Below are 132,125 nucleotides of genomic sequence, written 5' to 3' on the forward strand. Positions count from 1 at the left end.
GGAGCCCCGAAATGGACACGGGGAGCCCTGAAATGGACACGGGGAGCCCCGAAATGGACACGGGACCCCCGAAATGGACACAGGGAGCCCTGAAATGGACACGGGACCCCCGAAATGGACACGGGGAGCCCTAAAATGGACACGGGGAGCCCTAAAATGGACACGGGACCCCCGAAATGGACACAGGGAGCCCTAAAATGGACACGGGGAGCCCTAAAATGGACACGGGACCCCCGAAATGGACACGGGGACCCCCGAATGGACACGGGGAGCCCTGAAATGGACACAGGGAGCCCCAAAATGGACACGGGGACCCCCGAAATGGACACGGGGAGCCCTGAAATGGACACGGGACCCCCGCCGCTGCCACTGCTGGGGCTGGTACGGACACGGGGCGCTCCAGGACCCCCCGGCTCCGGGACCCCCCGGGCTCCGGGACTCCCCCGGCTCCTGGGGACCCCCGGGCGGGTCAGATGCGGATCCGCCCGTCCCGGAGCCGCTCCCAGCGCTCGGGGTCCAGCGGGACGAACGCTCGGGCGGCCTCGTCCAGCACGAAGAGCGGCCCCGCCACGCGTGCGGGGTCGCAGCCGTCCCGCGCCAGCCGCACCTTCTGCTGCTTGAACGTCTCCGTCATCTCCAGCCGCTCCTGGGGGCAGCGGCACCGTTGGGGACCCACCACGGACACCCCCGGACACCCACCGGACACCCCCGGACCCTCCCCGGACACCCCCGAGCACCCCCGGACACCCATCGGACACCCCCGGACACCCCCCGGACACCCCCGAGCACCCCCCCGGACACCCCCCGGACCCTCCCCGGACACCCCCGAGCACCCCCGGACACCCACCGGACACCCCCGGACACCCACCGGACCCTCCCCGGACACCCCCGAGCACCCCCCGGACACCCCCGGACACCCCCCGGACACCCCCGAGCACCCCCCGGACACCCCCCGGACCCTCCCCGGACACCCCCGAGCACCCCCGGACACCCCCCGGACACCCCCGAGCACCCCCCGGACACCCCCGGACCCTCCCCGGACACCCCCGAGCACCCCCCCGGACACCCCCGGACCCTCCCCGGACACCCCCGAGCATCCCCGGATCCTCCCCGGACCCCACCCGGATCCCTCCCGGATCCGCACCGGACACCCCCGGACCCCCCCTGGACATCCCCGAACACCCCCCGGACCCCCCCTGGACACCCCCGAGCACCCTCCGGACACGCCCGAGCACCCCTCAGACACCCCCGAGCACCCCCGAATCCCTCCCGCACCACCCCCCCCCCCCGGACACCCCCGAGCACCACCCGGGACCCCCGGACCTCCCCCGGACGCCCCCCCCGACACCCCCGAGCACCACCCAGGACCCCTGGACCCTCCCTGGACACCCCCAAGCACCCCCGGATCCCCCCCGGCTCCCTCCCCGGACACCCCCTCGCAGCCCCCGGGACCCCCGGAGCCCCCGGTACCTGCAGGCGGAGGAAGCGGGGCCGCGCGTAGGGCGGCAGGAGCTGCTCCAGGTGCCGGTAGAGGCCGGGACCGTCCAGGGAGCGGCCGGGCCGCAGAACGAGCGCGGCCATCCCGGCACGGCCCTCGTGGCCTGCGGGCGAGGGGACACTTGGGGGGCACCGCGGGGCGTGAGGGGGGGGCCCCGGGAGGCGGTGCCGGGGGCGGCGGTACCTGGGACGGTGACACCGTAAACGGTGGCTTCCTGCAGGGACTCGTGGGCCAGCAGCGCCTCGGCCACTTCCGTGGTGGCCACGTTCTCGCCTTTCCACCTGGGAGGGGACGGGGGTGAGACCCCCCCCAAATGTTTAACGGGGACGAGTCTCCCCTGAACATTTAATGGGGCCGAGCCCCCCCGGCGATGCAGGGAGGGGGGCTGGGGGTCCCGCGCTGTTCCCTCAGGCCAGGCTGGGGCTGAGGGGTGCCCCCCATGCTGGGGGGGGGCTCTGGCACCTGAAGGTGTCCCCGGTGCGGTCCCGGAACCGCACGAACTGTTCCTCGTCCTGCTCCACCAGGTCCCCGGTGTTGAAGAACTCGTCCCCCTCGGCGAAGACCCCGCGGAGCAGCTTCTGCTCCGACAGCTCCCGACTGCCGGCGTAGCCCAGGAAGGGGCTCCGGGGGGTCACGGGGGCGATCAGCAGCCCCGTCTCACCTGCGGGGGTGGGGACGGTGACGGGGGCACCCCGGGCACCCCCCCGGGAGCCACCCCGTGCCCGCTGCTCACCCGTCCGGGCGCGGATGCAGCGTCCGGCCTCGTCCCGTTCCGGTGCTCCGGCCACGACGTCGTAACGAATGACCTCAAAGGGCGAGAAGAGCTGGGGAGAGAGGCCGGGCAGGGGTCAGCGCCCAGGGTGGGCGTTTGGGGGTGTTTGGGGCACAGACCCCCCCCCTCCCGGTCCCCAAACCTTGTAGATGAAGCTGCAGCGCCCCACGGCCCCCGGGGTCCCGGTGTAGTTGAAGAGGGTGACGTTGCCCTCGCTCATCCCGTAGGTCTCCACGATGCGCACGGGCCCGAAGCGCTGCTGGAAGCTCCGCCAGACGTCGGGGCGGAGGCCGCTGCCCACCGCCAGCCTCAGCCCGTGCTGCCGCTCCCCGGGGCGCTGCGGGGCCACCGTCAGCTCCGGGGGTGCCCCCCCGGGACCCCCTTTCCCCAGCGCCCTGCCCTGACCTGGGGCTGGTTCACCAGGTACCGGCACAGCTCCCCGATGTACTGGAAGACGGTGACGCCCTCGGCGCGGCAGTCGTCCCAGAACTGGCTGGCGGAGAACTTCTCCTTCAGCACGCACGTGGCCCCTGCGGGACAGAGAGGGGGGATCAGCCCCCGAAACATCCCCGGACCCCCTCCCCCCCCAAGGGCCCCGGCCCCGCTCACCGATGCCGATGCAGCCGATGATGCCCAGGAGGGACCCGGCCATGTGGTAGAGGGGCAGTGCCAGGTACACGACGTCCCGGCTGGAGGCTCCCACCAGCTCGTAGAAGCTCAGGCACATGATGGATTTGAGGTGGGACACGCGGGCGGCTTTGGGGAGCCCTGGAAGGGGAGAACGGAGCTGAGTCCCCCACGCTCACCCAGAAGCCCCCGGCCCTGGCCCCGGCCCCACCGGTGGTGCCCGAGGTGAAGATGTAGAGGCAGGTGTCGTTCATGTCCTCGGGCTCCCACACGTCCTCGGGCTCCAGCTCCTCGGAGGCCGCGTCCAGCAGCTCCTGCAGCGCCACGACGCCGGGCGGGTACGGCCCCGCTCCCAGCACCCACACGGCCACCCCGTCCTCCCGCAGGCTGGGCAGCAGCGGCTCCACCGACCCGAACAGGTCTGGGGGCACAGCACCGTGTGGGGACCACCCCGCTGGCCCCGGTCCTCGCCATCCACCCCCGGTGCCCCGCGTGCCACCCACCCCTTGTCCCCCTCGCTCCCACCGCGTTCCTCATTATCCCCCTGATCCCACTCCAGCTCCCGGTCCTCTCATCCCCCGGCCCCGGTCCCACCTCTGTCCCCGTTACAGCCCGGGATGTTCCCACTCCGCGCTCCCCATTAACCCCCCCGGTCGGCCCCGTTTCCCCGGTCCCCTCGCGTTCCCCTCGGTGTCCCCCCCGTTACCCCCCGAAAGCTTCCCGGTTCCCCTCGGCCCTTTCCTCCCGCATTCCCCGCTCCCCTCCCGGTGTCCCCCCGGTGTCCCCCCCCGCTCTCACCGTCCGCCACCAGCAGCGCCCGCGCCCCGCAGCCGCGCAGGCAGTGCCGGAGCCCCGCGGGGCGCAGCGCCGTGCCCAGGAACGCCGGGCGGGCCCCGAGCGCCGCCAGCCCGAACCAGCCCCACACGAAGCGGGGCTCGTTGCCCACCAGCAGCCCCACGGTGTCCCCGGGCCGCGGCGGGGCCCGCAGCGCCCGCAGCGCGTTCGCCACCCGCGCCACGCTCCGCGCCGCCCGCCCGAGCGGCTCCGCGCCCGCCCGGCCCCGCAGGAACGGCCGCGCCGGGGCCGCCCGGGCCGCGCGCAGGAACCGGGAGGCCACGCTCCCCCCGGGGCCCCGCCGCGCCCGCCGCCGGCACCGCAGCGCCCGCAGAGCGAACGCCAGGTCGGCCCAGAGGTGCGGCCGCAGCCGCCGCTGCAGCGCCAGCAGCGCCCCCAGAGCCCCCAGAGCCAGCGGCCCCCCCAGGAGCCCCCCCAGGAGCCCCCCCAGGAGCCCCAGAGCCCCCAGACCCAGCGCCCCCAGCGCCGCCGCCAGCGCCATGGCCCGCGCCCGCCTCGACGGGGCGGGGCGGACACGCCCACCTTGGCCACGCCCCCCTCCGGCCGCGCCCACTTTGGCCACGCCCCCCGTGTCCCCCCCCCCACCCTCTGCCAAGCCCCGCCACGGCCCCCCCACGCCACCCCTGTCCCCCGACGTCCCCCATGTCCCCCCACTTCCCCCCTGTCCCTCCCACGCCACTTCTGTCCCCCCATGTCCCCCCATGTCCCCCCCATGTCCCCCCGTCCCCCCCCCCAGTCACCCCTGTCCCCCCTGTCCCTCCCACGCCGCCCCCGTCCCCCCATGTCCCTCCCACGCCGCCCCTGTGTCCCCCCACGTCCCCCCTGTCCCTCCCACGCCGCCCCTGTCCCCCCACATCGCCCCTGTGTCCCCCTATGTCCCCCCCCCAGTCACCCCTGTCCCCCCCTCACGTCGCCCCTGTCCCCAGCCCCTCCTCTACCCCCGCCCCGCGGTGCCCCCCCCGCCCCTGCCCTGTCCCCTCTCCGTGTCCCCCCTCCCCGTCCCCGTCCGTGGCCTCCCCTCCCGCTCCCTCCCTGTCCCAGATTCCCGTGTCCCGGGGGGGTCTGGCAGTGCCACCGTCCCGGGGGAGCCACGTGCCCCGGCCGGGCCACACCGGGAACGGGGGAGGGAGGGAGGCGGGGGGGGGACACGGCTTCGGTCCCCCCGCCCCCGGCACAAATCGGGGCCGTTTGGTAAAAAACAGGAAGGTTTTTATTGCTGCTTTCCTTAAAAACGCTTAAAAACGCTGAGGGAGCCGCGGGGTTGGGGCCAGGACCCCCCAAATCCCCCCCACCCCCTCCAAGGACCCCCAGGGGGCTTCGGGGGCGGGGAGGGGGGGGGTCGGGGCCGCTTTCTCGGGGAGGCAGGACCCCCCCCCCCTCCCCCTCCCCTCCCCAAATCATCCTGGAGCAGCGATCGGGTTCCACCCTTTATTTACATTTCTATGGGAAAATGGGGGCTGGGGGTGTCCCCCCCTCCCCTCCCCTCCCCCGTCACCTCGGGGGGACCCCACCCACAGCGGGGGGGGGGCGGAGGGGGGGGACACCGCGACCCCTCCCCACATGGCTGAGAAGGGGAGGGGTCACCGATGCCGGGGATTTGCCGGCACCGGCTTGGGGGAGCTCCCGTGGGGGTCCCCATTTTGGGGGGTGGGGGAGAGGGTATTGGGGGGGGGGGGGGGTCCTGGCCCTCAGTCACTGTCCGAGCCCACGGCCGAGGAGCCTTTCCTTTTCCTCTTGGCCGGTTTGGGTTTGGTGTCCTCTTCCTCCTGCAGGGACAGGGGGTCAGCGGGGTTTTGGGGAGCCCGGGGGGGGTCTCGGGGGGGCTCTCAGGGCTCGGGGGGGGCTCTCAGGGGGCTCTCGGGGGGGCTCTCAGGGCTCAGGGGGCTCTCAGGGCTCTCAGGGGGGTACTCAGAGCTCTCAGGGGGCTCTCAGGGGGCTCTCAGGGCTCAGGGGGCTCTCAGGGGGCTCTCAGGGGGCTCTCAGGGCTCAGGGGGCTCTCAGGGGGTTCTCGGGGGGGCTCTCAGGGCTCGGGGGGGGCTCTCAGGGGGGGCTCTCAGGGGGTCTCTCAGGGGGCTCTCAGGGGGTTCTCAGGGGGGTCTCTCAGGGCTCGGGGGGGCTCTCAGGGTTCAGGGGGCTCTCAGGGCTCGGGGGGCTCTCAGGGGGGGCTCTCAGGGCTCAGGGGGCTCTCAGGGGGCTCTCAGGGCTCTCAGGGGGGCACTCAGAGCTCTCAGGGGGCTCTCAGGGGGCTCTCAGGGCTCAGGGGGGGCTCTCAGGGCTCAGGGGGCTCTCAGGGGGGCACTCAGAGCTCTCAGGGGCCTCTCAGGGGGCTCTCAGGGCTCGGGGGGGCTCTCAGGGGGCTCTCAGGGCTCGGGGGGGCTCTCAGGGGGCTCTCAGGGCTCAGGGGGCTCTCAGGGGGCTCTCAGGGGGCTCTCAGGGCTCGGGGGGGCTCTCAGGGGGCTCTCAGGGCTCAGGGGGGGCTCTCAGGGCTCAGGGGGCTCTCAGGGGGGCACTCAGAGCTCTCAGGGGCCTCTCAGGGGGCTCTCAGGGCTCGGGGGGGCTCTCAGGAGGCTCTCAGGGCTCAGGGGGCTCTCAGGGGGCTCTCAGGGGGTTCTCAGGGGGGCTCTCAGGGCTCTCTCAGGAGGCTCTCAGGGCTCTCAGGGCTCAGGGGGGCTCTCAGGGGGCTCTCAGGGCTCAGGGGGCTCTCAGGAGGCTCTCAGGGCTCAGGGGGCTCTCAGGGGGCTCTCAGGGGTCTCTCAGGGCTCGGGGGGGGCTCGGGGGGGGCTCTCACCGAGGCGCTGCTGGACCCCGACTCCTCCTCGTTGTTGGGGGGCTGCGCCGCGTTCTTGCGGCTGCGGGGGCTCGACAGGGCCGTGGCTTTCCGGCGGCTCTTGGGGGGTTTGCTGGAGGAATCCTCGTATTCCTCGGCCAGCGAGAAGAGGTCGGAGAACCTGGAGAGGATTGGGGGAAGGAGGTCAGTGAGGTTTTGGGGTCTCCAGAAGGGGAAGAGAGGCGGAGAGGAAGAGGGGGGGGGGGGACGACTCTCACTTCATTTTGTGGGCCTCGTCACAGCTGGCCTGGACGTGCTGCAGCGCCTGCAGGATCGGGGTCTGGCTGAAAACTGCGGGAATGAGGCGGGAATGAGGCGGGAATGGGGAAAACAGCCCCGATCCCAGATCCCGGAGCGGCCCCTCGGCACCCACAGTTCTGTTTGGTGTTGGTCAGGTTGAGGCGGAGGTTGTCCAGGTGCTCCAGGATCTGCTCCAGGGTCAGCTGGGCCAGTTTGCTGCTGGAGCTGCGCAGGCTGCGGGGCAGAGGAGGTGTCAGGGATGGCGAGGAACGGGGTCGGGATGTCAGAAAATGGGGATGAGAGTCCCAGAAATGGGGGTGAAAGTGCCAAAAATGGGGGTGAGAGATGGAAAAATGGGGATGGGGTGCCAAAAATGGGGATGAGAGATGGAAAAATGGGGATGGGATGCCAAAAATGGGGATGAGACACCTAAAAATGGGGATGAGAGACCCAAAAATGGGGATGGGATCGTAAAAATGGGGATGAGACCCCAAAAACGGGGATGAGACACCCAAAAATGGGGATGAGATCCCAAAAATGGGAATGAGACCCCCAAAAAAATGGGGATAAAACCCCCAAAAAATGGGGATGAGACCCAACTAATGGGGATAAAACCCCCAAAAATGGGGACAAGACCCCAAAAATGAGGATGAAACCCAAATAATGGGGATAAAACCCCCAAAAATGGGAATGAGACCCCAAAAATGAGGATGAGACCCAAATAATGGGGATAAAACCCCCAAAAACGGGGACGAGACCCCACACAATGGGGATAAAACCTCCAACAAATGGGGATAAACCCCCCAAAAATGGGAATGAGACCCCCAAAAAATGGGGATGAGACCCCAAAAATGAGGATGAGACCCAAATAATGGGGATAAACCCCCAAAAACGGGGACAGGACCCCAAAAATGAGGATGAGACCCAAATAATGGGGATAAGACACCCAAAAATGGGGATGAGACCCCAAAAATGAGGATGAGACCCAAATAATGGGGATAAACCCTCCAAAAATGGGATGAGACCCCAAAAATGGGAATAAAACCTCCAAAAAATGGGGATAAACCCCCCAAAAATGGGGACGAGACCTCCAAAAAATGGGGATAAGACCCAGAAAATGGGGATAAAACCTCCAAAAATGGGGACGAGACCCCAAAAATGAGGATGAGACCCAAATAATGGGGATAAACCCCCCAAAAATGGGAATGAGACCCCAAAAATGGGAATAAAACCTCCAAAAAATGGGGATAAAACCCCCAAAAAATAGGATGAGACCCAAATAATGGGGATAAACCCTCCAAAAACGGGGACGAGACCTTCAAAAAATGGGGATGAGATCCAAAAAATGGGGATAAAACCTCCAAAAATGGGGACGAGACCCAAAAATGAGGATGAGACCCAAATAATGGGGATAAGACACCCAAAAATGGGGACGAGACCTCCAAAAAATGGGGATGAGACCCAAATAATGGGGATAAAACCTCCAAAAACGGGGACGAGACCTCCGAAAAATGGGGATGAGACCCAAAAAATGAGGATAAAACCTCCAAAAATGGGGACGAGACCCAAATAATGGAGATAAACCCCCCAAAAACGGGGACGAGACCTCCAAAAAACTGGGGATGAGCCCCCCAGAAACGGGGGAGGAGCCCGGGTGGGAATTGCTGGGAAGCAGGGAGGGAATTGCCGACCTCTGGCGCTTGCGGGGCAGGCTGTTGTTCTTGATGAGCAGGGCCTTGATGTGCTCGCCCAGGAGGTCGTCGTGGCGCAGCCCCCAGTGCCGCAGGATGCTGGTGGTGAACTGGTCCTCGGGGTGGCACGGCCGGCTCAGCACCATCTTCACCATCTCCTCGCTGGGCCTGCGGGAAAGCGGGAATGGGGAAGGGGCGGGAGAATCCCACTGGGAATGGGGAATGAGAATCCCCCTGGAATGGGGAAGGGGGGGAGAATCCCCCTGGAATGGGGAATGAGAATCCCCTGGGAATGGGGAATGAGAATCCCCCTGGGAATGGGGAATGAGAATCCCCCTGGGGATGGGGAATGAGAATCCCCCTGGAATGGGGAATGAGAATCCCCCTGGAATGGGGAAGGGGGGGAGAATCCCCCTGGAATGGGGAATGAGAATCCCCCAGGAATGGGGAATGAGAATCCCCCTGGGGATGGGGAATGAGAATCCCTCTGGAATGGGGAAGGGGGGGAGAATCCCCCTGGAATGGGGAATGAGAATCCCCCTGGAATTTGGGAATGGCTGGAGAATCCCCCCCTGGAATGGGGAATGAGAATCCCCCTGGAATGGGGAATGGCGGGAGAATCCCCCTGGAATGGGGAAGGGCGGGAGAATCCCACTGGGAATGGGGAATGAGAATCCCCCTGGGGATGGGGAATGGCGGGAGAATCCCACTGGGAATGGGGAATGAGAATCCCCCTGGAATTTAGGAATAGTGGGAGAATCCCAGTGGGAATTTGGGAATGAGAATCTCCCTGGAATGGGGAATGGCGGGAGAATCCCCCCCTGGAATGGGGAATGAGAATCTCCCTGGAATTTGGGAATAGTGGGAGAACACCCCGGGAATTTGGGAATGGTGGGAGAACCCCCCTGGGAATGGGGAACGAGAATCTCCCTGGAATGGGGAATGGTGGGAGGAGAACCCCCCCGGGAATGGGGAATGAGAATCCCCCAGGAATGGTGGGAGAACCCCACCCTGGAATTTGGGAATGGCGGGAGAATCCCCTGGGAATGGGGAATGGAGGGAGAATCCCCTGGGAATGAGGAAGGGCAGAAGAACCCCCCAGGGAATGAGAATCCCCCTGGAATGGGGAATGGAGGGAGAATCCCCCGGGAATGGGGAATGAGAACCCCCCTGGAATTTGGGAACGGCGCGAGAATCCCCCTCGGTGCCCTCCGGAGTTGCCCCCATCTGGGATTCCAGGCACTGCCCCGGTATCCCAGCACACCCCAGTACATCCCAGCACATCCCAGTGCATCCCAGCGATCCCAGCGCATCCCAGTACATCCCAGCGCACCCCAGTACATCCCAGTGCACCCAGCACATCCCAGCACATCCCAGTACATCCCAGTGCACCCAGCACATCCCAGTACATCCCAGCGCACCCCAGTGCATCCCAGCACATCCCAGCGCACCCCAGCACATCCCAGTGCACCCCAGTACATCCCAGTACATCCCAGCGCATCCCAGCACATCCCAGCGCATCCCAGCGCATCCCAGCACATCCCAGCGCACCCCAGTACATCCCAGTGCATCCCAGCGCACCCCAGTACATCCCAGCACATCCCAGCACATCCCAGTACATCCCAGCGCATCCCAGCGCACCCCAGTACATCCCAGCACATCCCAGCACACCCCAGTACATCCCAGCGCATCCCAGTGCATCCCAGCGCATCCCAGCGCATCCCAGCGCATCCCAGCACATCCCAGCACATCCCAGCGCATCCCAGCACATCCCAGCGCATCCCAGCACATCCCAGCGCACCCCAGTACATCCCAGTGCATCCCAGCACACCCCAGCACATCCCAGTGCATCCCAGCACATCCCAGCACATCCCAGTACATCCCAGTACATCCCAGTACATCCCAGCGCATCCCAGCGCACCCCAGTACATCCCAGCACATCCCAGCGCATCCCAGCACATCCCAGCACATCCCAGCACATCCCAGCACATCCCAGCACACCCCAGTACATCCCAGCGCATCCCAGTGCATCCCAGCGCATCCCAGCACATCCCAGCGCACCCCAGTACATCCCAGCGCATCCCAGTACATCCCAGCGCATCCCAGCACATCCCAGCGCATCCCAGCGCACCCCAGTACATCCCAGTGCATCCCAGCGCACCCCAGTACATCCCAGCACATCCCAGCACATCCCAGTACATCCCAGCGCATCCCAGCGCACCCCAGTACATCCCAGCACATCCCAGCACACCCCAGTACATCCCAGCGCATCCCAGTGCATCCCAGCGCATCCCAGCGCATCCCAGCACATCCCAGCACATCCCAGCGCATCCCAGCGCATCCCAGCACATCCCAGCGCATCCCAGCGCATCCCAGCGCATCCCAGTACATCCCAGCGCATCCCAGCACATCCCAGCGCACCCCAGTACATCCCAGTGCATCCCAGCACACCCCAGCACATCCCAGTGCATCCCAGCACATCCCAGCACATCCCAGTACATCCCAGTACATCCCAGCGCACCCCAGTACATCCCAGTACATCCCAGCACATCCCAGCGCATCCCAGCACATCCCAGTGCACCCCAGTACATCCCAGCTCCCATGGGGACACAGGGACAGTCCTGGTGGGCCCAACAAACCTCATCAGTGCCCCCCAGACCATTCCAGAACCCCTCTAGACCCCCTCAGTGCCCCCCCCCAGCCCCCCAAATCCAGGATTCCAAGGCACCGCCAGGGGTTCCCAGAATCCCAGCACATCCCCATTCCCACGGGGACATTCCCAGGGTCCCCCCCCACTCCCAGCACTCACTTTTCCCTGCGGAGCTGCAGCAGGAGGCAGGACAGGGCCTCGGGATGCTCTGGAAGGGGGGAAGGAGAGGCTGAGCGGGGCTGGGAATATTCCCCCCCATCGGGAATGTTCCCATTGGGAATGTCCCCGTCGGGAATGCCGCTCACCCTTGTACTTGAGGTGCTGCAGGATGGGGATGATGGTCTCCAGCGGGATGTTGTGCGCCAGGAAGAGCTGCCAGGTGCAGTACTGCTCAAAGGTCTCCCAGTCCAGGCTCTGAACTGGGATGGGAGCGCGGAGTGGGGATGGGAACAGCGGGGACAACCGGGATAACGGGGGTGGATAATGGGGCAACAGGGACAGCGGGGACCAGGGGGATAACGGGGGTGGGGAACGGGGATAACGGGGATAACGGGGATAACAGGGACAGCGGGGGCAAATGGGATAATGGGGATGGAGAAGGGGGATAACGGGGATAACCGGGACAGTGGGGACAATCAGGATAACGGGGGTGGGGAACGGGGATAACCGGGATAACGGGGATAACAGGGACAGCGGGGGCAAATGGGATAATGGGGGTGGAGAACAGGGATGGATAACGGGGATGGGGAATGGGGATAACAGGGACAGCAGGGGCAAATGGGATAACGGGTGGATAACAGGGATGGGGAATGGGGACGGGGAATGGGGACAGGGAACGGGGATAACCGGGTTAACAGGGACAGTGGGGACAAACAGGATAACGGGGGTGGATAATGGGGATGGGGAACAGGGATAACAGGGATAACAGGGACAGTGGGGACAACCGGGATAAAGGGGGTGGATAATGGGGCAACAGGGATAACAGGGACAACGGGGACCAGGGGGATAACAGGGATGGAGAACGGGGATAACAGGGATAACAGGGACAGTGGGGACAACCGGGATAATGGGGGTGGAGAACGGGGATAACGGGGATAACAGGGACAGCGGGGACAAACAGGATAATGGGGGTGGATAATGGGGATGGGGAACAGGGATAACAGGGATAACAGGGACAGTGGGGACACACGGGATAACGGGTGTGGATAATGGGGCAACAGGGATAACAGGAACAACAGGGACAGCGGGGACCAGGGGGATAACGGGGATGGGGAACGGGGACAGGGAATGGGGACAGGGAATGGGCACAGGGAACGGGGATGGGGAACAGGGATAACAGGGATAACAGGGATAACAGGGACGGGGGGGCAAATGGGATAACGGGGGTGGGGAACGGGGATGGGGAAAGGGGATAACGGGGACAGTGGGGACAACAGGGACAACAGGGACAGTGGGGACAACAGGGATAACAGGGATAACAGGGATAACAGGGATAACAGGGATAACAGGGATAACAGGGATAACAGGGACAGCGGGGACAGGGGGGACAAACGGGTTAATGGGGGTGGATAACGGGGATGGGGAACAGGGATAACCAGGATAACAGGGACAGTGGGGACACACGGGATAACGGGGATGGGGAATGGGGATAACGGGGATAACAGGGACAGCGGGGGCAAATGGAATAAAGGGGGTGGATAACAGGGATGGGGAACAGGGATAACGAGGGTAACAGGGACAGTGGGGACAAACAGGATGAAGGGGGATGGATAATGGGGACAGCGGGGACCAGGAGGATAACAGGGATGGAGAACGGGGATGGGGAACGGGGATGGAGAACGGGGATGGGGAACGGGGATGGGGAACAAGGACAAGAGAGATGACAAGAGGGCCAAGGGGGACAACAAGGATAACCGGAATAACGGGAACAACAAGGGTAACAGGGATGGAGGACAGGGCCAATGGGGATAACAGGGATCTGTCTCAGCCCCTTGCCAAGCTCTGGGCACCCCCAAACCTGCCCGGGGTCCCCCCTATCCCTCGGGGCACTGGAAATGGGGACGGAGCCCTGTCCCGGGAAAGGGCTGCGGGGACAGAGTTAACGAGGCTCCCTAATTAACGGGCTTATCCCAAAGCTGGATCAGGGAGAGCGGGATTTGCTCTGGGAACACTGAGAGACCCCACGGAGAGGCCGCGGAGCTGGGGCCGATTTTGGGATTTTCCGGGCTCATTCCCTGCCTGGCACCGCGGGAGCTCCCGGGAATCCCAGGCGGTGGAAGCACGGGAGCGCAGCGGGCACGGGGATAAACCCCACAATCCGGCTTGGGGCCGTGAGCCTTTAATGCCCGCAGGAAATCCAGCCCTCGGGATACCACGGGATGGGCAGATCCAGGGATCCCCCTCTGGAAACAGCTGGGAAGGGCCAGGCCGGGGTTTGGGGCAGGGAGAAGGGGGCAGCCCAGGAATCGCGGTGCCCAATTCCCGGGAACGGCGCTCACTGAGGATGTTGAGCACGGAATCCTTGCGGAACATGACGAGGTTTCCCATCATCACGTGGCACACGAGCTCCTGGAGCTGGGGGAGAACAGGGAACGGGGTCAGGGGGGTGGGATCCGGCAGGAAAGGCACCAGGAGCATCCCTGGGATCCCTGGGATGGGAGCTGGGGGGGCTCCCCACACACAGAGCCCACTCCGGCTCTCATCCTCCTTTTCCCTGCTCCCCTGGATCCTCTGGATCCCTGCTTCTGGTTCTCCTTCCTTCCTGCTCCTCTGGATCCCTACTCCTCATCCTCTGGATCCTCTGGATCCCTGCTCCTGGTCCTCCTTCCTCCCTGCTCCTCTGGATCCCTACTCCTCATCCTCTGGATCCCTGCTCCTGGTTCTCCTTCCTCCCTGCTCCTCTGGATCCCTACTCCTCATCCTCTGGATCCTCTGGATCCCTGCTCCTTGTCCTCCTTTTCCCTGCTCCTCTGGATCCCTACTCCTCATCCTCTGGATCCTCTGGATCCCTGCTTCTGGTCCTCCTTCCTCCCTGCTCCTCTGGATCCCTACTCCTCATCCTCTGGATCCTCTGGATCCCTGCTTCTGGTTCTCCTTCCTCCCTGCTCCTCTTCATCCCCTGGATCCCAGCTCTTCATCCTCCTTCTTTCCAGCTCTTCAATCCCTGGATCCCTGCTCCTCGTGCCCTGGATCCTCTGGATCCCTGCTCCTCTGGATCTCACGGGATCCTCTGGATCCAGCCCCCCCAGAGCCCCACAGGGAAGCTCTTGGAGAAGCCCAGGAAGGCCCCAAGGAACGGCAGGAGGGAGGGGAAGGAAAACGCTCCGGGAAGCACCGACCCTTTGGATTTCGGCACATCCTGGCTCAGACCTCCCCCGCCCCCGCCTCCCACCCCAAGGAAAACCCGCTGGCGCAGCATTCCCGGCCCGGGAAGGGCAGGATTCCCGGGAATGCTGCGGGGCCAGGGGTTATCGGCACATCCCGCTGCAGACCCCGCTCCAGACGCACAACCCCGGAGCCGGCGGCATTCCAGAGGTGCCCCCGGCATTCCAGAGGTGCCCCCGCGCCCCCCCCCCCCGTGGCTATTTTTGGGTTCTCATGGCAACTCTGGAGCGGGAAAAATTCCTGCCAGGAGCGTCCGAGCCTGCGGCCAGGCCGGGCAGAACCAGCGGGGTTCCAGGGCAGGGGGCTCATTAGGGATAATTAGCATTGATTGCCCAGGAAATCGCTCTCCAGGAGATCCCTTGGAAGCAGCAGCAGCTTGGGATCAACCTTTGGACACTGCAGGAGAGCCCCGGAGCTTTCGGGGCTCGCTCCGGCCGGGATTAAGGAATTGGAGCCCACGGATGGCTCGTTTTGGGGTTAAGTCTGCCGGGAATGGTGCAGAAGGGTCGGGAAGGAACCGCTCCCAGCCGGATCCCCCCGCACCTGGAAGGAGTCGATGACGGCCACGATCATGTTCAGCAGCTCCCCGCTCCGCAGGGTCTCGTCCGGGAACTGGGGAGGAACAAAATCCAGGGGGATTCAGGGAAGGACACAGGGGAGAGGTCTCCCAAAACTCTGATCCCCACGGAAAAGCTCTGATCCCCATGGAAAAGCTCCAATCCCCACGGAAAAGCTCCTGAGGGCCCAGCACAGCAGCTCCGACAGCGGGGGGCAGCCGTCAGCCAGCCCGGGGCCCCTGGAATTCCCTGTTTTCCCTCTGGCTCTGCTCCCCATTCCAGGGCCTCGCACGGAAACACGAAATCCATCACCCGAGGGAGCCAAGGGTCGGGAACGGCGGCGGCAGCCGGGAACGGCAGCTCCGAGGGAGCGGGATGTGCCGATCCCGGGATTCGGGGTCACCGTGGGGAACAGGCTGACCCCGCCCTGGGATGGATCCCAAGGACAGGGAGGGATCCAGCTGCACTTTCCATGGATGCGAGGTTTCCTCCCTTGCCAGGCTGTGCCCCATTCCCACAGAATTCCCTCCTTAGGAACGGGGCAGAGCTGTTCCAGCTGATCCAGGCATGAAGGAGGAGCAGGGCCAGCTCCTTCCTCCTGGGAATGGGAAGCGAGCACGCACAGAGAGAGGTTTTGGGATTCATGGCTTCTCCGCTGTGGTGCACCCAGGATGGAGCTCGGGATACACCGGGAATGGGGCTCGGGACACACCCGGGAATGGGGCTCGGGAAACACCCGGGAATGGGGCTCGGGAAACACCCGGGATGGAGCTCGGGACACACCGGGAATGGGGCTCGGGAAACACCCGGGATGGAGCTCGGGACACACCGGGATGGAGCTCGGGACACACCGGGAATGGAGCTCGGGACACACCGGGAATGGAGCTCGGGACACACCGGGAATGGGGCTCGGGACACACCCGGGATGGAGCTCGGGAAACACCCGGGATGGAGCTCGGGGCACACCGGGAATGGGGCTCGGGACACACCGGGAATGGAGCTCGGGACACACCCGGAATGGAGCTCGGGATACACCGGGAATGGAGCTCGGGACAAACCGGGAATGGAGCTCGGGACAAACCGGGAATGGAGCTCGGGACACACCCGGGATGGAGATTAGGACACACCCGGGATGGGATTTGGGGCACACCCAGGATGGGATTTGGGGCACATCCATGCCAGGGACTCAGGGATCCCCGGTGCAGGACCCCGGGCACACCTGGGCACACCTGGGGCTCTCACCTCGGTGCGGACAGCCCCCGGGCACATCTGGGCACATCTGGGCACACGTGGGGCTCTCACCTCGGTGTAGATGGAGGGCGTGAGGAAGCAGAGCAGCCGCACGTCGTCCTCCTGGCACGCCTTCATGTCCATCATCAGGCACGTGTGCAGCTCCCCGAGCTGCGTGGCCTGGGCGAACGACTCGTACAGCCCCATCCTGCCCAGCGCCGCCTTGCTGGGGACACAGCGCAGCTGGCACCGGGCACAGCTGGCACAGCTGGCACAGCTGGCACCCAGCGCACGCCTGGCACAGCTGGCACACAGCTGGCACACAGCTGGTGCATGGCACATCTGAGCCAGGGCACCCACAGGGTCAGGCAGGGGAGGGGAGTGGAGGGGAGGGACACGTGCAGGTGAGAGGAGGTGGGAGGAGAAGTGCCCAGGTGAGAGGGAGGTGCCCAGGTGAGAAGGAGATGCCCAGGTCAGGGCAAGACCCAGGCGAGAGGGAAGAGTTGCAGGAGGGAGGGGCCCAGGTGAGGGTGGGATCCAGGTGAGAAGGAAGTGCCCAGGTGAGATGGAGATGCCCAGGTGAGAGGGAGGAGTCACAGGAGGGAGGTGCCCAGGTGAGGATGGGATCCAGGTGAGATGGAGGTGCCAGGTCAGGGCATGGCCCAGGTGAGAGGGAGGAGTCACAGGAGGGTGTGGCTCAGGTGAGGATGGGATCCAGGTGAGAAGGAAATGCCCAGGTGAGATGGAGATGCCCAGGTGAGAGGGAGAAGTTGCAGGAGGGAGGGACCCAGGTGAGGATGGGATCCAGGTGAGGGCATGGCCCAGGTGAGATGGAGATGCCCAGGTGAGAGGGAGAAGTTGCAGGAGGGAGGGACCCAGGTGAGGATGGGATCCAGGTGAGATGGAGGTGCCCAGGTGAGAAGGAAGTGCCCAGGTGAGAGGGAGGAGTCACAGGAGGGAGGTGCCCAGGTGAGGGCAAGACCCAGGCGAGAGGGAGGAGTTGGAGGAGGGAGGGGCCCAGGTGAGGGTGGGATCCAGGTGAGATGGAGGTGCCCAGGTGAGGGCATGGCCCAGGTGAGGAGTCACAGGAGGGGGTGGCTCAGGTGAGGATGGGATCCAGGTGAGATGGAGGTGCCCAGGTGAGAGGGAGGAGTCACAGGAGGGAGGGGCTCAGGTGAGGATGGGATCCAGGTGAGATGGAGGTGCCCAGGTGAGAAGGAAGTGCCCAGGTGAGAGGGAGGAGTCACAGGAGGGAGGTGCCCAGGTGAGGGCAAGACCCAGGCGAGAGGGAGGAGTTGCAGGAGGGGGTGGCTCAGGTGAGGGTGGGATCCAGGTGAGATGGAGGTGCCCAGGTGAGAGGGAGGAGTCACAGGAGGGAGGGGCTCAGGTGAGGATGGGATCCAGGTGAGATGGAGGTGCCCAGGTGAGAAGGAGGAGTCGCAGGAGGGCGTGGCCCAGCTGAGGGCGGTACCCGGGGGCGAGGGCGTGGCCCCGGGGCTCACCTGGCCCGCAGGTAGTAGAGCAGGTGGTAGCCGATCTTGGGCTGCTTCTGGTAGAGCTCGGAGAGCAGGTCCAGCAGCAGGGAGAAGCCGCTGTTGTCCTCCTGCATCTGGCACAGGTTCCTTGGGAAGAGCGGGAATGCCGCCGGGATAACGGCGGGAATGTCAGCGGGATGACGGGGACGGACACCTCCCGCTCCCCAAAATTCCACAGAAACCCCTCGTTTCCCACGAAAAGTAGGGCAGAGGGAAGCGAGAAACTGCTTGGGATTTTGGGATCAGCGCTGGGATGTGCGGGATTGAGCAAAAGAGGCCGGAATTCCCAAGGATTTGGGAAGGGACGTACCGGAATATCAGGTAAAGGGGCTTCCCCACGGACTCCTCCAGGGACCTGCGGGACAGACGGACACTCTGAGCTCCTGGGGCGCCCACGCTCCGGGTTTTCCCAGGAAAGGCTCGGGATAAGCCCTGGATCCCACCCTGGATCCCGCTGGCTGCTGGGGGGGCAGGAATATCCTGCAGCAGCTCCGGCTCCAAGGAAACCCTGGAGAAAGGCTGAGCCCAGCAGAGGAGCTTCCCAGGGAAGCCACATCCAAAACCGGGAATATTTCCCTGGGAAAAGCCCAGATCCCGGCGGGAGAGGAGGAGATTCCGAGCCCTTACTCCTCCGTGATCTCCTCCGGCAGAACCTCCCCGCGGAAGTGAGCCTTGAACAGCTCCTGCAGGCAGGACGCGAGCACCGAGAGCTGCTCCGAGTCGAAATCCTCCTGGAAAAGGGACGGGAGAAGGGATGGGAGGGGCACGGAGGAGCTCGGAGCCTGCCCGGCACAGGGAAGGGACACGGGAACGGATCCCAGGCTGCTCCGGGGCCTTTTCCAGCACTGGGGATCCCAAATCACTGCCGGGGATCCCAAACCACTGCCGGGGATCCCAGGATCTTGAGAACAATCCCAGATCTCTGCCAGGGAGCCCAAATCATTCCCAGATCTCTGCCACCAATCCCAATCAGTCCCAGCAATCCCAGATCATTCCCAGCAATCCCAGACTGCTCCCAGCAATCCCAGATCATTCCCAGATCGCTCCCAGCAATCCCAGATCATTCCCAGTGATCTCAGATCACTCCCGGTGATCCCAGATCATTCCCAGATCATTCCCACCAATCCCAGATCGCTCCCACCAATCCCAGATCGCTCCCACTGATCCCAGATCATTCCCACCAATCCCAGATCGCTCCCACCAATCCCAGATCGCTCCCACTGATCCCAGATCATTCCCACCAATCCCAGATCACTCCCAGCAATCCCAGATCATTCCCAGTGATCCCAGATGGCTCCCAGCAATCCCAGATTGCTCCCAGCAATCCCAGATCACTCCCAACAATCCCAGATCGCTCCCAGTGATCCCAGATGGCTCCCAGCAATCCCAGATCGCTCCCAGTGATCCCAGATTGCTCCCAGAGATCCCAGATCACTCCCACCGATCCCAGATCACTCCCACCGATCCCAGATCGCTCCCAGTGATCCCAGATCATTCCCAGCAATCCCAGGTCGCTCCCAGTGATCCCAGATCGCTCCCAGCGATCCCAGATCATTCCCACCGATCCCAGATCTCTGCTGGGGACATTCATGCACCGGGAGCAGGGACGGATCCATGGATGGAGCAGCCCAGGCTCCCAACGGATCCCAAAGGGATCCGAGCGTCCCCAGGCTCCCGTGTCCCCACTCCCGGTGGGACAGAGGTGATCCCAGATCCCCAGCCCGGGCTGGATCCCGGCTGCTCCCGGCTCCGTTACCTCCAGGACCTGATCCACGATCTCCTGCATGACCTCGCACTGCGCCTCCGTGTCGCTGCGGCACAACGGGGACGGGAAATCCCGGTTATCCGGGAGAGCAGGGATCGGGAATTCGGGGGGCTCGGGACACGTTCCATGGTTAAATCGGGATATTGAGGGCGCTTAAGAGCCAGAAATTCCATGGAATCACTGAGGGGCAGGAGCTCCCTCGGACGGAGGGAATTCCAAGGGAGCTGGGAATCGAGGGTGGAGGCGAGGCTGGAGAACACTCGGAGATATCCCTGCTCCCTTCTCAATCCCACAGAATTCCCGTTCCTTCCTCAATCCCAAAGAATTCCTGCTCCCTCCTCAATCCCAGATATCCCTGTTCCTTCCTCCATCCCATAGAATTCCTGCTCCCTCCTCAATCCCAGATATCCCTGTTCCTTCCTCCATCCCACAGAATTCCCATTCCCTCCTCAATCCCACAGAATTCCTGTTCCTTCCTCCATCCCACAGAATTCCCATTCCCTCCTCAATCCCACAGAATTCCTGTTCCTTCCTCCATCCCATTGAATTCCCATTCCCTCCTCAATCCCACAGAATTCCTGTTCCTTCCTCAATCCCATAGAATTCCTGCTCCCTCCTCAATCCCACAGAATTCCTGCTCCTTCCTCAATTCCACAGAATTCCTGCTCCCTCCTCAATCCCAGATATCCCTGTTCCTTCCTCCATCCCATAGAATTCCCATTCCCTCCTCAATCCCATTGAATTCCTGCTCCCTCCTCAATCCCACAGAATTCCTGCTCCTTCCTCAATCCCATAGAATTCCTGCTCCCTCCTCAATCCCAGATATCCCCGTTCCTTCCTCCATCCCATAGAATTCCCATTCCCTCCTCAATCCCAAAGAATTCCTGCTCCCTTCTCAATCCCATAGAATTCCTGCTCCCTCCTCAATCCCACAGAATTCCTGCTCCTTCCTCAATTCCACAGAATTCCTGCTCCTTCCTCAATCCCGAAGAATTCCCATTCCCTCCTCCATTGCAGATATCCCTGTTCTTTCCTCAATCCCAGATATCCCTGCTCCTTCCTCAATCCCACAGAATTCCTGCTCCCTCCTCCATCCCAGATATCCCTGTTCCTTCCTCCATCCCATAGAATTCCTGCTCCCTCCTCAATCCCACAGAATTCCCGTTCCTTCCTCCATCCCATTGAATTCCCATTCCCTCCTCAATCCCACAGAATTCCTGTTCCTTCCTCCATCCCATTGAATTCCCATTCCCTCCTCAATCCCACAGAATTCCCGTTCCTTCCTCAATCCCAAAGAATTCCTGCTCCCTCCTCAATCCCAGATATCCCTGTTCCTTCCTCCATCCCATAGAATTCCTGCTCCCTCCTCAATCCCACAGAATTCCTGTTCCTTCCTCCATCCCACAGAATTCCCATTCCCTCCTCAATCCCACAGAATTCCTGTTCCTTCCTCCATCCCATTGAATTCCCATTCCCTCCTCAATCCCACAGAATTCCTGTTCCTTCCTCAATCCCATAGAATTCCTGCTCCCTCCTCAATCCCACAGAATTCCTGCTCCTTCCTCAATTCCACAGAATTCCTGCTCCCTCCTCAATCCCAGATATCCCTGTTCCTTCCTCCATCCCATAGAATTCCCATTCCCTCCTCAATCCCATTGAATTCCTGCTCCCTCCTCAATCCCACAGAATTCCTGCTCCTTCCTCAATCCCAAAGAATTCCTGCTCCCTCCTCAATCCCAGATATCCCTGTTCCTTCCTCCATCCCATAGAATTCCCATTCCCTCCTCAATCCCAAAGAATTCCTGCTCCCTTCTCAATCCCATAGAATTCCTGCTCCCTCCTCAATCCCACAGAATTCCTGCTCCTTCCTCAATTCCACAGAATTCCTGTTCCTTCCTCAATCCCGAAGAATTCCCATTCCCTCCTCCATTGCAGATATCCCTGTTCTTTCCTCAATCCCAGATATCCCTGCTCCTTCCTCAATCCCACAGAATTCCTGCTCCCTCCTCAATCCCAGATATCCCTGCTCCTTCCTCCATCCTATAGAATTCCTACTCCCTCCTCAATCCCACAGAATTCCCGTTCCTTCCTCCACCCCAGATATCCCTGCTCCTTCCTCAATCCCACAGAATTCCCATTCCCTCCTCAATCCCACACCGGAGCAGGGAACTCGGAGCCTTTTCCCCTCTCTGTCCCCACTCCTGCAGCTCCCAGGAATTCCACCAGCTCCTTCTTCCCAAGCCCTTTTCCTGCAGGAATTCCCTCTCAGTGGGGGACAACCCACGGGGCTGTGGGAGCTCTGGGAAGGATCCACGGCAATGGGAATAACGGGAATGACGGGAATGACGGGCCCCACCTGCCCTTCTGCAGCTGCAGCACTTTGTCCCTCAGGGACTCGTCCAGCTGCTCCAGGAACGGGGTGATGTCCACAGGCTCCTCCACGATGGATTCCTTGATGGGATGGAACCTGAACTCCCTCTTCTTCCCTGAAACCAGGAAAACCCCGCCGGGATGAGGGATTTTCCTCCTCCTCCTCCTCCCTTGGAGCCGTGTCCAGGGCAACGTCTCCCAAACGTTGGGAATGTCCAGGATCGAGGGCCCCGCTCAGTCCCCTTCCCAAACCTGACCCTTCAACATTCCCAAGGTGTCTCTAATTTGGGATTGGGATTCTGGGGCTGCTGTGAAATCCTTTGCCCCATCCCGAGCCTGAGGTCACTTCCCAGTGCTGGGAAAACGCCCTGGCACGGCGGGAATCCCACAGGGATCCGAGCAGCGAGGCCGGGAACAGCTCCAGAGCGGGAATTTGGGTGAGCCCAGTTGGGATGTGAGGCTGGAAAAAGCCCTCTGAGTTCCCGGGAACGGCCAGGAAAGGGAAGGAACCCTTTGGGCACGGATCCCGACCCGGATCCAGCCACGCTGGATGTGGGAATCAGCTCCTCCACACCCTCCCTGCAGGAGGAAAATCGGGATCTCCCAGCGGGATCAACTCTGGGCTTTGGAGGGAATCGTGTTTACAGCCGGGAATTCTGCTGTCCGTGGGGAATTCCGGGAATTCCGGGAGCTCCCTCACCTTTGCTGTTCAGCTCCTCCTCGTCGTCGCTGAAGGCGGCCTCGGCGTTGTCATAGCAACCGTCATCCTTCTCCAGGTGGTTCTCCATCTCCATGGGAACCGGCTCCTCGATTTTCACTGGGAGCACACGGAGCAGCCGCCTGAGGCCTCTCCCAAAAAACAGCCCCGGGAAAGGATCCCGGGAAAGCTCCGGAGCTTGGCAGAGCAGCCATAATTCCCTAAATCCCACCGTTCCCAACCCTGGAGCCTTGTCCGACCCATCCAGCCACCGCTGCCGGAGGGAATTCCAGGGAAAACTCCCACCAGAGGATCGGCCACGAGCCCCCATTCCCTACCTTCGATGGGGGGCGAGGGGGAGCTGCAGAATTCCGGGAATTTCTCCCTCAGCATGGCCCGGAGCTCCTTGTCCAGCTTGGGGTTGTCGAAGAGCGGGGCCAGGTGCCTGCGGGATGGGACAGGGATCAGCCGGAGCCGGGATGAGCCTGATCCCGATGGGAATAGCGGGGCTCCCTCGGGATCCCCTCACTTGTGCCACCACCGGCATGTGGGAATGGGAGAAAGGGGCTGGAATTCCCGGGAGAGGAGCAGGAGCATCCCAGGGAAATCCCGATTCCCTCACCCCCACCCCCCCTCCATCCCTTTTTCCTTCAGGGAAGGGCTCCAGGACAGCCACCAGGACACGACCCCGGTTGCTCCCGAGGTTTCATGGATTCTCCCAAGGTTTTATGGATAACACCACCGCCGCCCCTGGAGAGACCCGGGGGAGCGCAGGTGGCCGTGGCCGTGTTGGAAAATTCGGGAAAACGTGGGAAAATCCGGGGCCCTTACGCCAGGACTCGCTTCTCCACGATGTGCGTGAGGGAGTTGAACACTCCCTGCCGGACGTGGGCTTCCAGAGGGGGGTAGAAATTGGGAATGATCTGGAAGAGATCAGGGATGCAGAGTGGGGTTAAGGGTCTGGAAATGGGGGAAAATCCCCCCCCCCCCCCCCGTCAGGGGCAGGGAATTCCCAGTTCCGGGAATGCGGGAGAAGGGCCCTGAATGCTCGGATCTGTCCGGGCCTTCGCTCCTGCCGGGATTCCTGCCTGGATCCTGAGACATCCCGGGAATGTTCTCCCAGTTCTGCAGCCAGGAGCAGCCGGTTTGGACTGGGAGGGATGGGAGGGATGCAGCTCCTGGCCGGATCCCGATTCCTAGAAACTCCCCCAGCCCTCCCCGGGACCCAATTCCTGGAACCAGCAACTCCTGGCACCACTTCCCTGCCCTGGGATGGGCCACAGAGCCTCTGGATCATTCCCTGACACTCTGATCCCCCCTGGAGGACGAGGGCTGGGCCAGGAATTCCATGTGGGAACAATCCAGAAGCCTTTTCCTACATCAGCCCAGCAGGGTTTGCTGGCGGCGCTGCCTTCCCACAATTAACGAGGGCCACACGGATCCGAGGATCCGGGAACGCTCTGGATTCATCCCCGAGGTCCCACTGAGGGCTGGGGATGGTTCGGCAGCGAGGGGAAAATCCCTGCGGGATTTGGGATGGGGATGGGAGGTGCAGCCGACTCTGGGATCCGGAGGGATGCGCTGGGGGGAAATGCCAGCGGAGCTGGGTGGGATTGTGGGGCCTTTGGGGTGGGATCTGTGGATCCCTTTGGATTGGGATTTGTGGAGCCTTTGGGGTGGGATTTGTGGAACTTTTGGATTGGGATTTGTGGATCCCTTTGTATTGGGATTTGTGGAACTTTTGGATTGGGATTTGTGGATCCCTCGGGTCAGGATTTGTGGAACTTTTGGATTGGGATTTGTGGAGCCTTTAGGGTGGGATTTGTGGAACTTTTGGATTGGGATTTTGGAGCCTTTGGGGTGGGATTTGTGGAACTTTTGGATTGGGATTTGTGGATCCCTTTGTATTGGGATTTGTGGAACTTTTGGATTGGGATTTGTGGATCCCTCGGGTCAGGATTTGTGGAACTTTTGGATTGGGATTTTGGAGCCTTTGGGGTGGGATTTGTGGACCCCTTGGGTTGGGATTGGTGGATCCCTTGGGGTCAGGATTTGTGGAGCCTTTGGGGTGGGATTTGTGGATCCCTTTGGATTGGGATTTGTGGAGTCTTTGGGGTGGGATTTATGGATCCCTTGGGTCGGGATTTGTGGAGTCTTTGGGGTGGGATCTGTGGATCCCTTTGGGGTGGGATTTTGGGGCCTTTGGGGTGGGATTTGTGGATCCCTTGGGGTCGGGATTTGTGGAGTCTTTGGGGTGGGATCTGTGGAACTTTTGGATTGGGATTTTGGAGCCTTTGGGGTGGGATTTGTGGATCCCTTTGGATTGGGATTTGTGGAGCCTTTGGGGTGGGATTTTGGACCCCTTGGGTCGGGATTTGTGGAACTTTTGGATTGGGATTTGTGGAGCCTTTGGGGTGGGATTTGTGGATCCCTTGGGTCAGGATTTGTGGATCCCTTTGGGATGGGATCTGTGGAACTTTTGTATTGGGATTTGTGAATCCCTTGGGGTCAGGATTTGTGGATCCCTTGGGTCGGGATTTGTGGAACTTTTGGATTGGGATTTGTGGATCCCTTGGGTCGGGATTTGTGGAACTTTTGGATTGGGATTTGTGGAGCCTTTAGGGTGGGATTTGTGGAACTTTTGGATTGGGATTTTGGAGCCTTTGGGGTGGGATTTGTGGACCCCTTGGGTTGGGATTGGTGGATCCCTTGGGGTCAGGATTTGTGGAGCCTTTGGGGTGGGATTTGTGGATCCCTCGGGTCGGGATTTGTGGATCCCTTTGGATTGGGATTTGTGGATCCCTTGGGGTCGGGATTTGTGGAACTTTTGGATTGGGATTTGTGGATTCCTCGGGTCGGGATTTGTGGAACTTTTGGATTGGGATTTTGGAGCCTTTGGGGTGGGATTTGTGGACCCCTTGGGTTGGGATTGGTGGATTCCTTGGGGTCAGGATTTGTGGAGCCTTTGGGGTGGGATTTGTGGATCCCTTGGGGTCAGGATTTGTGGATTCCTCGGGTCGGGATTTGTGGAACTTTTGGATTGGGATTTGTGGATCCCTCGGGTCGGGATTTGTGGATCCCTTTGGATTGGGATTTGTGGATCCCTTGGGGTCGGGACTTTGGAGCCTTTGGGGTGGGATTTGTGGATCCCTTGGGTTGGGATTTGTGGAGCCTTTGGGGTGGGATTTGTGGATCCCTTGGGTCGGGATTTGTGGAGCCTTTGGGGTGGGATCTGTGGAACTTTTGGATTGGGATTTCGGAGCCTTTGGGGTGGGATTTGTGGATCCCTCGGGTCGGGATTTGTGGAACTTTTGGATTGGGATTTCGGAGCCTTTGGGGTGGGATTTGTGGATCCCTCGGGTCGGGATTTGTGGAGCCCAGCGGTCGCTCTCCCAGCTTTCCCCATTCCCGGAATTCCCTGGAGCGGGAGGGCCACTCACCCGGCACATGAAGTCCAGCAGCGTGGCCGTGATGGCCGGGTGGGGCTTCATGGAGTGGTGCATGACCAGGATGGCCGGTTCTGGGACAGGGAGCGGGATGAGACCCCAGAGACCCCAAATCCCCGTTCCCGGGGGGCTGCCGAGGGATTGGGACACCCACGGATCCCATCCAGAGGGAGATCCCAATCCCCAGGAGATCCCCACAGATCCCATCCATAGGAGACCCCGATGGATCCCACCCCCAAGAGACCCTGATGGATCCCATCCATAGGAAGATCCCTGATGGGTCCCATCCCCAGGAGCCCCCGATGGATCCCATCCAGAGGGAGATCCCAATGGATCCCATCCACAGGAAGATCCCTGATGGATCCCACCCCCAGGAGACGCCAATGGATCCCATCCATAGAATGTCCCCACAGATCCCACCCCCAGGAAACCCCAATGGATCCCATCCATAAGAAGATCCCTGATGGATCCTGCCCCCAGGAGACCCCAGTGGATCCCATCCCCAGGAAGATCCCTGATGGGTCCCACCCCCAGGAGACCCCCACAGATCCCATCCATAGGAATATCCCCACAGATCCCATCCCCAGGAGATCCCCATGGATCCCATCCTCAGGAAGATCCCCCTGATGGATCCTGCCCCCAGGAGCCCCCAATGGATCCCATCATCAGGAAGATCCCCCAATGGATCCTGCCCCCAGGAGACCCTGACAGATCCCATCCCCAGGAAGATCCCGCTGGATCCCATCCCCAGGAAGATCCCCCTGATGGATCCTGCCCCCAGGAAGATCCCCCAATGGATCCTGCAACCAGGAAGATCCCTGCTGGATCCCATCCCCAAGAAGATCCCCCTGATGGATCCCATCCCCAGGAAGATCCCACTGAATCCCGCCCCCAGGAAGATCCTGCTGGATCCCACCCCCAGGAAGATCCCCCTGATGGATCCCATCCCCAAGAAGATCCCCCTGATGGATCCCGCCCCCAGGAAGATCCCCCAATGGATCCCACCCCCAGGAAGATCCCTGATGGATCCCATCCCCAGGAAGATCCCTGATGGATCCCGCCCCCAGGAGCCCCGGATGGATCCTGCGACCAGGAAGATCCCCTCGATGGATCCCATCCCCAGGAAGATCCCCCCAATGGATCCCACCCCCAGGAGCCTCTGATGGATCCCATCCCCAGGAAGATCCCTGATGGATCCCACCCCCAGGAGCCCCGGATGGATCCCATCCCCAGGCAGATCCCGCTGGATCCCGCCCCCAGGAAGATCCCCTTGATGAATCCCACCCCCAGGCAGATCCCGCTGGATCCCATCCCCAGGAAGATCCCCTTGATGAATCCCACCCCCAGGAAGATCCCGCTGGATCCCATCCCCAGGAAGATCCCCTTGATGAATCCCACCCCCAGGAAGATCCCGCTGGATCCCATCCCCAGGAAGATCCCCTTGATGGATCCCACCCCCAGGCAGATCCCGCTGGATCCCGCCCGCAGGCAGCTCCCCGCGCACCGATGTTCATGATGCTGTCCTTCTCGGGGTTGAAGAAGAGCCAGTCGTAGAACAGCGCCAGTTTGGCGTTGGAAGCGGCGACGTTGGACTGCAAGAGACAGAAAATTCCCAAATTATCCCGTGAAGACGATGCCGAGATCCCGCCAAGAACCACCCGAGATCCCACCGGGATTTCTCCAAAATCCCTCCGAGACCCTTCCAAGATCCCTTTTGGATCCCTCCAAGATCCCGCTGAGATCTGAGATTCCTTCCAGACCCCTCCAAGATGCGCTGCTCTTCCCACTGCCGGGACTGTCCCGCTCCCAGCCCATCCCATTCCCAGGATATCCCTGCTCCAACATCCCATTCCCAGGATATCCCTGCTCCCAGCCCATCCCATTCCCAGGATATCCCCGCTCCCAGCCCATCCCATTCCCAGGATATCCCTGCTCCAACATCCCATTCCGGGATATCCCCGCTCCCAGCCCATCCCATTCTGGGATATCCCCACTCCCAGCCCATCCCATTCCCAGGATATCCCTGCTCCCAGCCCACCCCGTGCCTCATTCCCAGGATATCCCTGCTCCCAGCCCATCTCATTCCCAGGATATCCCTGCTCCAACATCCCATTCCCGGGATATCCCTGCTCCCAGATGATCCCATATCCTGTTTTTGGGATATCCTTGCTCCCAGCCCACCCCGTGCCCCATTCCCGGGATATTCCCTGCTCCCAGCCCACCTCACACCCCATTTTTAGGATATCCCCACTCCCAGCTCACCCTATGCCCCATTCCCGGGCTATCCCCGCTCCCACCCCACCCCATTCCCAGGCTATCCCCGCTCCCACCCCACCCCATTCCCAGGCTATCCCACCCCCACCCCACCCCATTCCCGGGCTATCCCGCTCCCACCCCACCCCATTCCCGGGCTATCCCACTCCCAGCCCACCCCATTCCCGGGCTATCCCCACTCCCACCCCACCCCATTCCCAGGCTATCCCACTCCCACCCTACCCCATTCCCGGGCTATCCCCACTCCCACCCCACCCCATTCCCGGGCTATCCCGCTCCCAGCCCACCCCATTCCCGGGCTATCCCCACTCCCACCCCACCCCATTCCCGGGCTATCCCACTCCCACCCCACCCCATTCCCGGGCTATCCCACTCCCACCCCACCCCATTCCCGGGCTATCCCACTCCCACCCCACCCCATTCCCGGGCTATCCCCGCTCCCACCCCACCCCATTCCCGGGCTATCCCACTCCCAGCCCACCCCATTCCCGGGCTATCCCCACTCCCAGCCCACCCCATTCCCGGGCTATCCCACTCCCACCCCACCCCATTCCCGGGCTATCCCACTCCCAGCCCACCCCATTCCCGGGCTATCCCCACTCCCACCCCACCCCATTCCCAGGCTATCCCACTCCCACCCCACCCCATTCCCAGGCTATCCCACTCCCAGCCCACCCCATTCCCGGGCTATCCCCACTCCCACCCCACCCCATTCCCAGGCTATCCCACTCCCACCCCGTGCCCCATTCCCAGGCTATCCCCACTCCCAGCCCACCCCATTCCCGGGCTATCCCGCTCCCGCTGACCGTGCAGGTGGTGAGCAGCCAGCCGATGATGGCCCAGCGCGGGAGGATGTCGGAGCTGAGCACCTCGTTGGAGGGATGCACCACGCCGCAGATGTAGCGGATCAAGTCACAGCGCAGGGATTGGCTGTCGGGCGTGGCCAGGTACTGCCGCTGGAACCAGTCCTGGTAGCGCTTCTGCTGCCCGAAGCGCACCTGGAACGGCGGGAACGCCGTGGGGAAGGGACGGGAGATGGAGTGGGAACGGGGCCACCCACACGGGGCCCGGAGCTGGCGGAGGGAGGAGGGGATTCGGGAGGGGATTCGGGAATTTGGGAGGAAGGGTCGGGCATGAGCCCCATGCAGGACGCTGAGGCAGCGGGAATTTGGGAGGGGATTTGGGAGGGAATTCCGAAGGGAGGGTTGGGCACACGCTCCATGCAGGACCCTGAGTCAGCGGGAATTCGGGGGGGGATTTGGGAGGGAATTTGGGAGGGAATTTGGGAGGGAATTCAGGAGGGAATTTGGGAGGAAGGGTCGGGCATGAGCCCCACACGAGATCCTGGATCAGCTGAGCTGGAGGGGATTCGGGAGGGAATTTGGGAGGGAATTTGGGAGGGAATTTGGGAGGGAATTTGGGAGGAAGGGTTGGGCACGAGCCCCATGCAGGACCCTGAGTCAGCAGGAATTCGGGGGGGGAATTTGGGAGGAAGGGTCGGGCATGAGCCCCACACGAGATCCTGGATCAGCTGAGCTGGAGGGAATTTGGGAGGGAATTTGGGAGGGAATTCGGGAGGGAATTTGGGAGGAAGGGTTGGGCACGAGCCCCATGCAGGACCCTGAGTCAGCAGGAATTCGGGGGGGGGGAATTTGGGAGGGAATTTGGGAGGAAGGGTCGGGCATGAGCCCCACACGAGATCCTGGATCAGCTGAGCTGGAGGGGATTCGGGAGGGAATTTGGGATGGAATTTGGGAGGGAATTTGGGAGGGAATTTGGGAGGGAATTTGGGAGGGAATTTGGGAGGAAGGGTCGGGCATGAGCCCCACACGAGATCCTGGATCAGCTGAGCTGGAGGGGATTCGGGAGGGAATTTGGGAGGGAATTTGGGAGGGAATTCGGGAGGAAGGGTTGGGCACGAGCCCCATGCAGGACCCTGAGTCAGCAGGAATTCGGGGGGGATTTTGGGAGGGAATTTGGGAGGGAATTTGGGAGAAAGGGTTGGGTACAAGCCCCATGCAGGACCCTGAGGCAGCGGGAATTTGGGAGGGGATTTGGGAGGGAATTCAGGAGGGAATTCGGGAGGGAATTTGGGAGGAAGGGTCGGGCATGAGCCCCACACGAGATCCTGGATCAGCTGAGCTGGAGGGGATTCGGGATGGAATTTGGGAGGGAATTTGGGAGGGAATTCGGGAGGGAATTCGGGAGGGAATTTGGGAGGAAGGGTTGGGCACGAGCCCCATGCAGGACCCTGAGTCAGCAGGAATTCGGGGGGGGAATTTGGGAGGGAATTTGGGAGGAAGGGTCGGGCATGAGCCCCACATGAGATCCTGGATCAGCTGAGCTGGAGGGGATTCAGGAGGGAATTTGGGAGGGAATTTGGGAGAAAGGGTTGGGTACAAGCCCCATGCAGGACCCTGAGTCAGCAGGAATTCAGGGGGGGAATTTGGGAGGGAATTTGGGAGGGAATTCGGGAGGGAATTCGGGAGGAAGGGTTGGGTACAAGCCTCATGCAGGACCCCGAGCCAGCGGGAATTTGGGAGGGAATTCAGGAGGAAAGGTTGGACAGGAGATCCTGGATCAGCTGAGCTGGAGGGGATTCGGGATGGAAATTGGGATGGAATTCGGGAGGAAGGGTTGGGCATGAGCCCCATGCAAGACCCTGAGCCAGTGGGAATTTTGGAGGGAATTTTGGAGGGAATTCAGCAGGAAGGATTGGGCGAGATCCTGGATCAGCTGAGCTGGAGCGAATTTGGGAGGGAATTCGGGAGGGAATTCAGCAGGAAGGGCTGGACATGAGAGCCTGGATCAGCTGAGCTGGAGGGAATTCAGAAGAGGATTTGGGAGGGAATTTGGGAGGGAATTTGGGAGGGAATTCGGGAGGGAATTCGGGAGGAAGGGCTGGACATGCGCCCCACATGAGATCCTGGATCAGCTGAGCTGGAGGGGATTTGGGTGGGAATTTGGGAGGGAATTCAGGAGGGGATTTCAGGAGGAAATTCGGGAGGGGATTCGGGAGGGGATTCGGGAGGGAATCAATTGGGAATGTGGGGGGAAACCCCTCGGGAATTACCCGCGAGGTCATGAAGAGCAGCTTGGTCTCCATGTCGGGGGTGAGCCGGCACGCCAGGAATTTGCGGGAAGTCCGGGACTGCAGGAGCTGCAGGACACCTGGGCAGGGACCGGGATTTTGGTTGGAAAAGGGCTCAAACACATCCGGATGAGGTTTTTAGGGATCACTAACGAGGAATTTCCCTAAGCACCACCCGAGGTGTTTAAGGGGGGGGATTTAACAGGGCCCCAAAAGGGGTGGGAACACCTCCAAGCCTCATTTCCCTGGAATTGCTGCATCCAGAAGGCGCTGTGAAGCCACTGGAGGAGGGGATAATTTATGGGAATATTATTAATGTGAATAAAACTGGAAAATCCATCGCTCTTCCCACGGCATGAGGTTATTGGGAGGAATTAAATCCCATGGAAGTGCCACTTGCTGCAGCTCCTGCAGTTCCTGCTTTTTACGGAGCTTCTCCGTCACCTCCTAAATCAGCTAATTAAAGGAAGCAACTCTCATTATCCTGGAATTCCGGACTAGTTTGGCTTGGAATCACCCAGTCCGTGCACAGGGACAATTCCCACGGGATCAGGTTTTTCCAACCCGGCTTGGGAACAATTCCAGGGAGGAGAAACTATTCAAGTGTGGAGCCCAGAACGAGCAGCACCATTTCAGCATCCCACGAGCTTTTCTGGGATGGTTTCAATCCCGGATGGCTCCGAAGCCTCTGCAGCACTGAAAAATCCTTGGAAAACGGTGCTGGGTGAACGCAGGGAATGTCCAAGCCCGGTACCTGTGAACTGGGAGCTGAGCACCTGCGGGTTGTGCAGGATGTCCTTCCAGAGCTGCTCGAACTCCGGGATCCGCGCCACGTTCTGGAGCAGCCGCACCAGGTCCCGGCCGATCATGAAACAATCCATGAACTGGGAAAAGAAAAGGGGGGAGGGGAATTCCCAGTCAGCTGCTGGGCCAGGGGATGGGAGGTACAGGGAGTTCTCCACCACGCCGGCGGCTCCGGGCACGGCTCGCTCCGGGCCCTGGCATCCCGCCCCGCTGGAAGGAGCAGGTTGGGATCAGGGGACGGGCAGGGAAGGCCGGGAGCTGTTCTGGAATGTTCTCCCTCTCAAAGCAAACAATCCCATAAATCTGCCACTTCCCACCCAGGATTGCAGCCGGGCCTGGAGCTGGCTCCTGGCAGGGCAGGGGGTGGGGGAGGATTGGGAATGTGAGGGTTTGGGACAAATCCCGGCTCTGGGGGGGTTCTCCTGCTCCATCCGAATGTGGCCTGGAGCTGCTGCCGGGCCCTCATCCCAAACTGCCCTGCCCAGGGAGGGATCCCCAGGGAAACAGGATCCCATCCCGGGCACTCTCCCATTCCCAGAGCAGGGAGATGCAGGATCCCATTCCCAATCCACTCCCCCATTCCCGAAGCAGGGAGATGCAGGATCCCATTCCCAATCCCATTTCCAATCCACTCCCCCGTTCCTACAGGAGAGAGATGCAGAATTTCAATCCCATTCCCAATCCACTCTCCCATTCCCAGAGCAGGGAGAGGCAGGATCCCATTCCCAATCCACTCTCCCATTCCCAGAGCAGGGAGATGCAGGATCCCATTCCTGATCCCATTCCTGGGCACTCCCCATTCCCAGAGCAGGGACACGCAGAACTCCATTCCCAATCCCATTCCCATTCCCAATCCCCAATCCCATTCCCATTCCCATCCCCATTCCCAATCCACTCCCCCATTCCCGAAGCAGGGAGATGCAGGATCCCATTCCCAATCCACTCCCCCATTCCCAGAGCAGGGAGATGCAGGATCCCATTCCCGATCCCATTCCCAATCCACTCCCCCATTCCCGGAGCAGGGAGATGCAGGATCCCATTCCCAATCCACTCCCCCATTCCCGGTGCAGGGAGATGCAGGATCCCATTCCTGATCCCATTCCTGGGCACTCCCCATTCCCAGAGCAGGGACACGCAGAACTCCGTTCCCAATCCCATTCCCATTCCCAATCCCCAATCCCATTCCCATTCCCATCCCCATTCCCAATCCACTCCCCCATTCCCAGAGCAGGGAGATGCAGGATCCCATTCCCGAACCCATTCCCAATCCACTCCCCCATTCCCGGAGCAGGGAGATGCAGGATCCCATTCCCAATCCACTCCCCCATTCCCGAAGCAGGGAGATGCAGGATCCCATTCCCGATCCCATTCCCAATCCACTCCCCCGTTCCTACAGGAGAGAGATGCAGAATTTCAATCCCATTCCCCATCCACTCTCCCGTTCCCAGAGCAGGGAGAGGCAGGATCCCATTCCCAATCCACTCCCCCATTCCCAGAGCAGGGAGATGCAGGATCCCATTCCCATTCCCAATCCACTCCCCCATTCCCAGAGCAGGGAGATGCAGGATCCCATTCCCAATCCACTCCCCCGTTCCCGGTGCAGGGAGAGGCAGGATCCCATTCCTGATCCCATTCCTGGGCACTCCCCATTCCCAGAGCAGGGACACGCAGAACTCCATTCCCAATCCCATTCCCATTCCCAATCCACTCCCCCGTTCCCGAAGCAGGGAGATGCAGGATCCCATTCCCGATCCCATTCCCAATCCACTCCCCCATTCCCAGAGCAGGGAGATGCAGGATCCCATTCCCGATCCCATTCCCAATCCACTCCCCCATTCCCAGAGCAGGGAGATGCAGGATCCCATTCCTGATCCCATTCCTGGGCACTCCCCATTCCCAGAGCAGGGACACACAGAACTCCATTCCCAATCCCATTCCCATTCCCAATCCACTCCCCCGTTCCCAGAGCAGGGAGATGCAGGATCCCATTCCCATTCCCAATCCACTCCCCCATTCCCAGAGCAGGGAGATGCAGGATCCCATTCCCAATCCACTCCCCCGTTCCCGGTGCAGGGAGATGCAGGATCCCATTCCTGATCCCATTCCTGGGCACTCCCCATTCCCAGAGCAGGGACACGCAGAACTCCATTCCCATTCCCAATCCCATTCCCGATGCACTCACCCTCTCCCGGAGCAGGGACACACAGAACTCCACCTCCTTCTGGCGCAGCGCCTGCAGCGCGGCCGAGCCGTGGTGATCCACGATGAGGCGCAGGAAGGTGTAAACGGCCATGGCCACCAGCAGGCTGCTCTTGAGCACCCACTCCCTGCAACCCGAATCCACCTCAAATCCACCCCAAATCTGCCCCGAATCAACCCCAAATCTGCCCCGAATCTGCCCTGAATCAGCCTCGAATCCATCCCAAATCTGCCCCGAGTCAGCCCCGAATCCACCTCAAATCCACCCCAAATCTGCCCCGAATCTGCCCTGAATCAGCCTCGAATCTGCCCTGAATCTGCCCCGAGTCAGCCCCGAATCCACCTCAAATCAACCCCAAATCTGCCCCAAATCAACCCCAAATGCGCCCCGAGTCAGCCCCGAATCCACCTCAAATCAACCCCAAATCTGCCCCGAATCCACCTCAAATCAACCTCAAATCTGCCCCAAATCCACCCCAAATCTGCCTCAAATCTGCCCTGAATCAGCCTCGAATCCATCCCAAATGCGCCCCAAGTCAGCCCCGAATCCACCTCAAATCAACCCCAAATCTGCCCCGAGTCAGCCCCAAATCTGCCTCAAATCAACCCCAAGTCTGCCCCGAATCCACCCCAAATCTGCCCCGAATCTGCCCTGAATCAGCCTCGAATCCATCCCAAATCTGCCCCGAGTCAGCCCCGAATCCACCTCAAATCAACCCCAAATCTGCCCCGAATCAACCCCAAATCTGCCCCGAATCTGCCCTGAATCAGCCTCGAATCCATCCCAAATCTGCCCCGAGTCAGCCCCGAATCCACCTCAAATCAACCCCGAGTCAGCCCCAAATCAACCCCGAGTCAGCCCCAAATCCACCTCAAATCAACCCCAAATCTGCCCCAAATCAACCCCAAATGCGCCCCGAGTCAGCCCCGAATCCATCCCAAATCAACCCCAAATCTGCCCCAAATCCACCTCAAATCAACCCCAAATCTGCCCCGAGTCAGCCCCGAATCCACCTCAAATCAACCCCAAATCTGCCCCGAATCCACCTCAAATCAACCCCAAATCTGCCCCAAATCCATCCCAAATCAGCCCCAAATCCACCCCAAATCCACCCCAAATCAGCCCCGAGTCAGCCCCGAATCCACCTCAAATCTGCCCCAAATCTGCCCCAAATCAGCCCCGAATCCATCCCAAATCAGCCCCAAATCCATCCCGAATCAGCCCCAAAGCTATCCTGAATCTGCCCCAAATCCGCCCTGAATCCACCCCGAATCAGCCCCAAATCCGCCCCAAACCCACCCCAAACCCGCCCCAAACCCACCCCAAACCCGCCCCAAACCCGCCCCAAACCCGCCCCAAACCCACCCCAAACCCGCCCCAAATCGCCCCAAACCCGCCCCAAATCCGCCCCAAATCGCCCCAAATCCACCCCAAACCCACCCCAAACCCGCCCCAAATCGCCCCAAATCCACCCCAAATCGCCCCAAACCCACCCCAAATCCACCCCAAATCGCCCCAAATCCACCCCAAATCGCCCCAAATCCACCCCGGGAGCCCCCGGGACGAGGGAAGGGAGGCGCGAGGGATTTCGGGATCGGGGGATGGGAAGGGAAGGCCGGGAACGGGGGGGGGGGCGGGAACCGGGCAGCCACGGAGGGAGGGGGTAATTAACAGAAGCGCTAATTGGAAACTCAATTGCTGTGATAATGAACGGGGATGGCTCGAAATTGATAAAGGTAACGAATCCTAAAGGTATCAAGTGATACCGATGTTAATTGATAAGCTGATATCGTGATAACGGTAATTCATTAATTAGTATCGCGATAGTAATTAATTAATTCGTACTGCGATAATGATAATTAATTAATATAGTGATAACAATAACTTGTTAATTACTATCGCGATAGTAATTAATTCGTATCACGACAATGATAATTAATATAGTGATAACAATAACTAATTAATTACTATCATGATAGTAATTAATTCATATCGCGATAATGATAATTAATTAATATAGTGATCACGATAACTAATTACTATCACGATACAAATTAATTAATATCACGATAATAATTAATTAATATAGTGATAACGACAACTAATTACTATCGCGATATAAAATAATTAATATTGCGATAATGATAATTAAATAATATAGTGATAACAATAACTAATTAATTACTATCGCGATGATAATTAATTAGTATCACGATAATAATAATATAGTGATAACCAAAATTAATTAATGCTGTGATAATGATAACTAAAGTATCGTGATAACGATAATTAATTAATATAGTGATAACGATAACTAACTAGCATTGTGATAATGATAACTAATTAATATAATAATAACGATAATTAATAAAGCGATAATGATAATTAATATCGTGATAACGATATTAGCGGTAAATATAGAACCGATAGGCATTGACAAATGTATTATTAATGAAGATATTAATTAAATTATCATTAATAAGGACATCGCTGAGGAAGATATTGATAAAAAATCGATAAAAATAGAATTGATTTAAATATTTATAGAGATATTAAGGTATCATTAATAAATATATCATTGATAAAGATGTCATTGATTAAAATACTGATAAAGATATCATTGATAAAGAGATCATGGGTTTAAATATTTATAAAGATATTATTGATAAAGATATTATTGATAAAGATGTAATTGATTACAATATTGATAAAGATATCATTAATTTAAATTTTATAGAGATATTATTGGTAAATGTACATTAATAAAGATATTATTAATAAAGATAGAATCGATTAAAAGATTGATAAAAATATCCCTGATAAAGATATCATTGATTGAAACATTTATAAAAATATTATTGATAAAGATATCACTGATAAAGATGTAATTGATTAAAATATTGACAAAGATATGATTGATAAAGGTATCATCGATTTAAAGATTTATAAAGATAATGATAAATATTATTGATAAGGATATCACTAATAAAGGTATCACTAATAAAGGTATCACTAATAAACATGTAATTGATTGAAATATTGATAAAAATATAATCAATAAAGATGTCACTGATTTTAATTTTATAGAGATATTATTGATAAAGAGATCACAAATAAAGATATCATTGATTAAAATATTGATAAAGATATGATTGATAAAGGTATCATTGATTTAAAGATTTATAAAGATATTATTGATAAAGATATCATTAAAATATTAATAATAAGTATATAATTGATTTAAATATTGACAACAATATCACTGATGAAGATATCATTGATTTAAATACTTATAGAGATATTATTGATAAAGGTGTAATTGATTAAAATATTGATAAGCATACTAAAAGATATCATTAATCAAGAAATAATAAATTAAAATACTGATTTAAAACAATAAAGATAACATTAATTTAAATATTTATAAAAATATTGCTAAAGATACCCTTAATCAATATGTAATTGATTAAAATATTGATTAAAAAGAATTGATAGAGATATCAATGATTTCAATTTCCTAGAGCTATTATTGATAAACTTAATGAGATAATTGATTAGAATATTGATTAAAAAGAATTGATAGAGATAGAATTGATTTAAATTTCCTGGAGGTATTATTGATAAATTTAAAAAAGATAAAATTGATTAAAAATATTGATTAAAAATATTGATAGAGATAGAATTGATTTAAATTTCCTAGAGCTATTATTGATTAATAACGATAAAATTGATTCAAGTATTGATTAAAAATTACTGATAGATATCAATGATTTAAATTTCCTGGATGTATTATTGATAAATTTAATACAGATAAAATTGATTAAAAATATTGATAGAGATCTCAACGATTTAAATTTCCTGGATGTATTATTGATACATTTAAGATAAAATTGATTAAAAATATTGATAGAGATCTCAACGATTTAAATTTCCTGGATGTATTATTGATACATTTAAGATAAAATTGATTAAAAATATTGATAGAGATCTCAACGATTTAAATTTCCTGGATGTATTATTGATACATTTAATAAAGATAAAATTGATTAAAAATATTGATAGAGATCTCAATGATTTAAATTTCCTGGATGTATTATTGATACATTTAAGATAAAATTGATTAAAAATATTGATAGAGATCTCAACGATTTAAATTTCCTGGATGTATTATCGATAAACTTAATACAGATAAAATTGATTAAAATATTGATAAGGACATCACCGATAAAGATATCGATATCCCAACCTCCACCTTCCTAAACCACAAATCCCAGGAAGTAACCCCAAATATCCTGGAATTCCAGGCTGCTTTTCCTTGGAAGCACCCAACCATCACCCGGGCAGGGCTGGATTTTCGGGAATTCTCTGCTACTCCAGAGCCATTCCCAAGCCCTTCCGCGGGAATCCTGCGGCTCCGCCGAGCCCGGGCTGAGCTTCCCAGGCGGCCGAGCCCGGCAGGATTCCAGCGGGAGCAGGAAACGCCTGGAGCCATCGGCTGCGTGCGCTGCTCCCAAAGGAAAACCTCCCCCCACGGCTCGGAAATTCGGGAAGGAAACATTCCCGGGATGCTGATCCCGGAGCTCCGTGAGCTCCCTGGAGGCCCGCACAGGGATTTGGGATTCTTCCTTTGGGATTCTTTCTCTGGGATTCTTTCTTTGGGATTCGGGATTCTTTCTTTGGGATTCTCTGGGATTCTTTCTTTGGGATTCGGGATTCTTTCTTTGGGATTCTTTCTTTGGGATTCGGGATTCTTTCTTTGGTTTTCGGGATTCTTTCTCTGGGATTCTTTCTTTGGGATTCGGGATTCTTTCTTTGGGATTCTTTCTTTGGGATTCGGGATTCTTTCTCTAGGATTCTCTGGGATTCTTTGGGGAGGATTCGGGATTCTTTCTCTGGGATTCTTTGGGATTCAGGATTCTTTCTTTGGGATTCGGGATTCTTTCTTTGGGATTCTTGGGGAGGATTCTTTCTTTGGGATTCGGGATTCTTTCTCTGGGATTCTTTGGGATTCAGGATTCTTTCTTTGGGATTCGGGGTTCTTCCTTTGGGATTCTTTCTCTGGGATTCTTTGGGGAGGATTCGGGATTCTTTCTTTGGGATTTGGGATTCTTTGTGGAGGATTCGGGATTCTTTCTTTGGGATTCTTGGGGAGGATTCGGGAAGGTTCTTCCCACCAAGAGCTGGGAATTGCCGCTTTGGGAATGTCCACACTCAGCTGGATCCCGGTGATTCCCGGCCGTACCTTTGCTCTGTCAGGATCTCCAGGACGTTCTCCGCCAGCCAGATGTTCTTGGCAGTCACATCCCCACCTGGAAAAGGCACGGGGAAGGAAAAGCAGCTGGATGGAGCAGCGGGAAATCTGCTGGGATCCGCTCCCATCCCTGCTCCTGCCGGGATCCAGCACATTCCCTGGGAACACGGCAGAGACCCCGCTCCTGCGGCTCCGGAGCTTCCCGAGGGATTCCCTGGGAATGTGCTGGAAGAGCACCGGGAGAAGCCCGGCGGAGCTGCGCAGGCAGCAGCGATCCCTCCGGGAAGGGCTGGGAATCAGCAGCGGGAATGGGAAACATCGGCGGCGGCTGCGGCTCCGGAGGGGAAACAACACCTGGGAGAATTCCGGGCTCGGGAATGAGGGCTGGGTGGGTCCCTGGGAGTGGGGCTGGAGCGTGGAGAACACGGAGAACCATGGAAAACCATGGAAAACCATGGAAAACCATGGAAAACTGGCAGGGCCAAACAATGGGATGGCAGTAAAGGGCACGCAGCGGGAGCCAGAGGAGCCCCGCAGGGGAGGAGCGGCCCAGGGGACACAGGACACCTTTTCCAGGGATGTCTTTTCCAAGGATTCCTTTTCCAGGGACGCCTTTCCCAGAGCTTTTCCAACTGCTCCGTGCTGGCAGCGCACCCGGAGCGCTCCGGCTCTCCCCTCCCCTCCCTTCCCTGCTGGCACTTCCCACTCCGCATCCCGACCCTGCCGGGGGACAGAATTCCCACCGGGGGACAGAATTCCTGCTCCGCGGGCGTCAGTCCCGGCTCCGGGAACACGGAAGAGGCCCCGTTCCTGCGGCTCCGGAAAGGCGTGAGCGTGGCTCGCTCCGAGGGGCTTCCCGTGGGATGAGCGGCTTCCCGTGGGATGAGCGGCTCCCCGCGTGCCCTGGGAGCTGCCAGGCCGGCTCCGCCATTCCCGGTGATCCCGGGAAAAGCCGGCAGCAGCGGGAAGCAAAGCGCTTCCTGCCTGTCCCAGGATCCTCTCCCGGATCTGGCTGAGCCAGAGGGAACAATGGGATCGTCCCCCCGGGAGAGATTCCCTGCCTGGATGGATCCTGAGGGATCCTGCCTGGATCCAGCTCCATGGGATCCAAGTTAAGGGCTGTGGAATTCCTGTCTGGATCTGGCTCGGAGGGTTCCAAACTGGGGACAGATCCTGGGGGATCCCAGGGGATCCTGTCTGGATGCAGATCCATGGGCTCTGAGCTGGGACAGATCCTGAGGGATCCTGGGGATGGACCCTGGTGGGTCCTGCCTGGCTCAGGCTGGGATCTGGGCATGCTCCGGAGGGATCCTGGCTTGGATCCGGAGGATTCCCAGCTCAGATCCAGAGGATTCCCAGCTCAGATCCAGAGGATTCCCAGCTCAGATCTGGGGGACTCCCGGCTCCGATCTGGGGGATTCCTGACTTGGATCTGGAGGGATCCAGGCTCAGATCTGGAGGATTCCCAGCTTGGATCCGGGGGATTCCCAGCTCAGATCAGGGGGATTCCCGGCTCGGATCTGGAGGATTCCCAGCTCCAGTCTGGGGGATTCCCGGCTCGGATCCCAAGGATTCCCAGCTCGGATCCAGAGGGATCCAGGCTCAAATCTGGAGGATTCCCAGCTCAGATCAGGGGGATTCCCGGCTCAGATCTGGAGGGATCCAGGCTCGGATCCAGAGGATTCCCAGCTCGGATCCGGGGGATTCAGGCTCAGATCCAGGGGATTCCTGGCTCAGATCCAGGGGATTCCCAACTCAGATCTGGAGGATTCCTGGCTCGGATCCGGAGGATTCCCAGCTCGGATCAGGGGGATTCCCGGCTCGGATCCGGAGGATTCCTGGCTCCAGTCCGGAGGATTCCCGGCTCGGATCCGGGGGATTCCCGGCCCCCAGCCCGGCTCACCCGCGATCTGCTTCATGAAGGTCATGCAGACTCCGTCGGCTCCCAGCACCCCGCTCTTCACCAGCTCCCGGAGCAGCCACACCAGCTGGACACGGAGATTCCGGGATCAGGGCCCTCCAGGACCCCTCTGCTCCCCACACGTTCCCATTCCCATTCCCATTCCCGAGGTGACTCCAGCCCTCGGTGGCCCCAAACCCACCCCGCTTCCCTCTGCTCATCCCCCACTGGGTGGGAAAGGAGAATCCAGGTGGGGAGAGGAGAATCCAGGTGGGGAGAGGAGAATCCAGGTGGGGAGAGGAGATTCCGGGTGGGAAGAGGAGAATTCGGATGGGGAGAGGAGAATCTGGGTGGGACAGGAGATTCCAGGGGGGAAAGGAGATTCCGGGTGGGAGAGGAGAATCTGGGTGGGGAGAGGAGAATCCAGGTGGGGACAGGAGAATCCAGGTGGGGACAGGAGATTCCAGGTGGGGCCAGGAGATTCTGGATGGGGACAGGAGATTCCCGGTGGGAACAGGAGATTCCAGGGAATTCCCTGACCTGGGTCCGGCAGGTGTCCTGCAGCTTCAGGTACTTCTCCATGAGGATGTGGTTGATCTTGTTGAGGACGATGTTCATCCCGTCCCGGCTCACCAGCGCCAGGTCCCGGTAGCACTGCAGGGAAAACGGGAAAAGCCATGGAAAAGCGTGCCCAGGGGAAGGGCAAATCCATGGATGTCGGGGAAAGAAACATCCTGGAAGGCAGAGAGGCCCCGTGTGTGGGGTCATTCCTGACTGATCCTGGGGTTTGAGGCTGGATCAGGGACGCTCCGTGGGATCCGCCCCCGGCTGAGCACTGAAATCCCACCGGAAGGATTCCAGAATCCCATTCCCTTTGGGATCGGGCAGCTTTTCCCCTTGCACATCCTCAAATCCATAGGGAAACGCCGGAAATTTGGGAATAAACCCCAGCTGTCCCTGGCCAGAGAGGAGAACTCATCCCACGCCATGAAAACCGGGATAGCACCAGGAAAATTCCCTGGGAGGGGAGGAAGGGGGGCAGGGAGAACCTGAATTCCTCGGATTTTGCCAGGCTGACACAATCCAGGGGCTCCCCCCGGGCTGTTTAATTAACCCTGGAGTGATTAATGGAGCCCTTAAATGAGAGGCCAGGGAGAGAGAACAGGGATGGACTCCGAGGGAAACTTGGGATCATCCGTGGGCTCCATCCCGAGTAATTAAAGCCGGAGGAGGAAGAGGAGGAAGAGGAGGAGGAGCCGAGGGCAGCAGGAGCCGGCTGTGCCCAGCTGGGGACACCTGGGGGATCCCTGGGCCACGTTTTGGGGCTCCTGGAGCAGATTTGGGGGTCCTGGAGTTGTCCCTGGGCAGGTTTGGGATCTCTGGGAAGGTTTTGGGAATCCCTGGGAAGGTCTGGGAGGGTCCCTGTGCCACGTTTTGGGGGTCCCTGTGCAGATTTTGGGCGTCTCTGTGTAGATTTTGGGGTCCCTGTGCCACGTTTGGGGGTCCCTGCACAGATTTTGGGGGTCTCTGTGTAGATTTTGGGGTCCCTGCGCCGATTTTGGGGTCCCTGTGCCATGTCTGGGGGTCCCTGTGCCACATTTGGGGGTCCCCATGCCACATTTTGGGGGTCCCCATGCCACATTTTGGGGGTCTCTGTGTAGTTTTGGGGTCCCTGTGCCACATTTGGGGGTCCCTGTGCAGATTTGGGGGGTCCCTGTGCTATGTTTGGGGGTCCCTGCGCAGATTTTGGGGTCCCTGTGCCACATTTGGGGGTCCCTGCGCAGATTTTGGGGTCCCTGTGCCACATTTTGGGGTCCCTGTGCCACATTTTGGGGGTCCCTGTGCCGATTTTGGGGGTCCCTGTGCCGATTTTGGGGTCCCCGTGCCACATTTGGGGGTCCCTGTGCCACATTTTGGGGGTCCCTGTGCAGATTTTGGGAGTCTCTGTGCAGATTTGGGGTCCCTGTGCTATGTTTGGGGGTCCCTGCGCAGATTTTGGGGGTCCCTGTGCCACATTTTGGGGTCCCTGTGCCACATTTTGGGGTCCCTGTGCCACATTTTGGGGGTCCCTGTGCCGATTTTGGGGTCCCTGTGCCGATTTTGAGGGTCCCTGTGCCGATTTTGAGGGTCCCCGTGCCACATTTGGGGGTCCCTGTGCCACATTTGGGGGTCCCCGTGCCACATTTTGGGGGTCCCCGGGCCACATTTTGGGGGTCCTGTACCCATTTTGGGTCCCTGCCCCCCCAGAGCCCCCCATCCGTGTTTTTCCATGCCAAGCAGATCCCAGGAATCCGGCAGTTTTCCTCTCCCGGGGGGATTTGGGATCTCCTCAGGCAGGGAAGGGTTAACCCTGGGTAGGGAGAGCCCATCCCAAACCCTGGCAGGAATCCCTGCCCGGCTGCCCGGCTCCAGCAAATCCAATTATTCCTTGGAAAAGCGCCGCATTCCGGGAGCAGCCACCACCAGGTCCCCTGTGCTGTCGCTGCTCCCTTTTCCAGAGGAAAATTCCAGAGGAAAATTCCAGAGGAAAATTCCAGAGGAACCCCATGGCAGCTCTCCAAAGCAGGATGGGATTCTCCCAACCTTTGCTTCCAGGTGTGGAAGCCCCCGGGAGCTTCCCGGACATTCCCAGAGGGATCAGAGGGAGTTCATTCCATGGGGAGTGGGGATGACCCTTTGGAAAAGCAGCTCTGGAAAAGCAGGAAGGGCCTTCCTTGCCTTGGGAATAGGGATTGGGATTCAGCCTCTGTGGGAAGGATTTGGGAATGCTCAGGTGAGCCAAGCAAAGCCCTCGATCCACGGAAAAATCCCATTCCCAGCAGCACTGGGAGCAGCCAGGCCGGAAGATTCCCAGGAAAAGCGGGTTTTGATTCCATGAGGTGATTCCTGGCGCCTGGATTTGGGATTCCCACTCCCAGATCTGCCCCGGGATGTGGAATTAACGGAGCTGGACTGCTGGGAATCCGTTTTCCCTGGGAATTCAGCACGTCCCTTCTCCGGACGGTGAATTCCGGAGGCATCCAGGCGCAGTGAGGAAATTCCATGAGGAAAATCCATTCCACGCCTCCCCAAGGCAAAGGAAAAAAGCGGGAAAATCCTGACAGATCCTTGAAAAACCAGGATTCACCTCCCACAGCCCAACCCAATGAATTCCTGGGATGAGAGGAAGGCCGAGCTCCCTTCTCCCCGCTCCACACGGACACGGCCGGAGCCGGGAACGTTCCGGGCCAACGAGGGAATTCCAGCCAGGAGAATTCCTTCCCTTTTCCCAGGTTTTCCTCACCTTCTGCGCCTGGGCCGGCTCCGTCAGGACGAGAGTGAAGAGCCCCAGGCAGATCTCCTCGTGCTGGGGGGTCCCTTTGCAGATCTGGGAAGGGAGGAATGGAAAATCCAAGCTCCAAAATCCTGAATTCCAGCTGGGATTGGAGCTGAGGGAAGGGAAGGAAACACCCCCCCCCCCCCCCCCCGAATCATCCTGGAATCTGAGACATCCAGGGGTTCCCGATTATTCCAGGTGGAAAAAACAGTCCCAGGAGCCTTCCAGGGATTTTGCTGCTCCTTTTCCAGGGGCTCATCCCTGAAAGGGAACTCCCAAAAAAAAAACCGGGAGCAGATCCCTGTGCTGGGTCCCCTTCCCGCCATTCCAAGGGGAAAACATTCCCTGAGGTCCAGGGAATCCCGGGAATTCAGCCTTTCCCACTCAGGGAAGAGCTCAGCCTCCCACAGGGAAAAACCCACCCGGAGCCCCTGGATGTGTCCCACGGGATTCCCTTATCCGGGAATGGGGTGGGAATGAACGCTCCAGGCCTTGTTCCCTTTGAACTGGGAATGGACCAGCTGGGAATGGACCAACTGGAATTTTGTAGGAAACCATGAACTGGAATTTGGCTCTGGGAATCCTCGGGATGAGGGTGAGAGCCCTGGCTCCGCTCCCCATTCCCAATTCCCCACTCCCAGCTTCCCATTCCCAATTTCCAACTCCCCATTCCCAATTCCCCTCTCCCAGCTTCCCGTTCCCAACTCCCCGTTCCCAATTTCCCAATTCCCCGTTCCCAATTTCCAGTTCTCAGTTTCCTGTTCCCAGTTCCCAATTCCTTGTTCCAAATTTTCCAATTCCCTGTTCCCAATTCCCAGTTCCCAACTTCCAGTTCTCAGTTTCCCATTCCAAATTCCCCATTCCCAAATTCCCAATTCCTCGTTCCAAACTCCCAATTCTCAGTTCCCAGTTCCCCATTCCCAATGCCCAGTTCCCATTCCCAATTCCCCATTCCAAATTCCCCATTCCCAGTTCCCCATTTCCAGTTCCCATTCCCAGTTCCCCATTCCCAGTTCCCCATTCCCCATTCCCAGTTCCCATTCCCAGTTCCCCATTCCAAATTCCCAGTTCCCCATTCCCAGTTCCCCATTCCCAGTTCCCCATCCCCAGTTCCCAATTCCCAATTCCCAGTTCCCAATTCCCCGTTCCCAATTCCCAATTCCCAGTTCCCCATTCCCAATTCCCCATTCTCCATTCCCAATTTCCCATTCCCCATTCCCAATTTCCCATTCCCAGTTCCCAATTCCCCATTCCCAGTTCCCATTCCCCGCTCCCATTCCCCATTCTCCATTCCCAATTCCCAGTCCCCATTCCCAGTTCCCAATTCCCCATTCCCAGTTCCCAATTCCCCATTCCCAACTCCCCATTCTCCATTCCCAAATTCCCCATTCTCCATTCCCAATTCCCAGTCCCCATTCCCAGTTCCCCATTCCCCATTCCCAGTTCCCAATTCCCCATCCCCAGTTCCCAATTCCCCATTCCCAACTCCCCATTCTCCATTCCCAAATTCCCCATTCCCATTCTCCATTCCCAATTTCCCATTCCCCATTCCCAGTTCCCATTCCCCGCTCCCATTCCCCATTCTCCATTCCCAATTCCCAGTCCCCATTCCCAGTTCCCAATTCCCCATCCCCAGTTCCCAATTCCCCATTCTCCATTCCCAAATTCCCCATTCCCATTCCCCATTCCCAGCTCCCATTCCCCATTCCCAATTCCCCATTCCCAATTCCCAGCTCCCATTCCCAATTCCCAATTCCCAGTTCCCCGCCCCCCAGAGCCCCTCCAGCACCCGCATCCCGGGATTCCGGCGATCCGGGCGGGAATTCCCGGCACTCACGTGGGCATTGAGGGCGTCGTTGGCCTCGCGCTCCGAGAGGCCGTTGGTCAGCGAGGTCACGATCCCGACACAGCGCTCCAGCCTCTGGAACGTGGGGAAAAAATGGGAAAACTGGGAAAAACTGGGAAAAACGGGTGACCCCGGATCTCCCCGGCAAGGCAGCGGCTGCTCCGACCCGCCCAGAGCCCTGGAATATTCCGGGAATAACACCTGGAACCTTCCGAGGTGGGAAACCCCGAAACGCCCGGAATCTTATGGAAAAGGGAGCTGGGATCTTATGGGAAAGGGAGCTGGAATCTTATGGGAAAGGGAGCTGGGATCTTATGGGAAAGGGAGCTGGAATTTTATGGAAAAAGCACCTGGAATCTTATGGGAAAGGGAGCTGGAATTTTATGGAAAAAGCACCTGGAATCTTATGGGAAAGGGAGCTGGAATTTTATGGAAAAAGCACCTGGAATCTTATGGGAAAGGGAGCTGGAATTTTATGGGAAAGGGAGCTGGAATTTTATGGAAAAAGCACCTGGAATCTTATGGGAAAGGGAGCTGGAATTTTATGGAAAAAGCACCTGGAATCTTATGGGAAAGGGAGCTGGAGTCTTATGGGAAAGGGAGCTGGAATTTTATGGAAAAGGGAGCTGGGATCTTATGGGAAAGGGAGCTGGAATCTTATGGAAAAGGGAGCTGGAATTTTATGGAAAAGGCACTCAGGATGTTCCAGGGAAGCCCCTTGGAATCGCCCAAATCCATCCACCGGGAAATTGGGAATGGGGGATTGGGAATGGGGGATATGGAACTGGGAATGGGAAACTGGAAATTGGGAATGGGAAATTGGGAATGGGGGACTGGGAACTGGGAATTGGGAATGGGAAATCGGGAATTGGGAACTGGGAATGGGGAACTGGGGATTGGGAATGGGGAACTGGGAATGGGGGATTGGGAACAGGGGATTGGGAACTGGGAATGGGGGACTGGGAATGGGGGACTGGGAATGGGGGACTGGGAAACTGGGAATGGGGATTGGGAACTGGGAATGGGGGACTGGGAGCAGGGGATTGGGAACTGGGAATGGGAAACTGGAAATTGGGAATTTGAAACCGGGCATTGGGAATGGGGGATTGGGAACTGGGAATTGGGAACGGGGCATTGGGAATGAAAAATTGGGAATTGGGAATTGGGAAGGGGAAACTGGAAATTGGGAATGGGAAATTGAGAATGGGAAATTGGGAATTGGGATTTCATCCCAAAATCCAAGTGTCCAACCACCGGCAGCTCCCAAAGTGGCCAAAAAGGGAATTTTTTCCCCCAAAAAAGGTCCCTGTCAGCCGGGACACTCCCAGGGAAATCCCAGATCCGTGCAGCCAGAAAAGCCCTGTGGGAATTCCGGGAATTCCCGGCCTGCAGAACACACACCGGGACAATCCCCAGATGCCAGGAAATCCATCCCACACCTGGAACAGATCCCAGGTATCCCGGAGATCCCAAACCCCCGCACAGCTGCAAAACCTCACCGGGAATCCGCAGAAATCCCAACAATCCCGAGCATCCCCTCAAATCCCGGCCATCCCCATCCCAATCCCACCCTCATCCCAGGAATCCGGGGGGCACGCGGAGCCCTTCCCGGCCCCCCTCACCTCCTCCAGCTCATCCTTGGAATCCAGCAGGGAGGACACCAGGAGCTTCCCGGCCGCTCCCGCTTTTCCCTTGGGAATCTCCATGGCTCGGGAGGGGCCCCGGGGGCTCTGGCCGGTGCCCCCCCCCTGGCCGGGGGCCGGGCGCCCCCTCCCAGCTCGGCCTGGCGGGATCGGGGGGGTTTTTTTTTGGGAATTCCGCCCTTGCCGAGCTTCCCCCGCCCCCCCCCCTCCCCCACCCCACAACCTCCGGTGGCCGCCTGGGGGAGGGGGGGGCTCGGTTATGAGGGGGGATTTGAGGGGTTCAATACAGAGGCACCCCCCGGGAGGAAGGCACGGGGGTGGCGGAGCGGGGACGGGCCCGGGGAGCCTTCGCTGAAGGGTCCCGGGTGGGGGGAGCTGAGGCAAAGCGGCCCCGGGGGGACCGGGGGGGGTTCCGGGTCGCTGAGGAAGGGTCGGTCCGGGAAGGGTGTGCCGGCTCGGGAAGGGTGTCCCGGTGCCTCTGGGGGGGCTCGGTGCCGCTGTGAGGGGTCGCGGGCCAGGCAGGGCCCGGCGGGGTCGGGCCGGGGGGAAGCGGCGGCGGCCGGAAGTTACCGGAGAGCGACAGCGGCGCTCGGCCGGAAGCGGAAGCGCAGCGCGGGAGGAAAGTCCCGCCCCTCACACCCCCGCCGACCAATGGGAGCGGCGGGACGGCCTTGAGTGACAGCTCGTGGGGAGGGGCTGGAGGGGAGGGGCCGAGGGAAGAGGCTCCGCCAATGGGGAAGAGGGGGCGGGGCTTGGGCGGGCGGAGGCTCCGCCCAGCGGCGCGCGGGGACGGCGCGTGCGGGGGAACCCCCCCGGGAACCCCGAACCCCCCTGGAACCCCCCGAACCCCCGGGAACCCCCGGGAACCCCGAACCCCCCAAACCCCCCGGGAACCCCCCGGGAACCCTGAACCCCCCAAACCCCCCGGGAACCCCCCGGGAACCCCCGGGAACCCCGAACCCCCCTGGAACCCCCCGAACCCCCCCGGGAATCCCCGGGAACCCCGAACCCCCCGGGAACCCCGAACCCCCCGGGAATCCCGGGAACCCCCCGAACCCCCCCCCCGGGAACCCCGAACCCACCGGGACCCCCAGCACCCCCCTGAACCTTCTCGGACCCACCGGGAGCACCCCCGAACCCACCAGGAACCTCCTGGACCCACCAAGAACCCCCGAACTGAGACCACCCAGCCCCCCACAAACCCCGGGGACCACCGGGACGCCCCCAGCCCTCCCCTCGGGGACCCCCCCGTGCCCCTTCCCCCCCATGAGAGCCCCGCGTGCGGCCGCAGCAGCTTTATTACAAAAATCCGAGTTCTTGGGACCCCCCCCCGGGGTCGAGGGGAGCCCCCATGGCCCCCCCGGACCCCTCCCGTGTCCCCCCCATCCCCCCGGTGATCCCCTCCGGAGCCGGTTCGGGGGGCGCAGCGATTTTGGGGGGGTGTCCCCAGCCCCTGGGAGGGGGGGAGGGGTCCGTGGTTGTGGTGCCTGGGCTGATTTTGGGGTGCAGGGTGGGGGGGGGGTCACCCCCGGGTGCCGCTCCCGCGCTCCCCCAGGAGCCAATAGGTCCTGAGCTTGCCCTTGCCCTGCGGGGGAGGGGGCGCTGGGGGTACCCCGAGATTTGGGGTGCAAGGGGAGGGGCGCTGGGGGTACCCCGAGATTTGGGGTGCAAGGGGAGGGGCGCTGGGGGTACCCCGAGATTTGGGGTGCAAGGGGAGGGGGCGCTGGGGGTACCCCGAGATTTGGGGTGCAAGGGGAGGGGCGCTGGGGGTACCCCGAGATTTGGGGTGCGGGGGTGGGGGGGGGAGGCGCTTTTCCCCAGGAATTGGGGTGAGGGTCCCCATTGGGGTGAGACTGTGGGGGGGTTTGGGGTTGTTTGGGGTTGTTTTGGGGGGGGGGGGTCAGGGCGGTTTGGGGGGGTCGGAACTGAGTTGGGGGGGTTTGGGAGCTCTTTTGGGGGGGTTGAAGTTGCTTGGGGGAAGGTTGGGGCTGTTGGAGGGGTTGGGGCAGTTTTAGGGGTTTGGGGCAGTTTGGGGGTATCGGGGCAGTTTGGGGGGTATTGGGGCAGTTTTAGGGGTTTGGGGCAGTTTTAGGGGTTTGGGGCAGTTTGCGGGGGTATCGGGGCAGTTTGGGGGGGTATCGGGGCAGTTTGGGGGGGTATTGGGGCAGTTTTAGGGGTTTGGGGCAGTTTGCGGGGGTATCGGGGCAGTTTGGGGGGGTATTGGGGCAGTTTTAGGGGTTTGGGGCAGTTTTAGGGGTTTGGGGCAGTTTGGGGGTATCGGGGCAGTTTGGGGGGTATTGGGGCAGTTTTAGGGGTTTGGGGCAGTTTTAGGGGTTTGGGGCAGTTTGGGGGTATCGGGGCAGTTTGGGGGGTATTGGGGCAGTTTGGGGGTATTGGGGCAGTTTGGGGGGGTATTGGGGCAGTTGGGGGGGTATCGGGGCAATTTGGGGGGGTATTGGGGCAGTTTGGGGGTATCGAGGCAGTTGTAGGGGTTTGGGGCAGTTTGGGGGGGTATCGGGGCAGTTTTAGGGGGTTGGGGCAGTTTTAGGGGTTTGGGGCAGTTTGGGGGGGTATTGGGGCAGTTTTGGGGGGTACCGGGGCAGTTTGGGGGGGTTTGGGGCAGTTTTGGGGGGTACCGGGGCAGTTTGGGGGGGGTTGGGGCTCACCTTCATCTCCACATCCCCCCGCAGCTCCAGCTCGAAGCACCCAAACTCCTCCAGCACGGCCTTGGTGACCCCCGAGATGTGGATCTTCAAGGCTGGGGGGTGGGCGTGGGACCCTCAGCACCCCGGGGTGTCCCCAGGGTGTCCCCTGAGCCCCCCCGATCGTCACCTTCGCCGTTGGACTCCATGCGCGAGGCCGTGTTGACGGTGTCCCCGAACAGGCAGTACCGCGGCATCTTCAGCCCCACCACCCCCGCGCAGACCGGACCTGCGGGGACACCGAGAGCCGCCGGTGCCACCCCGGCCCTGCCTGTGCCACCGGTGCCACCCTGACCCCTCCTGTGTCACCCCGGACCCGCCTGTGCCACCGGTGCCACCCTGGACCCTCCTGTGCCACCCCGGACCCTCCCTGTGCCACTGGTGTCACCAGTGTGACCCCTCCTGTGTCACCCCGGACCCGCCTGTGCCACGCCAGCCACCCCTGTGCCACCAGTGTGACCCTGACCCCTCCTGTGCCACCCCGGACCCTGCCTGTGCCACCGGTGCCACCCTGGACCCTCCTGTGCCACCCCGGACCCTCCTGTGCCACCGGTGCCACCCTGGACCCTCCTGTGCCACCCCGGCCCTGCCTGTGCCACCGGTGCCACCCTGGACCCTCCTGTGTCAGTGGTGTCACCCTGACCCCTCCTGTGCCACCCCGGACCCTGCCTGTGCCACCGGTGCCACCCTGGACCCTCCTGTGTCACCCCGGCCCTGCCTGTGCCACCGGTGCCACCCTGACCCCTCCTGTGCCACCCCGGACCCGCCTGTGCCACCCCAGCCACCCCTGTGCCACCAGTGTGACCCTGACCCCTCCTGTGCCACCCCGGACCCTGCCTGTGCCACCGGTGCCGCCCTGACCCCTCCTGTGCCACCCCGGCCCTGCCTGTGCCACCGGTGCCACCCTGGACCCTCCTGTGCCACCCCGGCCCTGCCTGTGCCACCGGTGCCACCCTGACCCCTCCTGTGCCACCCCGGACCCTCCCTGTGCCACTGGTGTCACCCCGGGAAGCCGGGGGGTGCCCAGTCCCCATCCCCTCTGACTGGCCCTGGCCCTGTCTCCATCTCTGTCCCCGTCTCTGACCCCATTCCCACCGACCCGTGTGGATGCCCATTCCCGTTCCCATTCCCACGGAATGCTGACCCGTTCCCATTCCCATTCCCGTTCCCATTCCCATTCCCACGGAATGCTGACCCGTGTGGATGCCTGTTCCTGTTCCCGTTCCCATTCCCATTCCCGTTCCCATTCCCGTTCCCGTTCCCACGGAATGCTGACCTGTGTGGATGCCCGTTCCCATTCCCATTCCCGTTCCCATTCCCACGGAATGCTGACCCGTGTGGATGCCCATTCCCATTCCCATTCCTGTTCCCGTTCCCACGGAATGCTGACCCGTGTGGATGCCCGTTCCTGTTCCTGTTCCCATTCCTGTTCCCGTTCCCGTTCCCACGGAATGCTGACCCGTGTGGATGCCTGTTCCCGTTCCCGTTCCCGTTCCCATTCCCGTTCCCGTTCCCACGGAATGCTGACCCGTGTGGATGCCCATTCCCATTCCCATTCCCGTTCCCGTTCCCACGGAATGCTGACCCGTGTGGATGCCCATTCCCATTCCCATTCCCATTCCTGTTCCCGTTCCCACGGAATGCTGACCCGTGTGGATGCCCGTTCCTGTTCCCGTTCCCATTGCTGTTCCCATTCCCATTCCCGTTCCCGTTCCCACGGAATGCTGACCCGTGTGGATGCCCATTCCCATTCCCGTTCCCATTCCCGTTCCCACGGAATGCTGACCCGTGTGGATGCCCATTCCCATTACCATTCCCGTTCCCGTTCCCATTCCCATTCTCGTTCCCGTTCCCATTCCCACGGAATGCTGACCCGTGTGGATGCCCATTCCCATTCCCATTCCCATTCCCATTCCCGTTCCCACGGAATGCTGACCCGTGTGGATGCCCGTTCCCGTTCCCATTCCCGTTCCCGTTCCCATTCCCATTCTCGTTCCCGTTCCCATTCCCACGGAATGCTGACCCGTGTGGATGCCCATTCCCATTCCCATTCCCGTTCCCATTCCCATTCCCGTTCCCATTCCCGTTCCCGTTCCCACGGAATGCTGACCCGTGTGGATGCCCGTTCCCGTTCCCATTCCCATTCCCATTCCCGTTCCCACGGAATGCTGACCCGTGTGGATGCCTGTTCCTGTTCCCATTCCCATTCCCGTTCCCACGGAATGCTGACCCGTGTGGATGCCCGTTCCCGTTCCCATTCCCGTTCCCGTTCCCATTCCCATTCCCGTTCCCATTCCCACGGAATGCTGACCCGTGTGGATGCCCGTTCCCGTTCCCATTCCCATTCCCGTTCCCGTTCCCACGGAATGCTGACCCGTGTGGATGCCCGTTCCCATTCCCATTCCCGTTCCCGTTCCCACGGAATGCTGACCCGTGTGGATGCCGATGCGCAGCTCCAGCTGCTGCTGGGGCCGGTGGCGGATGCGGAAGGAGCGCACGGCGTCGAGCAGGGCCAGCGCCATCCGCGCCACCTCCCGCGCGTGCAGCTTCCCGTTGCGCACCGGCAGCCCCGACACCACCATGTAGGCGTCGCCGATGGTCTCCACCTGCGGGAAACCGGGAATTCCCTCATGGAAAAAGGTGGCCAGGCAGAGGTTTGGGGTTCTCATCCCTGGAGGTGTCCGAAGAAGGACTGGGAGGGTTTTCCCGACCTCACTGATCCTGGGATTCTGGGAGGTTGGGATTCTGTAATTATGGGATTCTGTGTGATTCTGTTGTGCTTGGATTCTGGGATTCTGAGGTTTTGGGATGTTGGGATTCTGGGACTCTGGGGTTTTGGGATGTTGGGATTCTGGGATGTTGGGATTCTGTAATTATGGGATTCTGTGTGATTCTGTTGTGCTCAGATTCTGGGATTCTGGGGTTTTGGGATGTTGGGATTCTGGGACTCTGGGGTTTTGGGATGTTGGGATTCTGGGATGTTGGGATTCTGTAATTATGGGATTCTGTGTGATTCTGTTGTGCTCAGATTCTGGGATTCCGGGGTTTTGGGATGTTGGGATTCTGGGACTCCGGGGTTTTGGGATGTTGGGGTTCTGGGATGTTGGGATTCTGTAATTATGGGATTCTGTGATTCTGTTGTGCTCGGATTTTGGGATTCCGGGGTTTTGGGATGTTGGGATTCTGGGACTCCGGGGTTTTGGGATGTTGGGGTTCTGGGATGTTGGGATTCTGTAATTATGGGATTCTGTGATTCTGTTGTGCTCGGATTTTGGGACTCCGGGGTTTTGGGATGTTGGGATTCTGGGACTCCGGGGTTTTGGGATGTTGGGGTTCTGGGATGTTGGGATTCTGTAATTATGGGATTCTGTGATTCTGTTGTGCTAGGATTTTGGGATTCCGGGGTTTTGGGATGTTGGGATTCTGGGACTCCAGGGTTTTGGGATGTTGGGATTCTGGCATTCCGGGGTGTTTAGATTCTGGATTATCAGCATTCTGGGGTTCCGGGACTCTGCGATTCTGGGACTCGGGGATTCCAGGATTCTTTGATCCTGTGATTCCCCGTTCCCGCCTTTCTGGGATTTTCTGATTCTGGAACTCTGTGACAGCGGCGGGGACATGTCCAGCGTGTCCCTGTGTGTCCACACGTGTCCCTAAACATCCACACACATCCCTACACGTCCCTACACATCCATGTGTGTCCGTGAGTGTCCCTACACGTCCCTATGTGTCCCCGGGCGTGCCACCCTCACCTTGTAGACGTCGAAGTTGTCGATGATGGCATCGAAGCAGGTGTAGAGGTCGTTGAGCAGCGTCACCACCTGCATGGGGGTGCTCTGCGCCGACAGCGCCGTGAACCCCACGATGTCGCTGAAGTAGATGGTGACGCTGTCGAACGCCTCCGCCTGCACCGTCTCCCCCCGCTTGAGCTGCTCCGCCACTGAGCTGGGGACAACGGCGGGGTCAGGGCGGGCACGGCCCCCAGGATGCCCCCCAGGACCCTCCTCCCCCCCGGAGCTCACTGGGGCAGGATCTGGTAGAGCAGAGCCTCGGCCTTGCGCTTCTCCTCCAGGTAGGCCTGGGTGCGCTCCTCCACCAGCTCCTCCAGGTTGTTGGCGTATTGCTCCATGCGCGACAGGAGGTTGTCCAGGATGTTGGTGCTGCTCTCCCTGTGGGAACGGGGTCACCTCCCGCCCGGGGACACTTTTTGGGGGTCACCTCCCACCTGGGGACCCTCTCTGGGGTCACCTCCCACCTGGGGACCCTTTTTGGGGGTCACCTCCCACCCGGGGATCCTTTCTGGGAGTCACCTCCCAACCCAAAGATCCTCTCTGGATCTCACCCCCTCATCCAGGGACCTTTCCTTGGAGTCACCTCTCACTCAAAGACCCTTTTTGGGGGCCACCCCTCACCCAGGGACCCTCTCTGGGGGTCACCCCTGGCCTGCAGGTCAGGGGCCGTGGTGGCACCTGTTGAACTTGCGGAGCTGGACCTTGATCTGGTTGAAGTCGGGGCGCTCCAGGACGTCCTCGGCCCAGCAGTGCTGCATCAGCTGCCCCAGCTCCTCCAGGTGACAGCCGACGTTGGCCGAGGGCCGGAAGCTGGGCCGCTCCCCGCTCTTGACGCGCTCGATGATCTCTGTAGGGACGGGAGCCCATCAGGCAGGGCAGCACCCACGAGGACTCATCAGCAGGTCCAGGAACCCCCCAGTGCGTCCAAAAACCCATTGGCCAGTCCAGCAACTCATCGGCAGGTCCGAGAACTCATCAACACGTCCAACCACCCTTTGATGAGTCCAACAACCCAGCAGAGGTTCCAGGAACTCATCAGAAGCTCCAAGAACCCATCACCAGCTCTGACCACCCGCCAACGCGTCCAACCACCCATCCACGGTTCCAGTCACCCATCCATGGTTCCAACCACCCACCAACATGTCCAAGAACCCATCCATGGTTCCAGCCACCCATCCATGGTTCCAGCCACCCATCCATGGTTCCAACCACCCATCCATGGTTCCAACCACCCACCAACGTGTCCAAGAACCCATCCATGGTTCCAACCACCCATCCATTCTTCCAGCCACCCATCCGTGGTTCCAACCACCCGTCCATGGTTCCAGCCACCCACCAACACGTCCAAGAACCCATCCATGGTTTCAACCACCCATCCATGGTTCCAGTCACCCATCCATGGTTCCAACCACCCACCAACATGTCCAAGAACCCATCCATGGTTCCAGCCACCCATCCATGGTTCCAGCCACCCATCCATGGTTCCAACCACCCATCCATGGTTCCAACCACCCACCAACGTGTCCAAGAACCCATCCATGGTTCTAGCCACCCATCCATTCTTCCAGCCACCCATCCGTGGTTCCAACCACCCATCCATGGTTCCAGCCACCCACCAACACGTCCAAGAACCCATCCATGGTTTCAACCACCCATCCATGGTTCCAGCCACCCATCCATGGTTCCAACCACCCATCCACGCATCCAGACCCCTCTGGCCGGTCCGGCCGCCCCCCAGCAGGTCCTCCCGTGTCCCCGCTGACCTTTGGGGCTGAGGTCCATCCCCTCCACGTAGAAGACGCCGCTGCGCAGGGCGATCTCCTGCAGGATGATGCCGAAGCTGTAGACGTCGCCCTTCTGCGTCCCCCGCGCCGGCGGCTCCTCCATGCGCAGCAGCTCCGGCGCCGTCCACAGCTTCTCTGCGGCAGCGGGGACGGGGTCAGGCCGGGTGGGGGACACGGGAGGGGACACGGGGGGGGGACAAGGGGGGGTCTCACTGGCGAAGAGCGCGTGGGTGTCATCAGCGTCGGGGGCCACACGGAAGCTCTCCAGCCCGTAGTCCGTGATCTTCAGCACGAAGCGCGAGTCCACCACGCAGTTGGAGGACTTGAGGTTCCCGTGGGACACGATGACCCCGTTGTGCAGGAATTGCATCCCCTGGAGAGGCGGAGAGAGCTCGGACACGGCCGGACCCCACTGACCCGTGGGGTGGGGGATCCCTGTGGGATGTGGGACCCCCACAGGATGGGGAACCCCCCTGAGAATGCCGGGGGTACCTTGACGATGTCGTGGGTGAGGGAATAGCGGAACATCCAGTCCAGGGTGATGCTCTCGTTCTCCAGGATGTCCTGGGGACGTGGGGGGTCAGGGATGACCCCGGCATGGGGCTCCTGGTGCCCTCCCGGCCCCACAGCCCCGGGATGGGGTCCCGGTGCCCTCCCAGCCCCACAGCCCCGGCATGGGGCTCCCGGTGCCCTCCCGACCCCACAGCCCCGGGATGGGGCTCCCGGTGCCCTCCCGACCCCACAGCCCCGGGATGGGGCTCTCGGTGCCCTCCCAGCCCCACAGCCCCGGGATGGGGTCCCGGTGCCCTCCCGGCCCCGCAGCCCCGGGATGGGGCTCCCGGTGCCCTCGCAGTCCCGCAGCCCCGGGATGGGGCTCCCGGTGCCCTCCCGACCCCACAGCCCCGGGATGGGGCTCTCGGTGCCCTCCCGGCCCCGCAGCCCCGGCCCGGCCGTACCTGGAGGCTCCCTCGCGGGCAGTACTCGGTCAGGATGCAGATGTTGGGCGGGTCGGTGCAGGCGCCGACGAACCGCGTCAGGTGCTCGTTCTGCACGTCCCGCATCTGCCGGGGGCAGCGGGGGTGGGCCGGGGTCCCGCCGTGCCTCCCCCCCCCGGCCCGAGGACACCCCTGGGGTCAGCCACGTACGTGTTTGAGCTCGAACAGGACCTTGCGCGTCAGCTCGATGCGTTTGCGGTTCACGTGCTTCACGGCCACCAGGTTACCCTGGGGGGGACACCGGGGGTGGGGACACCGGGAGTGGGGACGGGGTCGTGGGTGTCCCCCCTGCTCCCCCGCCCCCGTACCTTGTAATAGGCGGTCTTGGCGTACACCTGGAACTGCCCCTCCGTGGTCATCAGCGAGCCGTAGTTGGAGCCCCGCTGTGCCAGGGGTGTGGGGTGAGCCCGGGCACCCCAATGCCCCCGGCCCCGAGCGGGGCTGTGGGGTGAGCCCGGTCCCCGCGATCCCTGAGCAGGGATACGGCGCAGCCCCGGCTCCCCCAGTCCGCGAGTGGGGCCGGGGCGTGACTCGGGTCGCGGGTCCCCAAGAAGGGCTGTGGGGTGACCCCGGTCCCCCCCAGTCCGCGGTCCCCCCGGTGCCCCCGGTGCCCACCAGGGACAGGGTGAGTTTGCTGCCGGCGCTCCGCAGGTGTTTCTCCAGGCTGCTCATCTGCACGTCCTCCCAGCGCACCCGCCACAGCTCGGCCGCCAGCTCGTTCTCCAGCTGCAGCTTCCTGCGCCCGGCGGGGGCTCGTGAGACCCCCGCCCGCGCCCCCCGCCCCGGGGTCCCCGCCCCACCCCGCGGCCCCCGCACCTGTAGATGAAGAAGGAGGTGGCGGTGATGGCCAAGAGGATCAGGCTGACCACGAGGGACAGGACTTCCAGCGTGGACAGCGAGGCTGCCGGCGAGAGGAGGGAGCGGTCAGGGCCCGGGGGGGGGCGGGCGGGGGTCTCGCGGCTCCCCCCCCCTCACCTTTGAGGCACTGGGGATCGGTGCCCTCGAAGCCACAGGGGGGGACATCGGACGGGACCGCGTTCCCCGGCCAGTGGATCTCTCGCCCCGGCACCATCTGGATCTTCTTGGTGGTGCCGTTGTAGTTGGCCACGATCTTTGGGATGGGGGGGGCAAGGAATGGGTGGGGGGAAGCCCCCGGACCCCCCCCCCCCACCCCCCCCGGCCCCGCTGCCCGCGTGCTGGGGCTCACCTGGAAGTTTCCCTGCTCGGGGTCCATGTCCCACAGGGAATAGTCGCTCTCCCGGTCCCCCTGCTCGTCGATCTTCAGGAAGCCGGTGACACCTGGGGACAGAGGGTGAGGGGCTGGGGGGGACCTGGGGGGGCTCTGATCCCAAAATATCATCCTGGGAGTGGGGCGGGGGGGGGACTGGCAGGTGGCACCGGGATGGGATGGGGATAGGGACAAGGATAGGATGGGGATGGGATGGGATGGGATGGGATGGGATGGGATGGGATGGGATGGGATGGGATGGGATGGGATGGGATGGGATGGGATGGGACGGGATGGGGACAGGGTAGGGAGGGGCCAGGCCGGGGCAGGTCTCACCGTAGAAGGTGCGGTTCCACATCTGGCGGGTGACGGCCGAGGCGTCGCTGACGGAGCCGCCGCGCTCCAGGGTCTCGTTGAGGGCCTGGGCGTAGAGCAGGACCCCGTCGTGGAAGGCGGCGGCGATGAAATTCATCTGGGGACACGGGGACAGCTCGGGGACAGGACACAGCCGGGGGTCTCTGTCCCCTGTCCCCAGCTCCATCCCGTGCCCCCCTTGTCCCCAGCCCCCGCTGTCCCCCCAGCCCCGTGCCCCCCGTCATTCCCATCGTTCCGTGTCCCACCAATCCGTCCTTCATGGAGAAGTTGAAGTGGTCCCGCGCCTCCTCCTTGAGCCGCTCCAGGAAGGGCCGGTACTCGGGGTTCTCGGGCTCCTTGTAGGTGATGATGGTGACGGCCTGGGGTGGGGACAGGGGCTGGAGGGGCTGGACAGACCCACCCGGCGGGTGTCCACGCCCACCTGCGACCATCCGTGCCCACCTGGCTGTGCTCCTGCGCCCACCCCGCTCACCTGGAAGGCGCGGCGGGCGCGGGCGTCGTGCGCGTCCCCGCGGTGCCAGGGCCGCCGGGGCTCGGGGAAGCGCTGGCCCTGCAGGCTGGCCCCGAACGTGTCGATGTAGAAGAAGGCGAAGTCGCCCCCCGTGAGCCCCTCACGCTCCGCCTGCAGCATCAGCTCCCGCAGCGTGTCCGGGGCGCAGCACACGTACACGACTGGGGGGGGACACGGCCCTTGGGATGCGGCCCCGACAGCGCAGAGACCCCAGCCCCGCATCCCGGGGGTCGCCGGTTATTGTGTGACACGGGCCCGAGACCTCCAACATCCCTGGGAGACCCCTGGAGACCCCAGCCCCGCATCCCGGGGGTCGCCGGCCGTTGCGTGACACGGCCGGGGGTTGCGGGGCCCCCGGGCCGGGGGGTCCCGACCCCGCTGCCGGCCCCCCTCCCGTGCCCTGCCCGGCGCTGCCCTCGGCGCCAGGCCGAGGTTTCCTGTTTTCCCGACTCCGTTTCCTCCTCCCCGCGGCCCTGATGGATTCTCGGCGACACCGTGACCCCGGGGGTGCCGCCTGGCCCCCGCCACGGCCCCTCCAGCCGTGCCAACCCCCGGGGCCCCAAAATGCACCCCCGCGGCTGAGCACCCACCGCCCACCCCGGGGCTCCCGGTGCCATCCGGGGTTGGAGCCGTTCCATGGAATGGGACAGAACCAGCCCGAGACTCCGGGACAGGTGACAACGCCCGGAGATCCCGGTGGGACAGGGAGTGGGGAGGGGTCCAGGGGGTCAGGGTGGGGCAGGGGCAGCGCGGGGGTGTGCGGGACACGCGTGTGCGGCTGTGGCACCCGTGTGCTGCCAGGAACATCCGTGTAACAGCCATGAACAGCCATGAACAGCCATGAACAGCCGCGCAACCCCCGCGCAAAGCTGGGCACAGCCGTGTCCGGCCATGAACACCCCTGCGCAGCCGTGAATAACCACGACAGCCCGGTGTGAAGTCGTGCACAGCTGGGCACAGCTGCAAACACCCCCTGAAATTCGTGCCCAGCCGTGTCTGGCCGTGAACACCTGCGGACACCCGTGAACACCCCCGTGTGAAGCCGAGCACAGCTGGGCACAGCTGGACACGCCCGTGTGCAGCTGCGAACACCCCTGTAAAAGTTGTGCGCAGCCATGTATGGCCACGAGCACCCCGCACAGGCGTGCCAAGCCTGGCACACCCATGGGCACCCGTGCCGACACGGCCCCCTCCCCGTCGCCCTGCCCGCCCCGCCGTCCCCGTCGGCGGCACTCACTGCGCCCCTTCGCCTTGATCTCCTGGATGATGAAGGAGAAGTTGCCGCCGTCGCGGAACACCACGTCCATGACCGTGAGGTTGCGCAGGGTGGGCAGCTGCACGTACAAGCCCTCGGCGGCGAAGTAGTAGGGCCGGTCGTCCACTCGCTCGTCCCAGTACACCAGCAGCGCCCGCCGCGTCCAGTTGAAGCGCCGGTGCAGCTGCACGCCCAGTTCGCCCAGTTTGCGGTGGCTGGGGCCGGCGCGGGTGGTCAAGCCGAACTCCTCGCTCTTGTCGTCAAAGCCGTGGGCTTCGGCCCCCGCCGTGACCAGCGGCAGCTGCCAGTGGCTGGTGAACCGGGCCACCGGCGCCGCCGAGTAGACGCACCCCGGCCCCAAAAACGCCGCGGGGTGATGGGAGAGCCGCAGGTCCACGGCCACCAGCGGCGCGGCCATTTCCGAGCAGACCCCGTGGCGATCCTCGCTGTTGCCGAACACCCACCCGAGGGTGAAGCCGGGCAGCAGATCCCGCCGGGAATTCACGGCGGCCGCGGCCAAGCGCACGGCGGGTCCCACGCGCGGCCAAGCCCACGGGTAGGTGAGGTTGTGCTGGGGCAGCACCACGGCGAGGGTCAGCGGGGCCGGGGCCGTCACCGCGCCCGGGAGCAGGGCCAGGAGCGAGGCCAGGAGCGGGGCCAGCACCGCCAGCATCGCCCACGGACGGAGAGTGGCTTCCCCCCCCCCCGCGGCGGGGCTGAGCCCTTGCTCGCCGCCCCCACTGGTGACACAAAGGGCCGTTATCATCCACACCGAGCTTAACTCCTTCCTGCCCGCTCCCCCCACGGCATTCCAGCCGGGATGGGCGGCGGATGGGGCCGCCCGCTGGCGGGTGGGAATATTCCCACCCGTGGGGCGGTGGGACGGCGTTTGGGGTGGGGGGACGATGTGCCGGGATGTGTCCGCTCCGTGCGTCGGGTCCCGGCGGCCGCGACCACCCCGGTGCCACCGCTGCCACCCCGGGCACGCGTGGGCGCTGAGACCTGAGAAACTCATCAAGTGTGCAGGGCACACCCCGGCCCACGGACCCCGCGCTGTCCCCACGCAGCCCCACAGCCTTCGCGCGGCCTCGGGGGGCCCGGGGGAGGGCTTGGGCACCTCTGGCCCCCCACACCTCCGTGGGAGGTTCTGCTCTGCGGAGGGGTCACGACAGCCCCACGGGAGCGGGGGGGTGACCCCGGAGATGCCGCTCGGGGTTGCGCGGCCGCTGGGGACACTGGCAGCGCTCGGGTGGGGACACGGGCAGAGGCTGGGGACACGCGCGGGTGGGGACACGCATGGGGGGACGCGCTTGGACGCGGGGACGCGCGCAGTGGTCCGGTCACGGTACACCCGCAGCCCCCGGGGGCGCGCGCGGCGCTCGGGGACGCGCGTGGGAGCGGGTAGGGTGACACCCGCGGTAACGCCGCGATGCTGGCGACTCGCCGCGCGGGACGAAGCCGGGAAAGCATTTACGGAGCGTTGAGAAGTCAGTGCAGCAAATAAAAAACGCTAATGAGCGAAAAACAAACCGGAGGGACGTAAAAACGAGAAATGAAAAGCGATAGCAGAGGATGGTTTCGATCCATCGACCTCTGGGTTATGGGCCCAGCACGCTCCCGCTGCGCCACTCTGCTGGCGAGCAAAGAGTTGTACCGGGCTTATCATAACCTTATCCCACGCGCTCCATTCATGGATCCCGCGCCCCCTCCAGCGGCCGCCCGGCGCTCGCCGCCATTGGCCGCTTCCGGATCTGATTGACGGGCCGCTTCACCAATGGTTACCGGCAGAGCCCCCGCGGGGGGCGGGCTAGGGGAGAGCGGCGGCCAATGGGCGGGCGGGTTGCTGCGGGGTCTGTGAGCGGCGCTTCATTGTCGGCAGCGGCGGCGACATGAGGTGGGGGGACAGCGGCACCGGGGGCGGGGGGACACCGGGGGGACACCGGGGGAACCGGGACCGGGGGGGACCGAGACCTTGGCGGGAGCGGGACCGGGGGGCGGCGGGATCGGGGAGATACCGGGACCGAGGGAGGGAGGGGGAAATGGAGGGAGAACCGGCACCGGGGGGAGACCACGGGGACCGTGGTGGGGGGACAGGGACTGTGGGGCCGCGGGAGCGGGGAGACACCGGGAGCGCGGTGGAGCAACGGGAAGAGACCGGCGGGGCCGGAGAGGGAAACGGGGGGGGCTCAGGACCAAGGGGAACCGGGGGATGGCGGGACCAGGACAGAAACTGGGGCTGGGGGGGACCCTGAGTGGGACCGGGGCGGGACCGGGGGCAGCGGGCGGGGAGCACCGGGGGGCGACGGGACCGGGGTGGGGGAAGCGGGCCCGGGGCTCTGAGCCCCCCGTTAGCGCCGCTCCCGTTCTCTCTCCGCAGGGGCGATCGAGGCCGCGGCCGCGGCGGCCGCTTCGGGTCCAGGCGAGTCCCGGGGCGAGTCCGGAGCTGCTGAGGGGGCCCGGGGGGGCCGGGCCGGGTCCCTGCATGTCGCGACAGGGCCGTGTCGTGACGGGGGGCGGGAGGGGCTGCCGAGCTCAGGGAGTGAAGTGGGGTTTTCTCTCCCCTTTAGGTTCCGGCCCTTTGTGCCCCACATCCCGTTCGACTTCTATGTCGTGAGTAACCCGTGCCCCGAGGGCAATTCCCGGGAATTTTCCAGGATTTTTCCAGGGTTAACGACTCCCCATCCCGGATTTGGGGGGGGGGTTGGGTTCTCATAGTGTGGGTGAACTGCATGAATTCCCTAAAAACGCTGGTGGATCAGTTAAAAGCCCAAACGAAAGGATTTTACTGCTGTTGGAGATGGGATAATGGGACACAGTCGAGGAATGATGACACAAATCATTCCAGGATTGGGGTTTTTGGGATTATAACAGAAAAAACCCCTGGACTGAGGTTTGTCCCCCCTCCTCGGGGTGATGCCAATACCTGTCGCTCCCCCTCAGGTGTCCTCTTGCCTGTTTCCCGCCTTTCCCAGGAGGAAATCATTCCCTCCTCGCAAACTCCCTGAGTTTTTCCCTTTGGACAGGCGATTCCAAGGCCCTGCACCTGCAGACAAAGGGGGTTAACACATTTATTTAATAAATTCTTGAATAGAGTTACTAAAACCCTCTGGATCTGCCCCGGAGCTGCACAGGTGGGAGCTCCTGGACACCTGTGGAGCTCTCGTAGGGTAACGCGAAGGCGGAATCGTGCCGGAGGATAAAATCCCGGCGGGAATTCCGTCCCGTTCCAGTGCGAGATGGCGTTTCCCCGCGTCAAGCCCGCGGCAGATGAGACGGCTTTCAGCGAGGCCCTGCTCAAGAGGAACCAGGACCTGGCTCCCACCGCTGCCGAGCAGGTGCCGTGCCCAAAATTCCCCCAAACCCTTGGGATGGGGCTTGGAGAATCCAAAGTCCTTCAGGAGCGGCCTAAAAAATAGTTAGTTCTCCAGAATAAGCACCTTGGAAGAGTTTTTTGGATCATAAGGTGGATTTTGTGCTCTGGAAATGGGATTATTCCAGGTGTTCCTGGATAATCCCTGTCCCGTTCCTTCCCAGGCTTCCATCCTGTCCCTGGTGACCAAGATCAACAATGTCATCGACAATTTAATTGTGGCTCCGGGAACGTTTGAAGTGGTGAGTGCCAAAGTTGGGAAAAGAGCTCCATGGGAAGGTGCTCCCGGCCTGGGGTGGGTTAAGGATCGATGCTGAGCCCCCCAAGCACGGCACGTGGGTTGAATTCCCGGGATTTTGGGGTGTTCTTCCGACAGCAAATCGAGGAGGTTCGCCAGGTGGGCTCCTACAAGAAGGGGACGATGACGACGGGGCACAACGTGGCAGATCTGGTGGTGATCCTGAAGATCCTGCCCACCTGTGAGTGCCCTCCGGGCGGGATCCGGGCGGGATCCAAGCGGCCCTCGGCACCTGGCCGAGCTCCAACCCTTCTCCTCCTCCTTTTCCTTCTCCTTTTTCCCAGTGGAAGCCGTGGCAGCCTTGGGGAACAAGGTGGTGGAGAGCCTGCGGGCACAGGACCCCAGCGAAGGTGGGGCCGCGCTCTGGAGCGGCGTGGGCTGAGATCCGCGACCATTCCCGCATTCCCACGGAACTTCCCAGCCCCTCCACACGGAATTCCCGGTCTTTTCCCCCCCTCAGTCCTGACCATGCTGACCAATGAGACCGGCTTCGAGATCAGCTCGGCCGACGCCACGGTGAAGATCCTGATCACCACGGTGCCGCCCAACCTGCGCAAGCTGGACCCGGAGCTGCACCGTGAGCGCCCGGCCGTGCTTCCCACCCGGAGCTGCAGCGGTGCCTGGAGCAGGCTGGAAAAACCTGGGAATTTCTGCTTCTTGCAGTGGACATCAAGGTGCTGCAGAGCGCCCTGGCCGCCATCCGGCACGCGCGGTGGTTCGAGGAGAACGCCTCGCAGTCCACGTGAGTCCGGCGCCCAGGGATCCGTGGATCCCAATCCAAATCCTCATTCCTGAGAACACGGAGAGCGGTGCCGGTGTGGGACTGACCCTCCTCCTGCCTCTGCTCCAGGGTGAAGGTCCTGATCCGGCTGCTCAAGGATCTGAGGATTCGCTTCCCCGGCTTCGAGCCGCTCACGCCCTGGATCCTGGACCTGCTGGTGGGGGGACTCTGATGTGGTGCTGATCCCGATCCTGGCAGGAGTTGGGATTCTCATTCCAGGCTGGGATTCTTGCGTTCTTCCTGCCCTAATTCCTGTTCCTTTCCCCCTCCAGGGACACTACGCCGTGATGAACAACCCCACCCGGCAGCCCCTGGCCCTCAACATCGCCTACAGGTCCGTGGCATCGCTTCCCTCACGGGAATTCCCACTGCGGCTCCGTTTTCCCGATAAAACCGTTGGAATCTCAGGGGCTTGGCTGGGAGATGCATCCAACTCATCCAGCTAGTGGTGTTTTTGCTGGAAGGATCCAGTTTTAACCCACAATGTCCCGTGTGCAGGCGCTGCCTCCAGATCCTGGCGGCCGGGCTCTTCCTGCCCGGCTCCGTCGGCATCACGGATCCATGCGAGAGCGGGAACTTCCGCGTGCACACGGTGATGACGCTGGAGCAGCAGGTGAGGGGGAGGGTCCCCGAAGGGGAGGGGACACAGGGGTGGTCTCTGTGCCCACACTGACCCGTCCCTGTCCCCAGGACATGGTGTGCTACACTGCCCAGACCCTCGTCCGCATCCTCTCCCACGGAGGATACCGGAAAATCCTGGGACAGGAGGGTGACGCCAGCTGTGAGTGGTGCTGGGGGGTGTGTCCGGGTGGGAATGGGGCTGGGATCCCCGAGTGGGTCCCCAGGGTCACCTCTTGGTGCAGACCTGGCGTCCGAGATGTCCACGTGGGACGGGGTGATTGTGACGCCGTCGGAGAAGGCGTACGAGAAACCTCCGGAGAAGAAGGAAGGGGAAGAGGAAGAGGAAAACCAGGAAGAGCCGGCGGCAGGCGAGGAGGAGGAGAGCATGGAGACGCAAGAGTGAGGGCCCGGTGACACCTGTGCCGCCTGGAGCAGGTGAGGGGACACCGGCCGAGGGACACCAGGGGGTCTGGGCCCCTCCTCGGTCACCTGACGTGTCCCTGTCCCATGTCCCTGTTTTGTAAGTTGCACATTAAAGCGTCCCCCCTTTCCAGCGTGTCCTGCTTGTTCAGATCCATGTGGGATTAGATGGGAATGAGACAGGTGCAGCAGCTGGAGAAGGATCCAGGACTTGAAGGACCCACCTGGGGCTGCCCAGAACCCACTTGGGGCAGCCCGAATCCCACCTGGGGGTGTCCAAATCCAACCTGGAGGTGCCCAGATCCCCTTGGCAATACCTGCCTGGCTTTGTTGTCCCCAAGGCCCCTCAGGGACGTGGGAGCATCACGGACTCTCAGTCACTTTTATTCCAGCGCCCACAAATCCGGGAACACGGCTCGGAGTGTCCCAGTTCCCTTGGCTGCAGGTGATGGGGGACATCCCCTCAATTCCTGAGCTGGGATAAACAGGGATACCTGCTCCCCTGCCTGGTCACTCAGTCACTTGCCCTGGTAGCCCCCGGCCTCCAGCATCGCCCTCCTCCGCACCGTCTCCTTGGCCACGCTGTGGTTCAGCCTCCGCAGCCGCTCCTGGACACGGCAAAAGTCACCTGTCAGCACCTGGGGGGGGGCTCTGGGACCCCCAGAACCCCCTGTTCCCCCTCACCTGGGCGTTCTGCAGGATGTTGTTAACCAGCACCACGCGGCGCCGGGCGTTCAGCAGCTTCTTCACGTAGGGGTCGAGGTCCAGCGCCACTTTCTGGTCCTCATTGATGCGGCAAAGCTCTGGGGAGGGGTTTGGGTGAGCCCCCCGTGCCCCCACGCTGAGGGGTGCAGGGGTGACCCCCGCCTTTGGCTCACCTGTGGCCAGGCTGTCGATGTGCTCCCGCAGCTCCACCTGGCTCTCCCTGTGGAAGCGGGGCAGGTAAAACCCTGGATCCGCACCCCAAATCCACCTCTATCCCCCCCAATATGGGACCTGCAGCCCCCAACCACCTCTACCCACCCCCCCAGCCACCAACCTCCCCAGCACTGCCCACCTCCCGTACCCCCAAAGCCCTTCATCCCCAAAACTGGCCCCCACATGCACCCAAGGCCCTTCAGCCCCACGAAACTGCCCTTCCCGGCTCTACCTGCCCCTCAGCCTTTCAGCCCCGGCCCGCCGCGCCCCGGCCCGCTCCCGGCCCGTCCTGCCCTGCTCCCGGCCGCTCGGTTTGCCCGCACCTGACGCTGTGGACGTGCCGGTCGAGCTGTCGCACCGCGGGCCGCAGGAACTGCAGGAGCCCCTCAGCAAAGAGCTCCCGCGCCCCGGGGCCGCTCCCCGCCGCCATCTTGGCCCACAGGCGCCGCGGGAGCTGCCGGGAAACCGAGTCCGCGGGCCTGGAGAAGCCGCTTCCGGTGCGCGCCGCGGGAGCTGCTGGGAAATGTAGTTCCGAGGGCACAGCTGGAGGCACATCTGGAAACGCATCTGGAGGGGCATCTGGGGGCACAGCTGCGCTGCTGAGCGTCCGTCAAAGGCGCTGACAAACCCAGGCCACAGGCTCCAACCCCATCCATCAAATAATGGTTAAAACAACACAGTTTTGGTCCTTTCACCTTGCTTTTTTGGCTTTTTTTTAATCTTCTTTTTTTTTTTGTTTCTTTTCATACAAAAGTTAAGTCAGGAGGTGGAAAGCAGCACTGAGGGCCTGGATCGTCTGCACTACAGCCAGGCCGCAAATTCTGACCCCATCCATTAAACAACCGTTAAACCAACACATTTTTGGTCATTTCGCCTCATTTTTTTGCCTTTATTTCCTCTTTTTTTTTGGCTCTTCCTTCCAGGAGTCAGGCGTGGGCGTCGGGCAGGGCGTGCAGGACGTGGTCGAGCAGCTGCAGGGCGCGGTGCAGGTGCACCTCGATCCAGCAGGGCGTGCAGGTGATGCTGGCCCGGGGGTAGTCGGGCCCCCAGCCCTTGACGAAGCTCAGCCTAACGAGGCACAGGCGCCGCAGGTCGTCCACACCGAGCCCCGCGGCCACCGACAGCCCTGAGGGGGGGTTACACGGTCACCACGGGGCTCCCAACCCACCCTGGAGGTCACTCACTAACAGTGGGTGGCCACTGACAGCCCCGCGGGAGACATGGTCATCATGGGGGTTGTGTCACCCCTGTGGTCACTCACCGATGGCCGGAGCGATGCCGCCCACTGAGCCAGGCCCGGGGATGCTGCCGGCCACAGCAGCGGCCTGAGCGGTGGCCGCAGCCTGGGCAGTGGCCGCCTGCTGCTGCATCTGCCGGTGGCACTGGCGCAGGTCAAACACCTGCGGGGACACGGGGGGGGACCCCTGAGCGGGGTGGCTTTGGGGTGGGGGGTACCCCGGTGTCCCCTTCAGCGTGGCCATATGGGGCTCTCTCCATCCCTTGCATTCTTCCACTGCCCTCCCCCATTGCCCAAAACCCCCTAAAATCTGAGCACGGAGCTCCCCCCACCCCTGGTACCCTTCCTGGGGACTTGGGGATGCCCAGAGACCCCCGGAGACCCCCGGAGACCCCCGGAGACCCCCGACCTTGATGTGTGCTCCGGGGTAGACCTTGTGCACGGCATCCCCGGGGGCTCTGCCGGCCTCCCTGTCCAGGTAGAAGCTCTGCACGAACACGGCGTGGTCGCTCCGGCAGCGCATCCACACGTCCCCCTCTCCGCGCCGCTCCAGCTGCACCCCCTTCCCGATGTGCAGCCTGGCCGAGACCCTCAGCATGGACCCCCACGGCCCCACCCCGGCTTCCACCCATGCGGGACAGGCCCCAGGTTTGTCCCCATTTTGCCCTGATTATCCCATGGTTTTCACTCATATCCCCCCCCCCTCCCTCCTGCCCTAATTATCCCTCCTGGATCCCCCTTTCCCCCATATCGCCATTTTCCCCTCACATCTCCCCTTCCTCCTCTGATTCTTCCCCTTTTCCTCCTTCTGGCCTAATTATCCCCCATTTATCCCCCATATCCTCCCTTCTCCCATTCATCCCCCATATCCCTCCTTCTCCCATTCATCCCCCAAATCCCCCCTTCTCCCATTTATCCCCCATATCCTCCCTTCTCCCATTCATCCCCCATATCCTCCCTTCTCCCATTTATGCCCCATATCCCTCCTTCTCCCATTCATCCCCCCTTCTCCCATTCATCAACCAAATCCCCCCTTCTCCCATTTATCCCCCCTTCTCCCATTTATTCTCCAAATCCTTCCTTCTCCCATTTATCCCCCATATCCTCCCTTCTCCCATTTATCCCCCATATCCCTCCTTCTCCCATTTATCCCCCAAATCCCCCCTTCTCCCATTCATCCCCCATATCCTCCCTTCTCCCATTCATCCCCCATATCCCTCCTTCTCCCATTTATCCCCCAAATCCCCCCTTCTCCCATTTATCCCCCATATCCTCCCTTCTCCCATTTATCCCCCATATCCCTCCTTCTCCCATTTATCCCCCTTCTCCCATTCATCCCCCAAATCCCCCCTTCTCCCATTTATCCCCCCTTCTCCCATTTATTCTCCAAATCCTTCCTTCTCCCATTTATCCCCCATATCCCGCCTTCTCCCATTTATCCCCCAAATCCCCCCTCCTCCCATTCATCCCCCAAATCCCCCCTCTACCCCCATTACCCTTTTTGCTCCCCATCCTTCTCCCCCACATTGCCCACCCCACACCCCCTGTGCCCCCCTGACCCCATTCCCCGGCCTGCTTCCCCCATTGCTCCCCCATCCCTCCCAGTGCCCCCCGTGCACCCACCGTGCCCTCTCGCTGGCCGCACAGCGCTGGACGTTGGAGAGCTGCCCCAGGCAGAACCGGGCCCCCCCCGAGGGGTCCACGTACCCGTCCACCACCACGGTGGGGCAGCTCGAGGGCACCTTGAAGATCTCCCCCACCTGCACGTCCTGCTCGAAGTAGGCGATGGAGCACCAGAATTCCGGCCCTGGAAGGGGGGATGTGGATTTTTGGGTGGGGATGGGGGGGGTCACGGCACCCATGGGTGCTCAGGAGGGTGAGGGCACTCACCGGGGTGGGTGGACACGGGGGGCTGGAGCACGGGGTTGTGGTGGGGGGGCCCTGGGAGGGGTAGAGAGGGGGGGGTCAGCGCCCTGCAGACCCCTCCAGCCCTCACCCGGTGCCCCCCAAACCTACAGCAGGGGTTGGGGTGGTGCTGGGGGGCCTGCGGGTGGCTCTGGCTGCCGGGATGTTGTGGTGTGGGGGGCTGTGACCCTTCCAAATTTGGGCTGTAGAGGACCCCACTGGTCCAGCTCAGTGATGAACCTGAAGGGGAAAACAGGGTGACACAGGGGGGTCCCCAAGGATGGCTGGGGGCAGTGGGGTGTCCCCATACTCACTGTGGTAGGGTGGTTTGGGGTACCCGTTCTGCAGGGGGAGCTGTGCTGGGGGGCCCTCGGCGTGGGGCAGGGGGAGCAGCGGGTCCTGGGGGGCCGCTGTGGGGGAATATGGGAACAATGTGGGGTCACAGGGGGTCATCGTAGGGTACATGGGGTGGGGGGCTCGGGGTGATGCCCCCAAACTCTTGCAGGGTGGGGGTTAAGGGGGGGGGCGGGTCTCACCTTGGGGCGCCATGGGGAGCGCAGGGTAGGTCTGGGGCACACAGGGGGGCTCAGGGGGCTGCCGGGGGGGCAGCGCTTGGCAGGGCTGGGCAGGGGGCTCGGCCCCCAACTCCCGACGGGCCGGCAGCTCCATCTGCACACAGTCATGGACAAACTCCTCCTTCACCGGACGCGGGGGGGGCACTGGGGAGGGCGGGGGACACACACCGGAGACCATGGGGGGCACGGGGACCCGCTGCGGGGGGCTGGGCTGGCTCCGGGGGGGCTCCCCGCCGGCCCCGGGCTCGGGTCTCACCTGTGCTCTTCTGGATGCTCAGACCTGTCGGGAGAGGTGAGGGGGGTTTAGGGCTGCTGGTGACCCCCCCCCGCCCCCCCTTTGGGGAATCCCCCCACCCGGGGGTCCCGGCTCACCGCTGGTGGGGGTCCCCACACGCTCGTAGTGGTAGGGGTTGACACAAACGCTGTCGCACTTGAGGTCGAAGGCGAATTGGCAGAATTTGACGGGTTTCAGCTCGTTTTTGTGCAGGTCGGGCCAGCGCCAGAGCCGGGCGTAGATGACGTGGGGGAACCCCTTCCTGCCGGCCACCTGCGGGGACACAAAGGGAAGGGCTGAGGGGTGGTGTCCCTCCCCAGCGTGACAACATCCAGCCCCGGCTGACACCGGGATCCCCCCAGGGCCCCCCCAGCGCGGGGCTGGCGCCAGGCCGGGGGTCCCCTCGTGCCTCCCGGCTCCAGACATAACAAACTCCCCCCGATCTCCCCCCCCCGGGCCGAGGGCTGCCAGACACTGACTCATCCCGGGCAGGGCGGGCGCGGGGGATGCCGCAGAGGGGAGGGGGATGCGGGCAGGGGGATCCATCCGCTCCGACAGCGTGGGGAGGGGGCGTGGAGTTATGGGACACCCCAGGACCCCCAAACTTGGGGAGGAATCGGGGGAGGTGGGGGGGTCAGGGGTTTTGGGATACCCCAACACTCAGGACCCCCAAACTTGGGGAGGAATCGGGGAGGGGGTCAGGGGTTTTGGGATACCCCAACACTCAGGACCCCCAAACTTGGGGAGGGGTTTACAGCGGGTGTCACGGGTCACCTGTGTCCCACTCAGCCCGGGGAAGTCCGGGGGGTTCCCGGGGGGGTTCCAGGCTGGGCCAGCCCCGCCGAGCCCCCCGTCCCCGTGTCCCGGGGGTACCTGGAGCCGCCCGTCCAGGGTGCGCTGGACGGTGACACACTGGCCGGGCTGGGCCCCGCCGGAGGTGACAGCGGCCACGAGCGCGTCCAGCTCGTCCCTCTTCTCCTTCAGCTTCCTGAGGAGGCTCTGGATGGCGCGGCGGGCGAAGGCCTCGCTGTCCCCTCCCTGCCGGTGGCACAGCAGGCTGTGCACGATGCCGGGGCCGCTGTCACTGCCCAGGGACATGGCGCTGCGGCCCTGCAAGGCACAGGCGTGACCCTGCCTGTCACCCTGCTGCAGGGGACACGCTGTCCCCAGTGCCCTCGCCTGTGCGGGGACACCGAGCCGGGTGCTGCTGGCACGAGGGACATGTGGCCCGTGTGGCACCGGGAAGGTGGCACCCTCCTCCAGGTGAGGAGGACATGGGACAAAGCCATCTGTCACCCAACGCCTGGGTTCCACGGTCCCTGAGTCCCAGGGGGTGAGGTGACAGGACATAGGGTTTACAGGGACACTCGGGCTGTCCCCAGCTCCTCACGGCAGCAGAGCCAGAGCTGGGTGGTGGCACCGTGGCACCAGGCTCGGGGACAGCGGTGTCCCCAGCGCCTGGCAGGGCGCAGAGCTGTGTCCGTGCCCGGTGCCACGGGGACGGACCCGCTCTCGCTGCCGCCGCCGAGGCCAGACTAAACAGAGCCCGGCCTGGCGCCGCTCCTTAACCCCTCTCTCTCCCCGACTTCTCCCTTTCCTGTCTCCCTGCCAGACCCTGCTCACGCCAGAGCCTGGATGCAGCGTTCCAGAGCCTTGGAAAATCCTTGGGATGGCGGCAGACACAACAAACCGCTGGTCCCTGCTCCTTATCTGGGATCGGGAGGGAGCCTGGGTGTCCTGCCAGCACCCCCTGCGCGTCCCCCTGTGCCGGGCTCCTCCAAGATGCCGTCAGGGCATGGGGACACTTCCAGGGATGCATGGAGCCCCCCGTGGTGGGCATACAACCCTGAGCCCCTCGCCAGGCTCTGGGGTTCATCCCAGGGATCTCATCCCGGGATCTCATCCTGGGGATCTCATCCCGGGGATCCTGGTGCTGCCTCAACGCCAGCATTCCTTGCTCCCTGCCATGATCCCTGCCCATGCTCTGCCTCAAGTTTTGGGGCTAAAAGCAGTGGAAGAGGGGACTCTCTGTGAGCTGGGGCTGTGCAGGGTCACCCTGGCAGGGTCCTGGTCCCCCCGGCTCTGGTGGCTGCATCCCAAGGCTGCTCCAGGCAAGACTGGAAAGGTCAGAACCACCTCTGTCCCCTTCCAAAACTCAGCCCAGTCCGCTTTGGGGGAAACTGGTGTGAGTGGGGGCCAGACGTGGTTTCTCCCTGGCTGCATCCTCACCCCACATTGCTCCTGCCAGGAGAACCCCTGTTCTGATCCCATGTCCCGAGTCCCAAAGCTCTTCGAACAGGGATGCTCCTGGCACACCATGGGGCACGGCGAGGTGACAGGGATGGTGCAGGGGCTTTGAGGGGTGACAGGTTTCAAGGAAGGGACACCAGTGGGGACCCCCAGGGTACCGATGAGGGGTCGGGCCCTACTCACCTCCGCCGCCCCCGGCTGCCCTCACTCGCGGCCCGGCTCCCGCCGCATCTCCTCCGGCTCACGGTGCTGCTGCCCTGCCCGCAGCCCCCTCCCTCAGTCCTCTGCCCTTCCCTCAGCCCCTTCCTCCTGCCCTCAGCCTCCCCCACCTTCCCTCTCCTCCTTCCCTCAGCCCTTTCCCGCTCCCTCAGCCCTTTCCCAACTCCTTCCCTACAATAACAAAAGGAGCGGCCGGAGCGCGTGAGGCGCCGCCGCGCCGCAGCCAATGGCAGCGCCCGAGACAGCCGGGCCTCGCCGCGACAGCCAATCGCGGCCGCGCTTTCACGGCCCGAGCCTCCAGACGGGCCCCGCCCCCGGCGCCGCCGGGTCCCAGAGCCCGCCCTGCCCCGCTCCCACCGGGAATGCCGCGGATCCCGGTCCCGGTTATCCCCCGGGAATGCCGCGGATCCCGGTCCCGGCCGGTTATCCCCCGGGAATGCCGCGGGTCCCGGTCCCGGTTATCTCCCGGGAATGCCGCGGGCCCCGGTTATCCCCCGGGAATGCCGCGGGCCCCGGTTATCCCCCGGGAATGCCGCCGGTCCCGGTTATCCCCCGGGAATGCCGCGGGCCCCGGTCCCGGTTATCTCCCGGGAATGCCGCGGGCCCCGGTTATCCCCCGGGAATGCCGCGGGTCCCGGTTATCCCCCGGGAATGCCGCCGGTCCCGGTTATCCCCCGGGAATGCCGCCGGTCCCGGTTATCCCCCGGGAATGCCGCGGGCCCCGGTCCCGGTTGTCCCCCGGGAATGAGCCGGGAGCCGGTGGATTCCCGGTGCGAGCCAGAGCTGCCCCAGCCCTCTGCCGCAGCCCCCTCCCCTTCCTTCTGCCCCTGCAGAGTAAATTCAGGGAGAGTAGGAACAGAAAAATCCCATTTCCAGAGAAAAACCCCACACAGAGCTTTTGGGAATTCTCTCTCGTTTAACTAACCAGAAATGCAAGATTCCAATGGAACAGGTAAACTTAAAAGCGTGGAAGGGGTGAGTGATAAAAGCACAGACCCTTCCCCAAATCACACCGGGTTCAATTATGTTTTTGAAAAATGATTAATTTTGGAATCTGTTCCGGAAAAAGAGACATTTCCAGAAATCCAGTTTGCAGTCCTGGCTGAATTTTCTGTCCCTGCCTTTCATTCCTTTAAACAAACACTTGAACCACACAGAAACACAGCGCCAAAAGAACTCAAGCTTCAACCCCCAAAAACCCACTGAAACAAGGAATTTTTCCACCTGCTCCAACCCCACAGGAATTTTTGGTGCAGAACGAGAGGATCTGAGTGTCTGGGAAGGAAAACAACAGCCAAATTCAGGCTCTTCCTGCTGGGAAGGCTGGATTTGGCTTCAGGTGGGTTAAACTGAACTCCAGCTGGGAACTTGGTGATCCCAAAAATCCAACAGCCAATCTCAAAACCCAACAAAACCATCCCAAAACTCAACCGTGGAATTCCAGAGGCACACAAACACCTGGTCCCCAAGCCACGGATGCATCCCTGGCACCACCAGCAGCAGATTCTCCACGGCAGATCCATCCCCCGTACGTTTCCTCGGGGAAAAACCACCAAAAAGATGCCCCGAAAGAACAATCCAAAAAAAGTTTAATACAACAGAGAGTATCAAAACATCGAAGAACACACTAAGTCTGAATTTTCCATCGGGGATTCCCACTGCAGCTCCCGATGGAACGATTCCCCCCCTTCCCCCGGCAGTCCCGGCCCCTCAGTCGGTGGCCTCGGGATCCGTCTGTGCCATGTACGCGTCCAGCTCGGCATCCAGGTGTCCCTTGGTCTTGGACATGTAGGCGTCCAGCTGGTTGTCCAGCTGCTCCTTGGTGAGGGCTGGGCGTGCGGAGCCTCTGCCGCGACCCCGGCCTCTGCCGCGCCCGCCGAAGCCGCCCCGGCCCCGCCCGGCCATGCCACGACCTGCCGGGATGGATGGATGGATGGAAAACACGTCACTCCCTCCATCCCAGCATTTCCCACCCCGTTCGGCTCCGTGAGGTGCTCCTGATCCGGTGCAGATGCTCAGACAGATGTTGGATTCATGGATACGCTCCCAGCTCTTTCTCAGCCCAAGAACTGCCACTTGAACTATCAGGAGCTTCCTGAGAATTCCTCAATCCCAGCCCAACGCCAACATCTGGCTGTAAGATCAACACCTCCCCCAACATCTGGCTCCTGCGTTTCCCCCCTCACACCCCTGCTCCATATCTGTTTTAAAAATAACCAAGTTTTGGATAATTGGTTTTTATTCCAGGCTGGGAATTTTTGGGACTGCAGGTTCCACATCCCAGCCTTAACCAGGAAAGGATTCCAGCTGAATTCCTGTTGTTCCCGAGGCCCCGGGCACTCACCTCTGCCGCCGATCCCTCCCCGGCCCATGGCACCCCGGCCCAGTCCGCCTCTTCCCGGGCCTCCGCGGCCTCTGATCCCGCCTCTCCGCAGGCCCATCCGGGGGGCAATCCCTCTCCCGCCGCGGAGCAGGGCTTGACCTTCAGTGGAGAACCAGAAAAGCGGGATTTCAGCCCGGGGAAGAGCTTAAGGGGGAGACGCTGGGGATGGCAGCGGCCGTACTGACCTCGGAGCGCGACCCCTCCTCGGATCATGGCCCGGGCGCCGCGGCCCCGCAGGGCCCCCCGGGGCATCCCCCGCTGTCCCAGGGCCAGGCCCCGGCCCCCCAGGGCTCCGCGGGCCAGCGTCCCCGCCGGCCGGCCCAGCCGCGCCTGGATGTTGCTCTTGCCGAGGCGTTGCTTCAAGCTCTTCTGGAAGAGAAGATTTGGGTGGGACAGGAGTCATGCAGCAATCTGGGATTGGGGACACAGCACACGCAGCGTGGGGTTGGAATAATGCGCTTGAGACGGAAGGTTGTGCCTGAAACCCAGGCTTGCATTCCCAAACAATCAGCAACGGGAGTTTGTCCCGCTGCTCCTCGCAGCGGCTACCGAGGGAGGGTGGAGCTGGGGTGGGATTTTAAGGGCTGGCACCGACCGGCAGCGACTGTCGCTGCCGTGGGACTGTGAGGTGAAGCACTCGGCAGCTCCCGGACCCCGGGATGAGCCATTTCTCTGGAAAAATAGAGAGGAGACATCAACACCCAGCATCCGACACCCCCACGCCAACACCAACAACCACGGAGCGACGACGTGTTACTTATCCGAGGTAAAAAATGGAACTGACTGCAAGTCCCTCCCAGGTATCATTTTTAGGATCACGAAATGCCCTGAGTTGGGAGGGATCCATCAGGATCATCCAGGCCAACTGCTGCCTCTCCACAGACACCCCAAAATCCCACTCTGGGCATCCCTGAGAGCGTTGTCCAAACATTCCTGGAGCCCTGGCAGCCTCAGGGTCGTACCCATTCCCTGTTCAGTGCCCCAGCATCCTCTGGGGGAAGAACCTTTCCCTGATCTCCAACCTGAACCCCCTGACACGGCTCCAGCCATTCCCTGGGTCCTGTCCCCGCTCACAGGGAGCAGAGCTCGGAGCTGCAGATCCCTGAGTCTCCCCTCTGCTCCAGGTGGACACACCAAGTGCCCTCAGCCACTCCTCATATAGCCCCTCCAGACCCTTCTCCATCCTCGTGTCCCTCCTTTGGACACTCTCCAACACCTTTTTTTCCAGAATCCCAGAAGTATCGAGGCTGGGAAAGATTGTCCCAGACAATCAAGTCCAATCCCCACCTTGTCACCAGCCCAGAGCACCTAGTGCCAAATCTCTGGACACCTCCAGGGATGGCAACTCCAAACCTCACTGGGCAGCCCTTTCCAACACCTGACAACCCTTTCCAGGAAAAAATTCCTCCTGATTCCAACCTGACCCTCCCGTCAGGAGCTGTGGAGAGCCAGACTGTCCCCCACACTGAGCCTCCTCTTCTCCAACAGCCCCCCACACTCACCCTCCATCCCCTTCCCTTCTCCGGCCTCTGTCTCCTTCTGGAGCCGTTTTTTCCACTTCCTGCAAGGCCCAAATCCCCTTTTCCCTCACCTGTTTGAGCTTCAGAGCGGCCTGCACAGACGGTCTGTTCTCCATCTGCTGGGCCAGGCGTCTGTTTCGGGCGCTGGCCAGCTGCTGCTGCTGCATGGTGGCCCGGATATTCACCGGCATCGGCTGTTTGTTCTTCAGCATGTTAGTGAAGCTTCAAGGTCGAATAAAACGGGGTTTAATTAAAGCTTAAAACACACAATTATCGGCATTTCACGGTGCTCGAGTGGGGCTCCAGCTCCCATGAACCTTATGCAAAGAGTGGTACTTATGGGATTACGGATTCCTCGCTGGCCGCGAGGACTGGAAAGGCAGGAATGAGGTGGAAGTTTCCAGTGGGAATGAGAAAGCTGGAGGTTAGTGGGTTTAGAGATGGCAGAAGGGGTGACAACCAGCAGGAAGCGGGGATGGCCGTGATGGGGGGGGGGGTTGGGGGGGAGAAACAGGACAGCAAAAGCCAAATCAACCCCCAAAAAATCTGGGAAAAGCATCAAAATTCCAGGGCAGGAGGTAGGTTGGAAAGACACCACGCGTGGCGTCCTCCCGCACCAGGTTGGAAGGGATCGTCTTAAAGCCTTTTCCAACCTTAACAATTCCATGATTCTACAAAATTCCACCACCCAGAGCATCTCCTGAATTCCACCCAGCTGTTCTCCTGAAATGAGGCCACTTGGGAATTTATGTGGCGCTTTTATTTCTCAACTGAAGAGCAAACACGCAGCGAGATGGCGAATAAAGCTCCTGAGCAGCAACCCAGCAGCTTCCTGGGAGCTGGAGAGTGAAATCCACCCCCCCAAAAACGAGGAATATGGGGGCTGACAGGGAGGGAATGTGCCAGCAAGGTGTCCCTGAGCTCAGGCCACACCTCCCTGCAGCACTGCCTGGAGCAAAAGCTGCCCCATCCCAACGCATTTAACCCCAAAGTGCTCGGCGGGAGAGCGGGACACCCGTTAGTCGTCACAGAGGAGCCACACGTGGAAAAACCCAGCGGAATGACCCACGGGAAGAGCTCAAGGACAGAGAGAGATGGAGGTGAAGCGAAGCTTTTGCCTCTTACAAGGCCCAGAAGGGCCTTTGGGCCGGTTCCGGGGCCGCCGCCGGCCTCTTACAGAGCCCACCCGGGCAGGTGGGACCCTCGGGCGCGGCAGCAGAGCCAAAATACCAATGTCAAAACATGTGGGAGAGACAGGGAGGGTGTGAGGTTGGTCTCTGCTCTTACAACACATCCCACCGGATTTACGTGGCGAATCAACACTAAAACACGGAGAAATCCCTCCGGAATTTGGCCCTTTTAACCTTGCGTGCCGCAGGGGTCGGAGGGTAAGGCAGGTGTGGAGGCACCCGCTCGCTCGACGAGGTTAAAAGAGGGCGGAAACCACGGTGGGTTTTGGATTTGGATAGTGAGAATTAAGTAAAAAAAAAAAATGATTTCTTAGGAGCTGAAGGTGCCGTTGGCTTCCTCACCGCTCGTTCAGAGACATCTTGGTGGTGCTCTTTAGCACGACCTTCGGTGCTGACTGTGCAGCCATCTTCAGAGAATCTGCAAAACAGGGCCCAAAAGAGAAAATTTAGACCTTTGTTATACGTTTATAACCATTAAATGCTAAAAATCCCCCCATTCTGCCTCCTTGGGTGGAGGACATCAAGACTGGGGCAGGTTATGTGTAACATATCCGTTTATTTTCAGTGTTTTTTAGCCCTCTGCCAGAATTTTTTGGCTCTGATTCTGGGATTTTTTTAATGTTTTCTAGCTCTCTCCCAGTTTTAATTAATCAGAGAGTTCCTTTATTTCACCCTTACCAAAAGTTTATCTTTTCATAGTGACTATTTCAGCAATATTAGGAGGAATAATACAAAAACTCAGCAGCAAGATGGCAACCAAATGCCATCTTCGGAGTAAAGATGCAAAACAGAACCAAGGACATCAAATTTATATGATTGTCACGTATTTATATAATTAAACATTAAAAAACCTCTGTTCTGTGTGGAGAGAATTAAGAGTGAGGCAGGTTATAGGTACTGTATTTATTTATTTTTAGTGTTTTCTAGCCCCCCACCAGGTTTAATAAATACGGGAGTTACTTTATTTCACTTTTAGTAAAAATTCCTCTTTACAGTGAATATCTTATCTTTTTTTGGAGTAATAACACAAAAATCCAGCTGTAAATAGCGACCAAATGCCTTTGGCACAGTGACACCTCCACATTTCCCATGTTTCTAGCATTACCAAGGTGCAAACCCCAATTTTAGGGGCAGAGCGCACAAAATTGGGAATAAAAATCTTAAGATTATGCTATGAAAGCATCGTATCCTTTAAAAACATCGAGGTTCCACCTCCCTCAGGGCAGGGATTTAAATCCCACCCAGCGCTGGATGCTACAGAAACATGCTGAGCTCCAACCCCTGAGCTCCGCAGATTGATTTATTAATTTCATTTATAATTAGCAGCAAATTTAACGGGTGGATGACGGCCGGGATGCGCTCACCCTATAATACCTTCAAAAAACCGCTTTATTGAGAGGATTAACAGCCAGAAATTGAGACAACAGAAAGCCTTCATCCTGTCTCCGATTATATTTAAAATTTTTATTTTAAGATAAAGCGGCTTTTTCAATTTCAAGTGGTTTTTAAAGCATTTTTCTTCCTGAGGGGAAAAAAAAAAAAAAACCAACCCGCTCCGCCCCCCTCAGCCCCGACCCCAGAGCCCGATCAGGGGGAAAAGCCCCGACCCTGAGGGGACCCCCCCGGACCGTGAGGAGACCGTGAGGGGACTCCCCGGGCCCTCAGCGGCGCCCCGCCCCCGCACAGCCGTGCCGGTCGCTCACCGAAGCACACGGTCGCCAGGTCTCCGGTGGCTCCGGCGGGCAGGCGGGTGAGTGCGGGGCCGGAGTGGGGCCGGCGCGGGGCCGGGGCTGGCGCTGAGCTCCGCCCGCTCCCGCCGCCGCCGCCGCCGCCGCTTCTCCCTCAGCCGCCCGAGACAAAATGGCGCCGGCGCCGCTCCCGCCCCCGCCGAAATGGCGGCCGCGCGCTCGGCCACGCCCACCGCCGCGCGAGCCCCCCCCCGGGTGGGCGGTGGTTGGTGCAGCCCCCGGAGGGGGCGGGGAAATGGGCGGGGCCAAGGGAGGGGGCGGGAACGTTCTGGCGGGAATGGGGGGGTGGCGTTCTGGTGACGTCATAGAGAGTGGTGTCGTCATGGAATCGTCATGGATTCGTCATGGCAGCGTGGGACCAGGGTGTTATAACCATATATTATAGTATTGGCTTCTCGCAAATTATTAAAGTGGATATTATATAATGTTAGAAATGCTTTTTTGCTGCGTGGATGTAGTTTTCTCTCGTTTTAGCAAGAATGTTAGCAAGTGTGAGAACCTCCAAGCGAGCAGAGGATGAGGCCCAAGGAGCTGCTGATCAACACTTTGTCCAGGGAACAAAAGGGCCCAAAGGCTGCTCCGCCCGGAGAACGGGCGGCCAGGAGGGTCCGAGAGCCGCTATCACCGCTCTGCCCGGGGGGCAAAGAGGCCAAAGCTGCAATCAGCCCTGACTGTCTGGAGAATTAAGAGATCCACCCCACCATCGACCCTTACCTAGCGGGCCCAACCCCAAGAATCAAAAGAAATAAAACCACAAGGCCGAAGACTACGCATGCTCTAAAAAGGTGGACCCAAGGAGTGGCCGTGCAGAACAGCTCCTAGAAAAGTTTAAATATGAATAGAGAACAGACAGTAAAAATGGTATAAAAAGGACGGACCTCGAGCATCAGGTGTGCTCTTGGCAGAGCGCCAAGGCACCCGGCCGTTATCCCTTTGCTTTATTTTATGTGTCTCTTATTGTCTTTATATTAAACTCTTTAAATTCTCACAGGAGAGTGAACCTCGTTTTTCACAAGGGAGTTACGGGATCGAGGAAATAGGGCGCCATGGGAGCGTGGAGTCGCGGAGCCACACGGTGGTGGAATCCTCGGATTCCGCGGATTCCGCGGAGTTGCGGACTCCGTGCGTCGGTTTTGTCAGCTCCGTTGTCGATTCCATTCTCATAGAGACGTCACAGAATCCTGGAATTACGGAATCACGGAATCGCGATGGGCTCACAGGATCAGGGAGTCACAGAATCACAAAATTACTGGGTCCTGGAATCATACAGGATCCAGGGGTTAGGGAATTGTGGAGCTGGAAGGGACCACCGAGTCCAACCCCTGGCCCTGCCCAGGACACCCCCAGTGTCCCACCATGTCCGTGGGAGCACTGTCCAGCTGTTCCTTGACCCCTTTCCCATGCCCCTTTCCCGATGTCCATCCCAGCCCTGGCAGGGCCAATCCCGAGCCGGGATCGCAGGCGGATGATGGCGCTGGCGGCCCTGGTGGGGCCCTTGGCCACCGTCCCATCCCGCTGGGCCAGGAGATCCCAACCGGTTCCTCCAGCCCCACAGGCGCGGTGCCGGCGCCTCTGGAGCCACCTGCAGCGAGTCTCAGCCTGTCACCCCCACTTCCCAAATCCCGGTGCTCCCGTGTCCCACACCCCAACACCGGCCGGGATCACCCGCCTCGGGGTCACCCTGCCCTGGGAAATCCTGGTGGATTCCAGGGTGGATCCCAGGGTGGAGCCAGGGGTGTCTCCGGGCATTTGGGGTGACCCAGGGTGGCTTTTCCCCGTGACCCCAGAGTGGGAATATTCCCTGGAATCCCCAGGGGCACTTGCAGGGGGACAGGGCAGGAATCCCGACGCCGGCAATGAAGGAGCTGACAACACACCTCGGGCTGGATTGGTGCCTTTATTGTGGAGCTGGATCCCAGCGGGATCCCCTGGGAATGCTGGGGAGCAGAGGGAGTGAGCTGAGGGGTGGTGGGGAGGGGGGGGGGGAGCTCTGGATTTTGGGAATCCAGGTCCTGCTGCGGTGGCGGGGGGGGGGGGTCAGGCGTTCTCCCAGAAGAAGGTGTTGCAGGCCACGGTCAGGGCGGCCACCAGGACCACGAATTCCTGGAAATCCACCTCTCCATCACCGTTCTCATCCAGGTCCTGCATGATCTTCTCCACGGCCCCCGCGTCCTTCTGAGTCTGGGGGGGGGGGGCACAGGGTGAGCCCTGGGGCTGGGCAGCTGCTATTCCCCCAAGGAATGGGGGAAAGGGAGCCCCCCCCAGGCCCCGGACTGGTCCCAGTTACCTCCAGGAAACATCCCAGCTCGCTCTGCAGCAGCTCCTTGAGCTCCTTCTTGCTCAGCTTGTACTTGTCGCCCTCCTTGCCCGAGTAGTGGTGGAAGACGTTGATGAGGGTCTCCATGGCCCCTTCCAGCTGCGATCCCATGGCTCTGGCTGCGGGACCCCCGGCACGTCAGCCGCCAGCCCCCCTGTCTCAGCGCCACCCCCCAAATGTCACCCACCCCCCGGCCGTGGCCCTGCTGGGCAGGGTTGGGGGATCTGGGGGGGTTCCTAGGGGCTGGGTAAGGAGTTTTGGGGGGGTTTTGGGGGGGAACAGAGGCGCCTGTGCTCACCTGAGCTCCCCGCGCTCCGAGTGCGCCCTCCCGGCCCGGCCGGGCACGTTAAATAAGCTCCAAGCCCCCTCCCTCCGGGAGGATCCGATACCGGGGCTGGACAGCCCGGCTGGCACCGCCGGCCACCCCCGCGGGGGCCGGGCGTGGGGGGCAGAGCCCCCGGGGTGGCAGCGGGCAGCACCTGCGGACCCCGCGGGCAGGGCCGGGGTGACAGCATCACTTCAGGGGGCTCCTTGTGCCCAGCCTCGGGTGCTCCCCACCACCCCTGGATGCTCCGGGACGCAGAAAAATCGGGGAAATTGGGAGGGTTGGGATGGGCACCGGAGTCCCTCGCTGGGGTCAATCCCTGCCGGAGTCGCCAGGGACCCCCAGGTGACCGCGGTGGCCACGCCGTGACCCCGCGGTGTCACCGCCGGCATCCCCCATCTGTCAGCGCCGCGGAGCCGCATCCACGGGGCCGGATCCGTGCCCAGCCCCGCTCCCGGGGCTGATAAAGGTATCCGGTGTCCTCGGCCTCGCCACGGGAGCCAGCGGGGCCCGGGGGGAGCCGCGGGGGCTATCGGGTGACTCCGCGGGGCCCCCCGTGAGCTCAAAGGCCTCTTGTCCAGCTGAAAAGGCCCCACAATTCCAAGCCGGACGTTGCTGCAGCAACGCCTCGGCCAAGAAACCGGATTCCGAGCTGGCCTGGGCGATGCTGATAATCCCGCGGATCCCGTTACGGCCCCGGATCCGCGCGGGCTGGACCCCTGTGGCCTCCCCGGCTCCGGCATCCCTGGGGAGCTTAGCTCCCAAATTCCTCAGCTCCCAAATTCCTCATCCCACCCTTTCTGGGACACCCCCCCCCCCCCCCCAAACAGGAGCTGCATTTTCACAAGAGCCGCGTGGTGCCGGGCTCTTCATCCCGGATCCCAGCCCTCATTTGGGGTTAATGACATCCCGCTCCCTCCGTTTCCATCTTCCTGTGCCCGTGGCTGGGAAAGGCTGAGGGTGGGCCCTGCCTGGGGACCCCAAAATTGCTGGTCCCGTGGGGCCAAACCCCCTCCCCACTGCCCCGGGAATGAGGGCGCTGGGGGTCCTGGATGGACATGGGGGGGCCGAGACAAGGATGGGGATCCCAGCTGGAATTGGGGGTCCCAGCTGGAAGTGGGGATCCCAAACGGCAGCTCAGCTTCCCAGCAGGACACAGCTCCCATCTGTGGCGTGGGGCAGGGAGGGGGGGCTCCAGAAGGGACCAGATCCTGAGCCTGGGGATGGGGGGGACTGGGAAGGACCCCGGTGGCACTCACTCGGTGTGTCCCTGTCCCCGGAGCGGCTCGGCAGCGGGCGGGATTCCGGGAACGCCCGGGAACGTCACCGGGGCAGCAGCTGCTCGGGACGGGGACAGGCATCACCCAAAAATAACCCCGACCCCACTCTCTGCCAGGCAGGGTCAGAGGGGACGGAGCCAGGACTGCCGGACACCGGCACGGCCGGAGTGTCCGAGCGCTCCTGAGGGCTCCGGCCGCTCCCGAGAGCCTGAACTGGGCATTCCCAGACCCCCGAACCCTTTTGGGAGAGCAGGATCCGACCCCAGCGGCGGGACCGAAGTGGCCCAGGGGGAACCCCCAACACTGGGGGGGTCCCGGGGGTCCCGGACCCCGCGGCCGGGGGCAGAGCACGCCCGGCTGGCACATTCCCAGGACAAGCCCTTTCCACAGCGGGAGCAGCGAGGGACATGCCAGGAGCTTTACACACACTTGGAACAGGTTTCAGCCACTGCGACTCCCCTGCTCCGCTCTGACCCAGCCAAACCAGTCGCTCCAGTTCCCGGTGCCGGGGCTGGGCCGATCTTGTCTCCCCGTCCCATCGCCGGGGCTCTGGAAGAGGCTTTTCCATCCATCGGCGGGGTTTTGGAGTGGGAGGAGCCGCCGGGGACACCGCGGTGGCTCTGGGCACCTGCTTTGGCCCCACGGTCCCCTCCAACGAGCCCCGACGGGGCCAGCAGGGGCCACTGCCGGGCTGGTCACCGTGGTGGCCACTGTGACCATCCCTGGTTGGGGTCCCCGGCCCAGACAGGTTGTGTGGACAGCCCCAAGACCACGACATGGAAGTGGACACTGACCCCCCTGGGTTGCACGTGGTCACCCTGTCACACGGGGTCCCGTGGTCCTGTATGGCCCAAGTCCCTATACTGTCCCTGTCCCTATATGGCCCCATCCCTGTCCCTAGATGGCCTCAGTCCCTCTATGGTCCCAGTCTCCATCCCTTTATGGTCCCCTCCTGCCCCTGCCGGGGTCCCCAAGGCCGGGTGACCACTCCCTGCCCGTCGGGACAGTCCGGATGGGGACCCCAGGGTGACAAAAGACCTGGAGGTGCCTTTCCTATGTCCCCCTCCTGTTGTGGGGCCACTGCAGCATCTCCCCCTTGCTCACCCCATCCCGACTCCCCGAATTCCAGGGCCAGGGAGTCACGGGCCCGCCTGGCTCCCGGGGCCGGTGATTCACCCCAAACCTGTCCCGGTCCCTGCCGGGCCTGACTCACCCGGCGGTTTCCCAAGAGACCATCTCGGTCCCCTGACGTGGGGCTCGACGGACGTCCCAGCCCTGTCCCCCTGTCATCCCAGGGCCGGATGGGGCTGCAGGAAGCCAATTCCTGCCCCGTGAGCTGGTGTGGCGTTTGTGGGGTGGGGACAGAGCCTCCCCGCACCCGTGGAGAGGTGCAGTGAGTGTGTCAGGGCTCAGCGCAAACCGCGCTGGTGACGGGCACATTGTGTGGGGACCTCCCTGCCCTCGGTCCCCAAAACACCCCCGGGACTTTGGGACCCCAAATTCCCATGTGTTGCCCTGGGGGGCTGCTCCCTGCAGCCTCGCTCCTTGTCACGCCGGTGGGTGAGGTTGGGGACATTGGGGACAGTCCCGGGGCTGTGTCCGGGGTCCTCTCAGGGTGTTGGGGTCCCCGTGGGAATGTCGGTGCCAGCGGGAGCTGCCGGGTGGAAACGTGCCAGGGCTGCCATGTTATAAATACCTACTGATTAAAGGGGAGTGCTCGGGCCGTTCCAACCCCCTAATTAATTTGGATTAATTAATTTTTACAGAGCCCACTATTAATAGGGATGATGTCAGCGGGCGGCTGAGTCACAACTCTCACTCGGTGCGGGTCGAGCCGGGCCCTGGGTCGGTGACACTGCCGGGGCCAGGCCGGGATGTGACAGGGACGTCACCGGGGCGCTGGGGTCACATCCTTGTCCCCAGCGCACCCCCAGCCCTGCAGGGAGGGAGTTGGGGATGACACTTTCCCTGCACCCCCGGAATGGGGCTCAAAGTTTGGATTCAATCATCTCGGAGGTCTTTTCCAGCCTAAATGATCCTGAGAATGATCCCGTGAATGTTTCTGCGAACGGTTCTGTGAAAGGTCCCGGGCGGTGCTCCAGCCCCGGGGGATTCTCTGCCCGCGGTCCCGTCCTGTCCCCACCGGGGGTCCCCGGGCGGCGCCGCCGAGGCCGCGGCGAGTTCAGCCCGAGTTTGGTCCGGTGCCCGCTTGGGGAGGGAGCAGAGGACGGAGGGACGGACGGAGGGAGGGACGGACGGAGGGACGGCGGCGCCCGGGCGGTGTCTGCGCGTCCGTCCGTCCGCACCAGGAAACCCAACACCGGCGCGGGGAGGGGGGGACACAAAGGCTGCGCTGTCCCCTCCTGCGGCGCAGGTATAAAACCTCCCGAAACCTCCCCAAACCTCCCGAACCCCCCGAAACTTCCCGGGGGCCACAACCTGCCCGCAGCGAGGGGGTAAGTGCGGCATCGCCGCCCGCAGCTCCGGCCCCACCCCGGGCACGGCAGGGCCGCTGGGGACCCCTGATGTGCCTCTGTCCCTTCCCCGTGTGCCCCCTCCTGGGCCGGGTGGCAGCGGCGTCATCACCGGGACCTGCTGCCCCTCGCTGTGGTCCTGCACAAGCCCCGGGACCCTCCTGAGCCCTGCGGGGCTGAGCTGAGCCCTCGCACACTCGCTGGGCTGGGGAGGTGGCGAGGGTCCTCCCCCGGGACACCCCTCTGCCTCCGACCCCCTCTGGGCTCCTGTCCCTGCAGCCCCGGGCCACCAGCGTGTCCGGTGCCATGGCCACGGCCGAGGTGACCGATGTGACCGAGGTGACTGACGTGACCGAGGTGACCAAGCTGACCGAGCTGGAGACGGCCATCGAGCGCATCGTCACCGTGTTCTTCACCTTCGCGGCCAAGGAGGGCAAGAAGGGGACGCTGACCGCCGGGGAGTTCAAGGAGCTGGTGCGGCTCCAGCTGCCCAACCTGATGAAGGTGAGGGGAGCACCAGCACCGCGGGGTCCCCGTGGGTCCCCCCCTGAGCTGGGGGGCTGCTCCCGATCCCCTGGGATTTGCAGGCAGGAGCAGCCTCTGCTCCCCCCATGTCCATCCCGGCCCTCTGGGGACAGGGAAGTGACCGAGCCTCCCGCGTCCTCCCCGCAGGACGTGCCCTCTCTGGAGGAGAAGATGAGCGAGCTGGACGTGAACAACGACGAGGAGCTGAGGTTCGGCGAGTACTGGCGGCTGATCGGGGAGCTGGCCAAGGCCTTGCGCAGGGAGAAAGCGGGGAAGAAGTGACGGGGCCGCTGCGGAGACTCGGCCGACGTGCGGCAAATAAAAGAGGTCTCCCTGAGCCTGAGCATCGCTGCTGTTCTTGGTGGGGGCTCCTGATTTGGGGCCCCATCTCCTCCCCTGTGGTGGCCACGCTGGGGACCGGCCCATCCCCGGGAGGGTGGGATGGGGATCACTGGTGGCTCTGGGCACTCCGTGATGGATGGGGCCGTTCCCACATTGCCCTTGTGCTGGTCTGGCTTTTGGGGTGTCACCCTGCGCCCCACAAACACCTTCCTGCCGCGCTGGGGGCTGGGTGGGGGGCAGAGCTATGGCTGTGGCCGGGGTGGGGCTCGGGAGATCCCTGGAAGCGATGCCGCACTGGCCGCGGTGGCCGCCAGCTCCGTGGCATCAATGCCCGTCCTCTGCAGGGTCTTGGGTGGCACAGGGCGACACATCCACCAGCACATCCCGGTTAGGGAATGTCCCCATTCCCAGCGTTCCGCTCCCAAATCCCGGCGCTGCTGGGCCGCGGCGAAATCCCGCTGTGGGGTGACCATCCGGGGCCCGGTGGCCGTTCCCACGCGGCGCCGCGGCCGCGCCAGGCCCGGTTGGATGGGGAACCATCAGTGTGGCCGGGAAGGAGGCGTTTCCCGGCCCCACGCTGGCCCCGGGCCAGGCTCCCAAATGAGACGCCTTGCACCACGGAGCTCCCACTCACACCTCCCCGGTATAAAACCCCGGCCCGCCGCAGCCCGCGCACACCCGGGACAGCCCGTGCTGCAGGTAAGTGGCCCGGCCGCCCCTCGGGACGGGGGTCTGCGCCCCCGGGCCCCTCTGCTCCCACGCTCGTCTCTGCCACAACTTGCGAGGACGCCGGGGACGTGTCCCGGCAGCTCCGCCGCCGCATCCCGGGGCTCCTTCCTCGCCCTGCGCTCGGGCATGAGGAGGAGTCCTGGCGCTGGAGGAGGAGAGGAGGCTCCCCCCGGAGCCGAGAGCTGAGCTTGGCTTCCTTCCCTCGCCAGCTCCCCCGGACCCCGCGTCGCAGAGGAGAGACCCCCGGCGCTGCCCCCGAGGAGCCGCGAGGAGCAGGATGGGCCAGTGCAACTGCCGCAAGAAGCGCAAGGTCCGGCGGGGACACTGCGGCACCGGGACCCCCGGCGGGGCGGGGGGGGACCCCGCAAGGCCCCGGCCTCGGAGCCTTGGGCACGGCGCGACTCAGAGGCAGCCCCGGCCGGCAGCCGCTGCAGGAGCCGGGGGCTGTTTTGGGGTTTGGCAACGCTGGGCACGGGGAGCTGGTGCTGCGGAGCCGCTTGAAAGCTCGGGGAAGCAGGCAGCTTTGTCCTGCTCCCGTGGATTGACCTCCGGGAGCTGCCCGCGCTCCTTGCAGCCTCTCCGAGGATGCCCAACGGCAGAAAAGCTCCTGTTTTCCTCGGCTTTCAAAAGGGAGTGCCCACCCCGCACCCCTTTGCACCTGTGGAAGATTTGGGGCGCCGGGCTGAGGCTCCGGAGGTTGCCAGGCTCTTCCCGCTGGGCATCACCGGCTGTGGTTTCACGGTGTTTCGAGGGGAAACCGCAGATTTGAGTGAATCACCCTCGTTTCCCTTAAACGGACCCGCATGAGTCGGGAACAGGGGTCGGGATGTTCTGTGTCCTCCACCTGGCCGGGGACGGGGTCCGCGGGGTGGGAGAGGGGTTCCGGCCGCTGCCGAGCCCCATCCCGGCGTCATCCCGGGCACTGACTCACGCTGCCACCGCCACTCGTGCGGAGGAGAGGAAGAACCAGTCGGGACGGCCGGGGGTGGCGAGAGACGCCGGGGTGGCTGAGCCTGGCGGGCCCCGGGCGGGGACAGCTCTGGGCCAGCACTTCTGGGGGGTGACAGCTCTGGGGGACGCGGGGTGGCAGCGGGAGGGGCTGTCACAGCCGGGCAGAGCCGCTGTGGAGGGGCGCAACAGCTGGATGGGGGTGGGCGCAACAGCTGGATGGCGTCAGATCTGTGTGGAGCGGTCTGGAATCCGTGCGGGAATTGTGGACAGTGGGGGCTCACATCTGGGTGGGGGGGTGGCACAGCTGGATGGGAGGGGGTCTCACATCTGCGCAGAGGGGCCTCGTGCTGATAAGGAGATTTATCCCACGATCGTTTGCCCAGGGAGTGTCTCACCCGCTCGGGGCTTGTCCTGTCCACCCGGGGGACGTCCCAGCCCTCTGGAGAGCTGTCCCACCCCTCCAGGGAGTTGTCCCTCCCCTCCATGGAGGTGTCCCCGTCGGTTCTCACCCCCTGTCCCCCCCGCAGGATTGCCAGGAGCTCACGGACGTGGAACGGGCCATCGAGACCGTCATCAGCCAGTTCCACTGCTACGCAGTGAAGGGGCAGAAGGAGTACCTGACCCCCAACGAGATGCAGGAGCTGGTGGTGCAGAAGCTGCCCCACCTGGGCAAGGTGAGGGCAGAGCCTGGGGTGGGCAGGAGGAGCTGTAGGGGGGGGGGGGCGTGCTGTTGTTGGGAGCCCCCAGCCCCATCACCCCGACGTTCTCTCCACAGTGCGTGGGACCCCTGGAAGAGAAGATCGAATGCATGGGAGACCCTAACGAGGCCAAGCTGGAGTTCGGAGAGTACTGGGACATGATGGGGGATGCGGCCAAGGGCTGCCGGAGGAAGTAGAAGGTGGTGGGGGACGGGAAGGCGCCCGAGGCCTCAGGCTCCGCTCTGGGAAGCGCAGGAGGCTGCTGGTCCCGGGGGATGCGCCTGGGAAAAAGCGACGTCGTCCCTCCTGCCGGGCCTCGTCTCCTCCCGCAAGGAGGATCCCCCTCCCCGGCTCCATCCCTGCCCTCCTCGGCTCCTTCCCGTCAGGAACGCTCCCTCCCCATCCCCAGCTCCGCTCCGTGCCCGGCGTGGGGGGAGGTGGCACGGGGGGGTCCTGGCCCTGCTCCGGAGCCACCTCTCTCCGTCCTTTGCTCCAGCGCCTCCATCCCCGGGCGTGTCCCACCTGCGGCCCTGGAAACCCTCCGGGCGCGGGTCCCCCAGCCCCGGAGCATCGCAGCGAGAGGGACTCGGCTCCTTTCCCCCAACCCCCTTGGATGTGCGGGCTCGTCCCCCCAGCCCTGTGCCCTGTCACCCCATGGCACCTCCAGGGGCATCCCGGGCTCCGCCGTGGCTGTGGGTGGGTGGATGTGGCCTGGGAGCCTTCCCTGACGTCCCCCCCGGTGCAGGAACCGTGCTGCCCGGTTTTTTGGGGGGCTCTTCTGGGATGTGCTGCCCTCCCGGTGCTCCCCATGTCCAGGGATTCCGGCCCTTGGCTGGCGGCCGGGCTCGGGGCTGGAGCAGGGGCGGGTTGGGATCAGCTTGGGCCACTTGTAACCATTTTTGTATAAATTAATAAAGGAAAACACTGGAAAAAAAAAAAAAAAACCCAAACAAACCAACCAGGATGGGGTGACCTCGTTTGTCCTTGGGGGGAGGAGAGGGGAAGTGGGGTCGGGGGGGCCGGGGCTGCAGAGATTGGGGGCTGGGGGCTTCTCTTTGAGGGGTGCAGAGGATGACGGTGCAGGGGATGCTCTGGGTGTGTGTGACCCCTGTGGCCATCCCAGGGCTCTCCACATTCCCAATTCCCAGGTGCCTGCTGGTCCCTGCTGTGGGGACCCCACAAGCAGAGCCAGGGCCGTGCTCCGGGCAGGGTTTTGGGAATGTGGCTCCTGGGCTGGGGGGAGCTCAGGGGAGATCCTGAAATCTTGGGCTTGGAAAGACCCGAGGGCTGCGAGGCTGGGAGTGAGATCCCATCTGTGCCGGGAAAACGTGGGATTTGGGTGTAATTACAGCAAATTGGGAAAGAGTAAATGACACAAAGCTGAGCCTCACAATTGGCTCCGGCGCTGAGCGCATGGAGAGTGAAGAAATGGGCTGGAGAACCCGGTTTTCCCACTTTTCCTCTGCCATCCGGGCCATTCCCACTGAGCTCCACGTCCTGGAGGAGCCTGTGGGCACCCTGGAAATGCAGCAGGGACCCTAAAAAGGAGTCTCCCAAAAAGGGACAGGGCGTGGGCACCTCAGCAGCACCTTGGTCACCTCGTGAGGGAGAAAACCAACCCCAAAGTGATCCAAAGCTCGAGAAAGGTGATAAGAGCCGGGGGTGGGCAGGGGACAGGTCCTGCAGCTCCGGCACTGCGGCTCGGCCACAGCCACCTTCTGTCTGCTCTCAGCCTGGGCTGGATTTCACAACGGGAATGACTATTTATTGTTCCTTCCTTGGAAATAAATAGATGGAAATTAAGCAGAAAGGTGTGGCGTGTGCTTAATTAGAGACAGGAAATGTGTCAGGTCGGGGTGATGGGGGGGAAAGGGGAGCCGGAGCTCCCGAGTCCTCTTCCCTGCACCAGTGGGGAGTCCTGGGCCCCGTTCCTGTCCCTGGTGTGACAGTGAGGCGTCGGGAGGGTGATTCCTGCGGCGTGAGCCACCCCTGGATGAGTGTCTGGAGTATCTGGAATGTTCTGGAGGTGACAGGAACAGCGCAGCCCGCGCCGGGACAGCCGGTGCCCCTCGGTGAGGACGCGGCACCGGGATTACCCATCCTGGAGGTCACCAGAGATCCCAAATCCAGGGCTTGGCCCCTCTGGAAAGGCTCCCATGGTGCAGAGCTCATCCACGAGACATCAAACACCTCCCGACCCTTCAGATGGGGGAGCTGGAGCAGGGGGACCCCGACCTCCCCGGGGGTCCAAAGGGCTGGGAATAGTCCTGGGATGGGCTGAGATGGTTCTTGGCTGCTCCGAGCGCACTGCACACGCCCTGGATGCCTTGTAAAAATAAGGGCCTGGATGTGGTTGTGACATCTGCCAGCAGAGCAGAGCGATGAAAGGCCGTGATTCAGGCGTGAGCTGTTTGCCTGCAGGGTCCGGGAGGGATTCCCACCCTCCCGGGATGTTGCATCAACGCCACGACACCGGAGCATCTCGGCCCAGAACAGGTTTGCTTCCTCCCGACCGAGATTAGGAAGAGGCCGGGGGAGAGCCGGGATGACACGTTTTTTCCGGGATGGGAGTTCCAGAGGTGCTGGGAGCAGGTGGCTCCCGCCTGTAATAAATCACCTCCTGCTTTGCATCCCGAGATGTGCCCTTCCCGATAAGGCCGGGATCTGATCTCGGCATCGGATCACGCTGGGAGACACCAGGCCTACAATTTGCTGGGATAATTAATTATGGATGGGACTTTACAAGCCCAGCTCCCAGCTGGGAAGAGCCTTACCCATCCCAAGTACTGAACACGGCCCTGCTCGGAGCTTCCAGGGCCCCAAACCTGTGTCAGCCCCTTCCACCCACCAGAACAAGAGGTTTTGGCTCAAATAAAGGATGTTCCCTGCCTTTCCAGGCAGATCCCCCCGGTGCTGGGGTGGGTTGGAGCTGGGATGTGCTGTGGGATGGAGGAGCTGGGCTCCTGCTGGTGCGTGGATGGGTGGATTTGCAAACCCTGGGATCAGGTGGGAATTCTGTGCCTGCTCCCCACTGCTGGGCGCCCTCGGCCCCGTGCACCCCGTGGGGTGTTTTTGGGGTGTTCCCCAAACACGTCCCGTCACCCCAAAGCGCGAAGAGCCCCAGCAGCTCCCGGGAAGGAGCCGGGGCCGGCGGCGGGTCCCTGCTCGCTCCGACCCGTCCCGGTGTTGCAATCCCGGGGAGCCATTTCCCAGGTAAGCCCCAGTCTGGGAACGCCCTGGGAACGTCAGGGAGGGGTGGGAGCCTCCTTAAAAACCCGGCTGGGCCGGCGGGATGGGTGCGAGGTAAGGAGAGAGCGGCGACATCGGCTCCCACTGCCCACAGCGGCGACAGACGGACACAGCGGGACCCTCGGAGGGATGCAGGTGAGGCTCCCAGGGAATTCCCGTTCCCCCGGGCTGGGGAACCCGGCCTCGGGACCCTCGGGCTGAATGTTTAACCGGGAAGAGCCCTGGGATGCGCCGCTGCAGGTTGGGCGGTGGAAATTCCTGGAATCCTTCGGCAGCTCCGGGAGCGGGGCCGGGGTGGAGGGACCTGCCAGGGTCACCGGGGGGATCCGGGATGGGGCGGGATGTCCAGAACGGGATCAGCGGCATCCACGGACCTTCCCTGCCTCTGGAGAGCTCGGCTCGGGGCTGCCAGTGGGGTCTGGCTCCCGGAAAAGGGGGATTTGCCAGCGAGGATGCCGGGGCGGTGGGCAGGGAGTGCTGGGGCCGTGTCTGGCTCTGTGTCCCCCCCCTCTGGGCGCTGCTGACCGGGCGAGGAAGGAGAGGGAGACGCGAGAGAAGTGGTGGGACCGTGGTGGTGGGAATGGAGCCACCGGAGAGCCCCATCCTGCCCGTCCCATCCAGCCGGGTCTGTGTCTCACCCCAGTGCCAGTGTCCCCCTGTCCCAGCGTGGCACCAGTGTCCCCGTGTGCCTCCCCGGCGAGTGTCCCCGTGCCCCCGGCTGGCCCCGGGGCTGTGCCGTGATTCAGCGGCGGAGCAGCAGCCGCGGTGCCCCGAGGAAGGGCTGGGCACGGGTTGCAGGGGACTGGTGACACCGATGTGGGGAGCCGGGGGGGTGCAGGGGGGTGCAGTGGGTACTTCCGCCCTGGTGCTGCCAAAATCCTTCGGTTCATGGGCTGGGATGGGAAGGGCCGGAGCTGGAATCACCGGAGAGCGGCTCCCACGGCCCTGCCAGCGCTGGGACAGCTCCAAAGGCACCCTGGTGCCAGAATCCTGTGGGCTGGGGACAGTCCCCAGCTGGGGATGACGGAGTGACCCTGGGCCATGGCACCACGGGGACAGGGATGGCTTGGGAGGACACAGGGCCACGCTGAGGCACGTGGGGACAAGGACGAGAGCCCGGGGCTGAGTGTGGTGTCACCACCCCAGCGTGCGACGTCCTCGGCCTGGGGCTGGACTGGGGAGGATCAGGATGAGGACAGGGGATGGGAGCCAAGTCCAGGCGTGGGGCAGGTCCTGCCTGCTTCCCGAGAGCAGCCGGGCTGGGGACACCCTCTGGTGATGTCCCCAGAGCGGGGACAGTGCTGGGCCACCCCTCTGTGCTCCATGCATCCCACCCCCTTGGCTTCCTCCAAGATCCATGTGGCCACCTCTGTGGTGCTCGGTGTTGTCCTCTGGGCTGGGCTAAACCAGTCTGGAACAAAAGGGATCAACTGACCCCAGCTCCCCCCACTCCCGGCCACCGACGGGGCAGGAAAGAGCAAAGTCCGGCCAAGGTGACGCAGTTTCCGTTCCCTCGTCGCTGGGATGTGACGGGCACCATCCTGTTGGGCCCATCCATAGGAAGGAGCTTCCTGGCTGGGGGCAGCTGCAGGGACAGGAGGGGCATGGAGCAGGCACGGAGGGGACCCTGGGCTGTGGGGACGGGCTCGGCCGGGCTCGGGGGGGGGCTCGGCAGGCCGGGACCTGCCCCGCCAGGGAGTTCCCGGAGCCGTGAAGCAACAGGAGGGCTGGCTGGTAATTCCTGCCCTTGTGCCGCCGCGTGGCTCCCAGCCCCATTCCTCCCTAATGAGCCCTGGGAACGGGCGGCCGCGGCCCTGGCGCTGCTCAGCCCCGCGGCCCCGGTGCCGTAATTATCGCCCCGGCCCACGCGCGGGGGCGGCGGCCCCGGGGGACGGGCGGGGCGGGCACAGGTGGCACCGAGGAGTCCCGGGGCTGGCGCAGGTGGCAGCGAGGATTTTGGGGGTGATTCTGTAGGAGAGGCGATGTGGGGAGATGAGAAGGCCCCACCTCGCCCGTGGGGTGTTTGCCGTTCCACGGCGCCGGCTCCTGCCTGCCGGGGGTTTGTGGTGGAGACCCCCGCGCCCACCCCGAGCGGTGGCTCCGGGGAGGGTCCCCCCTGACTCCCGTCCCCGCAGGCAGCCATGGGCGAGTGCACGGAGTTGGAATGGGCCGTGCAGGTGCTGGTGAACAACTTCGACAAGTACTCGAGCCGCTGCTGCTGCTGCAAGAACCCGCGGCGCATCAGCAAGAAGGATTTTCGGAAGATGCTGAGCCGCGAGCTCAACCACATGCTGACGGTGAGCGCGGGGACCGCGGGGCCGGGGCCCCGCTCCTCACCTGCCCAGGGGTGTCCCCGCCCCGATCCCGGCTGATCCTGAGCGGCTCCGCTGTCTCCGCAGGACACCGGGAATCGCCGCGCGGCCGACAAGCTCATCTGCGACCTGGATGAGAACAAGGACGGGCGCATCAGCTTCGAGGAGTACTGGACCTTGATAGGCGGCATCGCCAGCCCGATCGCGCAGATCATCCGCCAGCAGGAGCAGAGTGTCAAACTCACCAAGTAGCCGCTGCTGGACCCTCCCGGACCCGCCCGGCTCCTCCACGTCCCCCGCTTTGTGCCCTCCCCGAGCCTCCGGGATCCCCCCGGTTCGCACGGCTTTGCCGAGCAGGACGGGGTTGGGGCGGGCAGGTCCTGTGGGTGGGATTTGGGGTGCGAGGCCGCCGCAGCCTCGGGGGCTCCTCCTTGCCCTGCCCTCCTCCTCTTCCACACGGAGCAAAGGGAGAGGTTCCCCCTCCTCCGGGACGGGAATTCTGTCTGTCCTCAGCCCTCCGCTGGCAGAAATCCCATCACGAGCAGCATCCCCTCTCCCCACGGGGCTCCCCCCACCCAAGTGCGGGGGATCTCCTTGAGCCAAGGGCGCTTTTCCCCCTGCCCAAGCTGGTGAAGGCTCTGCCCTGCCCGGAGCCGGGGCTCGAGGAACGGCGCAGTCCCGGCCGGGTGACACCACCGTGGTTATTTATTGCAGCAATAAAATTTGGAGGAGCAGCGGGTGACGCTCCGGCTTTGCCGTCCCGGTGCGCCGAGGGGCGGGGGGAGGCTGTGGGAAGGGGTCCGCCCTGTCCCCGCCCTCACCGCACGGTCACGCCTTGCCCGGGCTGGTGACAAGGCCAGTCCCGGCCATCCCGGAGCCACCACGGGGTGTCAGCAGACACCGAGGCTTCCCCGCGCCCCCCACACCCATCCTGGGGCACGAGGGTCCCCTCCGTGTCCCCACGGGGGTCCCGGGCAGGGGGGGGACAGCAGCCCCACATCCACGGCTGTCCCGACCCCGCGGCGTCTCGGGGGTCCCCAATTCCTGTCTTGCATCCCGGCACATCGCAGAGACCCCGCCCGGGATGGGGACAAAGCTCCGCGGTACCCCCGGGGACCCCCGAGCTGGGCAGGGCCGGGCTCCCGGCGCTCTGCGGCGCCCACGGTGCTGGCAGGACGCCCGGGCCGCCAGCTCTGGCTCTTCCTGGGGAATTTCCACCGGGAAAGGACTTGCCCGAGGAGCTGCGAGCACGGCTGGGACCTCCAACGACCCCCGCTCCGAGGCACGGGGGGTGGAGGCACCGTGGAACCGGGACCCCCAACCCCCTGCAGCCCCCCCGGCTCTGACCCCATGCGGGAGCACAGCGGGGTCCTGCCCGTCCCCCTGCTCACGCAGCCCCCCCAGACCAGCCCCGCGGTCCCGGGGGAACCGGGGTGTCCCCGTGGGAGCGGGCGGGGCTGGGCTGAGTCACGACCGAGGAATCCCCGCGGGGCGCGGCCCGGGCGCGGCTCAGCCCGCGGGGTGCGGGGCGAGCGGGGCTGGGCCGGGCGCTGCTCCCGGCGGCTTCCGCGGGATCCCGGAGATCCGGGCTCGATCCTCGGGGTCTCTCCAGGAGGGACCCTCAGGGCGGGGACAGCCAACCCCCAACGCCCCGTTTTTAGATGCACCAAAGGGGAACAATTCCGGGCGCCCCCCTTGCTCGTGTCCCTTCCCCACCCTGGGGGAGATGTGGGGGGCAGGGAAGGTCCCCCTTGTCCCTCAAACAAGTCCCCCCCGTGTGTCCAGCTGCAGGATCCCAGAGAATCTGGGGCGTTCCCTTCCCCGTGATGGGGGGACACCGCCCCAACCCCCCCTGTCCTGGCTGATGCCCACCCGTGCCATGGCCAGCGAGTGCCACCCCTGACCCCGCCGTCACTCTGTGCTCAGCTCCCGGGTGCTGCTGCGGGACCTGGAGGACAAGGACAACGTGCTGGACTGGCAGGAGGACACGGCCCTGCTGGGCTGCTCTAAAGCTCACGGACATCGAGCCCCGCAGCTCAAATAAACCTGGCGTCACCGCCCCAACCCCAAATATTCACCTGGCATTGGGGTCACCGGGATGGGAGAGCTCAGGACCACCTGTCCTGGGGGTATTGGGGCCCTCCAGATGGTTTAGGGGGGCCTGGTGATCCAGGGGACCATCCCAGCACCCCGAGAAGTGCTCGGCATCTCCCACCTCCCTCTAATGGGATCACACAGCTCGTTAGGCAAAAATGAGGCGCGGGCGAAACCGCCTGCGAGGAGCTGCTGGGAAAGGCCGGGGGCGAGGGGCTGCCGGGGGGGCAGTGCCACCCCCGCCGGGCTATAAATGCCCACCGTGCCCCGGCTGCCTCATCCCGAGTCCTTTTGGGGTGCTGATCTGCGCTGACCCGGTGAGTCCCTGCTCCTCTTCCTCCCGCAGCTCCTCCAGCAGCTGCTGCACCCCAAAAACCTCTCCGGGAGATGCACAGATCCCGATGCCACCCCATGCTCTGTCCCCAGGCTGGCGATGGCGTGTCCCCTGGAGCAGGCGATGGCCGTGATGGTCACCACCTTCCACAAGTACTCGGGCAAGGAGGGCGACAAGTACAAGCTCAGCAAGGCGGAGCTCAAGGAGCTGCTGAACAAGGAGCTGCCCATCTTCGGGAGCGTGAGTGCCCGCGGGGCACCCCTGGGTACCCCTCGGGGAGGGGGTTGGAGGGGCAGCAGCAAACCAGCCCCGGGACTTTCTCCCGGGCCAGGGGGGGTCTCTGAAATTCCCCCAGTGGAAGCTGATGGATTCATCCCACAGGGACCTCGTGCTCCCGGGAAAGCCCTGGGGAAGAGGAGGGATGAGGCCTCGAGGGGCTGAGCTGGAGCAGGCGCAGCCCGAAAGGAAATTTGGCTTTTTTTTTTAATACCCACAGGAATATTTTGTTTGGCAAAGGAAATCACGCTCCGATTTCCACTTTTTTTTTTCACCTTTGTTTTTTAACCCCCACTTCCCTTTCTTGGCTTGTGGCTTCAACCGAGAGGCGAAATTATTTTTGCCAAATTTTTCCACATCCGGGAGGCACTTTTGGTACTTTTGGGCACTCCCCACCTGCAGCTCCCAGAGGCGAAGGGAAAACCCTCCTTGAGGCAGGGGAGGGAAATGGGGTGGGACGGGGCAGCCCCTCACCCCAAACCCTCTCCCCCTGACAGAAACAAATGGACGAGGCTGAGTTCAAGCGGCTCATGAACGACCTGGACCACAACAAGGACAGCGAGGTGGATTTTAAGGAGTACGTTTGTTTCCTGGCCTGTGTCACCATGGGCTTCAATGAGTTCTTCAAGGACGACCCCAGCAAGCAGCACCGCAGGAAGTGACCCCCGGCTGCTTCCCACCCCGGCCCTGAGGGGCTGCAATAAAAGCTTTTCCCCAATCCTGGCTGAGTTCTGGGGGTTCTGTTCAGGCTTTCCCCCAATCCTGGATGAGTTCCTGGGTTCTGTTCAGGCTTTTCCCCAATCCTGGCTCAGTTCCTGGGTTCTGTTCAGGCTTTTCCCCAATCCTGGATGAGTTCCTGGGTTCTGTTCAGGCTTTTCCCCAATCCTGGATGAGTTCCTGGGTTCTGTTCAGGCTTTTCCCCAATCCTGGCTCAGTTCCTGGGTTCTGTTCAGGCTTTTCCCCAATCCTGGCTCAGTTCCTGGGTTCTGTTCAGGCTTTTCCCCAATCCTGGCTCAGTTCCTGGGTTCTGTTCAGGCTTTTCCCCAATCCTGGATGAGTTCTGGGGGTTCTGTTCAGGCTTTTCCCCAATCCTGGCTCAGTTCCTGGGTTCTGTTCAGGCTTTTCCCCAATCCTGGCTCAGTTCTGGGGGTTCTGTTCAGGCTTTCCCCCAATCCTGGATGAGTTCCTGGGTTCTGTTCAGGCTTTTCCCCAATCCTGGCTCAGTTCCTGGGTTCTGTTCAGGCTTTTCCCCAATCCTGGCTCAGTTCTGGGGGTTCTGTTCAGGCTTTCCCCCAATCCTGGATGAGTTCTGGGGGTTCTGTTCAGGCTTTTCCCCAATCCTGGATGAGTTCTGGGGGTTCTGTTCAGGCTTTCCCCCAATCCTGGCTCAGTTCCTGGGTTCTGTTCAGGCTTTTCCCCAATCCTGGCTGTGTCCCAGGGGTTCTGCTCAGGCTTTCCCCCAATCCTGGCTGTGTCCCAGGGGTTCTGCTCAGGCTTTCCCCCAATCCTGGCTGTGTCCCAGTGGTTCCGTGGCCGCAGGCAGCGGGCTCAGGGTGACTCACTCCTTCCTCCAGCTCCGTGGGATTTTCCACGGCGTGGCTCAGCCCCGGGAGGTGTTTTTTTGGGAGAAGTCTGAACAAAACAGCTCCTGGATGTCCCTCCCGGTCATCCTGCCTGGCTCGGGGAGGGTTCAGGGTGCTTTAGGTCAGAACAGGGGTGATTTTCTGAGCCCAGCGTGGGGCATGTGTGGGCATGAGGTGCCTTGGGTGACACCAGGTTTGGGGGAAGGGGGACATAAAAGCCAGAGCGTGTCCCCAGTGTCCACCCAGAGACCCTCAGCCCCCCGGGATGTGGGTGAGCCCGTGCTGGGGGGGGGGGGGCCGCACTGCAGAGCTCAACCCGAGCCCCCCCAGGATCCCCACGGAGCCCCGGGGCCGCGGACAGGCAGCGATTCCCTGGACACGCCACCCTGGGATGGGGCTGGGATTTGGGAATCACGGGGCTCCCCCATCTCGGGCAGGTCGGGGCTGGTTTGGGAAAGGTCCCTCAGCTGCTCTCCGGCTTTCCCGAGAAAGAATCCCGGGAGTAAAGACCCCACAAAGCAGGGCAGAGCTGGCGGACCCCGACAGAGCCGGTCCCCACGCCCCCAGCTCCTCCCCGAGCCCCCTCAGGTCCTTCCAACATCTCCAAACTTTTCCCTGCCCCTTCTCAGACCCTTTAAAAAGAGCCCCCGGCGCTTCTGCCCGTCCCAGTAATTCCCACCACCTTTCTTCTCGCTACTGGGGAGACGAGCTTCAGGCTTGGGGGTTACTTCTGCCAAAATGTAAAGAGCCCCCCGACCTGGGGAGATGCCGAGAGGGGTTTGGGGAGGTTTCACATCCCCCTGAGCGTCGGAACAACCGGAGCTTTGTCCCCTGTGTTTGTCATTCTGGTCCCTGCAGCAGCCGAGGGTTGAGGGGGCTGGGGGACACTCGGGGGCTTTGTCAGGCCTCACCCCAGGGCTGGGGGTTGGAAACCGTTCCTGGTGTTCTCCACAGCTCCAGGACACGTGCCCGGGCCACGCAGCCACCAAAATAGCTCCGTTACACAACGGCGCGTTGGGACGCGCCGCCCTCGCCGTTAGGAAACAGAAATCGCTGCCAGGAGACTGGAAAACAGAAAAAAAAAAAAAAAAAACAAAACAGCACAACCCCGGCACGACACCACCCCCGTGGCCAAACCCCGCTCGGCCCCAGACACCCCTCGGGATGCTGCCAAACACACCGCGGGTGGCACCTGGCACCACCTGCCCGGTGGGATGCGGTGCCCACCGGGACATCCTGAATCCCGAGGGATTCTCCCGGGCCTGGTGGTCCCTGCCCAGCTCCAGGGGCGCATTTTGTTCCTTCTGACCCAAACCAGCCCCCTGGGTGGGTGGGAGGGCCGGGGCAGCTCCCGGGATTTCCTTTCTCCTCCTTTTCTCCTCCTTTTCTCCTTTTCCGGCCGTGTCCGGGCAGGCTCGGGATGGTCGGTGCCTCCCCGGCCGGGTGTGTCCCAGGCGGGGCTATAAATGCCAGGGCCTGACTCTGGCTCCCCTTCCGCCCTGCCCGTCCTCCTCTGTCCCGTCTGAGCTCTCGGTGAGTTGCTTTTTTCCTCCTTCTCTTCCCTCTCCAGATGCTCTCCAGATGTTGCCCAGGCGGCAGCTGCCCCATCCCACAGCGGTGTCCCCTGGCAGGAGCTTTTCCCCGGGGCGGAGCGGGCGGTTCCTGCTGCAGGTGCCGAGCTGGGAATCTGGATTTCACCTGGAAAAGCACCTGAGCCCCTTCCCTGCCCGGCCTGGGCAGGAGGGGGCTGTGGCCCCCCCAGTTTTTCCCTCTGTTTTGGAGGTTGCCCAGCCCGGCCGGGAGCGGGAGGGTGGAATTAGGGAGGGAACGGTGAATCCCGGGATGTGCTGGGGGCTGGGAGGGGCTGTTCGCCCCTGGCACGGAGGTGTCTGGGGATGCCAAACTCCTCTGTCCCCTCCTTGTGTCCCCAGGCTTGCCGCTGTCCCCATGGCGTGTCCCCTGGAGCAGGCGCTGGCCGTGGTGGTCGCCACCTTCCACAAGTACTCGGGCAAGGAGGGGGACAAGTACAAGCTCAGCAAGACCGAGCTTAAGGAGCTGCTGATGAAGGAGCTGCCGAGCTTCAGCGTGAGTGCCGCATCCCGCGGGCAACTCCGGGATCCGGGGACGTGCAAACCCCGATTTTAATCCCGCCCCCCCCCCCTTTTCCCCCGGGCAGAAAGAAACCAGCGAGGCGAGTTTACAGAAGCTCATGAGCAACCTGGACTGCAACAGCGACAGCGAGGTGGACTTCCAGGAGTACGTGACCTTCCTGGCCTGCATGGCCATGATGTGCAACGACTTCTTCCAGGACCTCCCGGACAAGATGCCGCGCAGGAAGTGAGGGCAGGGCGCTGCCACCTCCCCGGGACCCTCCCGTTGTCCTCCCGATGTCATTTCAATAAATTTTGATTTAAACCAAGCGTTTTGCCCCGGGGGTCTCTCTCCCCGGGCCGGGGGTGTTGTCGCTCGGGTGAAGCCCCCGTTCCCCCTCCGCGGGCGCCGGACCGGGAGCGATTCCAGGCTGGATCCGGCTCTGTCCCGGGCTGGATGCTGCGTTCCCCGAGGCCTCGAAAACCGCCCCGGGGCCGCTCCCTGGCAGCCGCGTGGGGCTGAGTCAGCCCTGCCCGGCCGCTCCTGCCCTGCGTTCCCAGGAGCTGTTCACATCCACGCAGGGCGAGGCGGAGCTCCCGCAGGGATTAACGGCTCCGAGCTGGAATTGTGACCCTCACGCAGGGTCGGGGTCTGTCCCTCACCGGCCGCCCCGCGGGGCAGGACCTGTCGCGATGTCACCGCGGGACGCTTGTCCCTTCCCCAGCCCCGCTCCCGCGGGGTTTCGCCGCGTTCCTGCCCGGGGTGGGGTTGTGCGGAGCAGCCGGTGCTCCGGGCCAGCCCTGCCGTGATCGCCGAGCCCATCCCGCCCGCGGCTCCGCGGCTCCGTTCCTCCCCCGGTGCCCTTTTCCACCCTCAGTGAAAAGCTTCGCCATCCCGCGGGCTCCAGATGTGCGACACGCCCCTTCCAGATGTGGCTGTGCGCCCTCCACCAGCGTCATCCTCAGCTCGGGGATGCTCCCGGGGGCACCGGCGATGCCACGAAGGGACAGGACAAGAGGGAACAGCCGCAGGCTGTGCCAGGGGAGGCTCGGGTTGGACACCAGGAGGCATTTCCTCCTGGAAAGGGCGGTCAGGCCTTGGCAGGGGCTGCCCAGGGAGGTTTGGAGTTGCCATCCCTGGAGACGTCCGAGGAATTCCTGGACGCTGGTCTGGGTGACCAGGTGGGGATTGGTCAAAGGTTGGACTCCATGCTCTTGGAGGGCTTTTCCAGCCTCAGTGATCCAGGAATCTGCATCCCTCCCCCCTCACAGGGATCCACCCTGAATCCCTCCCCACTGACAGGGATCCACCCTGAGTCCCTCCCCACTCACAGGAATCCCTCCCCACTCACAGGGATCCATCCCCACTTGCAGGGATCCACCCTGAATCCCTCCCCACTCACAGGAATCCCTCCCCACTCACAGGGATCCACCCTTCATCCCTCCCCACTTGCAGGGATCCACCCTTCATCCCTCCCCACTCACAGGGGTCCACCCTGAATCCCTCCCCACTTGCAGGGGTCCACCCTGAATCCATCCCCACTTGCAGGGATCCCTCCCCACTGACAGGGATCCACCCTGAATCCCTCCCCACTCACAGGAATCCATCCCCACTTGCAGGGATCCACCCTGAATCCCTCCCCACTCACAGGGATCCACCCTGAATCCCTCCCCACTCACAGGAATCCCCCCTGAATCCATCCCCGCTCACAGGGGTCCACCCTGAATCCCTCCCCACTGACAGTGATCCACCCTGAATCCCTCCCCACTCACAGGGGTCCACCCTGAATCCCTCCCCACCCTGCCCCAAGCCCTGGGGCTGCACCCGGAGCACTCCCAGCCCCTTGGCTGCACCCACGTATGGGGCAGGTGCCAATCCCCCGGTGGCTCCTGCCCCCAGGTCCCAAAGCAGAGCTCTCCCAGTGTTTGGACAAGCGCGTTCTGGGGAATTTTGGGCAGCAAATGGCAGCAGGAGGCCCCACGGTGAGCGCCTGGCCCTCCTTTCCTCCCCACATGGCCCGGCCACGCCCTCACCTGTCCCATGGCACACACGTGTCCCTGTCCCTCTCCCCACATGGCCCAGCCGTGCCCTCACCCATCCCCAGACCTGTCCCAACCTGACGGGTCACCCGTGTCCCTCTGCCCAGCCCACGCGTGTCCCCTTCCTGGCGAGGACGCGCCCGTCTCCAACCCAAAACCTGTCCCTTTGTCTCCCTCTTTTGCAATTTTCTGTTCTACTGGCACCAGTTCCTCGTGCTCGGGGATGACGAGGCTGGCGGGAGATGTTTCACCATCGCTGTCCTTCCCACTTCCCAAAAGTCTTAATGACCATCGTCGGGCCGGACTCGGGGTGGAGGCTCCTCACCAGCCCCCTCCAGACACTCAGGGTTTTGCAGCTCCTTCTGGGAACTGGGAACACTGGGACGTGGGCCCCAACACTGCGGGGACAGCTGGGAGTGGGCAGCGTTTGCCAATGCCCTGGGTTATCGTCGGGCAGCAATTCCAGCTGCCGGGAAGTGCCACCTCCCAGGACCAGCTGGCAGAGTTCCGACACACCGGCGTGCCCAGATTTGTACCCAGGATTGACTCGCTGGAGCGGCGATTCAGGGGGAATGTCCTCATGGAGGGGTGGGATGTGCTGGCCATCCCTGGCACCCGTCCAGCGGCCAAATCCACCAAAACATCAGTGATGAACCACGTCCCCCACTGGGTAAAACCAGCGTCATCCCAGTGGAGATCCTCACCCAGAGAAGCTCCTTTCCATTATCTCCATCAACCACTGCGGGAACATTCCAGAAAAGCCCCTGTGCCATCACTAACCCCCGAGGCCGCCCCCTCATAAATGTCATTTTTGGTGTTTCCTTGTTTTGCCTGACGGGTTTGGGCCTTCCCCTCCCTCGGTAACAGTTCCTGGAGCCGGGTGAGGAATCCGCACCTGGGCGTGCTGTGCTGCCTTGCACAATTCCCGGGGTTATTGCCCCGGAGGGAATTGAGGCTGTCACAGACAGAGCTCAGGGAGGGTATAAAAGGTGCCGTCCCCACCTCGGCATCACTTGATCCTCCTGCTCCGCTCCTGCCGTGCGTCCTCTGAAGAGGCCAGAACTCCTCCAAGGTGAGCAGCTCCTTCCAGACGGCGCTGGATGAGCAGCCGGTCCCTCTCCTCGGGTTCCATTAAATGTTGTGCCGTTTGTCCCTTCCCAGCAGGATGAAAACCGACCTGGAGCTGGCCCTGGAATGCGCCATCAACATCTACCACCAGTACGCGATGCGGCGACCCATCGATGACTACCTCAGCAAGAACGAGTTCTCCAAGCTGCTCAAGGAGACGGCCCAGCCTTTCCTCCAGAACACGCTGCCGGTGAGATCCCGGAGCCGTGGAATGGGATGGGTGGGAAGGGACATGGAAGATCCTCTCATTCCAGGGATGTTGGGCAGGGACATCTCCCACTGTATTGGGATGCTCAGAGCTCATCCAATCTGGCCTTGGACACTTCCAGGGATGGAAGAGCTGAGCGCTGTGGGATCCTTGGGGATGGGGGTGGCCGGGAGCTTCCCAAAAGGAGGGAGGGTTTTTTGGGGTTCAGCCCCTGCTGGCTGATCCTCGTGCCACAGCTGGGGACAGGCAGGGTGACCCTGAGTGACTCTGCTCCCCGTTTGTCCCCCCGTAGCCCAACACGAGCACCGACAACTACATCAACCAACTCTTCACCAAAGCCGACGCCAACCACGACGGCCGCCTCAAGTTCACCGAGTTCATGACCACGCTGAGCCTCGTGGCCATCGATGCCCACAACAGGTCCCATGAGGACCCTGGGCATGACCACGGCCATGGGCATGACCACGGCCACGACCATGGTCATGACCACGGGCATGGGCACGGGCCCGAGCATGGCCACAGCCACCGTCGCTGAAACTGAAGCGTCTCCTGGGGTGGCTGAGCCACGGGACTCCGTGTCCCCAGGAAGCTCAGCCTGTGCCCGTAACCAAACCTTTGTCACCTGCTTCTATTTCGTGGCACTGAAATAAAATCTCTTCCTTTGAGCACCAAATCCATCCGTGTTCCGTGTCCTGGGGTCTCTGGGGAGGGGGTGACGCCCACCCAGTCCGTGGTTAAACACAGACTGAACGGTGGCACGGGAGGGTGGCACGGGGGGACTGGGCAGAATGGGGGGGTCAGGATTAGCGACTGGGGGGTCCCCACTGAGCAGCACAGGCTGTGCGGGCTCCTGGAGTGTGTCACATCCCAGGGTCACCCCAATGCCTTCCCAGACCTCGACAGGCAGGGGGGGAGCACCCTGGGAGTCTGGGGGGGTCCTGGGTAGGGGCAGCTCGGGGCTGCACAGGAGCATTCCCAGCCCTGCTTGTCCCAGCCCCTCTTTGGATGAGGTCCGGGATGTGCCGGCGGCAGAGCAGAGCTGGGGGCTCCTTCCCCAGGTCTCTGCCAAGGGACTGGGACTGGAGGTGTCGCATTCCGGGAGTGTCACATGCCAGGGGTGCCACATCCCAAGGGTGCCACTTCCCAGGCGTGCTTCAGATGTTTTTGTAACTCCCAAAACAACCCGACAGCCCCAGCAGAGCAAAGAACGAGGCCGAGGGGCTCCGGGGGCTCCATCCCGGGAACTGCTCAGAGGAGCGGCCGCTCTGCAGAATGAGTCCAACATTTCAAGGTGTGGGGACACATCCCCCAGGTCACAACACATCCCCCAGGTCATGACACATCCCCCAGGTCACAACACATCTAAAAGCCACCGTGGGCTCCTGGGGACAGAAACAGCAGTGGAAAAGAACTCCTGGATCCATCGGTGAGGGGACACAGAGTGGGAAACCCCCAGGCTCAGGAGGCTCCGGCATTTCCAACATCAGCCGAAACCAGGAGCCCGTCCTGGATGAAGCCAGGGGGGTTTTGGGTGGTTCACTCGGTGACACAGCGAGGTTTCGCATGGTTACTCAGTGACACGGGACATCTCTGACTTCGGGGAGCAGCCCTTGTCCCCCGAGATGCCACTCACTGTCACCTCGGTGCCACTTGGGCATCGCTCCCCTTGCAGGATTGGGCATCACGAGCAGCCTCCTCCACAGATTTTAGGGGAAAACTGGGAAAGTTGGGCAAGAGGCTGCGTGCGAGGGCTGCACAAGCGCACCAGAGCTTTCCCTGCCAGCTGAGGAACGAGGATGCAATTTGGGATGGGTGACAATCCATAAAGAGCAAGGCTGGGAAACAAAAGAAGCAAGGAATGAGTCAGGGATACCGGAATCCAACCCGTGCTGTGCCCTGGGGGCCTACAGGAGCATCCTCAAACAGGAATGGGCACCCCTGGTTTGGCTGCTCCTTGCCTCTTCCTCGTACCCATTGTCTGATTTTAAATCTCATTGTCTCCTCCTGACAGGAGGTGACAATCACAAAACACGAGGTGGTTCCTGCACCAGCCAGAAAAGACCCTGACCTTGGGTTTTCTCCCGGTTTTGTGCCCAGTTTCCTCCAGAAAAATCTCTGCAGTGAGAGCAGAGGTCTGGTACAAATAGAAAACAATGGAAAATATTCTGGAAAACAAGTGATAAAATGCGGCTGCTGCGCTGTCTTGGGTGGTGTCCAACCAGTTGGCGTTGTAGAGGACAGATCCCATTGAGAACACATCCAGGGGACAAAGTTTTCCCTGTTTTTCTGTAAAACAGCCCCATTTACTCCCACGTCAGAAGGAAAATGTGCAAATTTTTTGTCGCGTTGCAGAACTCCCCATGTTTTGGCAATTTCTGCCCCAACGGCCTTGCCCTTGACGTTGAGGTGTGACAAACCCAGGGTTTTTCCCTTCCCTGAGCCCTGTCAGAGATGATGGAGGGGACAAGGACAACATTTCCAAAGCCTGGTGGGTGCAACCAGGAACTGAGCGTAGGAATGAAGCCGGGAGGGGCTCAGCGGTTCCCACCTGGCAATTTCCAGGTGCGGGAAATGTGAACTCAAGCTGATGCTTGTGGCAGGTGTGTCACCAGCTCTGATGAAAGAGGACCTCAGACAGGTATAAAAGGGCTGATCCAGGCTCCTGGGTCACACCGACGGATCCATTCCCTGCAAACCCTCCTCGGAGACCAGGGTGAGTAGGACAGCGATGGTCCTTGCAGGGAAAGCGATGGGGGAGGAGCAGTTTGGGATGTGGCCTGGGCCCAGAGCGATGGATTCTACTCGGGGTAGAGCAGGAGGTTGGTTTGGGTTGGAAAATGAGCGCGAATTAACGGCATTTTGGTGCCGTCTTGGGTGGAGGCACCATGAATTCTGTGCCCCCGGCCCTAAATCCCCTCGCTGGTGGTGCCACAGTGGCCTGACCCTGCCTCCCTCACCTGAGAAATGTCTCCAGGTGTGTCAGGACAAGCTGCTTCCTTGGCAAAGCTGAAAGTGGAGCTGTGACCCAGCAATATCCCGAAATCCCCTCATTTCCCACTCCACACCAAGGAGCTGAGGGTGCCCCCGGGCTCAGCCCCGGCAGGACGAAGCTCCGGCTGCGGCTCCCGCTGATTTTCCTGTCTCAGCTTTGAGGTTTGTCCCCGGTTGCTGCAGGTACCTCCGGAGCTCAGCCATGTCCTCCAGCACCCACAGCCACGCCGGGAGCCGGCAATTCCCTGGGAACTGCACCCTGGAGAAGGCCCTGCAGACCGTGGTGGATGTTTTCCACCGCTACAGCATCCGCCAGGGCGAGCTCGACCTCCTCAACTTCAACGACTTCAAGACGCTGCTGACGGAGCAGGCGCCGTCCTTCCTGACGGCCTGTGTGAGTGCCAGAGGGACGATCCCGGAGCGGTGATCCCGGAGGGATGGGGCTCAGGAGGCCTCTGGGGGATGGGGAGCAGCCCCGCCGTGGTTGTGGGGCCAGGACGGGGGTTTCTGATCGCACCCAGCTTGGGGTCACCCGCGCTCTTCTTCCTGCTGTGGGGTTTGGGACAAAATCCTGTCCCCTCCGGGGTTTAATGTGGGGCTAAAGGCAAGGGAGGGGAGGGTCAGGACATCCTGCAGCTTCCAAACCTTTCCCAGGGCAGGGAAGGATGCACAGGGGTGGAGCCGAGGAGGGGATGTGACCCCTCCTCCTGTCCCCAATTTCAGGACAGGAACAGACACGGCTACCTGGACGAGCTCTTCCAAGAGACCGACCTGAACAAGGACAGTGAGCTGAGCTTTGAGGAGTTCACCATCGTGCTGAGCAAGGTGGCCGACGACGCCCATCGCATCAGCCACGGTTCTGACCGCTGCGGGCCGGACCAGGACTGAGCCTGGACACGGAAAACTGGGAAAAGGAAGCTTTAGGAATTGGGCTGCTGTAGGAATCGGGCTCTGTCTGCTCTCTGCCTGCTTGGGACAGCCCCACTCATGAGACAATAAAGCATCGCTTGAAATTCTCCGAGTCTTTCTCGTCTCCTCATCCATCCCACGCGTGGGAGGGTGGGATCTCACCGCCTGCGGGATCACCCTGGGGTGACAGAGCTGCTGCTCCCTCTCCCCACACCAGCCACTCTCCTGCCCTTAAAAGTGTGTTTTGAAGGAGTTTTGCAACTCCAGCCTCGGGGTGTCCCTGCAGGTCCTCGGGCACAGCCAACCCTGGGCACCTCCCAGCAGCTCCTGGGCTGCTCCGGCTCCGGCTCATGGATCCCTGCCTGAGCCTGGGCCTTGGGGACAGGGCTGTGGCACAGCTGGACAGGGAGGTTCCCTTTCAAGGACACCTGCAGAGCCACCAAAGCGGTGCCAGCACCTGTCCCTGTGACCCTCAGCACTGCCCCTTGTCCCCGGGCACTTCGGTGCCTGCACTGACCACTCCCAGCCTGGGCGCTCATCCCTGGCTCCAGCCACTGTCCCACCTTGGAAACCCCTGGCCACCCCCTGTACCCCATCCTTGCCCTCCTTCCACCTCCAGGCTGATAAAAGTGACCCAAAGAGGTTTCCTGAAATTGCACCAAAACCCTGCAACGCCGCGGCCCGTCCCGGACACCCCGTTGTGAAACGTCCCCGACATCTCCAGATGTTCTGTGCACCAGAACCCTCCTGTTGTGAAACCAGAGCACCCCCACCAGCAAGGGCTGGGGGCTGGGGGGCTGCTGGGAACGGAATCACAGAATCCCAGGATCATTTCAGCTGGGAAAGACCTCCAGGATTGAGTCCGACCTGTGCCCAGTCCCCATCTGGTCACCACCCAGACCAGCGTCCAGTCATTTCTTGGACACCTCCAGGGATGGGAACTCCAAACCTGACTGCCTTTTCCATGAGGAAATTCCAGCTAAAAGACCAGGGCTGCAGCTCCTGGCATGGTGGTGGCCCATATCAGCTCCTCTGGAGCTCCTGAACTCACCCCAGGCCTGTCTGGGACCTTGTTTTGGCCTCCACTTCGTGTCCAAGACCCACCCGAGGCCGGGCAGGTTAAACAAACCCCCCCCAAACGGGTGTGTTGAGTCAGCGGCAGCTCATTTTAATGAGGAAACACTGGAAAATCTCGTTTTGCTCACAAACTTGGCAGCTCTGAGCTGCCAGGCCTCTGCCACGCCAAGAAACAACAACACGAAAAGCCACAAAGCGAGGACAGAGCCCTGAAAAGTGGGGGGGGGGGAGATAAAAAAATACTGCACCTTTCAGCCACACCTGGGCTCTGCAGCTCTGGGCACACCTGGGGCGGGGAGAAGCCACCCTTGGCACAGATGAAATGGAGCTCCTGGAGCTCGGCCAGGCTGGAAACACGCCCGGATCATCTTTCATGGAGAGCTGGTTGCTGCAGGCAGGGGATGGTCCTTCCGTGCCACCTCTGTCCCAGTGTCACACAGACAGCCCTGCCCGCGCCGCCAGGAGCAGGTGGCACTCGGTGTTCTGGTCTGGTGAGGGGTCAAAGGTTGGACTCGGTGATTTTGGAGGTCTTCTCCAACCTCAGGGATCCTGAGAAGCCGTGGGACACTGGGATGCACCAGGGGTGGGGACATTTTGGGGACAAGCAGCGATGCAGCAGGGCAGGAACGATGCCGTGGGTGCCCTTCACCCCCTGGCATTGGAAAACAACCCCGGAAAGGATGAAAATCGGGTGGCAAGGAAGAATCCCGAGGGAAGGCGCTTTTGCCAAGAGCTGGCGGAGAATCACAGCCCCGGCAGCAGGTGAGGGGACAGGGCCACCCCCACCTGAGCCCGTGGCACCCCGAGCTTGCGGGAAAAGCCACAGAGCCCCTTTTTAGGGAACTACCCCGGAGCCTTGAGCAACGGCAGCGGTGTCATGGGGACAGGCTGGAGCGGGATGAAACGGGGACGTTTCACAACGCGCCACGGCCCGGCTATAAGAGACACCAGCGTGGCACCGGCCCCCCGCCCGCCCCAGGGGACCTCGCTACGGTGACAAGATGAGCAAGGCAAGTTCTGGTGGGCGCTGAAGGTCTCTGTGCTCTTTTCCAGGTCATTGGAGGTGTGAGGATCCACCGGGAGCATCTCCTCGCCGTTGCTTGCAGAGCAAAACCATCTCAGCCCGTGAGGGGAGAGGTTTTCTCCTGGGAGAGGTTCCTGACCACCAAAGAGGCTCCTGGACGTCGGATCTCGTGCTCTGAATCTCTCCAGAGGGTTTTGGGGTGTTGTCCCCTGCTCTGTGTCCCTACAGAGGGTTTTTGGGGTGTTATCAGCTGCTCTGGTTGGTTTATCAGCAGTGCCAGGCTTAGACAAGGCCCATTTTGGGGGCAAATCAGCTCTCAGCTCTCATTTGTAGGTGCACAGGGCAGAGGCTGCAACGTCCTTCAGTCTCCTGGGAGGAAACTCCAACAGCTCCAATTCATCCCCAAAAAGGAATGGCTGAACCTGCCCCGGCTCTGTCCCAGTCCCACGCGAGGCCGGGGCCGGTTATCCCAGATTTTCCTGATGTTTTTTGGTGTGACCATTTCTCTTCCAGGCCTCGCAGACCCAGGAGCCGCTCTCGGAGCTGGAGAAGGCCATGGACATCATCATCGACGTCTTCCACCAGTACTCCCGGCGGGAGGGGGACAAGGACACCCTGACCAAGAAGGAGCTCAAGCTGATGATTGAGAAACAGCTGGCGAATTACCTGAAGGTGAGGGGAGCCAGGGCTGGGTTCTCCACACAGGGCTGGATCCCAGTGCCTGGATGTCCCCAGGGTTTGGATTCACCCCCTTCCCACTCTGCTCTCCTGCCCAACCACCCCACTCCAAACATTCTCCGTGAAGGAAACCCTCACAACCCTGGGTGAACCTGCAGCCCCTCATCCCCTTCTCTGCAAGAGTCAGGATCACGTTGTCCAAAATCCCCTTTTCCCCCTGGAAACCACACCAGAAACTCACCCCCAAAGCCCATTTTGTTCTTGGAACCCACTTTCCTAAATCCCAGGAAAAGTTTTTTCCACCCAGGTGGGAATTTTGAGCTGCGAACGAGGGGACTTTTCCCTCACCTTGTCCCCTCCTCCTTCGCAGCACGTGAAGAGCAAGGCCACCATCGACCAGATCATGAAGGACCTGGATGTCAACAAGGACTCCCAGATCAGCTTTGGGGAGATGATGCTGCTGGTCACCCGTGTCACCTGTGCCACCCACGAGCACCTGCACGAGGTGGAGGACCAGCAGCAGCAGCAGCAGCAGCATCACCACCACCACCACCACTGAGGCACCCAGGCAGCGCTGCAGCTCCCGGTTTCCTCCCCTCCAAGGAATCTTTGAGCTTGGAGAAGGCTCCAAAGTCGAACCCAGCCTTAAACCGCCCCTCCCCGCCCACCTCCCTCCTCCCCTTCCTCCAAACGCGACGGTTTTGCTGCCAAATAAAGATTTGCCCCGAGGCTGCCGAAGCTCTCCTGTGTCTCTGTGGGTTTTCCTGGGCTTTTCTCTCTCCTTCGACCTGGCAAATCCACCTTTGGGACAGGCTGCAGATTCCCAGGGGTGGGGTGGATGCCTGGGAGTTTGGGGTTGGCCGCAGCAGCCCCTCGTGACTCATGATGTGCTCCAGAGGTTGGGATTGCACCAGGATTTGACGGATTTTTGCATTTCCGACTGGAAAAAACCCCCTATATTTTGGTCTGAAAACGCTCCACGGTCTCCTAACCCCGAGTTGTGGCAGTGGGCAGGAGCTGGGAGAAAGGATGGGGAGGAATGAGCACTATTTTCTGGAGGAAAACCCTTTTTAGGGCATTTTTGCTCCAGAGATGGAGGTGGACACGTTAAGTTTTGGGCAGCTGCGTTCTGTGTGGACATGAACAGGAAACAACCCCCATTCTTCACTCAAAACACCCCAAATTTGCACCAAAAAGGTTCATTTGTTATTAATCAGCTGCTTTCCAGAGGGAAAGGGCAGCTGGAAACATCAATGGAACTGCTGAGGAGCCCCCCAAGCCCCTGATTTCCAAACCCCTTTTGGGGCAGGAAAAGGACCAGCGGTGATTTCCCAAGGCTGACTCAGAGCCCTGCAATCGCCCAACTCCGGGAAGGAACCTTCCAGAAGCTTCCCCAAAGCAGCAGAGCTGAAGCAAGACCCCCCTCCCCCAGCCCCAGCTAACACAAGACCACCACAAGTTTGCTTCACCCCCAGGTTGCTTCAGCTTCCTCTGGAGCCGGTTTTGACACCCAAAATGTCAAACTCCTCCTAACGAGGTCAAATCTGCTCCAGGCCCAGGGTGCCCTCAGCTCTGCACCCCAAAAAGGGGCCCGGAGCCCAATCCTGCAGCATTTTGGGGTCTCTGGAGCAGGAAGAGCCCCCACATCCCATGGGGAGTGGAGGGGGCTCGGTGCCACCACCCTGCCAGGATAAATCTCAGCACCTCCAGGAACCGGGGCTGGCTCTGAGGATGCACCAGATTTGGGGGACAAAGATTTGCAGCAGATCGGGATTTTGGGGGGGCTCTTGGTGGGAGGGGAGGTCCAGACCCTCGTGCACCCCCGGGAGGGAGGCAGGAACCAGCCCGAGGCTCCGGCTGTTGCTGTAACCGGGTATTTGTCAAGTCAGGACCTGCAGCCTGGGCTGGGGGGGCTCCTCTTGTGCCACCCTGGGGCTGTTGGACAGGAGGGGACAGAGAGTGACCAAACCCCACACCCCGAGCGGTCCCCAAATCCACAGGGAGCCTTCCATCCCCACCAGGGCTCCCAAAAAGTGGCGTGGGATACTCCCCAACAGCGCTCCAGGGGTGCTCTGAGCTGCCTGTTTGGGGACAGAGGTGACACCAACTTTGCTGCCCGGGGGGAAACCCCCTGCCCCGCATCTCTCCAATCCCACGTGGATTCCCCGTCCCTGGAGGTGTCCAAGGAAGGCCTGGAAGTGTCACTCGGTGCTCTGAGAGTGACAGCTGGGGGTGTGTCCCAGGCTGGACTGGGTGATCCTGGAGGAGTTTTCCCAGCCTAAAAGATTGCGGGATTGGGAGCCGCGGACCGGGCTCCTGCTGCCACCTGGTGGGATGGGACACCGCGGAGATGCGACACTCGCGGAGGCCGCCAGGTCCTGCCGGAGCTCCCCAGGGATGCTGCGACCACCCCGACCCCGGGCTCAGCCCCGTCCTGGCCCCCAGGATTATTTGGATTTATGTGTCGCAATCAAACCCTGATTTTTCGGCGGAGCTGTTGGCGTGAGGCCACCCACCCATTTCCAAACATCCCGAACGCCTCTCCCCTCCTCCCGTCCCCTCCCAAAATATCCTTGGGGTGGCTCTGGCAGCTCCTCACACCCCTGACCCCCTCCCACAGCTCTGCCAGGCTGGAGGTTGTGGCCGCAGGGCTGGGATTTATGGATAACTCAGCAGTGAGGGGGTGTGATCCAGCTGTGCCCCCCAGCTGGGACCCAGCCCACCCCCCTGCACCCCCCGGACCCCTCAGCCCCGCGGCTGACACAGGGAGGGTCCCCAAAACTGCGGCGTTTGGGGACTTGGGTGCAGGCTCTCGTTATCGGCCCGGATGCTGCGCTGGGGACGAGCCACAGCGGGGTGGAACTGGTTGGTCCTGGTGAGGTCTGGGGACAGGAGCCACCCTCCCAAAAGCTGGGAACGTGGCTGGGGACGTGGTGGCAGCGGGCTGGGAGGGAGCAGCTGGCGGAAGGAACTGGCTCGGGGTGATTCAGAGCAATTTTGCTCCTAATTCCCCTCATTCCCGGGCAGGTGCTAATTGGGGCGGAGGGAGGAGGGAAGAGGCTGCAGGTGCCATTCCCGTGTGCTGCCCTCCATCCACCCCCACCAGGGCTTCCTGTGGCTCTGGTCACCCCACGGCCACCGCGGGGTCCTTCCCACTGACCCCTAGATCACACAGAGACACCCACAAACACAACACCTTAAACCCCCAGCACTTGGCCATGGGACGACTCCAGCCCTTGGGACGCCGCTTTTCCTTCATCTCCGTCAAGGCCTGGAGCAGCAGGAGTTTGGTGTCATGGAAGAGAGAGCAAAGGCTGTACCCCAAAAGTCTGTGGGGTAACAGGTGCTGCTGCCTGTGCCTGACCATCCCAAATCCAGCCCCGAAAAGAATCCCCTGGGCTGGGACTCTCCCGAAGGCTCCGGGGGTCCCTAAAGAGGGAGAGCAGCCCCTGGGCTGACACAGCTTCCCCCAAAGCAGCCCTGGCTGCAGGGCCTGCCAGGACTTGCTGCCTCTTGCCTCACCCTGCTGGGGGAAGGAAAATTTAGCTCCAGCCCGTGGCCTGCATCTCATTTCCAGCCCACTCCATGGCCGAGACGCCGTGTGCCGCACTGGCGGTGGCAGCGGGGGGACGTGGGTGGCTCTGCAGCCGCTCCTGTCCCAACCACGCTGCCACGGCCCTGCCAGCGCCGCCGGGAAGATGCCGAGTGAGATCTGCCCCGGCCTCGGCCGTATCTGGAGATCTTGGACCGGTGCCTGAGCGCTGATGAAAGCTGGCACACCCTGGGGAGGGAGAGGGCTCCTCACACCCCCTGCCAGCCGGGCGCTCGGTGACTCCTCCGGGACCACACAGGGAATGGGCCCTGAGCCAAATGTCCCGTCCTGGGAGCAGCTTCGTCCCCGGAGCCGGGGCCTTTCCCAGAGTCCTGGGGCTGGATCCCAGCCTGGCGCTGTGCCCTGATGGGATCCATAGGGGCTGGATCCCAATCTGGCCCTGGACATGGCTCTGTAGGGCCTGGATCACATCCTGACCCCGGCCATGGCTCCATCGGGGTCAGATCCCAGGCTGGCCCCAAGCTGTGCCGTTCTCCACCAGGGCTGAACCCCGAGGTTGAACCCTGTCCCTGTCCCATCAGGATGTGCAAAGAGTGACTCTCCCGTGGGAGGGAGATCATCACCCTCACGGCCACCTGGGTGTCCCCAGGTGTCCCCACCGTGCCACCACTGCCCTGCCAGTTCAGGGCTCCTGCTCCTGTCCCACCGGAGAAGCTCCAGCTCTGCTGGCATTGCCTGAGATGGGCCCAGAGGCAGCTCGGTGACATTTGGGACAGCCCCAAAAATAAGATTAAAGCCCCGTTTCCTGCAGGAATTTTTCTGGTCTGTAACGTTTTCTAAACTTTGCTCAGGAACTCCCAAACCACTTTGGTTGTGGAGGGGAAAAAAAAAAAACATTTAGGGGATGTTAAATGCAGAGTTTTACAGAGGATGGGAACCTCTGGCTGGCTTTTTTTGGGAATCCAAGGAGGTGCAGAGCCCTTTGTCCCTGACCTACATACACCTCTCCAGGTGTGCTGGTAAACATCCTCCGAGCAGCAGGATAATGAGGGAGGCTCCCTGGGAAGAGGCAGCCAGAGAACAGGACTGACCGGAAGGAATCCTCTCCCTCCTCCCACTCCCGGAGCCTGCCAGGAGCTGCTCCGAGCTGCTCCCACCAGTCCCACCCCGGCCCCGGTTGGTGCAGGTGAGTCTCCGCCGTTTCGTTTTGGGTTTGAAATGAGCTTTTGTGTTTGCGGCGTTGGTTTGGAACTGGTTTTACCCAGCAGGGCTCAGATCTGGAGGCACCAGGATGGGATCAGCTCCCAGGCAGGAATTCGGATGCGTTTTCCTCACCTGCAGGAGCTGATTCATTCACCCCACAAGTGCCTGGATGGTTACAGGGAACAGCTTCCCTTTAATTTAACCAGGGAAAGTGGAGAAATGAAGGGAATTAAGGTGAAAGTCCTCAGAGAAGCCAGGAAAGGAAAGCTTCTTTTAACCTCTCTTAAAATAAAATATAGGAAGGCTGAAGCTGAGCGGGATATTTGGAATTTTTGGGAGGGAACACAGGGATTTTCCTGCTGCCCCCGACAGAGGCTGTGGCTTCAATTTCTGCTCCTCTCCAGGACTGGAGCCATGTCCAAGCTCATTAAAGCCATCACGGACATGATGCAGAGCTCGCAGGGCAATGCCAGGAAGGGCAAGAAGCCGGAGCCCTTCAGCAGGAGTGAGTTCAAGAAGTTGATCCAGCAGGAATTCACTCCTGTCAAGGTACCAGCATGGGCTGGAGCGGGGAAAGATGGTGGGAAAGGTGCTGGGGGGGTATTTAGGGGTGGTCAGGGAGGGTGAGGGGGTCTGCAACAGCCACCCCACATCCAGGGCTGGGCTGGGATCTTTCCACTCTTGGATTTTCCTTGGGTTTGTCCTGCAAAGCTCCTGTGCCCTGTCCTGGTCCTGCTGTCCCCCTTTTCCTGCAGGGAATGGGAGGGTGTGGAAGGGGCAGATCCAGGTGTGATCCTGGCTCTGCACCCCTGGCACCAGGATTTGGGCATCCTCCACCCCTGGCTGCTCCTTGGGCTGAGGGGATCCCAGCCTGTCCCCGCTTTGGGAGGGACTGATGAGCTCCTGTCCCCTCAGAAGTCCCCGAGCAGCAAGTACAGATCCATCCCCCGGGCCTCGGACCCCGACATGGAGCCCATGAACAAGGAGAGGGGTCCTGCCAAGTCCTGCGTGTACTGAGAGGTCTCTGCTGCTCCTGGGACGTGGAGAGAGCAGGTAAGGGACAGTCCAGGAGCACCCAGAGCTCCTGGACACCTCGTGAGGTGGGGACAGAGCCATCTCCGGCCCGGTGTCACCCCAAGGCTTCACCTTTGTGGTCATCCCAGTGAGCCCCGTCCACTGCGGAGGGTGGGATGGAGCAGGAGCCGAGCTCTGGAGGGGATTTAATCAGCTCTAATTAAAACGGAACAGTAATTGGGCAGAAATCAGTGCAAAGCAGAGGGGGCTGGAGGGAGGGACTCGGCTCCTGCCGGGTTTTGGGGTGGCTGTGGGCGAACCCCCCGTGGGTTTTCCTCCCTTTCCATAGGATCCCTGGATTGCTCCGTGGGCACCAGCAATGGTGGGATCTCCTTCCAGGCTCTCGCTGCTCCTCCAGGCCAGGCCACGTCCTGGGAGAAGCGAAGACCAATGTCCAGCTCCACCAATTTACCTCCATGAGGCAAAAATATCCCCAGGTCTCCTTTGGTCCCGATGCTCCAGCGGTGTCTCCTTGGGGTGCTCTGAAAACGCAGCTTTGAAGGCTCGGGGTGGGTGGGTGGGGACAGATTTTCTCTTTTCTTCTCACAAAAAGCAACGGTTGAAATCCCAACCCCTTCACCCCGGTTATTAATGGGGAGAAAGTGAAAAAATCCCTGGTTAATAGGGCTGGGATGAGCAGGGTAATTACTTGACTCAGCCCGTGCAGCAATAATAAATCCAAGAGTGGCAATTCCTCAGGGAAAATTAAAGGTTTATTGTTGGGAGCTCATCTCCAGCTCGTTTGGAGCCAACAGCAAAATTCTCACGGGTTTTCGGGGGGGTGGACACACCAAAAATACACCTCAGCTGCAGCCAGGCCTTCAGCTCCCACCTGGCTGAGGGGGTTCATCCGTGGTTTTCACGGAGATGTTTCCGCACTGTAAATATCCCAAAGGTGTTTTTCTTCTGGCTTATTTTTCTCCTTCTCACACAAATGTTTGTAAGACCACAAAAAACCCAATAAAAACTGTACAGCCTGGTGCCCGTCTGGGTTTCAGGAGCCTCCCGAGGCAGGAGGGTGCTCAAAGCTGTGGTGGGGAAGCTCCGAGGGGTCGGGGCAGGGTTGGGAAGCTTGTGGGGGCTCTGGGCTGTGGGATGGGGAGAGGTTTTTGGGCTTTCTCCAACATTTGGGATCTGTCTTCAGCTGAGGGGGCAGAGGGGAGCTGGTGATTCCCCAGGGATGATCCCTCAGGGACGACCCACCAGGAATGATCCATCTACATTAATCCATCTACATTAATCCATCTACAGCCTTCCAGTGGCACGGAAAACAAGGATGAGAAGCTTGGAATCAGCGATCTCAGAGGTCTTTTGCAACCTCATCGATCCTGTGATTCCGAGTTCAAGGAAACACCGACACAAGAGGGATTTAGGGAATGGAACTCTTTATTGAGCACCTCACAGGGCCAAGGCACAGCCAGGGACACCAGGGAAGCACCAGCCAGGCCCTTCCCAAGGAATGATGGCTCCGGAGGGCACCGGGGAGGGTTTGGAAGCTCTGGGGAGGTGGGAGGGAGCCGGTCCCCGCGTGGCCTTGGCTGCTGGCGCTGGCACAACGCGTGGGCAGCGCTGTCACTTCATCTTCTGCTGGGGCACCTGCAGCACCTGCTGCTGCTGCTGCTGCTGCACCTGCACCTGCGGCTTCCCGTGGCAGCCGGAGCCGCCGGAGCTGTGGCAGCCGGAGCCGCCGGAGCTGTGGCAGCCGCCACCACCCCCAGAGCTGTGACAGCCACCACCACCACCAGAGCTGTGACAGCCGGAGCCACTGGAGCTGTGGCAGCCCCCGCCACCCCCAGAGCTGTGACAGCCGCCCCCAGAGCTGTGACAGCCGCCGCTGCTCTGGCGCTGCTGCCGGTGGCACTGGTCCTTCTCCTGGCGGGAGCACATGGTCCTGTGCTGGCTGACCTGTGGGGACACAGGAGCTGTCAGGGGCTGCTGGAGTGCCACCACCTCCACGGTCCCAGTGCCACCATTGTCCCAATGGCCCAGTCCTGGGGTCCCTGTGCCTGTCCCAATCTCAACCCCCCCCCTCAGCGCTGCTGTGCAGGATCCCAGCAGCTCCTTCCCGGGATCTGGAGCAGTTCCCTGAGTCCACATTGGAGGATTCCATCGGCGGGTCCATCATCATCCACGAGAGAGGTGCTGACCTTCCTCCCTGCACCCCAAACCCCGCGAGCATCACAACCCCGACCCCGGCCCCAGCCCCAGCCCCACACCCTCCGCTGGGCAATGGTTCCCCCAAGAAGGAACATCCACCTGTGCTGCCAGAGTTACCTGAGCGAGAGGGGAAAGCGAGAGCAGGGATTGAGGATCCCGGGAATGGGAGCAGCTTTATAGAGGTGTCCCTCGGTTTTCCCGGAAATGAGACAGCTCCGTGTCACTGGATCTGTCAATCCAACACCCAATTCCCCACCGACCGCCCTCTCTGTTTACACCTCCTTGACTCACTGCTGATGGATATCGCTCCGTTTTTATCTGTTTCCTGTGCCACATCAGCTGCTAATTGCCAGCCTCGCCTGCCTCCAGCAGGAAAACCCGTGGGCGCCTGGTTTTCCAGAGGTTTGTGTGCTCGGGCTTTGCTCGGTGAAGTTAAGCCCAGATTTAATTATAGCCCCTTCTCCTGCTCCCAAGAGCCTCATCTCTGCTCTGGAGCTGGCACCAGATAAAGCCAGGAATGATCCAGGTAAAAAGAGGGGAAAGTGGCTTTTTCTTCTCCGTGAGATGGAAGAGCTGCCACAGCCACGGGGACAATGGGATGAAGGCAAAATCCTCCAGGGATTCCTCTGGAGAAGGAAGTGTTGCTAGAGGGAAATGCCCGGGGAGATGTTGGAGGGAGGAGGGGACAGGAGCAGGGCTTGGACTGTCTGAGCTGAAACCCAGCATCGTTTCCAAGTCACATCAAGGATTTCAGCACCGAGAATCAGCTCCTTCCTGCTTTTCCTGGGAGCTGCTGGGGACTTTGGACAAACCCCCTCGGGACGGTGCGGAGCCGGCCCCGGGCTCGCTGTGTCCTACATTGTCCACTGAGGCTGGAAAAGACCTCTGAGATCATCGAGGCCGACCTTAAACAAGTGCCAGCTTGGGCGGAGGGGGATGTGGTGACACTGGAAACAACTTCCCCCGGTGGCTGCAGTGTCCCCAGGGCGGGATGCCCTCACATCCCAAATTTTGGGTGCCTGAACTGTCCATCAGGAGTTCCCAGCTGTGGGTGTCTTTCCTACCCCTCTGTCAGTCTGAATCCATTCCCTGGGTCCTGTCCCTGAAGTTCCTGAGGAAAAGCCCCTCTCCAGCTTCCCCGGAGCCCCTGCAGATCCTGGGAGAGGCTCTGAGGTCTCCACAGGCTGAACATTCCCAGCTCTCCCAGCCTGGATCCACAGGGAAGGGGCTCCAGGCCCTTTATCAAGTTCATGGCCTCCTCTGGACTTGTTCCAACAATTCCACGTCCCGTTTATGTTGGGAACACCAGAACTGGACTCAGCATTCCCGGGGAGATCTCACCAGAGCAGAGCACAGGGGGAGAATCCCCTTCCTCACCATCCTGTCTCTGTCCTTTTCTTTTGTGGTTGCAGGGAAAAGAAATAACTTTTAACAGGCAGAACCCTCAGAGGCAAAGGAAAGGGACCTCAAAATTTAGGGTGAGTCACCACTTCCAGGGTTTCCTGGGGATGAGCGGAGCCCTCACTCAGCATTTGAACGAGGCTGGAGAACATCTCAACCCTAAAACCCTTTCCCAGGCTGCCTCCCTGGCTTTGGAAAACAAGATGAGGAGTTCAAGGAAACACCAACACAAGAGGGATTTAGGGAATGGAACTCTTTATTGAGCACAGCCGGGGGCACCAGGGAAGCACCAGCCAGGCCCTTCCCAAGGAATGACGGCTCCGGAGGGCACCGGGGAGGGTTTGGAAGCTCTGGGGAGGTGGGAGGGAGCCGGTCCCCGCGTGGCCTTGGCTGCTGGCGCTGGCACAACGCGTGGGCAGCGCTGTCACTTCATCTTCTGCTGGGGCACCTGCAGCACCTGCTGCTGCTGCTGCTGCTGCACCTGCACCTGCGGCTTCCCGTGGCAGCCGGAGCCGCCGGAGCTGTGGCAGCCGGAGCCACCGGAGCTGTGGCAGCCGGAGCCACCGGAGCTGTGGCAGCCGCCACCCCCGGAGCTGTGACAGCCACCACCCCCAGAGCTGTGACAGCCGCCACCACCCCCAGAGCTGTGACAGCCACCACCACCACCAGAGCTGTGACAGCCACCACCCCCGGAGCTGTGACAGCCGCCGCTGCTCTGGCGCTGCTGCCGGTGGCACTGGTCCTTCTCCTGGCGGGAGCACATGGTCCTGTGCTGGCTGACCTGTGGGGACACAGGAGCTGTCAGGGGCTTTTCCTTCCTGCTCCTGCCCTTCCAGGCAAGAGGAATCCGGGTGTTCCTTTTTCCAGTCTCAGCCAGATCCCACAATTGTCTTTAAAGCTTGCACTGGATCCTTTTCCCCCATGGGATTGTCCCACTGAAGGTGCTGGGGACACCCAGCCCGTGCCTGGCTTTCCAAAGCGGAGCCATGCCGAGCCCACACGCCAGACCCTCCCTCCATGTCCCAACCTCTTCTCCCTCTGAGCTCCTGGGCTCCCTCCTCACCCACCCCCTGCTCCCAACTCCCCACAGAACAAATCCCAGCCCAGTTCCAGGTGTGGAGGTCCAAACCCATCCACCCCCCAGAGGGCTCCGGAGCCCCCCAGCTCTTACCTGAGCTGCTCGTGCAGGGAAGAGACGAGGAAGGAATGAGAGGGAATGAGGCTTTCCGGGACAGGAGCACTTTTATACGCTCTCTGCACACCCCACCTGGAGAAGAAGCCCCTCCCTGTCCCACAGCTCTGCCCGTTCATTTAATTCGCCGATGGCTCTTTTTAAATTTCTTTGCCTCCCCATTCCTCGGCCTCCTGGGGTGACTCACCTGATCCACGCTGGGATTGCCTCTCCTTATAGGTCGCCTTTCCTGTCCACAGAAATTTAATTGCCGGCTGTGCCTGCGCAGAGCTGGGCTGGGGGAGTCGTGTGGGTGGCCCTGGTTTCCCCAGGTCGGGTTTGGTGTTGATCACACCCGGGGAGGGATCCTGAACCTTTGGGTTCAGGGTTTGGGAAATGATGTCTCACCCCTAAATCACAACATCCTTCCAGAATGGCCTGAGGTTCTCTAGGCCTGCGACTCCCCTAAGAACTGAGATGGGCCTGGAAGTGCTGATGACATCTTTGGGAAGGAAGAAAACTCTTCCTTAGTGGGAATTCCCTCCATGCTGGGCACTGCTGAAGGGAACGTCCAGTGCTGTGTCCAGGTCTGGGCCCGTCCGGCAAGAGGGGCTGGAGTGAGTGTGGAGAAGGGAACGGAGCTGGAGAAGGGGCTGGAGAATTCCTGAGGGAGCTGGGGGGGTTCAGCCTGGAGAAAAGGAGGCTCAGGGGGAATTTCTGGCTCTCCACAACTCCCTGACAGCAGGTTCAGGTCGGAATCAAGAGGAATTTCCTCCTGGAAAGGGTGCTCAGGCCTTGGAAGGAGCTGCCCAGGGAGGTTTGGAGTCACCATCCCTGGAGGTGTCCAAGGAATGCCTGGATGTGGCCTTCAGTGCTGTGGGCTGGTGGCAAGGTGGGCATCGGGCACAGCTTGGGCTCGAAGGCCTTGGAGGGCTTTTCCAACCTCAGGGATTTTGGGATTTGCCTGGAATCACCGTTGGTGCATTCCTCTTAGAACCAGTCAAAACACGGTGGGGCCATGAAGAAACTCCAAGGTTTCTGCTGTTGCCAGGAGGACCACGAGCAGCTGGAATTCTTATTTTTGGAAGGGATAAGCCCTGCCCTGGGTAGCGATCCAGGATTAGCAAGGCGCTTAATTATGTGGTTGACTCTCAGCCTGGGAATAATTCCAGAGCAGCTTTGCCGTGGTTTTATTCCAGGTGAGCAGCTCCGGTGCTGCTGGAGGAGGAGGAGGCATCCCACAGGAGCCCTCGGCCACACACGATGGTGCCATGTTATGGGGAACTGGCAGACCCCAGGGACTTTCTCCAGAGCTGTAGGAACATCGTTTTTAGGTTTTCCCTGATGCCCAATTAGCTCCTAATTAGCCAGTGCTATTCTGACGGATGCACAGCCCCACATGGAGAGCTCGTGACAGGCAATAATTTGGGATACTCCCTGTACCTTTCTGCTGTGTGGGCTGGGAATTCTTTAGGACCACGGAGCTCGTTTGGCCCTTTTCTCTCAGCTTCTGGAAGATGTTTCAATCATTAAACAGACAGCAAATAAAGGCTGAAATCCGGATTTGATTTGTCTTTCACCACGTTGGTTAAGGTTTTATGGTGACCACAGGGAGATGGAGGCCGAGTGGTTCCTGCCATCCAAAACCCATCCACATCTGCTGTTACCCAAACACGGAGGATTTTGGGAAAGGTGGGAGGACAGGGCAGGTGAAGGAATCAGGTGAGCCACCTGAAGCTTCTCCTGTATTGCTAAACTCCTGTCATGATCTAGAACAGTGTCAGGGCAAGCTGTGCCTGGGTTTGGTCGCTGCTCTTTAATTGGGTTTTGTTCTGGCCTCAGCAGAAATGTGGTCAATGACCTCTGGGAAAAAAAGACTCAAAGGAATTTTTGGCTCTTGGCATCACCCTGCGTTCAGTGCCTCGTGTTTTAATTGCTCTGAGTTTGTTAACAATGGGCACCTCTACATTTTGTGGCTGGCCACTTTAATGTGCCTTGAAAATGGGTTTGAAAATGGGGGACTCAAGGCAAATTCCAGACGCGGACAAGGAGCCTTCCTGAGCGATCCCTGCTCCGAAAACAGGGAGTGAGCTGCTGCCTGCACCCTTTTCAGCAATGCCAGAAATTTCTGATCCTCCTGACGCATTCGAGAACAATCTTATCAAGGTAACATCCACTTCATGGATGGCAATACCAGAGCAATAAATTACCCAATTCGTTTTAATTACAAGTTGAGAAGAAATTTAGCAGTAACGATCATTGTGTAACAATCGTGCAACGCCCCTGGTAGGGCAGAGCTCTGGCAGGGCTGGGCACAGCGTTTCTAGAAAGGCTGGCTGGGGGTTTGCCACCAGCACGTGGCCGTACCTCCCCCAAGGGCGGCGTTTTGGGGCCAAATGGCAGAAAAAAGGGGGTTCTTTGTCTCTAGGACTCTTTGGCTCAAAGCTTCTCCCAAATTCTGGATTGTGGTGGCCCAAATGTAGTCACAGATTGATCCAGAGACAACTGTGCCAGCATGAACAAAGAGTTTATTTCAGCACCCACAGAGAAGCTCGGGAGAGGTTACAGCACTCACCAGGGGAGGGGAAGGACACATTTTCCTTGGAAATTGCTGGGGACACGCAAAGCTTTCTGAGCTCGGCACACGATCCAGGACATTTCCTGTGGATCACCTCCAGGTGGTGGGGTGATCACTTCATTTTCGAGGATACTTGGTAGATTTGCTGCTGGCACTCCTGCGGCTTTCCATGGCAGGATCCACCACTGCTACCATGGCAGGATCCACCACTGCTCCCATGGCAACCGGATCCACCACTGCTACCATGGCAACCGGATCCACCACTGTTCCTGTGGCATCCGGATCCACCACTGCTACCATGGCAACCGGATCTGCTGCTCCTGTGGCATCCGGATCCACCACTGCTACCATGGCAACCGGATCCGCTGCTCCTGTGGCACCCAGATCCGCCACTGCTCCCGTGGCATCCGGACCCGCTGCTGTGGCAGGAGGACCATTCCTGCTGGTGGCATTGGTCCTTGTCCTGGCGGGAGCACATGGTTGGAGACCTGCTGGGAAAACTCATCCATGAGTGAAGGCAATGACCAGGGACACTGGAAGTGTCCAAAGCCGGGTTGGATGGGACTCGGATCAACCTGGGATAGTGGGAGGTGTCCCTGCCCATGGCAGGGGGTGCAATGAGCTGATTTTAAGGTCCCTTCCAACCCAACCCATTCCATGATGTCATGATTCTGTGATTCTGTGATTCTGAGCCAAGTTCTTGAAGAGGAGAAGCGTTATCACTGCTCATCTGCCTGTGGTGGCCTCTTTGGGCAAGGCTTTCTCTTAAACACCAGAGAGAAGTTGAGAAGAGAAGAGAAGAGAAGAGAAGAGAAGAGAAGAGAAGAGAATAGAGCTGGACAGACTCCAGAGCAAGACCTGCAGAGTCCTCAGCCACCTGAGCCAGGAATTTTTACATTTTCCTACTTGGCAGAAGAAACGAGGTGGAGATAGGATGTGGAAGAGAAGTGCCCAAGAGCTCGGGATTAGGGAGCAGCTGGAGAGCATTAAAAGAGCAAAAGTCTGATGGATCTGGACTCACCTGGATCAGAAGGAGCTCAAGAGGAGATGTGGAGGAGCTGAGACGCTGAGGAGAAACGATGAGCGAGGGCTTTTATAGCCCGGCCCGGGCTTCTCCTCCGGAAACGAGATGGGGCCCCACTGGAGGGACCTGATTGCTCAGCACCCCGAGCACTTGGCTAATTGGGAGTTTTTGCACTGCTCTTTTGACTCACGGAGCAGATCAATATCCCAACATCCCTCTTGTTACTCCATAAAAATGTTAATTGTCCCCCCCATGCCTGGCCTGGGCACGGGGGTGGGGAGGGTTCGGGATGGTTTTTGTCGCCTTTGACTGCAGCATTTACCTCTTCCTCGTGCCTAAAGCCCAAACCAGGAAGGGACAGATGTTAGAGGGTGGGAAGGTGGGATCATGGGGTGGGATTGTGGGGTTGTAAAGGGAACCCAGAAAGAAAAGGGAAAGGGAACAAAAAAGGCCACGGTGGTGCGTAGTAAAAATAAACATATTTGGACAGCGTCCAAATCAAAGAAACACCAAAAATTCAGCGCAAAACCAGCAAAGAAGCACTAAAAGCGGTGCTGTAATTTTTCAAGCCAGTCCTTTCTTTACTCAAAGGTTTCAACCCAAACAGAAGGAATTTAAAGCCCTGTAGGACACAGAGAACATCCTTGTAGGAGTGGGAGGACATCGGGATCCGCGTCTTTAAAGCTCTGCTTCGGCGACAAAGAAGTCTTTCTGCCCACGGAGAGCTCCAGGCCTGATCTTCTGCAGGAACTTAGAGGCCACTGTGATATCAAAAATAGCCTGGATAGAATTAAAATAAAATCCAGAGTCCAGAGACTCCTTGGTCCCCAGTGGAACTGAATCACTGAACTGATAGATGAGGAAATCCGAACGCGACTCGGGGTGTTTCACAAACGTCGGGAGAATGAAAATCCTTGTGAAACTCATTATTCACGATTAATTACAGCCCTGATTCCATGGATGGGGATAAACCTGTTCCATCGTTTGTCTCGGCGATGGAGACAAACACCTGAGCAGGGCCTGGGGGCACCTGGGCCCGTGTGTGGGACAGGACCGTGGTGACCCTACAGTTGGTCTCTGTATCCCCTACAAAGCTCCTGCTCTTTAGGACAGGCATCCCTGGGTCCATGGACACCATTCTGAGAGGGAAATGACTTTTTTTGGGGGGTAATCTGTTGGTTTTATGAAGGAATTGCCTTTTCAGAGGTTGGCAGGGGAGGCTTGGGGTAGCGTCAGGCCGTTTCAGCAGCCCCCAGGTGTCCACCCCTAAAGCCCTCACCCTGCACCTGCTTTTGCTTCTTTTCCTTATCCTGCAGGCGAAATCCCACCCGTTAACGCTGGGAAGTGGTTGATTCTGCCCTGTGTCACATCCTGGCTCCAGGAGGTGACGGATGCTGGCGCCTGGGTTAGGTGAGGTGCCAGGAGCCTCCGAGGACGTGGTGCCGTGACTCACAGCGGCCTCCGGATCCCTGCTTTGCTCCAGAAATCCTCCCAGGGGATTCCTCTCCCAACCCCACCAGACCCTACCAGGAATTCAAGGCCTTTCACCCTGTTAGAGCCATTCCCAAATCCTCTTCCTGATATCTTTCCCAGGGCTTTTTTTGGAGGTTTATGGTGCGAGTCCAGCTGTACCCTCACGGTCCCAAACAGACCCTCTGCTTTTTCCCCTCTCTGATGAAATGTGACGTTTTTTATACAACTTTATTAATATTTAATTACCTCCTCGCACAAACACTCTGCGATGAAAACTGTTACTTCCCAACCAGGAAACTGCCTGGAGTGGGAATGAGGAGCCACCAGGTGGAACCAACCCGGAGCCTCCTTGTGAGGGCAGACGAGGCCGCTGCAAACCCAGCCTTGGCCACCAGAAGGAACAGAAGCCACTCCGAGGGAGGAAGAGGAAAAAACACGGATGCAAGGGGGGTTTGAGCCAGCGTTTTTTATTGCCTCCACGTCCTCTGTGAAATAAGGTGAAGAGCGTTTTAAATTTCACAGAGACGGTGGGTCACACCTTCAGAGCGCGTTACAAGTGGGGGGACAGAGCCGAGATCGGTGACAAAGCAGGACAGGGACACGGGGCAAGAGGGACAAGTTTCCTTTGTTTCCCCTCACTCCTCACATCCTTTACTTGATTTTCTGGGCTGGCACTTTGCAGATCTGCTTCTGCTGCTGGCGGGGGATGATGCCCTTGGCCACGGGCACACAGCCCTGCTGCACCGGAGCGGGACAGATCTGCACTGGGGTGGGACAGGGACAGATCTGCACTGGAGGGGGACAGGTCTGCACTGGAGGGGGACAGGTCTGCACTGGGATGCTCTGCACGGGCTTCCCACAGCACGGCTTCCCGCCCTGGGCCCCTGACCCGTGGCACCTCTCGGAGCAGACGGATCTCCCGTAGCCCTGGCATCCCCCCGAGCCCCCGTAGGTGTACGTGGGCCTCCTGACGCAGCTGGAGCTGCCCCCATGGCACGAGCCCGAGGATCCATGGCACCTCTCGGAGCACACGGACCTCCCGTAGCCCTGGCATCCCCCTGATGCCCCGTAGCTGTACGTGGGTCTCCTGACGCAGCTGGAGCCCCCTCCGTGGCACGAGGAAGAGGAGCCGGAGTAGCCGTGGCAGCGCTCGGAGCAGCGGGGCTGCCGGTAGCCGTAGTGCCGGTAGTCGTGGCCCCTCATGCCCTCCACGCCTTCGCCGTCACAGCCCGAGGAGCAGCAGTTGGCGTAGCCGTAGCGGAAGGGCGTGCGCCGGGTGTCCAGCCAGGATCCCGAGGGATCGTACCAGGTGGAGTTCAGGTTGAAGTAGGATTCCCTTCCAGAGGAGTAAATCATGTTGGGGCTGTAGGGAAAAACCTGGAAAAGAGGTGGGTTGGTGTCAGCATCTCCTCTGATTCCATTTAATTTCCATGGGCTTATCCTGAGAGCCTGGATCCTGAGGAAATTCCTGCAGTTGCCCAACAACTGGCCGGATTACACCCAAACCCTCTTTCTGAGCTTCCCTTTCAATTTTTTCCCCTCCAGGAACAAAACCAACCACAAGGCACCGCAGCACGTGATGGCACCGCTGTAAATCCCATCCCCAGGTCCCGCAAGAGCATCTCCTGTGGCTCAGCCCATCACCCCTGGGAGCAGAGCGTGGTCTGAAGGGTCAGGTGTGACCTCCCACACCCAGACCCCCACCCAAGAAGGGACCCAGCTGAGTCTCACCAGCTCTCAAGCGGAGTCAGGCGCTGCCCAGGGGAGCAGAATGTGAGAGGCCAAGGGGCCGAGGGCTTTTATAGAGCTCTGAGTGTTCCCCTGCACATGAAACACGCAGCAGGAACGAGGATTAAATTATTTATTGGCAAAACATCTCCTCCATTTGGATGCTGTTCCCAGTGCTTGGCATGTTCTGCTTGACTCACGATTTCTGATAAGCATCTTTAATTATAACATCGGGCCCCAGCGGGGCACATAAAAGACTGACATGGCTTAAGCCACACTTTGTCTGTGTGAGACAGGTAATAAAGGACTTATTCACCCTCTGCAGGGGACCAAGACACTGACGGGTGACCTGTGAGTCAGGAGCTGTGATGGCAGCTCTGGCCCAGCCCTCCCTTCCCGCTGCCCGTGAGGAACATTTCCAGGTGAAGCACGAGCAGGTGATGGGAAGAGCCAGCTCAGAGCCACCGAAACCAAATTGTGCTCGGTGATGAAGAGGTTGGGGAGGGCCTGACATTGGGTTTCCAGGGAATTTCTGGCTGCCTCATCCCTGGAAGTGTCCAAGGCCAGGTTGGACAGGGTTGGGGTAGTGGAAGGTGTCCCTGCCTGTGGGAGTTGGAGTGAGATGATCCTTAAGGTCCCTTCGAGGCCAAGCCATTCTGTGATTCTGTTTCCTCTCTGTTTCTGCATTCCAGGCTTGGCCCCCTCCCCATGGCCAAGATGATCCTTTGAGGTCCCTCCCAACCCAAACCATCCACAATTCCATGGTTCTGAGTGCGATGATGGTGCTGCCCCAGTTCCTGCGGGGTTTTTGGCGCAGTCTCCCACAGCAGCCTTGGGGTCAAGCTGGTGAAGGCTTGGTCTGGCTGGATGAACCACGTGGGGGTGATTCTGGTGCTGGTGCTGTTTAACATCTCAATTAAAGCCCTGGATAATGGGATGGACTTGGAAAATCCTCACTGGATTGGGGTGAGCGGCTGGAATTGCTGAAGGAATGGTCCCGTGGCTGGGATGGGGTGGCTGGGATGGGGTAACTGGGATGGTGTAACTGGGATGGGGTAACTGGGATGGGGTAACTGGGATGCGAGGGCTGATGCAAAGCAGCTTGGAAGATGAACTGGACCAAATAGGACCTGGAAGTGAGGGCTGAGCTGGCCCTTGGTCTGTGGGCTCTGAGTCACCACGCGGGAAACGGGAAAAGGCTGGGAAGAAAATCCCTAATAAAAAAAAAGGGCTCTCCCAAGTTACATTTTATAGGTGAGTGGTTTTTTTATTTGGCTAAAATGAGACACGAGAAAAATAAGTGGTTGTGGTGAAGGAAACGAGGATGAATTTCCTTTTGTCCTTCCCAGTTCTCCGCGGTGGTTGTGTGAGGACACGCCGGGGCGATGCTGAGGCAACACAAAGAAATTAAATCAGATATTTCAACGCACTTTGTGGGAGGATTTTCTGGCAAAGTCAGGAGAAGGAGCACGTTACCCGTGTGCCTGCAAGAGCCTGGCCTGCACCTTCCTGCGGGAGTGAAAAGGCATCCCCGGCATGCACAGCCGCACCTCCCGTGCCGGGCCATGCGCTCATTATCGTAATTAACATTTAAATGAGGATGTCCTCCCCGTGCACAGGGGAAGAAGCTGCAGAGCAAATGTTTGTGCCTGTATCTGTCCATCCCGAGGTCCCAGAGTGGGTAAACCACGGTGTGGAGGATTTTCCACCACCCCGCCTGGTGGAACGGCTGCAGCCAGAGCTGAACCCCTCACGCGTGAACCCTGATTCTGATTTAAATGCACAAATTTCCTTGTGAGAGCTTTAATGGCTTTTAATGTCTTCTCATCGTAATGTCGGTGATGCTTGTGGGGGTAAGAAAGAGAGGAACCAAGGGTTTGCTAAATATTTTTCAACTTTATTCTTGAATACACGGGGAGGAGATAAAATTGCAGGAGTCCTTGGTGCTCCTGCCGTCACAGTGATTCCTTTTTCTTCCCAGGAAAGTCCTGGTGCTACTTTCAAACAGCCTTGAAAGCACAGTCCGGTGAACCGCCGGGAGAAGGTGAATCCGTGGCGGCTCCTCCACCTCCCAGTGCTCCTCAGAAGGGGGAACACCCAGCTGCTGTTCCCCAGGGAAAACCAAACCAGGCAGGGGAGGAAGCTGGGAATTTAAAGTGTGGCTGCTGGGGCCAAGCGGGGGATTGCAGACTCCAAATCTGATGTGCAAAGAGCAGGAACGGGCCCAGAGCGGGGCTGGGAGCATCCTTTGGGCAGGGGGTGAATCCCCTCCAGCCCCGCCATGAGGGGGTAGGAGCTGGGGAGGGGTCC

At 60.9% G+C, this 132,125-nt stretch overlaps 19 protein-coding genes across 22 annotated transcripts; 9 read left to right on the plus strand and 10 right to left on the minus strand.

The window, feature by feature from the left end:
* Positions 1-366: 366 nt before the first annotated feature.
* On the minus strand, positions 367-4,233 carry SLC27A3 (solute carrier family 27 member 3; the record flags this gene model as incomplete). Its single annotated transcript, XM_082298620.1, has 10 exons — positions 367-646; positions 1,471-1,601; positions 1,682-1,779; positions 1,961-2,159; positions 2,232-2,322; positions 2,413-2,607; positions 2,676-2,800; positions 2,880-3,038; positions 3,109-3,318; positions 3,696-4,233. The coding sequence occupies 10 exons, from the start codon at positions 4,231-4,233 to the stop codon at positions 470-472; spliced, it is 1,923 nt and encodes a 640-aa protein (XP_082154746.1). The 3' UTR covers positions 367-469.
* Positions 4,234-4,988: 755 nt separating this feature from the next.
* On the minus strand, positions 4,989-49,055 carry INTS3 (integrator complex subunit 3). The gene is made up of 31 exons (XM_082298817.1): positions 49,040-49,055; positions 48,449-48,609; positions 46,818-46,901; positions 44,948-45,031; positions 42,205-42,318; positions 41,668-41,752; positions 39,756-39,822; positions 34,496-34,640; positions 32,264-32,393; positions 31,492-31,589; positions 29,225-29,416; positions 27,649-27,736; positions 26,139-26,218; positions 23,530-23,621; positions 23,037-23,143; positions 22,702-22,818; positions 21,988-22,117; positions 19,623-19,677; positions 18,494-18,597; positions 18,177-18,221; positions 17,834-17,953; positions 16,404-16,557; positions 15,088-15,156; positions 13,659-13,734; positions 11,466-11,579; positions 11,320-11,368; positions 8,511-8,678; positions 6,953-7,053; positions 6,798-6,870; positions 6,541-6,700; positions 4,989-5,518 (listed from the first exon to the last, which is right to left on the minus strand). Exons 2-31 carry the CDS (start codon positions 48,530-48,532, stop codon positions 5,441-5,443), a joined length of 3,063 nt encoding a protein of 1,020 aa, XP_082154943.1. The 5' UTR covers positions 48,533-48,609; positions 49,040-49,055; the 3' UTR covers positions 4,989-5,440.
* A 694-nt stretch (positions 49,056-49,749) lies between these two features.
* Positions 49,750-61,783, minus strand: NPR1 (natriuretic peptide receptor 1; the record flags this gene model as incomplete). Its single annotated transcript, XM_082298516.1, has 21 exons — positions 49,750-50,054; positions 51,136-51,227; positions 51,302-51,400; positions 53,603-53,777; positions 54,924-55,116; positions 55,194-55,340; positions 55,641-55,809; positions 56,726-56,881; positions 56,960-57,119; positions 57,239-57,310; positions 57,703-57,807; positions 57,892-57,969; positions 58,050-58,124; positions 58,357-58,477; positions 58,558-58,642; positions 58,717-58,852; positions 58,949-59,040; positions 59,306-59,441; positions 59,590-59,703; positions 59,817-60,016; positions 61,093-61,783. 21 exons carry the CDS (start codon positions 61,781-61,783, stop codon positions 49,992-49,994), a joined length of 3,159 nt encoding a protein of 1,052 aa, XP_082154642.1. The 3' UTR covers positions 49,750-49,991.
* Positions 61,784-62,957: 1,174 nt separating this feature from the next.
* On the plus strand, positions 62,958-66,731 carry ILF2 (interleukin enhancer binding factor 2). The gene is made up of 14 exons (XM_082298818.1): positions 62,958-63,004; positions 63,488-63,529; positions 63,678-63,720; positions 64,341-64,445; positions 64,645-64,722; positions 64,857-64,959; positions 65,063-65,128; positions 65,239-65,355; positions 65,442-65,520; positions 65,629-65,716; positions 65,832-65,893; positions 66,058-66,172; positions 66,250-66,340; positions 66,423-66,731. Exons 1-14 carry the CDS (start codon positions 63,000-63,002, stop codon positions 66,581-66,583), a joined length of 1,155 nt encoding a protein of 384 aa, XP_082154944.1. The 5' UTR covers positions 62,958-62,999; the 3' UTR covers positions 66,584-66,731.
* Positions 66,732-66,865: 134 nt separating this feature from the next.
* Positions 66,866-68,038, minus strand: SNAPIN (SNAP associated protein). The gene is made up of 4 exons (XM_082298821.1): positions 67,842-68,038; positions 67,479-67,525; positions 67,285-67,403; positions 66,866-67,208 (listed from the first exon to the last, which is right to left on the minus strand). Exons 1-4 carry the CDS (start codon positions 67,946-67,948, stop codon positions 67,119-67,121), a joined length of 363 nt encoding a protein of 120 aa, XP_082154947.1. The 5' UTR covers positions 67,949-68,038; the 3' UTR covers positions 66,866-67,118.
* A 350-nt stretch (positions 68,039-68,388) lies between these two features.
* LOC309583054 (mothers against decapentaplegic homolog 4-like) lies at positions 68,389-74,054 on the minus strand. Its single transcript, XM_082298573.1, has 11 exons — positions 73,943-74,054; positions 72,383-72,619; positions 71,590-71,782; positions 71,197-71,379; positions 70,975-71,070; positions 70,772-70,900; positions 70,646-70,696; positions 70,379-70,562; positions 69,165-69,333; positions 68,780-68,918; positions 68,389-68,644 (listed from the first exon to the last, which is right to left on the minus strand). The coding sequence occupies exons 2-11, from the start codon at positions 72,605-72,607 to the stop codon at positions 68,445-68,447; spliced, it is 1,569 nt and encodes a 522-aa protein (XP_082154699.1). The 5' UTR covers positions 72,608-72,619; positions 73,943-74,054; the 3' UTR covers positions 68,389-68,444.
* A 1,496-nt stretch (positions 74,055-75,550) lies between these two features.
* On the minus strand, positions 75,551-80,944 carry CHTOP (chromatin target of PRMT1). 2 transcript variants are annotated; one of them, XM_082298820.1, is made up of 6 exons: positions 80,775-80,944; positions 79,414-79,489; positions 77,953-78,103; positions 76,547-76,727; positions 76,323-76,460; positions 75,551-75,891 (listed from the first exon to the last, which is right to left on the minus strand). In XM_082298820.1, the coding sequence occupies exons 2-6, from the start codon at positions 79,476-79,478 to the stop codon at positions 75,689-75,691; spliced, it is 738 nt and encodes a 245-aa protein (XP_082154946.1). In that variant the 5' UTR covers positions 79,479-79,489; positions 80,775-80,944; the 3' UTR covers positions 75,551-75,688. The 2 variants fall into 2 exon arrangements, with proteins under 2 accessions (XP_082154946.1, XP_082154945.1); XM_082298819.1 differs by having other exon boundaries at positions 76,547-76,730; positions 80,775-80,943.
* Positions 80,945-82,853: 1,909 nt separating this feature from the next.
* Positions 82,854-84,820, minus strand: S100A1 (S100 calcium binding protein A1). Its single transcript, XM_082298526.1, has 3 exons — positions 84,721-84,820; positions 83,107-83,255; positions 82,854-83,000 (listed from the first exon to the last, which is right to left on the minus strand). The coding sequence occupies exons 2-3, from the start codon at positions 83,245-83,247 to the stop codon at positions 82,857-82,859; spliced, it is 285 nt and encodes a 94-aa protein (XP_082154652.1). The 5' UTR covers positions 83,248-83,255; positions 84,721-84,820; the 3' UTR covers positions 82,854-82,856.
* A 2,163-nt stretch (positions 84,821-86,983) lies between these two features.
* On the plus strand, positions 86,984-88,143 carry S100A13 (S100 calcium binding protein A13). 2 transcript variants are annotated; one of them, XM_082298875.1, is made up of 3 exons: positions 86,984-87,115; positions 87,495-87,719; positions 87,888-88,143. In XM_082298875.1, exons 2-3 carry the CDS (start codon positions 87,522-87,524, stop codon positions 88,020-88,022), a joined length of 333 nt encoding a protein of 110 aa, XP_082155001.1. In that variant the 5' UTR covers positions 86,984-87,115; positions 87,495-87,521; the 3' UTR covers positions 88,023-88,143. The 2 variants fall into 2 exon arrangements, with proteins under 2 accessions (XP_082155001.1, XP_082155002.1); XM_082298876.1 differs by lacking the exon at positions 86,984-87,115 and adding an exon at positions 87,133-87,197.
* Positions 88,144-88,704: 561 nt separating this feature from the next.
* Positions 88,705-90,955, plus strand: S100A14 (S100 calcium binding protein A14). The gene is made up of 4 exons (XM_082298921.1): positions 88,705-88,781; positions 89,021-89,121; positions 90,290-90,436; positions 90,538-90,955. Exons 2-4 carry the CDS (start codon positions 89,089-89,091, stop codon positions 90,655-90,657), a joined length of 300 nt encoding a protein of 99 aa, XP_082155047.1. The 5' UTR covers positions 88,705-88,781; positions 89,021-89,088; the 3' UTR covers positions 90,658-90,955.
* Positions 90,956-95,144: 4,189 nt separating this feature from the next.
* S100A16 (S100 calcium binding protein A16) lies at positions 95,145-96,730 on the plus strand. Of its 2 annotated transcripts, none has more exons than XM_082298446.1 (3): positions 95,145-95,202; positions 95,845-96,006; positions 96,109-96,730. In XM_082298446.1, the coding sequence occupies exons 2-3, from the start codon at positions 95,851-95,853 to the stop codon at positions 96,271-96,273; spliced, it is 321 nt and encodes a 106-aa protein (XP_082154572.1). In that variant the 5' UTR covers positions 95,145-95,202; positions 95,845-95,850; the 3' UTR covers positions 96,274-96,730. The 2 variants fall into 2 exon arrangements, with proteins under 2 accessions (XP_082154572.1, XP_082154571.1); XM_082298445.1 differs by lacking the exon at positions 95,145-95,202 and adding an exon at positions 95,228-95,322.
* Positions 96,731-98,548: 1,818 nt separating this feature from the next.
* LOC309583095 (uncharacterized protein) lies at positions 98,549-102,727 on the plus strand (the record flags this gene model as incomplete). The annotated part of the gene is made up of 6 exons (XM_082298621.1): positions 98,549-98,689; positions 99,223-99,383; positions 101,722-101,731; positions 101,879-101,979; positions 102,240-102,393; positions 102,485-102,727. 6 exons carry the CDS (start codon positions 98,549-98,551, stop codon positions 102,647-102,649), a joined length of 732 nt encoding a protein of 243 aa, XP_082154747.1. The 3' UTR covers positions 102,650-102,727.
* Positions 102,728-105,603: 2,876 nt separating this feature from the next.
* LOC309583096 (protein S100-A12-like) lies at positions 105,604-106,309 on the plus strand (the record flags this gene model as incomplete). Its single annotated transcript, XM_082298622.1, has 2 exons — positions 105,604-105,756; positions 106,067-106,309. 2 exons carry the CDS (start codon positions 105,604-105,606, stop codon positions 106,307-106,309), a joined length of 396 nt encoding a protein of 131 aa, XP_082154748.1.
* A 2,658-nt stretch (positions 106,310-108,967) lies between these two features.
* On the plus strand, positions 108,968-109,653 carry LOC309583051 (protein S100-A8-like; the record flags this gene model as incomplete). The annotated part of the gene is made up of 2 exons (XM_082298566.1): positions 108,968-109,159; positions 109,489-109,653. 2 exons carry the CDS (start codon positions 108,968-108,970, stop codon positions 109,651-109,653), a joined length of 357 nt encoding a protein of 118 aa, XP_082154692.1.
* Positions 109,654-111,676: 2,023 nt separating this feature from the next.
* LOC309583134 (protein MRP-126-like) lies at positions 111,677-113,191 on the plus strand. The gene is made up of 3 exons (XM_082298680.1): positions 111,677-111,761; positions 112,289-112,447; positions 112,824-113,191. The coding sequence occupies exons 1-3, from the start codon at positions 111,753-111,755 to the stop codon at positions 113,010-113,012; spliced, it is 357 nt and encodes a 118-aa protein (XP_082154806.1). The 5' UTR covers positions 111,677-111,752; the 3' UTR covers positions 113,013-113,191.
* A 4,432-nt stretch (positions 113,192-117,623) lies between these two features.
* Positions 117,624-118,226, plus strand: LOC309583097 (uncharacterized protein; the record flags this gene model as incomplete). The annotated part of the gene is made up of 2 exons (XM_082298623.1): positions 117,624-117,758; positions 118,125-118,226. The coding sequence occupies 2 exons, from the start codon at positions 117,624-117,626 to the stop codon at positions 118,224-118,226; spliced, it is 237 nt and encodes a 78-aa protein (XP_082154749.1).
* A 1,629-nt stretch (positions 118,227-119,855) lies between these two features.
* LOC309583249 (uncharacterized protein) lies at positions 119,856-122,604 on the minus strand (the record flags this gene model as incomplete). Its single annotated transcript, XM_082298835.1, has 2 exons — positions 119,856-119,918; positions 122,299-122,604. The coding sequence occupies 2 exons, from the start codon at positions 122,602-122,604 to the stop codon at positions 119,856-119,858; spliced, it is 369 nt and encodes a 122-aa protein (XP_082154961.1).
* A 3,098-nt stretch (positions 122,605-125,702) lies between these two features.
* On the minus strand, positions 125,703-126,068 carry LOC309583250 (uncharacterized protein; the record flags this gene model as incomplete). The annotated part of the gene is made up of 1 exon (XM_082298836.1): positions 125,703-126,068. One exon carries the CDS (start codon positions 126,066-126,068, stop codon positions 125,703-125,705), a length of 366 nt encoding a protein of 121 aa, XP_082154962.1.
* A 2,670-nt stretch (positions 126,069-128,738) lies between these two features.
* Positions 128,739-129,443, minus strand: LOC309583098 (uncharacterized protein; the record flags this gene model as incomplete). Its single annotated transcript, XM_082298624.1, has 1 exon — positions 128,739-129,443. One exon carries the CDS (start codon positions 129,441-129,443, stop codon positions 128,739-128,741), a length of 705 nt encoding a protein of 234 aa, XP_082154750.1.
* Positions 129,444-132,125: the final 2,682 nt, after the last annotated feature.

Source organism: Coloeus monedula (assembly GCF_965178545.1).
Source record: "Coloeus monedula genome assembly, chromosome: 29".
Lineage (NCBI taxonomy): Eukaryota > Metazoa > Chordata > Aves > Passeriformes > Corvidae > Coloeus > Coloeus monedula.

Excerpts from the sequence above, each read along its gene's own strand:
- INTS3 (XM_082298817.1), bottom strand. The coding sequence starts at position 48,532 with ATGGAGATTCCCAAGGGAAAAGCGGGAGCGGCCGGGAAGCTCCTGGTG. Across the intron at positions 41,753-42,204 it reads AGGACACCTGCCGGACCCAG|CTGGTGTGGCTGCTCCGGGA; the intron begins GTCAGGGAATTC and ends CTCCGTGTCCAG. Across the intron at positions 11,369-11,465 it reads GCAGCACCTCAAGTACAAGG|AGCATCCCGAGGCCCTGTCC; the intron begins GTGAGCGGCATT and ends CCCCCCTTCCAG.
- ILF2 (XM_082298818.1), top strand. Across the intron at positions 64,446-64,644 it reads CTCCCACCGCTGCCGAGCAG|GCTTCCATCCTGTCCCTGGT; the intron begins GTGCCGTGCCCA and ends GTTCCTTCCCAG. Across the intron at positions 65,356-65,441 it reads GCTGGACCCGGAGCTGCACC|TGGACATCAAGGTGCTGCAG; the intron begins GTGAGCGCCCGG and ends TGCTTCTTGCAG.
- SNAPIN (XM_082298821.1), bottom strand. The coding sequence starts at position 67,948 with ATGGCGGCGGGGAGCGGCCCCGGGGCGCGGGAGCTCTTTGCTGAGGGG. Across the intron at positions 67,526-67,841 it reads CGGCACGTCCACAGCGTCAG|GGAGAGCCAGGTGGAGCTGC; the intron begins GTGCGGGCAAAC and ends CCGCTTCCACAG. Across the intron at positions 67,209-67,284 it reads ACATCCTGCAGAACGCCCAG|GAGCGGCTGCGGAGGCTGAA; the intron begins GTGAGGGGGAAC and ends TGCCGTGTCCAG.
- LOC309583054 (XM_082298573.1), bottom strand. The coding sequence starts at position 72,607 with ATGTCCCTGGGCAGTGACAGCGGCCCCGGCATCGTGCACAGCCTGCTG. Across the intron at positions 70,697-70,771 it reads GCACCACCCCAACCCCTGCT|GGCCCCCCCACCACAACCCC; the intron begins GTAGGTTTGGGG and ends TACCCCTCCCAG. Across the intron at positions 69,334-70,378 it reads GCGGCCAGCGAGAGGGCACG|GCTGCACATCGGGAAGGGGG; the intron begins GTGGGTGCACGG and ends GGTCTCGGCCAG.
- CHTOP (XM_082298819.1), bottom strand. The coding sequence starts at position 79,478 with ATGGCTGCACAGTCAGCACCGAAGGTCGTGCTAAAGAGCACCACCAAG. Across the intron at positions 78,104-79,413 it reads AAGATGTCTCTGAACGAGCG|CTTCACTAACATGCTGAAGA; the intron begins GTGAGGAAGCCA and ends TCGACCTTGAAG. Across the intron at positions 76,461-76,546 it reads AGGAGGGGTCGCGCTCCGAG|GTCAAGCCCTGCTCCGCGGC; the intron begins GTCAGTACGGCC and ends TCTCCACTGAAG.
- S100A1 (XM_082298526.1), bottom strand. The coding sequence starts at position 83,247 with ATGGGATCGCAGCTGGAAGGGGCCATGGAGACCCTCATCAACGTCTTC. Across the intron at positions 83,001-83,106 it reads AGCTGGGATGTTTCCTGGAG|ACTCAGAAGGACGCGGGGGC; the intron begins GTAACTGGGACC and ends CCCCCCCCCCAG.
- S100A13 (XM_082298875.1), top strand. The coding sequence starts at position 87,522 with ATGGCCACGGCCGAGGTGACCGATGTGACCGAGGTGACTGACGTGACC. Across the intron at positions 87,720-87,887 it reads AGCTGCCCAACCTGATGAAG|GACGTGCCCTCTCTGGAGGA; the intron begins GTGAGGGGAGCA and ends TCCTCCCCGCAG.
- S100A14 (XM_082298921.1), top strand. The coding sequence starts at position 89,089 with ATGGGCCAGTGCAACTGCCGCAAGAAGCGCAAG. Across the intron at positions 89,122-90,289 it reads ACTGCCGCAAGAAGCGCAAG|GATTGCCAGGAGCTCACGGA; the intron begins GTCCGGCGGGGA and ends TCCCCCCCGCAG. Across the intron at positions 90,437-90,537 it reads AGCTGCCCCACCTGGGCAAG|TGCGTGGGACCCCTGGAAGA; the intron begins GTGAGGGCAGAG and ends TTCTCTCCACAG.
- S100A16 (XM_082298445.1), top strand. Across the intron at positions 96,007-96,108 it reads AGCTCAACCACATGCTGACG|GACACCGGGAATCGCCGCGC; the intron begins GTGAGCGCGGGG and ends CTGTCTCCGCAG.
- LOC309583134 (XM_082298680.1), top strand. Across the intron at positions 112,448-112,823 it reads AGCTGGCGAATTACCTGAAG|CACGTGAAGAGCAAGGCCAC; the intron begins GTGAGGGGAGCC and ends CCTCCTTCGCAG.